The sequence below is a fragment of the Falco rusticolus genome, chromosome 2 (genome assembly GCF_015220075.1).
Source record: "Falco rusticolus isolate bFalRus1 chromosome 2, bFalRus1.pri, whole genome shotgun sequence".
NCBI lineage: Eukaryota > Metazoa > Chordata > Aves > Falconiformes > Falconidae > Falco > Falco rusticolus.
The window spans coordinates 46,680,940-46,825,118 of NC_051188.1; the positions used below are offsets into that span (position 1 = coordinate 46,680,940).

Consider the following 144,179-nt stretch of genomic DNA (forward strand, 5'->3'; position numbering starts at 1 on the left):
TCTTTTTGCAGTCCAGCCTTCAGCACCAGTAGGCTGGAAGGGGTTCAATAATCTTTAATAATCAGGAAATCATTCAGGTTCCTTGATTCTCTCTGAGTGGCATAACAAGGCTTTGTAGCTGGCAGAGATCCAAACTTAATTGGTATAAGATCGGATCACAGACAAGGCTGTGGTCATCCATAGGCATACGTGATGGATAACTACTAGTGCAGCATTTTCAGTCATCAGTCTTTAGAGGAAAAAGACTGTGATAGCTGGGTAAAACATGTCTTGCATCAGCAAGAATGACCACATGGTAAGTATGGAGAGAATGATACAGTCTGTAAGCTGAGAGCTTTTTTCTGATTTCTGATGAACTTTACCTTAGTTTTAAACTCAGTCCAGTACATGAATAACAAAATGACTAAAACTGTAAAGAATACTTTTATTGAGATACTATGCAAAGGGAAAAAACCCCACCACACCCTATTTGTTACAACTAACACATGACAGAGAGAACTTAATGATTAACTTTTACTGTATTTCAGAGATAATATCCAAATATTGTTAGCTTTCTCATTTCTGATTATTTTTACCGGCAGTCCTCATTATTACTTTGATGTGTGTGATCACTTAGACTGAAACACAAAGGGAGTTTTTTTTTCTTTAAAGAGGTTTTTTAACTCCTCCATGTCCATCCATCAAAAATGCCACATGACTGACACATGTTCGGTGGTTGACTTCAAAGACCAAATTAGGCATGCCAAATTCCAGTGCTTTGTCAGTGAGGAGTAACTGCTGAAAGTTATAAGGAACAAGCCCATCATTTAAAATAGATGTATTCCAATACACTATTTTGATTGCTGTCAACAACCAAAATTTACATTAAATTCTGTTTTGGATGCAAAAGAAATGCAAGAATAGATCCTTTGCTGTTTTAAGACAGTCATTCAGCTAATTTTCACTCCTGCCAGGACACAAACACATACATACACTCATTACCTAAATGGTTTTCCTTCAATATATCATAATTTCTACTATTATTCTTTAGTGAATTGACAACCTCTCTTGGGAAATGTTCTAGTATGCTTGTTGAGAACTGGCAAAAGATGAAGATAATTTTCAGTTTATTACTGTCATGAGATGCCACAACTGAGAAAAACACATAGTAGAAAAAGTCAGCTAGAGAAGTTGTTTGTCCAGGTTAGGATCAAAGTTGCTTTTACTCTGCCACTACAAAAGTTTTGGGATATGGAACAGTAAAATCTTACATCAGTGTAAATACATTTTTGGCATTATAGTGCCTTCTAAACCAGGTGTCTATAACTCCTTGATCAAATGTAGCTGTTTTTTTAACTTATATGTACAAGGGACCTGATTCTGCACTACTAATAACAGGACTCCCATTCAAATAAGTGATGTCATCTGTGAAGACTGTATGTGGAGCAGACATGATTTTATAGAAGAAAATGTTTCCAGAGCTGAAAATATACAGTATGCAACAGTTAACCTGATCATTATTTGTGTAGTGGCTTCCATTAGGAACTAAAATACATGACCACATGACACCATGTTGTAACATGAAGACATTTATGATGTCACATGATTGTGAGTGTACTTCCAAATCCCTGTCACTCTGTGATTATATTTTACATGTAAGAACTGGGAACCTTCAGATCATGCTGTTCATCTTAGATCTAGTGTCCAGTTAGAGTAAGGTTTGACATGATAGTTGAACTGATTAAATGATTTGCTGCTAAGAAGGGAAAGCCTGCTTTGTCCTGTCATTCACCATCAGCCATAGGTTCTTCCCTTCTCCTTTTCTTTGGTATTGGGTCTAGTGTTGATGTGGCTGCAGTGTGAGTTGGTTCAGGAGGCTGACTGACAGTGCTTAGCTTTAGGTGAGACCATTTAACATCTCCAGTGTAAACTCATCTTTCTAGAAATACTTTTCTACACTTTGACCACAAAAGGAATCTAGGGTAAGGAGATGACTTGATGAGCTCAGATATTTATGTCTGCATTATATGTCCAAAGTGGAATGATTTGAATTCTGCCCTATTATGACCGATCGGAGAATTATTGCAAAGTATTTTGATTACATACCTATCTCAGCAAATTCCTGCTCTTCTTTACTGTAGTAAGTATGGTTTGAGAAGTCAAAAAGAATACTGATGTTAGGTCCTGGTGAACTGGGAATTGCTAGCATTGCCAACAGGGATGGAGGAGGTTTTGCAAATAATATTTTCTTGCCAATCTTAAACTAAAGTTGTGGTAAGACATTCAAAAGGAGAGGAAAGGTCTACTTGGAGATAGATGTGGTCTGTTAAAGACAAGATTTAAGAGCGAAAAAGAGGAGGGGACCTGAGAATGACATCTGGGATAGTTATGGGAAATGGGAACAGGGAATCTGATCAAGGGGGAGAGAACTAAGAAGGATTAAAGCCCAAGGAAGGACAACATTTCTTAGTGTTCATCATATTCTTGTGCTACTTCTCCTTAAAGAGGAATCAGGTGGAGGAGAATGGAAGAGCAGTGCAGGAACCTGCAATAGGAAATTGTACATTAGGCATCCTGTGACTGAATGGAAAGGAACAGACTTAATGGAAAGATTGTGGTAGCTGGAGAGAGATAACAGAATACAAGAGCGATTTTCAGCCTAATTTCCCAAGGACCATAGATGACCACGCTGTGTGTATCTGTCTTTGCCTTTCTGTGTTGTGGTTTAATCCCGTCCAATAATTAGGTGCCACACAGCTACTCTCTCACTGCCCCCTCACCCAGAGGGATGGGGAAGAGAATCGGAAAGGAATGTAAAACTGCAGGGTTGAGATAACAACAATTTAGAAACTTAAATAAAATAAAAATGGAAGAGCAATAATAATAATAACAGTAGCAGTTATAATGATAAGGGGAAAGGGGAATGAAATCCAAAGGGAAGGGAGGAAAGAAAACAAGTGATGCACAGTACAACTGCTCACCACCCACTGACTGATGCCCAGCCAGTCCCCAAGCAATGACTGGCTGGCCCTGGGCCAACACACACTCCCCCCCAGCCCCCGCCTGGTATTAATCGTAGATGCCCTATGTTTGGGAGGGAGAATATAAGAGATACACACCATGGGGTACTCTGTGTTTTTTTCTGAGGGACCACAGAAACGACATGAGGAGGTGGGATGGAAAACGTACCTCAGTCCTGGAGACACATGAATTACAAGTGAATTACAAGGGAAAACAACCACTAATAAAGTCTTTCAGGAAGGTTGCTGTTCCAGTCTCCGGAGCTCCAGAGGACAATTTTCCAGACAGAGTGACAGGGCTGACTGTACTCTTGATCCTGTGAAAAGGAGTTCTGATCCATTCTGGCAAGACATAAGTGAGCAGAACTACTCCACGCTATGTCCGCTTCACTTGCCACTTGCCGGTGGAGGACAGGGATAACTGGGTTTACTGGACTGTGTGGAACCAATGGCCTGGCACATCAGATCCACAGGAATATAAAGCTCTAGTAGATACTGGTGCACGGTGTACTCTAATGCCATCAAGCTATGAAGAGGCAGAACCAATTAGTAGTTCTGGAGTTATGGGGACTTTCAGCAGCTAACTGCATTGGAGGCTGAAATAAGCTTGACTGGGAATGAATGGCAAAAACATCCCATTGTGACTGGCCCAGAAGCTCCATGTATCCTTGGCATAGATTATTTTAGGAGAGGGTTTTTCCAGAATCCAAAAGGGCATTGGTGGGCTTTCAGTATACCTGCCTTGGAAATTGAGGAAATTAAGCAGCTGTCTACTTTGCCTGGCCTTTGAGAAGATCCCTTTGTGGTGGGGTTACTGAAAGCTGAAGAACAACAGGTTCTGACTGCTACTACCAGGGTGCACCAGGGGCAATACCACACCAACTGAGACTCACCAATTCCCATCCAGAAGCTGATTTGCCAACTAGAGAACCAAGGAGTGATCAGCAGAACCCATTCACCCTTTAATAGCCCCATATGGCCAATGCGAAAGTTTAAAGGAGAATGGAGATTAACAGTGGACTATTGCAGCCTGGATGAAGTCATGCCACTGTTGAGTGCTGCCCTACCAGCCCTGCTAGAACTTCAGTATGAACTGGAATCAACGGCAGCTAAGTGGCATGCAACCATTGACTTGCAATTGCGTTTTTCTTCATCCCTTTGGCTGCAGAGTGCAGGCCACAGTTTGCCTTTACTTGGAGAGGTGTCCAATACACCTGGAATCGACTGCCCCAGGGGTGGAAACACAGCCCTACCATCTGCCGTGGACTGATCCAGGCTGCACTGGAACAGGGTGAAGCTCCAGAACATCTGCAATACATTGTATGGGGCAATACAGCAGAAGAAGTTTTTGAGATAGGTCATAAAATAACCCAAAACCTTCTGAAAGCTGGTTTTGACATAAAACAAAGTAAAGTCAAGGGACCCGCACAGGAGATCCACTTTTGGGAATAAAATGGCAAGATGGATGTTATGAGATCCTAATGGATGTGATCAACAAAGTAACAGCTATGTCTCCACCAACTAATAAGAAAGAAACTCAGGCTTTCTTAGGTGTTGTAGGTTTTTGCAGAATGCACATTCCAAACTAAAGTATGATTGTAAGCCCTCTTTATCACTTGACCTGAAAGAAGGATGACTTTAAATGGGGCCCTGAGCAACGACAAGCCTTTCAGCAAATTAAATGTGAGATAGTTCAAACAGCAGGCCCTTGTAGGGGTCTGCAGATGAGTTAGTTGACTTTGAAGACTTAGTTCTGTACCTTTAAGACAGCCACAAAAATGCCAAGCATGTAAACAGGATGTGAAAACCCATAACTTAAAACTGCAGCATATGGGCACATACAGCAACAGCAAATAGAAAGCAAGAAGAAGACAGAAAGTCTATCAACATCTGACACATGTACTTTCTAAGCTATATAAGCAATATGTAAAAACAATAAAGAACCATTTTGCCTGAACCCAGCCACGCTGATATAGTGTTTTTGAGTCTGTTTCGACTTGCGTCACCACAGGCCCTGGGCCAGTTTGGACACCAGGAGAGACTTGAGGTTGACCCTTGGGCTTTTGGAGTCGGGGATATAAAGGATGTGAGGCCCACTATACTCCAACTGAAAAAGAGATATTGGCAGCTTATGAAAGCCTTTGAGCTGCTTTGGGAGCGATTGGTACTGAAGCACAGCTCCTTCTGGTTGCCCTGGTTGCCAGTGCTGGGCTGGATCTTTAAAGGAAGGGTTTCTTCTACACATCATGCAACTGATGCTACAGAGTAAGTGGATCATGCTGATTAAACAATAGGAAACTCAAATATATATAAAAATAGGTGCTCAAATAGGAAACCCCTATTACCCAGGAATCTTGGGAATTATTATGGACTGGCCAGAAAGTAAAGATTTTGGGATGTCACCAGAGGAAGAGGTGACACGTGCTGAATAAACTCTATTGTATAACGAACTGCCAGAACATGAGAAGCAACATGCCTTGTTTACTGATGGGTCCTCCTGCATTGTAGGAAAGCATTGGAGGTGGAAGGTGGCTGTATGGAGTTCTCCACAAAAAGTTGCAGACACTGCTGAAGGAGAAGGTGAATTGAGTCAGTTTGCAGAGGTGAAAAGCTATCCAGCTGGCTTTAGACATTGCTGAATGGGAAAGGTGGCCCATACTTTACCTCTGTCTCATGGATGGTGGCAAATGCCCTGTGGGAGTTATTATGGCAATTGAAGTAGGGCAGTTGGCAACACAGAGGTAAAACCATCTGGGCTGCTGCATTAGGACAAGATATTGCTGCCTGGGTAAAGAACTTGGTTGTGAAAGTACATCATGTAGATGCTCACGTACCCAAGAGCCAGGTCACTGAAGAACATCTAAACAACCAGCAGGTAGATCAAGCAGCCAAGATGGAAGTGGCTCAGGTAGATTTGGATTGAAAACATAAAGGTGAATTGTTTATATTTGGTGAGCCCATGACAGTTCAGGCTGCCAAGGAAGAGACGTAACATACAGATGGGCCTGAGATCAAGAGGTGGACTTAATCATGTGCTTAAAATGGTGGAAGCAACCACCGGATAGCTGGGCACATATCATGTGCCCCATGCCACAGCCCTATCAAAACACTATCCTAGGCCTTGAAAGACAAGTCTTGTGGTGACATGACACCCCAGAAAGAATGGAATCAGACAATGGGACTCCTTTCTGAAACAATTTCATAGATGCTTGTGCCAAAGAGCATGGCACTGAGTGGATATATCACATTCCCTATCATGCACCAGCCTCTGGGAAAACTGAACGATGTAACAAACTGTTAAAAGACTACACTAAAAACAATGGGTGGTGGCACTTCCAAACACTGGGATACACATCTAGCAAAGGCCACCTGATCAGTTAACACCAGAGGATCTGCCAGCTGAGCTGGCCTTGCCCAGTCAAAGCTTTCACATATTGTAGAAGAGGATAAAGGTTGTGTAACGCACCTTAAAAATGTGCTTGGGAGAACAGTCTGGGTCATTCCTGCTTCAGGCAAAGGCAAACCCATTCATGGAACTGCTTTTGCTCAAGGACCTGGGAACGCTTGGTGGGTAATGCAGGACAGTGGGGAAGCTCAATGTGTGCCTCAAGGGTATTTGATTTTGGGTGAAAACAGCCAGTGAACTCAGTTGTGTGATGTTAATTGTTACATAATATTGCATGTTGCCATGTCTATATGCCTGTTGGTACTAGACATCTTCTCGTGCCCATCTCTACCACTTTGAATTTGAAGATCTGAACTTGACTCCTTTTCAACTGCTACAACAATCAATAATGACTTTAATGAAACCACATCAGTGCAGCCATAATAGAATCAGAACTGGCTTCAAAATGCAACAATCCAACATCTTGTACCATCTTCCCTGCCTAGCAAGACTGTTAAAACAGATGGATCCCAACATCAAGGACTAAATGAACTCAATGGACTTTATAGGAGTGATTCTTAAACTAGGGGAATGATAACTGTGTATTTAAGTTAAAGGACAGGAGAGGTGATTATGTATTGGCAAATGTATCATGATGTAAACGATGTGTAATAAGGGGTGGATATTGTCCTGGTTTTGGCTGAGATAGAGTTAATTTTCTTATTAGTAGCTATTGCAACGCTGTGTTTTGGCCTTAGTGTGAGAATAATATTGATAGCACACTGATGTTTTCAGTTGTTGCTAGTAATATTTGTACTACGTCAAGGACTTTTTAGTTTCTCAGGCCTTGCCAGTGAGAAGGCTGGAGGGGCTCAAGAAATTGGGAGGGGACACAGCCAGGACAGCTGACCCCAGCTAGCCAAAGAGGTATTCCATACCATGGGACACCACACTCGACATATAAACTAGGGGAGGGGGCGTTGGCCAGGGCCTGTCAATTGTTGCTCAGGGACTGGCTGGGCATCAGTCAGTGGGTGGTGAGCAGTTGCAATGTGCATCACTTGTCTTCTTTCCTTCCTTCCCTTTGGGTTTCATTCCTCTTCCCCTTCCTCCTTTTCATTATAACTGCTACTGTTATTATTATTATTGCTCTTTCATTTTTATTTTACTTCAATTACTAAATTGTTATCTCAACCCTCTAGTTTTACATTCCTTTCTGATTCTCTTCCCCATCCCTCTGGGTGAGGGGGGAGTGAGTGAGTGCTTGTGTGGCACTTAATTTCTAGCCAGGGTTAAACCATGACACTGTGCTACCTAACAATTTTTGTGAATTTTAATCAAACTTTAAATTGAAGACTTCTTTTCTGAATACCCATCTCTCAATCTCAGGATTCAAATTCCTAAGAAAACTGTCTCCCTTCACTTTGGTGCTTACACCACTTCTAGTTCTTTGATGTGCACTGTAGGAGGTACTTATGATAGGACACAATCCACTTAAAACAATTAGTTAAAAAGAGGATGAAAATAGAGAGAAGATGAAGAGTAGCTTTAAGGACTGCATATTGGTTAAAAGAAGAAACTAAGAAGGCAGATTTTTCCTTGCTGTTAAAGAGAGAGGAACAAGGGAAAAGCAGGAAAGTGGAAGAAGATTAGGAAGAAAGTGTGACATAACATTGATATTCTCTAAAAGGGTTAGTCTGACCCATGCAGAAGTGACAGACAGTTTTGTGATGTAGAGGTGACCTTTGGCAAACATATGGCAGTCCAAGGTGGATAGAGAAATAAATATGGCCTGCTTTGAAAGATGGTAAATTGCAAGGAGAAAAACCAAAAAATAAAAGGCTCAAATGATAATGTGGTTTTTAGCCACAGCCACTCAGCTGTGCAGGAGCAGGAGCACAGGAGTTTCCCTTACGGAAATAAAAACATTTCTATTGCTTTCTTAAAACAGACTGTAGAATTTAATAGAAAACTACATTCTTCCTACAGCATTTTGCTGGATGTTTCACATGAACTATAAAAAGCTTATTATTTGCTGTTAGTGTTCTTTCTATGTAAGAGTTTCTGTAGAATATATTTAGTCTAATCCTTAATTCCATAGGATTTTTCCATGAAAGATCGCTAAAACATCTTCAGGAAAAAGACACATGCAAACATTTCAAGATTCAAAAAAGCATTTACTGCTCTCCTGCCCTCATCTGGGCTACTCTCTTAGGTCTGTTACATGAAATAATATTTTGTGAGTTGCTTATTTATATTGTTTACTGCATGATCTGTTACCTGTTTTCATGAAACGTAGCCTAGTTGCATGAACTTGCCAAATGCCAGCTGAAACTAAAATATATAGCATTATTTACTCCATTCAGAAATGGATTTAAAATGGAGGAGTCAGGGGCATAATAAAGTATATGACAGAAAGAAATGTATCCTATTTAATGTGGGGATCGACAACAAACTGCTTCTTAGGTATTTTCATCAAAATAACAATTCTTTTTTCTCCTCTCCTCTAAATAGACCTATCTATGACAGTGTCCCTGATACGTAATAAGATGTAAGTGGGGTTTATTCTATTGACTTTTTAAAACAATTCTTAATATTGCTTATAAAATTCTGCCAGAAAGTACTCATTTTAATCATCAGTCAGCATTTTTATTATATTATAATCCTTAATTGATTGACGTTTAATCACAGTCTTTGTATTTTACTATCCCTTGTCTCATAAGAGGCAATTTTCTCTTTACTGTAGTTTAACAGCTGATGAAAAAGATTTAAGGAAACCTATAAACTTAAGATTGGTTAATGGTCCCTTATAAAAGAATATTACACTTCTAGGATCCATTGCACAGATGTGATACTCAATTGTAGAAATGTGCATGGGGTTTATTAAATTACAGCACAAATCTTCAGTCTTCTGAATTATTGTTCATGTTGGTATTGTTAGGCAAATGGGGAGACACATTATTGCTTCCAGTTGTTCGCATTACTGTGGTGTAATACAGTCAGAGACAGCTGGCACATTGCTCTAGGCAAATGCAGAGCTAGAGCAGCTGCAGAGTTCTGGGCCCCAAGTGAAGGTCCAGCACCGCTGAGTCAGTACTGGGTGGCTCATCAAAAGATGTCCAGAAATTAAAAAAAAAATGTTGCTTTTTCTCAGAGCTAGCGTACTGAATATTGTGCAACTAATTAACATGGTCTTTTTCAGTTTTGTATGGAAACCAATGAGCAAGTAAAAGCAATAGCAAAACCATTTGTCCGAGTTGTAGTGCAGAGAGTGAACTGCAGATATTATTTGCTTTACTTATGAAGGCACAGAAGAAGATAAGTTCTCAGCTGTGACATGAAGAGTTAATTTTTCCACACGTTTTGGGTTCTACTGAATGGTGTTTAAAAATTAATACACAAGACCATATTGCGTCTGACCATGTGAGAATGTTGTGTTAAAATCAAAGATTTTATGATTTAGGTCATAGATATTAGATTGTTAGATAACACATCCATTCTTCATGGGTTTAAAGATCACAAGAAATCATTCAAATGAGTAAAGTCATCTACTTTAAATTCTTGCTTGGCCCAGCCTGCTATAATTCATCCAGCATATACAAATTCCAGCCCAGTAACTTGGATTAAACATATCTTCCAGGAAGGCAATGAAGACTTCCATTGTTTCGTAATTTCACAAGTTCCTTAGTAATTTGTTTAAATAGTTACTGTTAAAAATACTAATCTTATTCCACTTTGAATTGCTGTCAACTCCAGCCTTTGTGTCTCGTTGTGGAATGGCAAGAGGTATAGGGAGCTCTGAAAGTTTTGTGCCTTTTCAGGCTAAAAACAGGAGTGCATTTGTCTTCTGAGAGAGTAATCCACAACTTTAACTTTAAAGGTAGCATTCTAGCCCTAATGTGGACAAGGAGAACACTGCCATCAGAGCCATTCAAGGTGCTGGACTAGAGGCAGCACCTTAGAGCCTTCCATTTCCAACCCAGAATTCGTTCCCCAGACCACAAATTAGAGCTGGAAGAGGCCTAAGCTCTTGCTTGCTCTTCCTCAAACAGCATGAGCATGCTTTAATTAATACTCTGATTTTAACCCAGAAGTGTTCTCATAAGACAATTACTGCTAAAGGACCACATAAATTTGCATGTTCTTAATTTTACGTGGTCATTTGGCTATTTTACTATACTCCATAATTTCATCCAGAAACATATGATATTTGATTGCTTTTCTGCCTAACTTGTATTATGTGAGCAAACATCTAGAATGGCATCTTGGAGAAAAAGGAGCTGCGAACAAAATCTTGCCAAATCAGACAAGATGCAGATAACGATGGTGCACTGAAGAAGGGGCAAGGAACAATCAGAATCCTTACGAGAGCTTGGTGTGCCCTTGTTTCCATTTAGGATCCAAATTTAAGTGGGTGGTTGGATCCTCCACCAATTTTTGACAATAAAAGCATATAGCAAACTTAGCAATCCTTCTTTGTCAGCTGCATCTAGCTAAGAGATTGCAACTTTTTCTTTTGATTGATGCTCTTGAAATTATTCTCTGTGCTTTGGATGCTCTGAGAGTCTGTTGTTGCCATCTGGTTTACACTGTGTTACACTTTAAAGCCACGTGAAGACTAAAGTTAGAACAGCTTCAGAGACAAAATATAGCAGCTAGTTTTCTGGATTTTATGTTGGCACCCTCGAGTTTCATGTTCGTCCACTGACCTTTGTAGCTTAACATGCTTGTTAAGAATTGTTACACCCCTAGAACGTGAACTAGCTTAAAAGTTTTTTTCCCCGCGTGTATTATGGTTGCTGTCTCTAGTTGATCTGGTCAGTAGTCGGTGTCCAAGTTGAATTCTTTCTTATTGACAATGGAGGGGCAGTTGGGTGCTTTTTGGGGTCCCTGAGACTCTGAAGCTTCCCCCCCCTTTTTGGCACAAAATAACCCTATACAGTTGTCTCCAAATGACACCTGTTTAATAGCATTCTTTAACAGGGCTGAAGGTATGTTTCCCACAACGATAAAAGGTTGGAAAGGAGTCTCTGCAGGATGCTGCTTGGCTGAGTTCCTGTTGGTATGATTATTTTCATTCTTCTGGGATTTTATTGTATTATTAATGATATATGAGGGATTTTAGAGCCTTAGACAGGCATCTTTTAAATTTTATCTAAATGAATTAATTGTGGCTACCCTTAGAAAAACATGTCAGCTCACTAAAAGCTTGCATGTTGCAAAAGCATTTGCTGATTTTTCTTTCAAATCCTTTCCAGACTTTACATTTTTCCACAATATCCACAAGAATTCCAGAATCATAAGAATAAAAAAAGATAGGCTAGGGTATCCGCAGGGCCTTTTCTTCTCTGTATTTCATGCTGTACAGTTAAGACAGGAATTGTCTCTTTCAATGTTTTTTAGGTCCATAGGTCAGATTATCACCACTTACCCCATTGTCAGTGTAAGCTTTATATACTTGGGTCACGCTCTCAGTGAATAACCATATCCGTTTGCTGCAGAGCAATTGTAAGCAGCTCCAAAACCTTGCTGAAGCAAATCTGCAGATTTCATTCGTGCAAATGTTTACAAATACCCCTTGCCCCTGTGCTCTACTCCCTACCCTACTACAAAACATTCAACTCTCTGTGAACAAAGACAAAGAGCCAGAGCAGTTCAGTTGGTATTTGGCATGCACGCTATTCAGCAGGTGCATGCTAAATTGCATTAGACTTAACACCAGGAATCAGATCACTAATTGGGCACCAACGTGAAGAATTTTTCTCATTTGGGACCCGAATTGCAACACTTATATCCCTTTAGGCAAGACATCAGAACCTTCCTATCCCAAAGCAACAGCGCTACCGCTTGAGCTAAAGGAGAATCTCCATTAGCTAACAGTAGTAGCACTTACTGTATATCCTGTTTCTAGGCTGCAAGCCACAATAGGGGAAAATCATTATAATCCCTTAGTGATTTGTAATCATCGTGATTTTAGGGGTCTGTTTTTTTCTAACTTTTCATTTATTTTTAATTCTGTGTGAGATTGTTTGGATGAAATAAGCAAAGAGTGTGCTGGTTCTCAAAATTCAGACAAAAGAGATCTTTGCTTTTTAGGGAGGTTGGAGAAATTAAGCATGTTCACTATTTTTTGTCTCTCCTAATTTCTTAGCTTCCTCATTCCTGCTGTTTCAAAACTGTGAACTCTTTTCTCACTGTCCCTCTTCTACAAGCCACAAAAGGTTGTGAAAAGAACCTAATGTTACATTTATAAAAACTGAAAAATGACAGATTTTCCCTCATGAATAAGAGTGCCTGGGGGTGCAGTCCTTTTCCAGGCTCGTCCGTGTCTGGTCATAGGCACAGTACCCAGGTCTGAGTAGGAGTATTCAGCTCCTTACGAAATCAAACCACCCAGTTCTCCTCAGTGAGAGACTGCCTGACTTGAAGCACAGACGGCCGAAGGATTAAATCTGTTTTACCTCAGCTGTGAGAAGTAGATAGTGATGGTTATAGACTCCTCCTGTCTGCTAAGAGTTAAGGGTCATAAGCCTCAAATCAGACGTACTTCTCAAATACTTTGTGATCTGTGGATAACGAGAGTACATACATGCATATTATTAAAATCACCCATATTTCTATTAAATCACAGTGTTAGAGACAACATTTCTGTTTTTACATAGGCTGTTGATACTATTATAGTACTCCTATTTTTATTTCTAAAGGCAACTTGTCATGTGGGACTGTTTCTATACCCTTACACCTCTTTCTCTAAAATGGTTTAATTCCTAATAAACTAAATTTTTTTTCCTAGGCTATTTATTTTCTTTCTTTAGATACTTATACAATAGGAATTATATGATACTGTGCTTACATCAGCCAGATGTAAGTCTTCTACACAGTCTTCTACACTTCAGACAGAAGGGTCTTTATTTCATTAAGGAATTGTGCATATTCTTCATTTAAATGCTCCAAGAGGATCCCAAGCATGAACGCATGTGCTCTGTTGAAAGAAGATCATAAAACCCAGCAGGGACAGATAATGTTATGATGATTGATTATTTCCTAATCAATAAAAAATTTTATTCAAAATATATGTTATTTTGTTCTAGTTCTTTCCCTCGCTAGAAATTCTTCTTGCTCTTAAAATACCTTCTAATCTAATTCCATAAGAAGAAATCCTGTCAGTCATTAGTAATAGTTGAAATTACAGAATTATCCTACAAGGAATTACTATATTTCGGTTTCTTTCTTTTTCCAGCTCAAATGAGAGATGGAATTTAAATAATTTCTGAGGAAATCAGACATTCAGAAAAATGTAGTCTGAAATTCTGTGGAAATATTTAATTTGAAAATCAAAATTAGAGAGATCAAAATGAAATGATTTTGCTCTGTTGAAGCAAGTGCGTTAATTAGCTCACTTCCAGGAAAGGTTTTTGTGTGGTGGTGGTGATGGTGGTGGGGTGGTTGAGGGTTTTTTTGTGTCAGTGAACCAGTTCTTTATGACAGAAAACTACTATCAAGGATGATTTTTTTCTTATGGTAGTTCAAACTATATTTCCCAGGATGAATACAGTCCTGAATGCACAGAACCAGAGCACAAATGTCTTTCAAAGGTAAACACATTTTCTCCTACTGAAGCTACTCTCGTGCTGATCCATTTCTATAGTTTCAGAGAACTTCTGTGGGCTTTACTTGCCACTCACTGGCAGCCAAAAATTGACACCTGTTCCAGAAAAGAAAATCAGAAGAGATTCAATTTAAAAAAATGTGTGGGGTAGTATTATTCCCTTCTGGTGACCGCAAAGTCCTTCACAAAAACTTCCCTAGCTCTGAATGCCCAGCGGTTCCTCCCTGCAACACATTCATCATCAAACGCTGTTGCATAAACAGAACATAGAGTCATTCTCCGAATACATCATTTCTCCCACTCATTATTGATGAGTTAAAGGTTATCAATAACTCAAGCAAATACAATAAATCATCTGTCTTTTGTCAGACAATTATATATTCTTTGCATGTCCTGTAGTTACAACTAATTTCTGAGGTTTGCTTGCTGTGATTTTAACTTTTGTTATAACGTTGTTACATACAATAAATTGAAGCAAAAGACTATAAACAACTCAGGTTTACTCTAGTCACATCACTCTTCATAAAAAATAGCTAAGCCCACAATGGCTTCTGTTTTTTTTTTAAAAAAAAATCCAAACTCCCATTTTTGCCAGACTAATAAAGCAGGGTTGCTTAATTCATCATTTAATGTATAGATGCCTATAATGATGCCTATATATAAGCACATCAATGGAAGAAAATATGCACTCCTAAACTGCAGTTCATCTGTGCTGCTGTGCGTGTTTGTATTAGGAGGAAAGGAATCACACGTCAGACCCACCGTGTGCTCCACAGGTTTACCCCAGAGTCCTGGGAGGTCAGGTTTGTGGAAGTGCATGTCTGGTGAGATGAATCCCAGACATGCAGACAGTTCAAGACATAGCTGGAAGGAAAGAGAATCACCCCTTACAACAGACATATGTGTTTCTGTTAATATAACTTTTGCTATATCACATACGTCTAGTAAAATAAAACCTGACACATATTTTGAAGAACTACTCAGTATTTCTTTTCTGTTGCGATTTTTCTGTGATATTAGGTTAAATCAGGGAAGTTGTCTTATTCTTGTTAGCAGAATGATTTCTAGTTATTGTAGGTGTCTTTCTTCTCAGATCTCTCTGTCTTCTTCTTTGGTACTTACTTTGATATCAGAAGATGGTAACAGATCCTCTTTGAAGGACGAAAACCAGAGACACGGCTTTATAGCAGCCTATGTTCATTACAACATGAAAAACATGGGAACATCTAACTTATGCCTTGTCTGCTGCTGATAGCTGTACTCTACTAAAGCCTTTGAGAGACTCCTTAAGTGCAAACATAGAAGTAATCCTACACACAGTGAACCTGTGTGCTGTGCCCTGCACATCTGTCCCAGTGCTTTGCTGGATTGGGGCCACAGCACATACTTTCAGCTGCTGACATGCTGAGTTGAAAACAATAACCACCTTAGACTTTGTGTTCCTATGCCTCTTAACAGAGAAGAAAAGAAGTGTTTAAATCAAGGAGTAGGCACATGCAGTACGGAGACACATGCATTACAAAGGTGGAACTGAGACAGAGTAAAATCCCGCTGTGCTTGTCCTTTTTGTGGTACACGTGGAGAAGCAATGTTAAATCAGAAAACTGAGGAATAATTAATGCTCGTTTGTAGGGGATAACTAAAGCAATATCACTGCAATTTCAAATTGCACAGAAAACCAACTGTGTAGTACAGAGATAAATAAATGCTTTCCTATACTCTTCTCAAAGAATAGAGCAGTTTTGACAACTCATCTTCACTTTCAAATGTCACTAATTATTTAGGAGGAGGAAATGTTTGTTTTTTATTGCCCAAGAAAAGCTTTTTTGCGAGGCTTGTATGCTGGAAGCATTGTAAAATTGTGAATCCCACTTTATAATACATCAAAACATCCCTTCCAAAACTTCACTTCTCATATTTGTGTGAGTGTCTGCATCACGTACATAATAATGGTGTTTTCTGATTTCTCAGAAGAAATTGTACATCGTAATTACTGTCCCCAAAATTATTGTATATGTCTGTTGTGTATGTTTGAACGTTTCCCTTCCATGGCAAAGACAGTTTTGTCTGACAAGTATCTTGTATTTTGTCTCAGTCAAACTCTTTCCTCCCCAAATCAATGGTGAACCATGAAAAATCTTAATATGGAAGTCAGCAGTATTACACAAAAGTCATTGTTTCATAAGAAAAAAGAGAGATTAACTTTAATAATTTAAGACAGTCTCTAAATTAACAAAGAGGAAGTGGACAGTGTAACCATACCACACCTAGATGGATGCCCTTTTCCCTTTAATTTCTTGTCCAGATTCATAGTGGTGTCGCTCAAGTTTCAAAATTCAACATTGCCAGTTGTCATCATTACATACAGCTTCATAAGCCCAGAGCAAGATGTTAAAGCTCTTAGCTGCAGCTTTGAGGATGGGAATTTTCTGAGTGTGTGAGGCCGTTCTTAACTCATTAATTCTGGTTCACCTCTAGCGTGTAACAGAGGTGCAGGGGGATGGGAAGGATAATACCATGACAGGGATCTCAGAATCATCCTGACTTTTCTTTCTTGTTGCCTAATCCGTACCTCTATGAAGGAGCAGCGATATGGGAAATTGTAGTCATACAGTCAACACATTACAGCAGTGCTAAAAATAGAGCTTTTCATTCATTGTGTAAAAACACGTTCTGGTAACTGGCACTTCCTTATTAGTTGAAAAATACATTGATGCTGTAGAGTATAAGGACATGTACAAGTCAAAATTAAGTCTCCTTGGAAATAATACTGTTGTACTGACAAGGATTTGGTATTCCTGATTGATTGACAACATGCTGTGACATCACCTTATAGTTCTTTACCTAAGCTGAGGACAGACTGCCTAGTGCCAGCTTGGAATATTTTGCCAAGAGATCAAGTCATAGAGATACAATTATAACAGCTTAGGAGAAAAACAAGAATTTTGCCTTATTCAAAGACATTATGGGCCAGAAATTTATTCTTGGAGAGGAAGATATGAATGGCTCACATTTTGGTGAGCTAGCCATATCCCCACTTTCTGAAACAACATCTCAATGGTGACTGGCTGTCTGCACCAAGGAGACAAAGTTAGAAAAATAGCAGGCAGGACGGCAGCCTCCCCTGCTAGTCTTCTGCTCTTCAAGGACATGTACTTGGAAATTCTGAGGCAGGGAGCCAGCTTTCCATTTCAGCTTTATGTGCTGCTCACTCAGTGCACACATAGTTTTTAAATGCAGGTCTCCACCTTGTCTGAAGGGCAGTAATTAAGTGGGGCTTTGGTTGCCCCAGGCAGCCAGATAATAGGAACTTTCCTGTCTTGATGAGCAGTCCCAGAGGATCTGTGCTTTTGGTACCTCCTGATGCGACTGCTGCAATGCACTTGATATGGGGCAACCTTGAAAGCTGCTCAGAAACACCACCTTCTGTGGCAGGTTCAGATCTGCTTGCTAGGAGATGCACCACATGCAGGGGATTTCTAGCTCGTTTTGGTCTGGGTTATTCACCTTTGTCCCAGCAGCAGCAACTGGTTAAGGGTGCCCCTAACAATCTTCAGGTCTGGATTTAGAAGTGATAAGAGGAAGAGAAAGCATGTCTCTGTTGAGAGCTGTTTTTTGGCTGTGCAAAGATGCGAGACTTCATCTGTTGCATGAGGATCATTGCTTCACTGGCTCAGCATAGCTCAATAATTTCATCATTAGGAAAATGTATTAACTCCAGCTTTCTAGAAGCAAGATGTTTGACAACTGTACATTTGCAAGGAGCAATTATTTTCTGTATTGATTGTTCTTATTTTTATTTATGTTAAATTGTGTTAATCAACCTGGAGATTAGGAGATTATACTAATTACACAGTGTATACATACATACAAAATAAAGTTTCTAGTGAGAAAACTAACGGACAGCACAGCTTGAAAAGAGCCAGCCAGTTTTGAGGAGGCAGGCTCAGAGAGAGGGTTTGTTGATCGATGAGGCTTAAATTAGTTTAACTTTGCAGTGCATGGAGATCTTGCCTAAATATCTTCAGATAAAAAGAAAAGGTAAAGTATTATATTTTCTTAAAGTAATTATTCCTTGGCATACTTAATTCAGCACCAGTTGTTAAACAGAACTCCATCTACTATCAAGATCTTCACCTTTCTCACACTATTGGTCTGACATAAAAAGTAGGGTAACGAGAGGAGAGAGACCTGTCAATTATATCTTACATCTTATTTGGTTAAAAATCTAGCTCATTTTCTGGCAATAACGATAAAATAGCATCTACCTCTTCTGAAGTTTGCCAGTAATTCCAGAGTTATACATCTGCATAGCTGACATTTAAGTGCTTTCAACAAGGATTGTAGTGAATTTGGAGATGCTACCACAAGACAGTATCAGTCCTGATATTTATTCATTGAAACATTTTGAAAACCTGTTTTACTGAAACCAAACGTTTCACAGAAATTCTCATCCAGTAATTTCAGTGAGGGGGGTTCTCAGCAGCGGTTTGAATTTTGTGTTAAAACAAAAGGGAGAGAAGGAACCTGAATTTTCCAAGGGACAGGCAGAAAAGACTCTGTTCAGTTCATTCCTCAGCTTCATTTAGTTAATCTGGTTTCTTATCTGTGTTTCCCCTCTTTTTCTTTTTCTTTTTTTTTTTAAATAAAAAATGTCCAATTTCTTTCACTTCACAGTTTGAACCCTCAAGATTTATTCACAAAGCACAAGAGATGTTTTCCACATGGAGTTGCTTGAGGGATTATAGGGGGAAAAAATGGTACTTTACTCCAATTAAGCCAAGCAGAGCTGAAGATAAAGGACTTCTGATTATCTGACTTAGTGCCTCATACTTTCAAACAGTCCCTCTCAACAGGCTGCAGAGAGAAAAAGAAACTTTACAAGATATAAATGCAAGATTTTTTCAAATTGAGTGAGTGAGAAAGAGGTCTGAAAGTGTGTAACTCACCTAGGCTTTTACATTATGTAGAAGCTCTTGTGCTTTTTTTTTTTTTTAAAGGGCTCATATGGTAGGCAATACAATTTCAAAACAAAAATTTCAGACTGATTTTTGCATATTTACAATCAAGTTATTTTACCTTTTTCTTTTTTGGATCTCTAATAGATCCAGTGGCTGTAAAAATGAGTGTGTAGAATAATTTTGTAAGGCAATTTTAAAATACCTTAAGTCAATATCTCTACCTGATTATCATAGAATCATAGGATTGTTTAGGTTGGAAAACGCCTGAAGATCATCAGGTCCAACCATTAACCTAGCAGTGCCAAGTCCACCACTAAACCAGGTCCTTAAGCACCACATCTATACATCTTTTAAATACCTCCAAGGATGGGGACTCAACCACTGCCCTGGGCAGCCTGTTCCAATGCTTGACAACACTTTCCCTCTGGGATGAAATTTTTCCAAATATCCAGCATAAACTTCCCCTGGTGCAACTTGAGGCCATTTCCTCTCATCCTATCACTTGTTACTTGGGAGAAGAGACCTTCACCCACCCCACCACAACCTCTCTTTAAGTAGTTGTAGAAAGCAATAAGGTCACCCCTGAGCCTTCTTTTTCCCAGGCTAAACAATGCCAGTTCCCTCAGCTGCTCCTCATAAGACTTGTGCTCCAGACCCTTCACCAGCTTCATTGCCCTTCTCTGGACACGCTCCAGCACCTCAATTTCTTGCAGTGAGGGGCCCAAACCTGCACACAGCATTTGAGGTACAGCCCCCCCAGTGCTGAGTGCAGGGGGACGATCACTTCCCTTATCCTGCTGGCCACACTGTTTCTGATGCAAGCCAGGATGCTGTTGGTCTTCTTGCCCCCTGGACACACTGCTGGCTTATACTGAGTACTTCAATCTGATTTAAGATTTAAAGTAAATCACCTGAATTTTCACCTGTTTTTCTTTCCATGGTTAAATTTAATTAATCTTGTTAGGTTTGTATTTGAGGCTATCTGAAGACTAGAAGTAAATTTTTTGCTATCTTTCAACATGCCATTCTATTATCAGAGTTGCTTAAAGCACAGCATATATGTAATTGCCAATTGTTTTGATGGATATGTTAACTAACATTTAAATTTAAAATGAAGCCATGTGTTTTTTAGTTCTGCAACATGAAAAAATGCAGACAAAACCTCTAAGTCAGGGGTCCTCAAACTTTTTAAACAGGGGGCCGGCACGCGGATGAAGTGGCAGGCAGTCATCTGCGGCTGCTTGGTTTCTCCCCCCATACCCAGGCGGGGGGCTTCTGTAAATACTGAGGGCCGGATTGAGGATCCTGGGGGGCTGTATCTGGCCCGTGGGCCGTAGTTTGAGGACCCCTGCTCTAATTCATTTTCTTCCCACCCTGCCCACCCTTTTTGATAAATAACTGCAAGAAAGCAAGCCATACTATAAACTCTTAGAAACATCTGTTAAATGGCTTGTGTTTGGTTTTTTTTCAGAGGAGACTTTTGTATCCTATGTTTCTAAAGAAAAATTGAGGATCCAGGGCAGCTCAAGAACTGGTAAAATGTCATTCAAATTTCCAGTATAAAACCTGTGAAGCAGCCTCTGTTTGGTTAGTGTCTGTGGTAGCATTGTGTCAGGTCTGCATCTAGTCTGTACAGGTAACAAACAGTAATACTGGTGACCACTGCCTGTGCTACCTGCTAGCCAAGTGGAGAAAAAGCAAAGCAGATGTTCCTCTAAACCTCTTTGATAACTTTCTCCCATTGCTATGAACAGCAGCAGTAAATTACCATTTTTTCCTGCATTTGAAGACATTTCAGTCCCAGGCTTGGTGCTCTGCTGAACTCAGTGCAGGGAAGTTCTCCAGCAGTGCCTGTGCAGGTCTAATTAAAGCCAAGGATGTTACAGAGCAGCACTGGGCTTTGCTGCACCCCTTGCACTGCCTTTCCTCTGTCCCCACGTGCTTGAGGCTCCCTGCCTGCTCTCAGGCAGACCTGAGCAATGCCAATGGCCAGGGCAGAAAGTCTAAGTGCCAATGAAAGTCACACAAGCTTCTGTTTTGGGCTGAAGACGTAATACTTTCTGAAAATGAAAATGCTGAAACTCAAAAGAGGCATCTTTCTAACTCCTTTACTGGATTGAAAAAAAAAAAAAAAGAAAGAAGAAAAATATAGAGGAACGATCCAAACTCCTCTTGCTGTAGATTATCTCTGAAACTGCATTACCATGTTGCATTCTCTTTCCTTTTAGAAGTGTTGTAGGAAAGCATACGTGCTTATCACATCACAGAAGTGGAGTTGCAGAAATCAAATTCAAAGACAAAATGAAGTAGCCATTCCCTGCACTAAGTTTCTCTGACATAAAGATAATCCAATATTTCATTGAAAGGTGATCAAGCAGTGGAAGTTCCCTGTTTCTATAGGAAATAGACTGGGCTATTGAGCAGTCAACTACATTTATTTTAAATAGCACCCTTCATGCAAAACTTCCAAAGATAAATGAAGAAAGTGCTATGAGTGTGTGGTGGGTTTTATGAATCAGTCCTGAAATTTTCTGGGAATACTTGAGAACTGAGAAAGTTAACAGCCTTGTTACCCTGAGATGAGACCTCTTCGTTTAACAGGGTAACATAGCCTGTATGTAACAGATAGCTTGGCAGCTCCCTCACAAAATATCCCTATATTTGAATTATACAAAGTGGAATAAATTGATATCTAGTGACTCTACTACTTAGAGGGCAGTTATGCAAATTTCCTATCAACTTCAGAGGCCCAGGATCAGGTCCATAATGCCTAAAAGGTAGCACGACTCAGCAATGAAAGGCAGTGTTAATTATTTTCCCCTGGGAGGAAAAAACCCCACCCCTAACCTAAGTACTAGAAAATGAAGGGAAAAATAACACAAGGTGTTCAAGCATTAATGCTCCAACTCAAATATATGACATTGCTAAAGCTGCATAAAGCCAACAAGTGACTTTCGTGGCGATGTGACACGGAACCGCCGGAGAAGACAGACCCGTGGCCGGCACGAACAGCAGGTCTGATCATCTGCAACCCGAGAGCACGGCCAGCATCTCCGCTTACAAATAAAACCGTTTTTTTTCTGTGCTGAGCAACCGAGCTGACAGGCCTCAATCAACGTAGAGATTATGCCACCTCCTGGCCGTCACACAGATGACAGCCCCTTGTGTTTGCGGACCGATCCATTCATCACCAGTTTACGCAAAACTTGTTTTGTAGGCACGGGAAGACTTGCCAGGAGTGCTAAGCTCTTTCCTTTTTCCTTTTTATAAATGTCCTTTAGTGACTGCTTCCAGACAACTGCCTTCTATCACTGCTACATAGAGGACAGTACAATGTAAGGCATTTCATTTCTTGGGAGGGACAAAGAAATGGGATACTTCTTTTTTTTTTTGCTTTTTCCAGTTCCACTGCTGTACTGGGGATGCTTACTGAGCTGAACTTTGGCATAGTATCTGTTTCTTATATGCCAGTCTACTAAACTGGAAGAACTGCCTACGGTTCTGCAATATGGCAATCCTGACCTACTAATCCCCGGATAAATATTAAATATAAAATATTCCTCAAACCCCAAGTTGGGTAAATTCCATTTTACCTGCCTAATTTTCCATAGCTATTCTCTAGCTCAACTAGTAAGTGTCATTCAGTAGAAAAAACAAGGAAGAACAGATGCTGTAGTTTTTCTAGAAATAAATGCGCTTTTTTTTTTTTTTTTTTTTTTTTTGCCAAGGCAAATTACTTTAAAAAATCACATCAGTTTGAATTATGTGTCCTGCTAAGTAACTCTGAGACACAGTAGACTGTGGTACAGATTTTGTTCCCAGTTCCCAGAGCAGAAATTCTAAGGCTAAATTATTTGGAAAACTTCCTGGGGACAAACACTCCTTCTTCCTATTTCAGTGTGGTGGATTACGTGGCAGGAGAGATTCTCTATGCATCCTTTTAAACAGAGGCCAGATTGGACCTACAATGCAAGCCCCTGTGGATCTTTCTTTCTCCTGAGTACCTTTTTTTCCATGCTGCCAGGCTCCTCAAATTCTACCTGTTCTTATGCTTATATCAACCAGTCAGTTTAAAAAAAGTTCCTGTCAGTCTTGATCACCTTTTCTGCTATCATTGCTGCTTTTTGAGGTAAGTTAGGACCCCCTAGGGAAACACTGTACCTATGCATGTTACCACTAATTGACTTCCACATCACTTTCTAGAAGTGCTGCCTTCAGCCCTCTACTCTTATGGGTAAGGACTGCGTGAATGGATTGTTATTAACTCCCCTCCTAGCCAATACAGGCAGGAGATCTAAATAAAACTCAAATATTTAAATCCACTTGGGTAATTTGGATTGCATACTCTCAATGTAAGTTCCCAAAACACATCTTTACAATACTTATTTCCCATTTATTTACCATCCTTCTTCTTCGGACCTTAATAATGTAAGACAAACCATTGGTCTGATTTGTACAGTTCTAAAACATAGCCATTGTTTTCAATTATTTTTCATGTTATAGTCTCTGATCATTTATTTTTTATGCTTAGTTATGCTAATTAGGTTAAAAGCCTCAAGTTGTAAGCAGTATTTTTCTTTCACGGTGTTTGAAAGTTATTTTATATAGGCTGTGACAATCCATGTGTTTATAAATTAACAGGATATAATATTCTAAAAGGTCTAGCCAGTGGAGAATAAAACAATAATGGTAGATATTTAAAAAAATCCTATTCAGTGGAAAAAAATACTGTAAGTACAGAAAGGAATTTGCATAACTAGCAATTAATGAATTATTTGAGTAGAATAGCAAACTAAATACAGAAAAGATGTTTAAATAACTCATTTACCACTTTCATTAGACTTTTAAAATTGTTCTTACTAAATCACATAGTCATGAATAACTCCTTCACCCATGGTTCCAGAAAAAAACATCAGTGAAGAAATAGTTGTAGCTCTTATAATTCAGGTGAAATTTGCACACACAAAGATATTTCCTGCTCAGGATAAAATTGAATCTGGTAGAGATTATTTTAAACTTTGAATACTTTGGTAAGAGACGTTTACATATGAATGACTGTAACTCAGTGTTATGCATTTTTTGCATGTCCTTAGCCAGGGTAGAGAGGTTTGCTGAGGTAACTGGACATTGTTGCATAGGTGTATGCAATCAAATTTTTAGAGCTCAGCCTTGCATTAGTACAAAGCCAGGTCACCTGAAGATCTGCCTAGAATTTTCTTGGAAAAAGAGTATCTGCAAGATCATTTAAGATGAAGAATCGTAATGATAGTCAGAACTTCCCAGCAAATACATCTTTGTTATGATTTTGAATACAGAAATCAGGCTTTGCAGACTTGCCCTGGAGTGCTTTGTTTCCACTTACCTGGTATCAAACAAAAGATTGAGAAGACTATAGTTGGCTTAAACCCACCAGTATCATGAATCACAATGTGCCTGTTTTTAAGAACACACAATCAGAATGAAATGCAAAGAATAAACAGATAAAAAAAGGGGGGTAAAGTGTCAGTTCTGCTCAGAAAGTAGAAATTAGATAAGACGTGTTCACTTAACCTCACATTCGTTTGATCTGATATTTTAGTGGCAAAATGACACTCTAAATGCATCTTAATAATAGCAGCATGTCCTGATCTCCCAAAAAGAAGAGAGTGAAATATATTAAGTTATTTTTTTCAAGGATTTAGTTTCTGCTGTCCCCAGATTGCACAGTCTCAGACATTGCATGCCTCTCAGTGTGATGCCAGTGGCTCCAACCTTCACTTCCATTGGTATATCTCTCCTTGTACATGGGGTTGGTTTTTTTCTCTATACATGCTCTGAAATACAAGTGTTTCTAAATGAAAACAAAGAGTTACTGTGCCAAGGGAGTTAGGTGGTGGTGCGTTGTTACTGGAACTGACGGAAAGCTACCCAGTGACATTCGTGAAGCTGGAAGCAGGCCTTCATCAATTTGCCTAAAAAAAAGCTGCAGAATGCCTCTTCAAGCATTGTGCAGGACTTCTCTTAAGGTAAAGGAGAAAAATTTTCAGGAGGGAAAGGAGGAATCAACTCATGACTCTTGGGTCATTGAATATGCCACTGGAGGTAGCATAAGAACTCGGTACTCTAGATTTAGTCAGTCTTGTATTAGTTACAGTTAAAAAAATACACAGTGGAAAACAAATACAAAATCCCCAGCATGACAGGATACTTCATCATTGGGTTTCCATCATAAATGAGCTAACAGGGTGCAATGCTATACAAAGCTAAAGCATGCCTATGTGGATTATCTTTGTTTTATCTCATCTTTTTTTCTTAACCTGAAATAATTTGCTATTTTTTGTCATGTTAAAGAAAAAAATACTCTGTCATGATTTTGAGATTTCCAGGTGATCCATGACATTTGACAGATCACCGTAAGGAAAGGCCAGAAAGCACGCAGGGATTAATGACACTTTTGCCAAGTGATGAATTCTGCAGGCCTGGAAACCTGGCATTTTGCATTCTGTCAAGATCAGAGCCGTTTTTAAGCTGTTTAAGTTGTGATTATTTTCTCACATCTGTTTCCTTGAAAACTAATTGTAGATCTGAAGTTGCCGTTTTTAAATAATTCATAAAAGCATAAATCCAGAGGAAAGTGGCAAAGGTATACAGGAACCCAGTGAAGTACAAAGCAAAGGGTCAAGTCAGCTGTAGTTATCTGAGCACTTCTCCTGCTCCTGAAGTACTTAATTAGGCCTGTCTGACTGTTTGGCCCTGGGTTGATTTTTTCTTTCAAGAAAGCTGTTGACCTGATGGTATATTAAAACACACTCAGCTGTAGCTTCAAAATGGTTACTGAAAACATTTGTAAATGCTGTTGTTTTGGCAATAGGGGGAAAAAAATGTAGACTAGCTAGTGAAACTCATACATTTATAATTTTTTTTCATGTTACTGAATAGCCTTTTAGCTCTACCAATTACACAGATCAGCTAGACAACATAATTTAATGTAGGCAACAAAATGCCCAGAAGATCCTTATCTATGAAAACAAGAGCTTTCTCAAGTTTTGGAGGGTCTCCCAACCAGGCAATTAATTGAACTAATTCAACTAAGCCTTTATAAAGTTTATAGCTTCTGGAATTATTGCTGAGCTTACAGAAGCATTTTAAAGATTACAGCCTCAAAACTTCTGGATCAATTATTTTACAGCAGGAGTAGATCTCTTGTTTTAAAATGCCTCTTTGTGCTGATCTATCATTTTTCCTAATATAGGCTATTTTTGCAGAACTAATTAGTAACTTATGCCCTTGAGAAAATTCTGGCTGTTGGTTTGTCCTCTTCTTAGAAAAAAGAATTTTTATGCTTTTATTCACAGGAAGAAACTCATCTTCTGTGAAGATAAGACCTTAGAAGGAAGAATTAAAAGAGAAAAAAAACCAATCCAGACTCTACAGAGCTGCAGCCACAGCTGTTTTGAGGGGGGAAAGGATTTTATCTTGTGCTTGTTTGCTAGTCCAAGGCCTTCTCCACTAAGAGCTGTTCAAATGAGCATTCCTATGATTATTAACACTGCCCTCCTCTTAATAATTTGGATGTGGCTTCTCCCCCTCAGCATGGTACCTAGCAGGCTCCTGGTTTATATTTTGTTGTTGAAGGGGAAGCTGTCAGGGTTGACATTCTGAAATATCCATCTGGCTCCTTAAATACTATCATGTCTCTTTTGTTTTCCCAAGTCTCCGATGAGAAGATGTTTGTCACTTAATTGCTGCTGAGGATCACAGATGATGGTTTATAGGTTTAGGCAAATTGCAGGCAGCACTTTGTTAACAAACGGTAGAGCACAATGGTACTTCATAATTATCCTATAGAGCTCAATTGGCCCTTAACGGCACCTGCATGTACAGCATCAGGGAGCCTTGTTTCAACACAAAAGCTCCTTCTTGTTAATTAACCTGTGTGCACTTGTTACAAATGAAACCTATTTGTTTCCACTTAATATATTTGCAGCTAGTTTAAATATTCATTTATTATTATGCTTGTTAAGTGAGGAGTGGAGAAGAATAGTTTGGATCACTTTCATTAGTATGCATTGAGCTTAAAAGAGGTAGCAAATAGACCAATATGTCATGTGTGTTCCTTTGTGCTTTCCTTCTTCCTGCTCTGTAGGCCCCCAAATTAGGCTAACAAAGATGTATATCCATTGCTGATTGAAATAATACAAAAGGAATGAGAAGTATAGGAGCCTCTGAGAAAAATCAACAATTTCTCTGAAAGGGGCTTTGTACCAAATGACAAATACAATTCATTCTAGGTGAAAAATGCCTTTTATTGCATATTTAAAATGAGTCTGTACAGACGTACACACACACAGAGATTTTAGTTGTATGTAAAAAGCCGTGAAATTAAACCAAAACCAGTGTATTCAAATGTTATGCCTTTATTGATGCTGTTATAGCACAGATGCTTTAAAAAGCATCTTTAACCAAATCTTTAATCAAATAATTTTTTCTATTTTATCCTTATAGGCAAAGCAACTTTTGCTCTTTCACTGATAGAAATTAGATAGAGACTGATATAAATCATTGTGTGTTTATTACGGACTATAAGCACATATAAAGGGCCATTAAATCAACTACATAAAGAGATTAATAAACACTGATTGCAGTTGCTGTTACCTTGCGGTTTAATAAATAATATTCTAAATGTTTTTATTCCTGATACTGGGAAAACAAAGTCCCTCTCAAATACTGATTTTGATTATTTGTTCCTTTTTGAGTAGCTTTGTGGTTCGAAGTGTTTCTTTCTAACGTGAGTAGTCCCACAGACAGTACAGATTGCAAAGCAGATGTAATTGGGCAGTGAGAAAAAGCTCAAGTTTCCTCCTGCTTTTTGCTTGACTTTTTGAAGTTATTTCTAAAGGATATCACTGTAAGATAATCTTACCCAATATAGCAGAGGTCCTTCTGAAAGGAAGCACAAAGGATGATCGTCATCTCTTGATTAGCTAGTGTGGATCCTGAATAATCCCATTTCCTTCTAAGTGATTTATGCCAGGAGCACGGACAGTAGGACAGAGTCCAGAGAATTTGCTCCTTTGCAGCTCAATATTAGCAGATAAACATATTAAAGCTAGATGGAGGATTGGGGAGCAAAATTTAGGCTGCAGACGAGTTCTTGTAACAGCACACTGAAAACTGTTGAAAATACACTTACGTATTGATGTAAGAAGCATTCCAACAGCTGCTAATCAATTGCTGTGATTCTTCTGTTTTAAAATCAGTCCAATAATGCATTTTAGAATAGGTCAATACTGCCTCCTACATAGAGTAATACATCTAATTTGTTTCAATTTATCATGATCATATATTCTGGCCGTTTTATTTAAAATTTCAACTTGCCAAGGGGAATTAATAACACAGAGTAAATTTTAAGTTACTTGTATGATGCATGCGTAGAAGAGATATAAGTCAATATAACTCAATAATGGAACAATTAGATGGGGAAAGGAAAACTATACAGTTAGGTTGTGTGTATGTGCGTAGTCATTTTGTGTGTGTATGTGTGTGCGTATTTATTTCTTTTAGAAGGGAATTCAGTGTTTATGTGACCTGACAGGTTGAGAATCAAAGTGGTACACATATTCTCTAGTCACAGAGTAAGTGTGATGGTTTTTGTAACAGAGGAAGCTTCAGCATGTCATCCTTGTAAAACACCTTGCTTTTTCTGTAGTGAGACTATCTTTAAGAATCATATGTTACTATTCTCTTCCTTTAATCATAGTTTCATTGTTGAGGCTTCCAATATGTAAGTGTAGAAATGGCCCCTATGATGTCTATGTATCTTCTAGGCTATAGATGGCACTAAGTCAGCAGACACTTTCGGTTATTACTGACTCACAGTGGATTTCAATAGTTATTTAGAAGCGAAAGTGCTTATCAGGTCAATGAACATTCACAGCCCTAATGAACTCTCATTAAAATATCTTTCATCTTCCAGGGCCCCAACTCATTGCAAGTCTCCAGAATGAGTTCTTCAGTTATTTCCAAAGCAGGTGGGATACTGAGCCATTAGTTTTGCTGCTTCCCTGTTTTTGTGATACTCTTAAAAGAGAAAACCCCTCTGTACCCGGCATATATGGCATCTGTTTCCCTCAGGTCCACAACAGAATGTGAGAGAAGCAAAATGGTACAACTTCCAGCAGTCCAGACTATGGCTATCACTATTATAGCGAGATATATTTTAGGCCCTTTTCGTCTCTCCCAAAAGCATCCTGCTAGTGAGGGGATTCACAGCCCTCTTCAGATATACTTGCAAGGTCCCTAGAACTAGACCACTGGGCTGCAGCCCACCTGTGAAGAAGCAGCAAATCCAGCCTTATTTGGCACCTGCAAGGCCCCTTCTTCAAAACAGAACATTATTTATTCATTACAGAGTACACAGCATTCCGAGAAGGGAGATAAAACAGCAAGAAGACCTATTTCTGAATCTTGCTTGTTTCTGTGAGTTTTGTCAACTTTTTTTTCAGAGTGGACACCCCTTTCCTAGCCTGTGAGATACAGGCGGTTCCTGCTTCCCCTACTTTCCCTGCCTCCCTGCAGCACTTTCTTACAATGAAATACTCCCCACACCACCCTTCTTTAGCCAGGGATTTATTTCTCTTCTAAACAATTTAATTTTCTTTTTCTCTGAGGCTTTGGTCAGGGAAAATACACCTGTTAGCCTGACTGGAGAGAATCAGGTGCCTGTCTCACAGTTAATAACTCCCTGCCTTCTTCCCTGTCGCTTGGCATTTCTCTGGAGATAGCTCATCTCTGTCATTGTTTTGTTTCTCGCTTGGTTTTTCCCTAGCAGCCTCTTTGATTTAATTCTCTGTAGTCAGGTTGAATAATATCAAGCTAGAAAATGTAGGTACATACCACATTCAGAGAAAATAATACTGCTATCTCCCTCATTAGCCTCGGAGGAGTTTATGACTCAGAAGATAAAAGAAGTGGGAAGCACTTACAGTAAAGACTGTTCCAGAAGGGGGTTGTAAGGCAGGATTTTTGTTAAGACAGGGACCTACTATATCCCGCATAGCTCACTGGCATGTGTACCACTGATGATGGGGCAGGTGGGTCTTATTTTTCATCTCCCTTTCACTTCACATTCTGCACCCATCCTCAAATGTCCATACCATGTCTACAGCCATGAGTAGTATTTTCCTCACCTTGGCTTCTTGGTTTCACACCTTCAGCATGAAAGCTGTTTCCATCAGGTTACACTGATGTAACCAGTGACAAAACCTGTCTGGGTGTCTATTCTACCACAGCCAACCCCACCATGTCCACAGTCTCATCTATGTGTTTCCTCTGTGCACCAAGGTTCCTTTCACGTTAGGAAAGGTATATACTGCACTGCATCTGTTTTTTAAGCATTTTCCAACCTCTTTCCTGTAAGGGCTGCCTGGCTGATATGGAACAAGGAAGAATCTCATGACAGGTGGTAAAGCTACGGCAGCGTGCATCGAGAGGCTGGAAGAGTGCTACAATGCTGCATACCTTGTTATGTGCCAGCTTTTATATGACATGCACAGCCCCTAGTCTTGTGCTGCAAGTATTCAGGAATCAAGTGTCTACTGTAACAACACACTGCAGCCACTGAGCTGTGCAGTCATGAAGGTTAGAGTTTGCCTTGACAGTGGGAAGTGTGCTCCATCGTCTTGAAGAACTACTTGGCATCACTAACCACTGGGTGGGAAAAGTACCTCTTCTTTTCTTTCTACCTACTCAATGAAGACAAACATGATCATAGGAAGATTTACATCTCTGTCTGCTCCAGATGGACCTCTGAAGAGAGATACTTTCTTCACCATCTTACTCAAATATAGATCTTGCTTCTTAAAATCTGTATATATTGTGTTGGGGCTGCCCATATTAACCCAGTACATACAGGGAAACATGAGTCCTTCCACAACTGAATTCACTGCTGGTGAGCTTTCCCATAGTTTAGGAATAATTTTGGAAATGTAAAATTCAGAAATATAAAAGCTTGAAGTAAAATCCAGAGAGCCATGTTCTGGATTTGAACCCTCCCCGAGTACCTGAACAGCATTAGTTACTCCATTTTGGCAGTGTGATCAGAACAACAGTCACCAGAGCAAATTTATGGGGGGTCACATTGTCCTGGCTGAAATGCATAGGAGAGGAATGTGTTTTATATCCTAGCAGCTCAGGGGTCCTGCCCAGTGAAGAGCTAGCATCAGCCTGAATTCACACGCTGAAATCATCTTTCCAGATTCAGATAATGGCATTATATTCCTTTAAAAAAGCACTTTTTCTTGCAAAATATCTTCACAGTACAGCTTTCCTTTTCAGAATTCCCCTTCCATTGGCAGAGATTCAAACCCACCGTTCCTACCTCTCAAGGGATGCCCTAATCAATGAGCAACCATCTGTTTGGGGTAAGGGGGGAGGGGTTGTTTCCCTTCCCTTACTGGTGTCCTCCCACTACACGGGAAGAAGATGTCACGACTAATTGGGCTCAGTAGTTAAATCACTCACCTGAGAACAGGCAAGATTCTGATTCCTGCTCCTGGTTCAAAGGTTGCTTCTGCAGTAAGTAAAACATGCTTCATATAAATAAGTTTTCACAACTTTGGGTACGTTAATAGCTGTAAGAATGGTGAACTCTGGGTGGGTATCTGCAGATATGTATTAACACAGGTAAGTGTATGTGTGTGTATATATATATGCATGCATATGAAATTAACACCCTAAAATCCTTTTACTGTATTAACAATAGAACCAATAAGCAGTAATCCAATTTTAAAAGTCCTAGTAAAAAACATTTTTTGACCAAAAAAAATCTACTTGTTTTTTAAAGAAATTATGTTTGCACTGGAAAAAAAAATATCAGTCAAACACAGATAATAAAAGTCAGGTTTTGGTTATTAAAAACTGAAATAAGATATTGTTTTTCGATTGAAAGACTAAAATATTTTGCAAAAGTAAATAAAATAGTATTTTGTAGGGGGAAAAGTGTGTATAAGCACAGGCTATATTTTTGTTAGAAAGAGCATTACTTATTCAAGTTAATGTCAGAAAATTAACCATGGTGTATCTTCCAAGAATATGGGAAATGTGACGTGCTAAAAGCTGGGACACATTTTTTTCTGCAAGAGACAACTGCTGAGTTGACGTTCTGCCTGTAAAGTTCCATAGATGAAACACTGGGAGTTGGCCAGCATCAGCTGTAAGCCACAATATGTGACTCACTGTTGTATAATTTGGTGACTTCCTCCCAGGAAAACACTGGAGTTGAAGTCCTTCTTTTTCCAAGAATTAGATGTATTTCAACTAAAGAAAATTATTCTAACTCTCCTAGGTTCTCCTGGTGATCACATACCTCATTTCTATGTATTAACCTACCATAATGGGGTTTTGTTAACCCTTTGGACAGCTGAGCGCCATGGCTTCTTAGGTATCAGCCCTGACCGTCACATGGTTGACTTAGCACCAGTGAGCACTTCACAACCACAGATTCATTTTCCTCAATTTGTTAAGTGGCTAATTATAAAGGTTCACAAAAGAATTGACGCAAGGGAAGGAGACAGCCAGGCTTCTATCAGCAGCCCCATGAGGCCTGTACAAGTGTCCTTTGTAAAACAGAGCACAAATTAAACAATGGCTATAATAAGGTCTGGGGACTGGTGGATAATGAAAGAAAACTTCCTTTGTAGATGCAAAACAGGCACTAAATGGGTTGTTTTTATGTTTGACAACAGGGCCCTTATGTAACTCTTCATGAATTCAGAGTCTGCTGTTAAGGTAATATTCTTGGACTAGACTAGATGGTAACAAGCTAAATAAAATGACTACTATTTATTTTGTGTCTGTGGCTGTGATTTCCAATTTCATTTCCATACTGTAGTATATCAATAAGATTTTTTTTAAAGCAGAGTATAGTGCATGCACTGTTTCCCAAATAAGAAGATATTTAGGAATTTGCTGGTAGATATAACTGCAAAATGAGCAGTGTTTTATTTTAAGAACAAATGCAATTGACGTGTGAACAAATGATTTGTTCTATCTACAGTCGTCAACTCCTTATTATGAATAGCTGAATTTAAACTAAAGAATAAATTTAAGCAGCAGCCTTTTCCTTGCCTGCAAGATTTATATACAGCAAATTGGACTTTATTTTGTCGATTTAAGTATTTAATGAAATTGAATGAAAGTCTTTTTTGTGCGTGTGCCGTTTCTCCCTTTCACCATAATACAGCTACTCTCTATGCATAGTGTTTGCATCATTATGTAAGACATTTGCAAATATGTGTGATGTGTTTGCCTATGGGAAAACCCTCTCTTCTAATGTATTCATGAAAGATGAATTAACAGTGCTTTAGGTATGATAAAGAGATTCATAGTATAGTCTATTATAATGCAGATATTAAAAAGCAAGCTCATCATTTAATAAGAAAAATGTTAATCTTTTACAATCATGGCAATGTGTTTTATTTCTGAGAATGTCTTCCTTCTACCATTGTCGTCTTATTAGTTATAATTTTAATTTATCATTTGCATTAGGCTGATAACTAGATAATAGTCAGGATACCATTGTGCTGACATTGTACAAAGACAGCATCCCTACCAGAAAGATCTTTGTGTCTGTTTTCTTTCTTCTGTGTTTCTTTCTTCCCTTGATCTTCCCCTTTTCTCTGTAGTACAGACCTCAAGCATATCTCCTCCAGGATACTGATATGATACTTTTGCCACAATAAAAAAACCCAAAACACTACACCTCAAAACAACAGCTATGAAAAAATTTTCTGCAAGATGATGCAGTCCCTGATTTTTCTCCAGATGTCTGTATTTCAGGTGACAAAATTGTAGGTGTTCTCTGGCCACCTGGTAAGCTATGCTAGCAACCTGCCTTCAGGAAGCTATGTTGTGCAGTTACAGTCTCAGTTTATGGTTTGCTGGCAGAGATACTGGTTTCTTTGGCTCTGCTTATGTTGTTGTACCAGCTGAGGTCTCAAAGCTGAACTGCAGCCCAAACTACCCAGTTGTCACCCCTGTGTTGATTCCTGTGCTGACCCTAGTCCAGAGAAGACCAACTGCCCTCCCTAGCGGGGAGGCTGAGACGCAAAGTGGCAAATGACTTAGCTTCAAACACAGTCACATAGGCAACCCAGAAGCAATTAACTTGAGCTACTTCACTCTGAAAAGCAGAAAACCAACTTTCGTAGAGTTACGAAACTACAATTCCTGCTGCATTTCACAGACATGCAGTGGGACAGTGGAAAAGGACTATGAAGGATGATTATATTGGGCGAGGACAGACAGAAACCCAAAAGGCTGAATCCTTTGTCTGTTCTCAGACATGTAGGATCCTTGTCTATTTATTGGTGTATCTCACTGTCATCTTCTACCACATCGCTATATCCATTCTCTCTCATGCTAGCACTCCAAATTTATCATTCACTTATTTGTAATTTCTTGTAATCTGCACCAATTTCCTTCACATAATCCCCTGGGTCATGTACAGCAGTCAGTGAGAATATCCTCTGAGAAAGTATCCTGCAGTTAAATACATTTTTCATATTGAAACACAAGGATTTTACAGAAACTGTTGGTAACTATGACATTTTTGTCATGAGTAGATTTGGATTCATAATCTGTAGCTGAGGACATACCTGGATTCAGGACCCTGTACAGCTGTAGCCAAAGCAAAATGTTTAATCCCAGGCTCTTTTAGGCTTCATTTAGGCTTTTGAGACAGTCTGCAGAAGGACCTAAGGTTTCTTGTAGCACACCAGGGCTCTAGCCGGTGGATTATTATGCATCCTGGCCTGGAAGCTGTACTCTCAGGCTTTCTCATTTCACAAATTTCATTAACCTGAAGAATGACTTTTTTTGACCAAGATCCTGAACACCTTTGTGTTTCCTTCCCACGTTCATTTCACTTGCAACTGTTGTTCCAGGAAAGGGAGTGCATTGTGCTTCATAAGCACATTGACCCCAAACACACTTGTTAAAGGAAATACAGAAAGAAATAACATAGGGCTGTTCAATGTATTGCTATCTTCATATTTTCTTATTTAGTACGTGTTCCTCCCTGTCTTATGCTGGTTCCTGTTGCTCAGCTATCTTAGACACATCATTATGTTGTCAATAACAGTTGTGGGTGATAAAGGTAGAAAATCCTTAGAGTTTGCCTTTTGGCTCCTCATCCTATCAGCTTTTCTGATAGTCATGCTCGTCTTTTTTTTTTTTATTTGGTCGGCAGACCTTCCTCAGTTCTCAAAGAAGGATACAGTGTTAAAAATCTGAGCAACCTAATAGGTGGGTCTGACTTTTAAGGACCTAAATCATCTTAACTGCTGCTAAAGTATGTTTGTTTTAAGCAAAGGCCATCTTTCCCTTAGAAGACAAGGTCAACATGATATCCCAGACTGGGTTTAGATAGAGCTAACAAAGTCTTACACCTTTGTTTGTGTATGCTGGGAAGGTTTTTCACCTGATCTTTTACCAAGTCTTGAATAAAGTCCTACACTAATAAGATTTCCAGACTTTGTAAATTAAAGTAGGGATCAATATCTGTTTTACAGAAAAAGGCACTGATCCTCATCTTCCTAATTCTTTGAGATAGATTAGTAATAACTGAAATCTTAAAAGAAATGTATACATGGATATATATAGACGTAGACTGCATGTAAATAATAGGCTATATATTATATGTGTATGTGACCTGACTCATGTGATTAAAATACTTGTCACATAGGAGAGAGAAAATGTTTATCATATAGTGTAATCTATATAATGAAGCCCACACTTACCTTTAAAAAACTCTTTAAATATGATTTGGCATATAAAATTAACTCCTGTGGGGCTGAGAGCTCACTGTACAGAACCACAAGGAGAAGTGCCTGGCATGCCACAGCTATCAGAGAAGGTCATTCACAATTGCATACAGAACGTTGCTATCAGAGTTTCAGGAGTATATGGTATGTGAACTCAGTTTGATACCTGCCTAACCATTTATAAGTGCAGTTACAACATCAACATGCATGATCACTCTAAATGGATGCACAAATCTGACAAATGATTGCACTATCACTTCTGTGCAATTGTCCTGGTCCTCTAATTCATTAGGAATTGGGACCACAAGGTTTTTGTCTGAGTATTCACTGCCCTAAATTACGTGGGTTCATTTGTTTTGTATATACATTCAAAATAAATGAATTTGCATTTTTAAATGGTAAAATATTTACCATCCAAATGAATAAATCTTTCATCAAAAATAAATTCTAAATATTCTCTGGGTAGCGTTTGAAACTATCATTAATGGATTCTGTTTCAGTTTCAACTTTTTGGTTTTTTTTGTGAAGTCTACCCTATCCATTTTAAATTTGAACTAAGCTATTATTAAGGGATTGAAGTTTTCTGGTGAATGAAGCAGCCCAACTGCTTTTCATGACAAAGTTGGTAATTAGAAGGCCAATTTAATGGTGAATCAGGCAGAAATATTCAAACCATGACAAATGACTTTAATAATACAGCTTGCAATGCTTGAACAGAAATAAATTTCACTTCCGAAACTCTCGACTTTTTCTGCCTGCCTGGAAGATAAAACTGTCCAGGAGGTATTTTGTACCCTTTATTCAGTAAAGCTTTTACCAGAACTTAAGCAGGCCAAATAGCTTGCAAATGCAAAAACATCATTCAAGTTCTTATGATTTTTTTCCTGAAGGTAGGCTGTGTTGAGAATTCAGTGTAAGTCAAAGATTTTTTTTTTTTTTTTTTTCATCCTGCTTAACCACTGCAGTAGTGTTTTATTGTTTTATCTCTGACTTGAAGCATTAAAAATAATCTACACTGGCTTCAAAACTGAAAGCTAATTTCACTGTTTGTCATAAGTTTGTTAAGACCACATGCATTCCACAGTTTGAAAAATTTCATTATTCTGTCCATGCTGGGGCTTCGTAATTGGATAGTAAGGATGTTCAAAGACTAATTTAGTGAATTGCACAATATTTTAAATGGAATTATGCAGGTTTATGGGGCCTCAGGGGATTGAGCTAGGAGCCTCTTGAGAAAATCTGTTTATCAGTAAATGATATTAGCAGCTTTCACCTAGCTTTTGTCTTCATTAAATTGCTGCTCTTCCAATTGAGGGTCACATCTGAGGACTGCTTTGATAATTTGTCATTATTGTCTTGTTTATTGGAGCATAAAGTTGATACAGCAAAGGTTGTGCAGTTTATATACAACATGTAAAGTTTTTCCTACCAGCCTTACCAACCCTTTATCATAGCAAAACACATCAGGACACAAGAAATTGTAACTTGTCTGGTATTCTAACACATGGTAAATCAGCACACCCTGTGTGTTAATTTGCTAATATTTTCTAATAGAATGTAACATTTTATATGTCCCATTACATCAGACTGTGTTTTCTTTCCTTCTGTCATTTTCAACTGCTAGTTTGAAATACTTCTTTTTTTAAAATGAAGTAAAATTTTGTTTGCTGTTAGTATGTCCCTTTCCTGAACATACTTTGAATTTACCCTAGTCTAAACATGACCAGAGTTTGCCCCAATTTATTGAAATAATTTTCTATAAAATAGTGCATGTAGCAGACTCTGTGTATGTTTTAAAGCACCAAGGCCACATTTAATAGAATTTCAGTAAAATGATATTTCAATGCTGTATTCATGGGAAGAATAGTTGTAAATATACACAGGCTATATAGTCCAATTGTTTGTTTCCTTTCATGTTATCAGCACCACAGAAAAATTTATTTCTCTAACAGAAACTATAGGTGCGATGCACGAATAGTAGAAAAACTATATAGATTGAGAGACTATTGGTCAATTTTAGACATGCTTTCTTCAGGCCTCCTGTCTGTGAATTATGTACCCTTTCAAACTTTATTTATCTGTAGAGATCATATACTTTTAATAACATCTATGCGTTAGGCTTATTTAAACCACTTGAAAAGGCTTAGCAGTATCGCTGCATTTTTTATGCTTAAATTATCCTGCAGACTAACGTGGAAGTGAAAGAACATTCTTCTTGTTTTACTTTAGACCAGTTTCCCAAGAAAAACTGAAACTTCCAAACTGAAAACTATGCAAGTTTCTATCTAAAGTATTTAAATGTGGGACAATGTCTGGTTGGTTTGTTTGTAAGAACCTGTCTTTAAAAAAATATTCTGAAACAAATATTTAAAAAAAAAAAAAAATAAAAAGAAAGCACATTCTGGACAAACACTAATCCTCAATGTTAGTTTCCTACAACAATGTTATTCAAAACTCGTCTCACAGAAAAGTTTTCTTCCACAGCAAACTGTGCCTTGACGGTGATTTCAATATCACAAAACAGATTTTCCTGTTTTATGAGACTTCATTTTTTAAAGCATGAGACTTCAGCCTCAGTTCTATGTTGATGTGAAGAGGTTTCAGGTGCCAAAAGAAACTCAGGGCAAAACCGAAGTCCCTACTCGTGATCAAAGTAGATCCTTCAGCCTGAAATATTAAGCCAGACTGGTCTGGGGACATATGACAAATCCTCTGAAGTTGCATATATTCGTAGGCAGAGCTTCCCAAACTAACCACTCCAGCCTGTAGGTCACACTGCTATCCTATACAAATGCCTCATTCAGCTTGGCTCACCCTTCCACCCTCCCTTTTCCTTTCCTTTCCCCATGCACTGCTCTCCTTCCCCACAGGATAGCTGTTCTCTTCCTTGACATACTAGCATTTTTTATCCTCATTTACCTTCTCAAATTACCTCAATGCATTTTTCCAAACTTTTGTCATCTTTGCTGTATTGGTTCCCTCTTCCCACCTACTCTAGACATTGCCCAAAAACTCAACGACTTCAACGGAGTCAATGTGCATCTTTTAATAGAGTCACGAAGGTGAAGATTGCAGCTAAAAGCCTTGTGTCTGGAATATATCAGTAGGTAAATACATATTTTCAGTTGTTCCATATGCTCCTCTGCACAATTTTCTGTCTTAAACATTCCCTGATATCGCTCGTTGTTTGATGTTTCTATGTCATGTTCTCATGCTGCTGCAAAATCAGTCTAAGCAACAGTTAAATTCTGTGTTTCAGCTGTAAGGTGTCTTACTTATTTTGAGTGGGAAACCTCTTGTTATTAACATCTCAGGATGTAAATAGCAAGAACATCGTGGATGTGGGTTCCTAAGGATGTAATCTGGTACAGAGTCCATAAAAAAACCCAAAAACTTATGGGAAAACGCAATGGTTCCATTATTCCTCTATTTGGAGCAAGGTAAAACCAGTCCAGGTGGTTCAGAGTCTTGGGTACTTTCAAAGAGAACTGTCTCTCTCCGGTGACTATAAGAGGAACTGCAGTGCATGCATTTCACTAACAGCAGTTGTGAAACATTTACTAAGGGGTCAGCTGGTCCAGATCCTGCCCATTGCTTCTGCAGCTTTTCCTTTCTTCTGAGACCAGGAGAGCTTCCTCTCTATTTTTCTCTCTTGGTGAGGTATAAATTTAGGAAAGGGAACAAACAAAATGGGCCTCTGTGGCCCAGTGACTGTGTATGTGTTATGCATCAAGAATCATGGTATAAAAAGCTGCAGGCATGGCAGTCTGGAGAAACTTAATCTTCTCCCCTCATTTTACTTTGATGTCATTATCACTGGTGACAGATTCATGGTGCCTTACATCTGAGCTCAGACTGACATCCATTTGAAATGTTTCTGAATCTTGCACACTTGGCTAGACGAAGTAACACCTTCTGTAGGAGCTAAGAGCTGGTCAGGAGCTGAAGAGGTCACAGAACCTGTCTGGGGTGAGTGCCTCAACCATCATAGGTTGAAGGTTCCTCCCGTTTGCTCTTAGAAGAAAAAAGCCAGACAGCTATTGTTCCCCTATGGGAAATATGCAATTCAGGGTAAGGAGTAAGAGTGGTTCTAGGTGTGAGTGGTTCTCAATCACTTCTTGGTAGAGGTACGTAACTCCAGGAAAGGAGATGATTTCAAATATTTCTTTCCCTTTTATGCTTCCCCTTGGCTATTTTAGGCATTGAACTCTTCCCCTTTTTTTTCCACCTAATAATTTTCCACCACTTATTCATATGCTGTTGTGAGTCCTAATCTTAGACACTGAGCATTTCCCACTCCATTGTGAAAAAACTTTGGAGCATAACTTGAGTTTAAGTATCGCACAGAGAGCTGGCATATGAAAAGTAAGCATGGCATTACTGAACATCATGACATCGCAATCCTCTTCCAGATCTGGTCCTCACTGAATACATGGCATAGCAGTGACTCCTACAGATTCAGAAATCAAAATTCAAATCCTTGTTACCACAAGGGATATTTGTCATCTATGACCCTTTAAATGACACCTAAGGTATGTCTATATCATGACAAAAATTATCACTGAAGTTACCGTAGAAGGTCCCTGAGCTGGTTCTTGTGCCACGAGTCATGTAGTTATGGCAGAAGGGAGTCCAAATCAGCCTTGGGCAAATTTCTGGCATTTAGGTTGCCCTGAGCTTTGTGGTGCTGCAGTCATCACCGTAATCACACTACCTCAGGTACTGATGCAAGTACAGGCACAAGGCTGGCATGTGAACATTTGATTGCAGTGCCATCATAACAAGGCTAGCTGCCAGGGTCCCATCAGTGTGGCAGTAGCATCAGCAGCTGAGACAGACTTAAAAACTTTACTGATGCTGCAGACTTCTCCCTGGAGCTCAAATGCAATGAGTGTGTGGCTAAGATTATATCTGCATAATGTTTTGTTTCAGTGAAACATGAGGGATTTTGTGGAACCAAAAAGTACAAAGAATTGTATTGGCCTTGTACCATCTTTCTGACACCAACTTCCCTGAAAATGAATCAGTCCGATAGTAGCTGGTAAGTGGGGAATGACAGAAACAGTCCTCAGTGGATAACTCTATCCACAATGAATTTAAAAGCAGACAAAATGTCTAGTTAGACCACATATCTAGTTTTCACATGTCCATAAAAGAGGTAAAAGAAATTTCACTCACTGTCATGTACTGTTTTGAATAAAAAGCTAGATCTCAGACAAACCTGAAATGAAGCCCATCTACTTCGTCTGCAACTTTTATGAGAGGATGCTCACTGAAGTTTGATACTGCATATGCCAGCATGTCCTGCAACAGTCAGTAATACACATCTGGGGCTTTAACACAAATAATTTTGTTGTCTTATTACAACTAAGCTAAACTATACATTATGGAAGTTTTGCATCTGTGAAAACAATTTTGACATGAGGAATAAATACATTTATCAAAAAGGAAAAAAAGATATTAGACTATCCGCAAATACTGCGGATACCTGAATGTGAGGGTACATAGTCATAGATTAGAAAGGAACGTACAGCTCCAGCTATTTGCTTTGAGAGAAAATTAAAATATTAAATAATTAAAATATGAATGTGAGATTATGGAGGCCAATGTAAAAGTATAAACTTATGGCTCCCAGCTGCAGTGGGGGCAACTCAGCCATTGTGAATACAAGGACACACACTCGTTCTCCCTGTTAATCTGCTCTGTGTTTATATATGTATTTTTCAGTTCTCAGGGGACATCAAAATGGTAATGATTTCCTATTTTTGTAAACAAATGGAAATACAGCCTTTCATGACAGCTGTTACTTCAAAAATTATCTGAAATATTTATACAAATTACAGCTTTTAAAATCTTTTCACTGAAGGTGTTTTGCCTTTTTGAGAAAGACTGACAATTAAAAATCAAAACAAAAAAGTATTAGAACAATGCCTGTTATTGTTTAGTCCGTAACAAAGACAGCTGCACATACCCTTATTGTGAGTCTCTTTCATCCAAGCAACCTTGCTTAGTAAAATTGGACAATTTATCACCCCGCTGCCTGCAGCAGTATGCACTACATGCAAGTGATTAGTTTGCAACTTCAGCTACCAGCTTTGATACACCTCTGAGAAACTTGCAGTCTGAATGAAAAGGTCAGTGTGGAGCTTAAACTAACTCTTGTGGACCAGATGGCCCAAGGGACTACTAGTGGGCCATAGTGTCTTCTGCCCATCTCAGCAGTAGCTGAAGGTTGCTCCTCATGACGACCCAGAAGAGGGTTGTGATGCACTCGTAACACAGAAGGTAGGAGATACATGCCTGACATTGTAAGTGAGATGTCCAGATGGCCCGCAGAGAAGGCAACGGAGGTCAACAGAGGCGTTGACTGCCTATGACCTCCTGCAGTAGCCCACCTTCCCCTCCTGTAACTGTGTGAACTAAGCTATGTCTTTAAGTTAGACCCTTAATACTGGAAATAATTAATATGAGTTTGTTGTGATTTCTGCATTTAATTTCATAAAACCGAGGAATCTGCTGGATCTGAATACCACTGTCTCTTTTGAGACCTGCAGCATGCCTCTCCTGAGGCCCACCACTCAGGCTAGCTGGGCAAACTTGCACTTCCAGCACTCTTTTCAAGAATACATAAGCAAAAGATTTCAATCTCCAAGGCTTTCACAACCACCAAATTCAATTACACAATGCAAAACAGTGTATAAATAACAACAGTAATTTTTAGGATGCACTCGGTCTTATTTGAGCTGAATAAATTCTTCACAAGCCATTGTATGTTTAGAAGCACAAGAAAAAGTTCTAAGAAGGCTTTGCTTTGCAGGAATACTGAAAAATAACTGGAATAATAATTCTGGCTGCCTTTGAGGACTAACAGAGGAAAGTCTCCTTGAATCTGAGAGCACCAGTAGTTAGACTGTACACAGATGTAAGGAAAAGAAAGAAAAAAAAGAGTATTTTGATCTCTGCCTTCTAAATAACCAGAAATGAAAAGCAGTACTAGTATAATTTGGCCAGTGAGTCAAAAGTGGGAAAGGGGAACCTTACTTTATCTGAAGCTGCAATAGGCTTAGAGTTAATAATAATTTAATCTAATTTAAAAAAAACCCCAAAACACAACAGTGAAAAAGGAGAGTTTAGGCTGTAAATTGTCATAAATACTTTAGATCTGCCCCAAAGTAGCAATTTCTGAGATTTCTGAAGAGATTTTATGAATATGAAAGCCAGCAGCAGAGCCTGTCAGGAGAAAGTTATTTCAGACTTGTGAATGCACGGGGGATCCAGACAGCATGGAATTGACACCTGATTTCTACCCAAATTTTACATTTAGCAAATCAAAAGTCACTAGAAAAAGTGTTTAAGCCACATTATAATTGGTTGAGAAACCTAGGTACCTAATATTTGTAAATGAAGCAGATGTCTCTTTGAAGGCTGCTCATTAATTTTGCAGAGACTCAGCAATTATGATACATTCTACAGGTAAAGGGACAAAGGAGGTTGCTTTAGAAATCCTGTGGTGAAAGATCCTGAGTGCTTATTCGACATGCTATATCCAAGCCCCTGCTTCACTGACAGCATAGGAAGCTTGGCTTGGACCTTCAGATGGTTCTGTTGGGCTCCTAATGTCCGGGCACTGCTCAGGTGTCTGCTTGGGGTGGCTGCATCCTGTGCCAGCTTCCTGCCTGGTCAGCAGTGGGTGCTTTGGGTTTCACAGCACCTTTCTAACAGATACAGTTTCAGTGAGCGTGTTTCCTAGCTGCTCATAAATACTGCATGAACTACTTAATTTGATTTCTTCTCATAACTACTGTCTGGTAATTTTTGGATAGTCAACTGATACTGTAAGTTTGAACTTAACCAGAACACTATGATACACAGAAAGCTGTGTATCTTTCATGTGTGTGTGCATCTTAAACAATAAACCTTACAAAAAAATTCCTTAGATCCAAAGTTTCTTTGGGAGACATTGTATATAAAATACTTAATTCTGTTGTAGATCTTTAACATTTACACATTTAATTTCATTACAGCAGGAAATTTCTTTTGAATTCTGCTCTTTAGAAAAAGGAAGTTTCAGCCCCTCAAAGACCCAATAAATTACTAAAACAGGGCAATTTATGATCTTCCATGCATCTCTGCAAAGAAAATTCTCCCTGCAGGTAGACTCAGTCTGTCTAAGATTCAAAGATATTAGAGGCAATTTTATGAAAGGGATCATTAATTATAAGACATGAAATTTTAATAAGAGGCTGCTTTTTCCTGATAACTTGCATGAGCCAAGATCAAAGTAACTCCCATATGTTGACCTAGTAAGCATGTTAACAGAGAAGACCAGCTTCTCTGTCCATTCTTTTTAACCTCAGATAAATCACAGGAGTGATGTGTTTTAGGAGAATGTTCATTTCAGTTTTACATATGTAATCATACGAGATGGATAAATGCTGCTTTTTGTTCATGAAAGCAGATAACTGGATTCCACCAGTGATGGTTACACATATTCATCACTGTCAGAACAAAGGTTTCTGATGCTTTATCAGAGATGACCAAGACTTGCACATTGCACGTCTATGCTGCCTGCTGCTTGACAAGATGCCTAGTTGTACCCTCTTATGACAGGGTCATATGAACTGTTTCCCTTCCATATAACATGAGCCACAAACCATGCCTCACCTCAGTCATTAATTAACCCCACTGTGATAATTAAAATTTGGCTGCTTTTTCTGCATACTTGTGCTCAAATACACACCATTTTCTTGCATTAAGGTTGAGACCAGAAAGGATTCATATCACTCTACATCAGTGATCTTTCCTGTTCATTATTGGCTGCTCCCTCCATCTTTATGTCATCTGAAAATTTTATTAGTGATGATTTCATATTTTATTCCAGGTCATTGACAAAAATGTTAAATAGAACTAAACCCACTGGAATGTAGCTAGAAATGTACCAAGTCAACAATGATTAGTCATTTACAATTACATCTGGAGAGCTATCAATTAGCCTGTTTTTAATCTATTTAATTGGTGCTATATAATATATTGTTCTAATTTCATAATCAAAATGTCATGAGTCACCAAGTCAAATGTCTCACAGGAGTTTTAGTGTATTATATTCACACAATTACCTTTAGTAACTAAACTTCTAATCACATTACAGTATCAAGACCAAATTTCCAAGAGCTCATATTGATGTTAATGATATTATTGTGCTTTAATTCTTTGTTAATGAAGTTCCATATAATCTGTTATTTTGCACAAGACAATAAGTCCGTTATTTTTTCAGCTACATACTTCAGGTTTTCCTCTCTGGATTTTAAGCTTCAAAGTAGTTTAAGAGCTGTTGAAAAGATAGCACATATGGCACAGGGAACTCATCTTTTAGAAACCTGGTAAATTTCTTGTATGCAAGGCACCTGTTGATTTATTTTTGATTAATTCTTGTATCTCTGTTTTAACTGAATTGCTTTTGGCTTGAAAGTGTTTCATCATTCTCTAAAGAGGCTATATCATGTGGCTTTTTCTCATCTACAAAAAAACTCACTTATTGAATGTTCCTGCCTTTTCCGTGTTACTACTCACGTTGTATAGTACCATCCAACTAATTCTTTTCAGGATATGTTTTGTTGATTCATTTCAGAAATTCCTTTCTATTATCTTTAATTATACTCATCACAGATTTCCATTGTGCCCTTTTGCTTCCTTTATCAATTTTCTTCAGTTCCTAGATCTTCATATATATTCAGTTCATAGCAACTTCTTTTTACTTGCATTATATTTAAAAAATTTGTACTTTGAATCTCATATATCTCACAAGCACCTAATCCTTTGATACTTGTAAACAAACATAAGATCATGGAGAAACAATAGCTTATCCATATTTAAAATCGCAATTCATTTCCAGTATGCATGTCTGATTTTGATTCTCATGTTCAAATGTAATTTAAATATATATTATATAAAATATATATCTGCTTCATAGTGTCATATGAGGTCTGAATCTGAGGTAGAATTTCCCACCAGATTTGAAGGAAATTAAACAAATGGTTAATAAATTATGAGGTCTTAAGTGTGTATGTCTTCATCAGAATAATAATAAAAAAGGCTGAGATTTGTTTTTGCTGAGCAGAAAAAAAAGGCAAAGAGAGAAAGGCAGCATATTTTGTAAGGTACATATGTACAAGATCAATGCACAGCACTGATGTTCCAATGCACAGCACTGATATTGTTCTACAGAACTTCTGACTTGTCCCACTTTACATTGACTGTTCACCAGGGCACAGAAGTCCTCACTTGGTGAAGGTCTGCATGAGATGAAGGAAACAAAGACCACTAAAGACATCCCTTCAGGGATCTGTTTTGGAATGAACAAAAACCTGGAGTGATAGTCTGGAGATAGAACTGTGCAGGCTGAGATGCAGCTTGGGGAGGGCTAACAGGGGTGAAGGCACTCAGTCCTAGAAAGCGAAGAACATTTTTTTTCTGCATCACAATCCAGCTGTACCCCAGTACTGGTCAAGGCAGCTGCTGTCATTCGTATGATACCATATTCCAGATGGCAACAAGGGGGCAGACAAAAGCAAAGACCCTTAGATCCAATTTATCTACCTCTGAAAGTGATTTATTTCTTCAATTATGATGATTACACACACCCCACCCCTCCCCACCCCCAATATCTAATAATATTGAGGTAAACCCAGAAATCAGCTCATGGACAAGAAGCTACTTATGTCAGAACTACCACAGTTTGCCCAGCCTGATAATTGCCTCTTGCATAGTCTAATTGGGATAAAGGGAGTAAGTATTACATCTTCTGGGAAGCTCATGTTCCAGGAGGATGAAATAGCCCACTGTACTTCCAGGGGTAATAATTAGGCAACAGCATCATGTTCTTACTGTTCCTTTCTTCCTTCTTCCCCTTTATTCCTTTTCTACAAAACACTGAAAACTTTTCTGCAGAGTAGGACATTTTAACAGCATGACTGAAGAAGACCTGTGCTCTCCCTTCCCTGTATGTCCCACGCATACAGGATGTAAGGCTGTGCACTGTAAAGCCAAGCTCAGGTTAAACTAAGATCTTCCAGTTTCTGAAGTAGTACTGTAAGAATTTTTTTATTATATGAAAGGGAGATATGTACATTTTATGATAGAGTGCTTGTGACTGCAGATTTCAGGGTTGCTGCTCTGTACAAGATGTGATCCAGCATCTAACACGTAAAGCCCAGCAAGGGACTTAAGCAGAGGAATCTCAGCTGGTGAAGTCTCAATGGCTTTATGATGCCTGGATGCTCAGCTGTGACCAGGCAACAGACTTGGATCCCCCAAATAAATTTTATGGCACAATAAACATTCTTGTGGTTTGGCCAGATGCTTCTGTGGTTTCTGCAGGCTTATCTCAATCACCATCCACTTTTGGGACAATGCACCCAAGCCTTTTGCTGAATTTGTCTTCTGGTGTCGATAATAGTGTATCCCCAGATTCACTCAGCACTCATGCTGACAGAAAAGCTGCCAGCATTTACTCAGCAGACACTTTTGCTGAGCTTGCTGTAACTGGGTCCCTCCAGAGTATTATACAGCTTTTTCCAAATGTAATAATTAGGTTTCTTTGGACCAGAAGGACAAGCTGATTGCCATTAGCAGTGCCTTTTTCTCCCTGTTACCGCATGTGCACTAGTGTTTGTTTTTCTTATTGTAAAAGTAAAGTATGACTGCATTTTCCTCCCCCTCTTTTGATCCTAATGCTCAGCTTGCCCCTGAACTTTTGACATCCCCCTCCATTTCATAGTGTTTTATCTAGCTATCTAAAATTAGGGAACACATAGGATCACAGAATCCAGAGCTCCATGTTAAAAAATTTATTTGGAGAGCAAAAAATTCAGCAGAAAGACAAGTGAGTTCACAGTGAAGGACGTGGTTCAGTCTACAGCACATCCCAGTTTCCATGACTGCCTATAGTCCCTTTTTGTGAGCTGCACTCTGGTCCAGCCTTCCACTGAATTTCCATCCCTTGGAATTTAAGGTGCAAATAAGGCTGCTGTGGATCCTTCAGCTTTGTTTTGATATACAGCAGTGCTACATGGCCAGCTATACAGCAAGAATTGTTGGGAACCAAGCCCTACAACCCTTACCATAGGTGTAACTCCTGAGCTGTAGACATCCTATACTTCTGTGAGATCTTGAGAATAAAAGATTACTCTGTAACCTTCTCATCTAACTGACAGCGTGGTGTACAATTCATCACCACAGCATCCTCCTCCTGTTGCCCCATTCTGTGTTTGGAAACTGCTTAAAGGACTTTAATTTCTAGATGACTTGATATGATATTGATCTCTGATTTTTCATACATCTCTCTAAACTAATTATTGTTTTCTTTGTCAGTGTTATTAGCCACAACAGGGAATTTATTACCTGCTGGCTACCGTCAGTCATCAGGCAGAGAAAATAAGCTATTCACACTTACTTCTTGTTAAGAATGACAAGCTAACAAATTTGGCAGAAATATTCCATTTTTTTCTAGTTTTGTTTCTGTGCTACAATTAGCAGAGAGCCCCACCCTTCTTGTTACTGCATCTTCTTCAATACACTTTTTTTATAGCAGATGAGCTCTTTATAATCAGAAGAATTTGCATCAAAATAAAAGAGAAACTGCAATGAGCTGCCTATTCCAATGAAACCCTGAAATTAACACTTCACTAAGCAAAAGAAGAAGGGTAAACAGATAATTCTGTCAGCTGGTCAGAAAGATATTTTTAGTAACTACTAGGGAAAGCACAATTAGAGATTTGTCTAGACATCATTGGAGAGAGCTTAATAAAGACATTTTCTTCATATACTGAAAATAAAAAATGGATGGATTTAATAAGATGCTAATAATTACAAGATTAACATTATATAAGCCTTAAATGATGACATAGACAGTTACCTCATTTCCAAAGATATGGTTGTCACTGCATTGATACTTTTCTTGTATGAATGTCTCAAAAAGCAGCAAAATTAACACTGAAGAGTTTTTTGTCTCATGGGCATGGATGTAAGGGTGATTCCTCCAACACAGTGATGAACTAAGCAAAGATTTAAATACAACCTAAGAGTCAGGGCTTTTCTTCTGACTTTGCCTGATGTGTGGGCACTAGGGCAGCCTAAATACATGGTTTACAGGGTGTTCACACAACCTCACATGCTTCAGACATCCACACTGGAGCTTGCTGACTGACCTTCCCTTTCTGTTCCTGCAAAGGAAGAGGTATTTTTAAGGAGAGAATGATTTATGACACCGCAGTGTAGGCCATGAAAACAAGTGAGAGAAATCACATCCCAAACAAGTCTGTTTCTCTCCATCAACTATGAGATCCCACCATGACTAAGGTGGATGCAGATGTCTCTGCGGCAGACATATAGAGTCAGTGGACCTTCATTTCCCTCTCGTTTAGGGAAGGGTGATGATAATTTCTTAAAGAAACTGGGTGTATGCCCATGTGTGTTCCTTTGGCTGTATATCTTTGACTCGCAGGTAATTTCTGAATCCATTGACCATTGTCTATGATTCTGTGTTGTTGTTTTCAATGTAATTTGGCAAAGAATAATGGTCTTAAAGATGTTTGGATTCTCAAGAGGTTGAAAATTGTTTTCATTCTTTATTTTGGGATTATTCGCCCTCCCTCCCCAGCCCCCTAGACTACTGCTATGAAGGTAAAGATTTCCTAACTGAAACTCTTACAAGTTTCCCTGGTAGAAAACCATGCTTACTCACTGTTCTAATCCTCATTTGGAATACTCTGACCTTTCTGAAGATATCCACTCCTCTGCTTTACCTTTAGCTGGCACATAGGCCAGCTTATGCTTCTGCAGTTCCTAGGATAGAATTCATGCCACAAAATTTCAGTGGTGTTTATTTAACCATTTTTTGAAAAAAAATTCTGCCTGTTTTTCCCTTGACTGTTGATATTCTAGGTAGATGAGTAGAAACATTGACTGGAAAAACTGAATTGTGAAGCAGAGAGAAAAATGAGGAGACAAAAAGTAATATTTTTATACTATCTAAAAGATGTTGAAAGGGGTCAGGATTAATGGTTTTAAATTAATGAGAATCCAGTTAGACATCTGGGAAACATTTCTAGCTGTAAAGTGGTAGATTAAGTTGCTTAGGGAGGCCGTAAGAGCTCCATCAATGGAAGTTAAGAACAGGTTGAACAAACCTCTGCCAGGATCGGTGCACTTATAACTGATCCTGCCCTAAGGAGTCTATTAAATGTGTGTGAATTATGGTCCCCACTCACAGAAGTTGTATTAATACCACAAGAGTGTCGTGATGCAAAAGACACACAGCAGAAGGCAATAGAGGCTTATCAGGAGGTGACACTACTGCATTGCTGAAGTTATGCTTTGCTTTCTCCTCCTTGTCTTCTACCTGGCTTCTCTCCTTCCCCAGCAAAACATGGGAGTGCAGTGCAGCCCCTGCGAGTGTGGGAACAGAGAGGAGGGCTTGCCCTGCACAGGGAGGGAAGGGGCTGAGACTTTTGATTTACACCTGTAAGTTACAGATACTCTCCCTTGGTGATGTCTTTCTTCCCCACTAATCGCTCTAGCAATATGTTAATCACGAGGCTTAGGCAACTACTTGTTTCCCAGACCTGGATGCATACCCCAGCCAAATCCTTTATTCACTGCCAGGATGAGAGCCTTTTCTTTCTCTGCCCCAGGGAACCTAAGCCTCAGGTTGACAAGAAAGGCTGAGTCTCCAACAACTTCCTCTCTCTGAACACAAATGGTGCCAGGACCATGGCACCCTTCAGTAGGATTATTTCTTCTTGTTCTCTCCTTCTTCCCATCTGATTTGCATTCTTCAGGTCTTTAACCTGATTCAGTTCTTCTTCCTAACCTTCTTCTTAGTTACCTCTTCATTTGCCAGTTATCCTTTTTCTTGCCCCAGTTTTCCTTTTTTTGACTATCTCCTTATACCCAAAGCTAGTTTGTTTCTTAGTTGTATGTTTCCACTTTCAGAATTAAATCCCCTCATTCCAAATTAGACTAGTTCAGGATAATTGAGTTAAAGTAAGGTCTGTGTAAATATAGAGAACTGTGGAGCTTTACTATTATTTATTACAGTAATTAGAAAAAAACTGTGCCTTTGATTGAATTAAATAAGTTTCATTGCCTGAATCCTTTTCTCTCTGCAGTCCACTATGGTTCACCACACCACCCTGTGAAGAATTATCAGATGTTGTGTTTGTTTTCATCATTTTGAAACAAGTTATGAAGCTGGTCTAGTTTTCCTGGGAAAAGTTTTTCTGTCAGACTCAAGGTAAACAACATATTTAGGCCAGTATTTATGGAATAATTATCTTACAATCAGAACATGCATATCAGCCAGAATCTTAGGTCTGTAAAGATATTTGCTAGAAAATATCCTACTTCATTGTCCCATAAATAATTTCACAAAATATGAAAGTAGTGACACACAGGTATATACATATATACATATGCGTACATTAGTATTACCTTTGTTTAATAAATGTATATGTAACTTGAGGACTCATTAGAAGAAACAGAAGAAAAAATAAAGGTAAACATTAAGAGAAAACACAGCAAGGTGGTCAGCTATCACTGAAAATAAAATTTAGAGAAGGGGTAAATTAAATAGTGTGGAACCTGGGGATACTTATTAAGCCATCAGTGGGGAGCAAGATGATGATGTCACACCTAGCAGAGGGAGGAAGACTCATGTAAGGTTGGATGAGATCCAGTTTGTGCTGTAGATTTATGCAGTTAATTTTGTCCCTTGACTGCATTCAGATGAGCATTTCTCCTCGACATACACCAAGAAAATTGCTGCATTATAGCTGTGTTAATGGTAATCAGCATGCTAATGAGCACCAGAAGGTCGTTACAGAAAAGAGAGGTTCAAAGATGTATAACCTAGAGGAGAAGATGAAGTAAATCTTTAGGGAATGCAAGTGTCTTGTTTGTAGGTCATAGATTATTTGTTTTGGTCATTGTAGAGCACAGGGAGTTTAATTTAAGTACAGAAAAAGATTAAGCTTTTTGAGTTTTACGAGCAGCATAACTTAATTAAATATATGCCTATGAAGTAGACAGCAAACGGTGCTGGATTGTTTTTATTCTATTCTAATGTGTTCCTTTATAGAGATTATACAAGTGTAGTTTGTGTCTTTCATGACACAAATCTAACACTTATTTATGCTTAATATAAAATCAGAATAAAACTACACTAGCTGCATTTTGTATTTTGCAAAGTAAAAGAGGAAAGGTTTTGCAGAAGGAAAACCAGCAAGTGTGTCAAAATATAAAGTTGAACATTAAAAGGGAGTAAAATCAGAGAAGAACAAAAATCTATCAGTGTGTAAAAGATGTCAGTGAGATAAAAGAAACCATGCAAAATAGTAGTTATAAAATTAGTAAAAAGTTGAATATCAGTTACATAAATATCATAAGAAGCATGCAAAATGCTAAATTGGTAAATATCTTCCTATTAAAGTTTCTGTTTCAAAAGGTTAATGTGCTCCCTTGTATTCAGAAAAGAACATGTATATGCATTTGGATGGTTTTCTCAGAGAGAATATGAGACTGAATAAGGACTACGTATGTTTTAGGGGAAGCCCTTGGGGAGGGGCACACCCTACAGAAATAGTGAAAAAATAGGTTTACAGGAGGTGTAACACCTCCTATAATCTAGGCAGACCAGATTTGGATGTAGATCTTCCAAAAAACCCAACACCCCCGTTTTATTAGCAAGTAGCTGAAGTAGATGAAGTTCAAAGAACTGCACTTCCCAGCTCCAGCAGGAAAAAATAGGAACACAGGTTTTAAAAGGACATTAAGGACATTTGCATTTAGGTGCTTGAACAGGGCACATCAAGCTTTTCTGGAACTCCAGAAGCTAGTACATCAGGTACATCAGAGAAGCAAACACCAGCACAAACAAAAGCACAAACAAACCCTCCCACCTCACCTTTATTTTTCTTTTTTCCTTTTTTTATGCCCCACCCCCCCACCCCCCCTTTATTGATGGGTCGTAGAGGGAAAAAATAATTAAAGGCTGAATCACAAAGCAATTCTATCTTGGGCTGTGGGAAAAAAAAATCCACGTGCTTGTCAGAAGTGTCAGTGAGCTGTACTGGACTAGAAACTGACCTAGTCAGAGAGTGCATCTCTTACTCCCAGCGCCTAAAACTCATCTTAGACCTTGCAACAAAAAGGTTTTAATCCCTTCCAAGAGTTGTGTTTTTTAAATGCTCTAAAATAATTCTAATCCTTCTAAAAATTAGGGCTGCCTTTAAGTCTGATGGCTCCCGTGGGGATCAGTTCCACTGGCTGAAAGCACATGCCAGCCTTGCTAGTTTTTATCAATCTGGTGTGATTATTTAAGCCTCCTTACAGTAAATAAAGAGGAATTAGTACTTCCAGGGAGTGGACTCACCATATACAGAGGACACAACAGGGTTACCAACACAGGCAGTCGATGTTTGAAATGCTCTACAACTCCGAGTCACCTGCAGCAGGCTGGTTTAGGCAGGAGCTAGGGGAGACACAGGTCCTTTTGAAATGGCACCTGGAGGCCAGGTGAGCATCCCTGGGCATCCAAGTTACACATGGGCAACTGAACTGAGCTGCAGCTGCTCAAGATGAGCTATTTCTAGAAGCATCTATCTTCATCTTTCAACAGCAGATGATGTTTGGTAATAGCGCTTACCTCTTAGGCTATTTAAGAGGAAAAATACTTTAATTGCACATTGTTATAAAAATTAAATTTTCTTCCCCAGGATTCTCTGGGTTCTGTTCCTTCAAGTACCTTTCAAAGCTGTGAGAAGGTTGAGCTTCCTTCATATTTTCCAAAGATGGTATGCAGTAGTCCCTTTCTGTTCTCTTCCTCTCAGAAGTAACCAGAACAAAAATGGTGCCATGAAAGATTGCTCAAAAAAAAGTGCAGTATTGGCTGGGGCAGTATGTGTAATTTGTGTTCCCAGACAGAAGAAACAGCAATGAAATTAAAAGCAAAATGCGCAGAGAAACAAGTATAATGGCAAAATAATGCAAGAAAAGATGAGAGAAAAAACATAGCACAGAGGTAAGGTATGGGGTGATGGATATGGCATCTGGTATGATCCCAAGACATGACAGTGCTCAGAGCAATGGAAAAACAAAAAAAGGTGAATAAATACGTAGCACGCCAAACAAAGTTGCATAAAGTCAGGATGACTGATTGCAGTAATTGTTGAAGGACAGTCAAATTACCTTGGGGAAAAAATGTTTTAAATGGTTTATTATATGTCAAAAGACAGATACTGGCTCAACATAGAGGTGGATTCAGTTGCATAAACTTGGTCTGCTGCTGTTTTTTAGTTCCCTTAGTGTATTGGTGACACTGCACCTACATAGCTGACAGATAGGGCATGAGAAGTGTGGGAGAGCTAAATATGCCTGAGGTGCAACTGAGGTGGTGATACATGACTGTATTTCAGCTATTGTACCTCATCCTGCAGAATAAAGGCTAAGTCTGAGATAGTGGAAGTCTGTCACAGGGAATGGGTAAGGACTAGGAGGACCTGAGGCCAAACAGTCTTACGAAGCTGAACCACAAATATAAAAAAGTGGATTAGTGAAATGGGTTGCATAGGTTGCATGCATACTGACTATATGGAGCACCCCAAGTATTAGTGCTCCCAACACAGGTGTTTCGGTGAACTGTCTAAATTTTTTTTACTTTTTTTTTTTTAATATTCTGAACATAGCCAAGCCTAACAAAGGAAGCTGAACAAACAGAAGCAAGGCATTTGAAAGTCTCTTCCAGTCACCTGAAAAGCCAAGCAATTGAATTATTTCTTTATTGACTTTCTTAGATAATTTTGCTTTTCTACGCATAACTTGTCCCTGAAAGAAAGAGTGAAGCAGGAATATTTCTGCTTTGTACAGAGGAAATATTGACTGAGTTGTTAAGGTTTACTTTCTTCAGGAAGTTAGGCATGCTGGTAGGATTTGGCAGTTTTCCAAAGACATGGGAAAAACTAAAGCTACCTTTTTACAGCTACCTTTTGGAATATAGGTTAAGCAGCTCCTGAAGTATTTCATCATACACTCAACACCTTATTAAGATGTCTTCCAGGAAGGAAATTATTAAAGGGCATAGTATTTGTGGCAGACCGATAATTGTGAATGCTACCCAATGTAAATAGAGGCCTGAAAGAAAATGCAAGCGTACAACTTTTTTTCACAAGACTCTCTAATCCATTATGGAAAATGAATTAAAAATGTTAATACAAATTTCAAAATTCAGATTCTTTTCCCCACTTGTCCCTGAAGAATAAGATAATAACTTTGAACTAACAACCCAAGTATTGTTATTTAAACTGAAATGATATAGCAAGGAGAAACACTCAATAAAAAAGCCAAAAATTGCCAAATTGAAAATTCAGGGCCAGTCAAAAAAGCTGAAGGATACACTGAGTTTTAAAACATACAGGAATATTGAATCACTGAAAAGTTATACAACTTAATGGATTGTTAAAATATTTCCTAGAAAAAAATATTTTCTTTCATGTTAAGCATATCAAAGCCATAGTTGTTTCAATTGTATACAAGGATGAAAATGAAAAAAAAAACCTCCAAGAACAGGTTGCTGCTGGACATTGCCAAAACTAATGATAGGATGAAATATTGTGTGTAGAAATTATTTGTCAAAATAGTGCATACTGTGCATTATGAGATACTCTTAAATGTAATTATTAAAGCATTTCATGCTTCCCACAAGAACAATGTTACCCATTGTGATCTTCACTATATTTTGATCAATTTCTCATGAAGGTTATGTGGTCATGGTTTCCTTTCTTTATGGTCATAAGAGAAGGAAGCAGAAGATTAAAGTTTCTGATGCATAAAATCAGCAGGATGGTGTGCTAAGGAGAAAAGCATACTGGAAGGAAATTAAATTAAGCCACTCAGAATTTATCTGATTTTAAATTAGAGGTGGGATTCTTGGCTCAATTTAGTTGTCAATACATTGACATCCAATGATGTTTGAGACACCTGAAATTTTCCACTTCACCTCAAGCTGCCACTCCAGAGGAGGAAAAATCTGCAGATTTTATGTCATATCTGCCAGTGCTATGTGTACCTGTGAGATATTTTTATGGCATCTGAAACGTAGCCAGATTCCTATGTGATGGCAACTGAATTGAACCTCTATATTTTGGATTCAGTTGCTTAAACAGGGATATCTAGAGTCATCTGAGATGCCCCAATGTACCCTGTCCAACCTCCAGTTCTTGCATGCACACCCCATGTGTCCTAGGTCAAACCTACCAGCCCAATGTAGTCAGGTTGTTTCTGGTAGCAACAGAAGTGTAGCACCTTAGAAAAGGTTCAGAAAAGGATCTTTGGATGATAAACTCAGAAAAAAAATGTGAAAATATGTTTTTCTTTAGAGACAATGAGACTATGTATTAAAAGTCAATAAAATAAAGAAAGATATAGAGAAAGAATGTGGGCCATATCTATTTGCCCTATTTCATAATGCGAGAGCAAGATCATGGGAAATTAGAGTTAATAGGGTCAGATTTTAGTCTGACAGGTGGAGATGTTTTCAAGCACTGTAAAATTAATTACATGCAGGAACACTGCCCAGAATGTAACACTACTCAGAAGGGGTTGGATATCAAAAATATTTGGGCTTTCTACAGTAAGGACAACCCCCCCCCCCCCCAACTTGATGTGAATTCTGGGGATCCAGGTGTTCTTTGTTTGTCAAATAAGAGTTTGTAGAGTTATTTATTCTTCTGACATATTTTAAATGCTTAATCTCCATTTGACGCATAGCCACTAACTATCACATTTCTTCCTTTATTGGCCATTCTTACAGGCACTACGTACGGGAATAGGTGAACATTTCCCCTCACAGAGTAGAAGTGACTGTAGTGAGCTGTTTCTATCTAGTATAATCTCTAGAAGTAATATGTGTGTACACACATGTATATGTGTGTGTGTATCATTATATACTACTATATATTGCTAAGTGTTATTCTATGTAGTAAAGTAGATATAAATATAACGTATTGCCTAGTAACGACATTATTGTTGGCCAAATATCTAGCTTCAGCAGAAATGTTGGTCTATACTGCAGACTGTGTAGTGAAACACGTGCTTGCCTGTTTTTATGCATGTCAGTTTCCATGCAAGATGGAACAGGTTTTTGTAAATATGAAGTGATGCATATACAGCATTACTATATTCAGTTTCCAAATGAATATGTTCTTTGGTAAGACTTATGTGTAACATGGGAAAAACTGTCATTTCTTCCATAAATGTGACCTTTATTTTTGTGCACTTCTTTTATACGTTGTAGAAGTATGAGCTTATATAAGAAAAGAAAACTATGTGCCCACTTCTGGAATTTTAACCTTCGTTTACTATTTGTTTTCCACCTGTCAATGAAAATAATTCAGTTCATCAGTGAATCCTTCAGAAAAGCACTTACGTATGCATGCAAGTCCTCTCCTTCTTCAGGCAAATACCTAACCTAAGAATTGAGAAGACACTACGAATTATGGCCTAGAATTGGAATATAAGTTTTCTCCATCTAGGAAATGGTGCCAGGTTTTCTCTTTTGTTTGGTTCCAGCCTTTTCTCTGAAAATACAATTTACCCATTTGTTTGATCAAACCTCCCCAAGAATTCCAGCGACATCACAGACTTTATTTCTACATGACTACAAAGAGCATAATGTTCTAGTTTACTGCAAATCCAGGAAAATAAAGTGTAACCAGCAGCACTTTTCTCCTTTCTTATCCTTTCGTTGTGGTGAAACTGAGTGCAATGCCCTTAGGTTTTTTTCACTATATATGTAGATGTGGGAAGAAAATCATCTACTTTCGCACAGGTTCAGAGACTGGTTAAATTAAAATGGTTAAAGATAATTTGTTGAATTTTTTTTTACATAGTATTTATATACTAGAAGCATCACCTCAGATCAGCTATTTTAACATAATGTAATTCTACAAAATATTGGTTTAGACACAAAGAAATTCTATAGAAGGAAGCATATTGGATAAAGTATTGCTCATGGTGTAATTTTAATTCTGAACTATCTTGCTAAGAGGGCTTATTTAATAGGTTCTCTCTGAAATGAATATTAGAAAAATTCCTACAGGATGATTTATAGAAAAATTATATGAACAGAATAAAGGACAGAAGAATTTATTAGAAAAGAGGCTCATTTCACAAAATATAAATTATACCTTTTAGAAAATATATTGAGTTTTATTAATATTCTGCAGACAGCCTGCAGTGTTAATCTCCACCCCTACCTATAAGATTTTCATTATAAGGTACAAGGTGTATTTACCCTTTAACCAAATAATTTTTGAGTCGTTCAATGCAGCCTTGACTGCAGTTTACATATCTTACAAAATATTTTCCTTTCGGAGGCATAGATTATTTTATGGCAATATTCTATATAAAATGCTTGGTGAAATATTTACATGCATATGAACATATATATGCAGTTGCACATATGCATCTATATAAATATATGTTATATACATATCAGTATCCAATTTATACATATTTTATGTTTCTATTACAGGTATAAACTTTAGTGTTTATCCACTGTATATAGGGTATTGATCTTTAGCACTTGTGTATACATTTTCTGACCTCAATTACTTAACCAGCCTTAAACACTGAATTTATTTCACCTATTTGGGAGTTAATATAGAGAGAAACATATTAACAGGTCATTAATTAGAGAGATTTTAATAATCAATAATTTGTTTACAATTATTTCTTCTTACTATTTTTTCTGTAGGACTTCTTCTTCCTTTGAAGATCAAGAAATGAATTACAATTAGTTTTAGGGTGAGTGGGGCTGCTCTCTGCTGGAACTCTGCCTCAGTCATTCCAGAAATAAGAAGATGGGTTGTTTGCAAGAAGAAAAAGGGGTAGGGAGTCTCCAATAACCTGTTCTGGGAGTAAATTTCTTAGAAACAGTTCTATGATCTACACCTATAATCATATGAATTGTAGAAGGCAGAGCCAAATCCACAGCTGGAAGAATTACATTTTTGAATAGGCAATATGTCTTTTTTTCAAAAACTGAATACTTAAAACTCATCTTAATCACAAATCTCTTAATTGTCGTTAATTTTGCAAAACTCCAGAATTCCAAAACTAAAATTTTAAGTGTATGAAAACTTCAAGCAAACCACAAATGTACTAGAAATTATTTTTTTTGTCTAAATAATATATTTGTTTGCGTAATAAAAACTTTCTCTGAAAATTCCAAGATAAATATACTTAGAGAGTTGCTAAATATATCTCCACAATGACATACATAAATTATTTTCCTGCCCTCTTCAAAAGATATATTTTGCTATAATGTACATAATCAACATTATCAACCATTACATCCACAAATTTATGTTGATATTCTGTAGCTAATAACTGGCTTCTAGCTCACCAGAACTGCTTTATCCTATTACGCTGAAGAAATTTATTCAGTTTTGTATGTTGTTAGTCATAACTGTATGACTAACTTAGTATTACTCCTGGAAAGAGAATCCTTGAAATAAAACATGAATCATTTAATAGCACTGTTTATTGTACAGTGGCGATCTGATTCTGGCCTCAGTGCCAAGCTTGAGTAAATCAGATTTACTCAAGGGAGTTCGGCAGAGAACGGAGCGCTACAGAATTGTCCTTTCCTGGACCATGACCTGCCCGGGGGTCTGAATTTGTCCTTATGACAGCAGGAGTTTATGTGGCTGTTGACCTACATGCTCCATATGGTTTGCTTTGAAGATGTTCATCACGTTCCCCTGGAAGTTAGCTCTATACTGCATAAAAGCTGCGATTTCCCTCTTGCCATGTTGTCCCTGTGTTGCAATCCCAAGGCCATTGAGACTGTTCACAGCTAGGGAGGTGGATACAGTGTTTTCCTGCAGTAAAATCAACCAGCTAATATTGTACATGTCTTCTTGTCATCCTTGACATCTCAGTCTAACAGTTCCTCCAACAAATCTAATTGCAGTTGAAGTAAATGGTTGTGGTAGGTCCCTTCCAAGTGAAATATTCTATTCTACGCTAATTGATTCCCTTCCCTTTCTAAACTCATAGACTTAGTTTGTCCAACTTTTAGTCCCTGAGCTAGGGCCTAACAGTGATTGCAGTCAGGGTCTGTTGCCCCTAAACCAGAAAAGTGACTTCACGTTCTCGCAAGGGCTCATTCTTTGTTAGAGCAAAGTTTGCCAGTGTCTAACTGTTCAATCTAAATGTATTTGTAAGCAGTGAACATTTAGGTCAAGGCCAGAGCTTTTTGTCTTTGTTGTTTTTGGGGTTTTTTTGGTGGTTTTTTTTTTTTTTTTTTTTTTTTCCCTCTGGTGAAGGTTTTGAGAGTTTCTAAGAACAAAGCTGGGAAAGACACGTAGTTAGGCAATGTTAATGAGCCTCTGGTTGATTGTGTGATTGTGTGATTGATATGTGATTATCTATTCCCATCTGGTCATTTTATAAATTTTTGGAAAGCTGCAGTAGAAATTCCCAGCTCAGACCTCTTCAGAGTTTGTTTGAGAACCTGCTACCATTGCAGGAAGCTCTACTAATCTACATCAAACAAAGAAAGCAAGAGTTATAAGAAGCTGCTTTACAAAGTGACTCGTTTAAGAGCTGGATGACTGAAGCTAAGACTGTTCAGGCAAGACATCTAGAACGTTTAGAGGGAAACACAATGTTGAATCAAAGGGAGGTGGGTGAACAGGTTGGCCAAGAGCTGGAGGCAGAGGAAAACTGGTAAATCAGGGAGAATGAACACAACTAATGCAGGGGAAGTGCATCTGAGAAGGAGCCAGTGCTCAAATGAAGAGCTAGACCTGACTGGGGAAAGTGACAGGTATTAGAAACTGAGGAAGGGACAAGAGAACCTGACACCAATGTTTGGGTCAAAGTCTGAACCAGGAGAAGTAGAAAGTGCTGGAGTAAGGAAAGGAAGAAAGGAAAGATGCCTGATCTGTATAATAGATGGTTATTCATAGTTACAACCAAATATCACTGTACTTAGAAAATACAGCGTGGTAAAAGGCTAGATGTTTAAAAACAGCAGATCCTAGGCATCTCAGATTAGTGGACACTTTAATCAACTGTCCTTTGGTAAAACTTCCCTCCATTCAGAGAACAATTTACAAATACCAATTAACGCATTTCCAAAGTATGCTACCATGTGTGGATGAGCAATGTAAGAAAGCCCACAAGAAAATTTGGATTTCTGTTTTCTGAGCCATGGATGTGGCCTTAGGAGAAGAAAAAGCACCAGACAGCTCTTTATTAATGGAGCACTGTCACACTGCACGGAATGACGCTGGGCTTCTTGGAAAAGGTAGTAAGTGATCACATCCTTAAGCTCTACTTCTTAAAAAATATGTACAAGAGGATTAAGTGAAATAATGCAGGCCAATAGCTCTCAGGTGTTTGTTAACTCGATCAAGTCTTACTTTGTGATATTCATAGTAACGAGAATTTTTCCACATAATCATAATTTCTTTTTACTTGTGGTAATCTGACAGAACCCTGCTCAAGGCTCTTTAAAACTAGCATATCAGACAAGGTGTCTGTTTTTGAGATTTCACCCAGCTGCCAAACTTCTTTCATGCTTAATACAGAAAACAAATATTCGTATGCAAAGGGAAATCACATAACTCAATAAATTAAATGCATGGATTTGGGTCTGCATTGCATATTAAGATAAGTTTGGACCCGCATGTACCAAGGAGACGTTACAAGCTAAAAAGGAGATGAAGAATGAGGCAAAAAGGAAAACTGAAAAAAACCCCAAACACAAATACAGATTCATGAAAGAAAACAATAGAATTGTTTTGGAAATTCGAATGTTCAAGACAGACGAGCCCTCAGGCAGGGCTGACTTGCATAACCGACCTTTACTGGATTTGGCAGATATAGAGACCAAGTGTGACAGTGCTAGACGTAGGAGTTGTACTAAGCTGAATCATTCTTCAGCAGTCACTCTGGTATACTGAACTAGGCACAGACAAGTGTTCCTCCAGCCTCCAGTGAGCATATTTCTGTTATTAGCCAGCATTTCTGTCTCAGTCATGGAAATGGATGTTATTGATTTTGGCAAGTGAGGATCCTCTGTGTGTTTCTTGCCGGACCCCTCAAAAGTATGTGTTGGCATTATCAGAAGATCAAAGGAAAACAGGGTTTATCTCGTCAGACAGTCATCTAGTGCAATCTAATCTGAAGAATTTCTTTACTATACCTCAGAACTAACTGACAGTTTTTCATCATTGTGAATATTTTTATTAGGTGATTGAAAACATTTGAGTGCAGCTTTTTCATTAATCATGCCCATGTGATCTGAATGATATTTGACCCCCTTCATTCTTTTATTAATGTATTTAGCTACTATTTGCAAGGAAATTTAGGACCTCAGTGATGATTTTATTTTATTCATTTTTTTAAATAAAGTGAGTTATGAGCTTGAAAGTGGACTGTAATTTTAAATTATATGGCTTGTAGCTTGTTAGATTAAACCAACAATAAAGATAGGCCAATTAGATACTTTTTCTTTAGTTAACTAGTCTAAATAGTCTCATGATAATTGCTAAAATTCTTCTTGGAATTACTGTGACACTGCATCTAAGAAAGGAAAAGTTATACCATGCTTTAGTACTTATTATCAAATAAACTTTCTAAATGTTTGCCATCTCCCATACTGATAATAGATTCCTTATGTGGTGTGGTAGAAAAAAACAACAGAGCAGAGGTCAGAGGGCATTTCTAAAGGAACAATCTGCCCTTCTCACTAAATATGTTTTCCCTTCAGCTATGTGATTTTCACATGAATTTGTAATCTAAATCCATTGATTAAGTACTTCAGAAATATCCTTAGTATATCCATATGTTGGTTATCATTATAGCATCATGGGAATCATAACACTGTCAACAACTAACTTGACAAATATCTTGGAAAATTCAGTGTGGCTTCAGTAATATAAGGGCAGTTTAGATGGGAATTTGTTTTGCTATCTAGGTTATGAACATTTCAAGCCTAACTATACTACATAGTTTATTGCTCTTACTGTCCTTTTAACAGCAATGGTGGGTTTTTTTAATTAATATTCTAATGAGTCTTGACATGTTTTCTTTCATTCTTATGCACAAGTTCCAGATAGTCTTATATCTACAACAGATGCAATCAAAACTTCCAATAAGCCTCAACAAAACTTCTGTTTGTATATGTCATTGCAAAATGCCACAATAGAAACAATAAATATCCCAATATAATCAACAGGCCTATCTTTCCTACTTCTCCCAGTTTTTCCCCACATTTAACAAACAATTGGAGCTGTCAAATGCAAATAGCGACATTTTCCTTTTTCCTTTTGGCCCAGTGGAGTTTAAAGCTCAATAGTGATGTTCTGAACTCTGGCCCTAGGGCACCATCCACTACTACGTGCAGAAAGCCCAAAGCATTAAGTTCTGGAAGGGAGTCTTTGTGCTAAGCCATTTATAAGGTGGAATAAAAGCAGTTGAACTGATTTTGTCCCTACTAGGGAGATCTGACCGGTTGCTGTTCTTTTGTACTACATAAGTACATGAATGGCATAATGAAACAACCTTTTGAAAGCAGCAATTTAAAGCAGTTTAGAGAAAATATTTTTTCCACAAAACACAGAGCCTGCAGTGTTCTTTGACACAAATGTGTACCATTTAAGCCATGATCTAGAAAATAAAACATTCAACACTGACATCTCTTGGAAATATGCCATTTTAATGATAATGAAGTAAAGCAAAAATTTAAAAATTGAGAATGTTTGGTATTATTCCAAGTCCTTATTTTCATTGTTTATAGCACCTGACATTCAGGTTATTTTCCCTTCTGAGCTCCCACCACCCCCTGCCCCTTTCCTCTAAAATACACCGAAGAAACACTTAGGACTCAATTATCTAAATTTAGAAATGTATTGCCATTTCACACAACCTAAAGTATCAAACCTTGAGTCACCTGCATGGAGGTTGTAAACCTGATACAGTGTTTATGGGAGATCATGGGACTTGCTGATGGAAGCTGGAGACCAGATAAGGTATCCTGGGGCACCTCCAGTGGAGTCCGCTTGAAACGTCTTTATACAGACACCTATACTGAAGCAGCTGAATTGGGTCTGAGGGGCAAGATTCAGGTCAAAATTAGGACCTCTGCATTTAGAAGTCTGCGTGTGGGTGAATGTATGTGAGCTGAGCATGGAAATCTAGCCTCTGCAGTTGATAAGATCTGGGGAGAGGGTTTGCAGAGCAAATACAGAGTGTTACTTTAGTGGGGGCTGAACAGTTTTGCAGACTCCTCTGACTTACTGGCTTGGCCTCATACAGGCACATGCTGTTAGCTGAAATGCCCCAAGGCATGGCCTTCAGCTGCTGCTCCAGAAAGCTACAAGTCTGCCATAGACCTGCCTCGTAGTTACCTCCTCTGTAAACACCTGTTTTCAGGCAGCTGAACCAAGCTTTGGATGTCCTTTGACTCTGATGGGGGTTAGCCACTTAGCTTGCAGGCAGACGCCTTCACAGACACCTAAACTCAGGTATCTTAAACGGGAGCTGAATCCCAGGCCCTGCAGCAAAAGACTGAATTGCACTGATTGCTGGATGGTACAATTTTTATCATGCAGGGGGCAGGATGCCTAGCTAGTCTGAATAACTGTGTTCCCATAATAGAAGCTAGCACTTAGCACTCACACAGGGGTTGGTAGCTACTATTGCTCCCAGTCTGCAGAAGAAAGAAGAGTAGGTCCTTGCTCTACTTCACACAAAGTACCTATGACAAAGTTTCAGGATTAAACACAATTCTTTCTTCTTTCTCATCCCTATCTTGTGCACAAAAAAAGCAATCTCCTTTCAGTAAAGTTGAATTGAAAATAGATCTAAAGCAAATAACCAAAATTATTTCAAAATACATAAACCATGAGACTCAACTAGCTTTAACCTTCTTCATAGATTCAAACAGCTGAGGAAAAAGGACCTGCTGAAGAAGAGCTTATGTCTGGAGAAGCCTCCCCAAACAAGTTAGTTTAGAGTCTTCAAATAAGGTACATCAAAATCAGTCAACTTTTTTAATGTTTACCCATCAAAGCTATCAGAAATGTAAATTACATTTTAAAAATGCTGGTGGTTTCCTTTAATCCCAGATTCTTACAACAACCATGTCTGCCTCAGTAACACTTATACATATATGCAAGAGTTACATTTAAAACAAATATGGAAGAGATGGGGCTGGATGAGGACTCTTGGATCACTGAGTTCCATTACTAGGTATCCATGACATCAAACAATCATTTTTCCACAACTTCTACCCATTATTCTTTTGCAGCCATTTGCTTATTTCTTCGTGGATGTGTTATTATTTTCTATTGCTATAAAATGTTCTAGGAGTGCAAATTTGGTACAAGCCATTCTTTGTCATAATGGTGATAATGGGACAAATGTGGATGAGTTCTGGCTGGTAACAGAGAGACTTCAGCATAGGAGAGGTTAGGATTCCCTGGCTGGTATGTAATATGGATCTTGAAGCAAGGAATATTGTTGCTTTTAAGATATGGGGCCACTACAATGAGAGCTGGACCTGGGTGAAGGAATTGGCATTACCACCAGTCACCTCTCACCAGGACCTCACTTAAAGGATTGGGGGTAGAAACTTGTCCCCCTCAACCAGGGTTGGCATTCTTAACTCCCTTCTCACCCACTTTTTCTTTGTTGAAATTATGATAATGATACTTTTTTTTGGAAATGTTATACTTTCCTTTAAAAAGTGTTTGTTAACCTCTAATGAAACCCAAAGTTAATACAAAGTACACTCCCCATTCATCTGTGATAGTAACTCTTTGCTATACCTCTTCCTGTCTGAACTTACTCTTTCCAGAAAATAAATAAGCAAAGCAGTCCAGGCTATTGCAGACAAACTTCTACTTGTCTTTTGTAAAAAGGCATTGACACTCTTTTATCTGTATTGAGAAATACAACAACAAACATACCTAAGGATTGTTTGGTGGGTGTTTTTCCATGGCCCCATCACCTTTGTGGCTCATAGTTCCCTCAGATGAAATCAGTCTCACACAGATATATTTAACTAGTCAACCTAGGGTTGTTTTTTATGGTTGATTTAGACGAACAGGCACTAAGGAATCACTAATCTTGCCAAATATCTATTTCAGGATGAAACAGACTATGCCATAAAACTGCTGCCTATTTTTCTCAGTTGACTGCAATGGTATACATCTGTCTTTGGTCAAATGAGTTTCTTTTCTTGCAGTCAGTGAATAGGTCTTTCCCATCTCTTTCATACCTAACCAATAAGCTCTAGGAAAAATTCTTTTTATATATCTTGAGTCTGTGTGATGAATTGGATTTTTTTCTTCAGTTCTCAGTGTGACCTCATTCTCCCTTTATGATATCCCAATTCATCCTCTTTGAATACATCCCAGAAATTTCTGTTAAAAAACCTTGTCCACAGTCTCTTATTTTCAGAGCCATGTCAAAAATGAGGTTGTTAAATCAGATCCTTCTAAACTGACCCTTGAAAACACTGGGAATAACCTGAAAACAAAGGGTTCCATATCTAGACAACTTAATTAAGAAACTGCATGTAAATAATTTCCATGAGATAGTTACCTTTACCTCTGCCAGTTTTCACAACCATTTATGTTCCTTCTCCCGGTCATTTTTACTGCTGCTTCAGTCAGTCATCTTCATTACTTCCTCATATTACATACCCTTGAAGGAGAAACGAAGGATATGCATTTCACAAACCCTCTCTTTGACCTGCTCTTCAAACCCTCTTAATTTCTATGCTCTTGTCACTGAGATTGGATTAATTTGACTCTATGCTTATATAAAAGGTGCAGAAATCTATACCGGAGCTTCTCTGTCAGCTTTTTGCCTGGCCTGTTGAGAGAAATAGGCGTTTCTTAATTTCTCTTTAAAAATTCCTACATTTTTAAGTGTAGGTGGGAGTCATTGCATTGAGTGACTAAACCAAATCTTTTCTGTGTCTGATTGTTTATTTTTAAGTTTCTCAGATAACTGTCCACTAATAGAGGATGGAAGTTGGGATTCTGCATCAAAAATTTAGGCCAAAGCCTCTGTCTCATGTCTGACATAGTCATGGACTGACTTTTGAAAATTAAAAGCTGTAATCAAATCAAGTGCCAAAACAAATTCAGTCATCCTCAGATGAAACTTTTATATCCAGGGAAATATATACCCAGGAAAATTATGCTGACACCCACTGTTTGAAATTTCTCTTTCAAAATGTGTAACTTTTAAACAAAAATAATTTTTTGCAACTTTTTCAGAAAGTTATATTTTGCATTGTTTTTTCCCCACATGTCCCTTGTTGTACCGTCCCTTTTTTTCAAAAAAGAAATTCACTGTGCACCATGATTACATAATCATCCACCACAGCCAAAAAGAAATAAAAAAAGAAGCATGACACACTGAAAGAATAATTGTCATCTTCAAGAGAGTTGTTTTCATCTTGGCAATGATCTCAGCAATAAATGTTGCAGTTTTCAGAAGTGATATTTCAGGGCTCTGGAGGCCAAAAATATTTTAGGAAATTTAAATTTTCATGGAGAAGAAAAATCCACTGAAAAACATCCATATTGGAATGAAAGTAAATTAATCATGTAAACCAACTGGAAATTCCAGTTTTGCCGGATTTCAGTTAGGGGATATGACACAACAATCTTTTTTTGAGTGTAAAAGTATAAATTCTAATATTCGGGGCCTTATATTGAGAAACCTTTGGAAAGTATAGCTGTATACTGTATCCTTGAGCATACCAGTGGTGACAGATTGAGAAAGACTTGTTTAGTCTTGTTGAAGTCATGGCATGTTTAATGAAATGTCCCTTAGTCAGTAAAACACTAAAATTTGTACTTACCTGCCTTTAAGCAAGAGAAAACTTCGTAAGTCTTGGATAACTGTATTAGCTTTTTGCTGTATCAGGAACAACATGCTCAGTATTTTGCAAAACTGAATTCTGAATCAATTATAAAAACTTCCTGTGGCATTTCATTTTTTCTTGGATTTCTTTTACAAAGAAAACCCTGAATCAATATTATTTAGTGTATGTTTGATTAGACAACACCTGAAAATCCTATAAATGAGTTACACAGTTAATGTTTAGCAAACCTTTTCATTATTTAGTAAAAAAAATGTTGATTAAGTCGTGGTACTTATTGTACCTGCATTATATTGTCTGTGTTTCTTATTCTGAAAATTATAAAGGGTAATCATAAACTACAATGTATTTTGAAACAAAAATTAAAAATTTTTCTTGCTTCTCCAGGAGTATATTGCTGTCAGATAAGCTGATGCCGTACTCTTGGATTTGATTTTTTTTCTTTAATGCTGAAAGTACTCTATTGCCAAAATTGGGCAAAGATCTCAAAACCTAGAAGTCTGAATATTGCTGCTATATAAGTCCAAAGGTACAGAACATGAACAGCCATTTCAACTGGTCTGAATCATGTTCATGAGTTTCTCTGATTTATCCTTCCATTGGCCCTTCTAGGAAGTACTTTTTTTTTTCCTTTTGCCCCCTGTCTTCTATATTTCATTTCATGTGTCTATCGAGGCTATGAAAGATAAAGCTATCTGCTTTCTTCTGCAGTAAAGAACTATATGGAATCAGTTCACCTGTCTGTCACTCCTCATTAAATTCTTACCCTCTTCATTCACATTCTGATCTTTGCAAATGAACATTTGCTTAATAAATGTTCCCAAGACTAACAGTGCAGAGTGAAAATCCCACACAGCAGTAAATTATTAACTCAGTCACAGGGGGAGTGCCATATATGACTTTTCAGAATGAGTTATTATGTGGATCATCATGTAATTATGAATTTTTCAAGCCATGATAGAGGAAAATTGAATATTTAATATTTTATGGACATATTCTGCACTGAGGACATCTTTCAAAATTTTATGATAATTTTTGGAGTGAGCAAAGAGCAGAACAAAAGTTACAAAATAATTACAAAGTGGAATATTTAATCACCATGGACATTGTTGGCGATTTCTCAAATTGCATAATATAATCAAGGTCGTGAACTTTTAATCACGATGTATTCAAATGGAAAAAATATGTGCATTAAAATTAATCTACAAGTATGTTTTGATTGTTTAAGAGATGAGAATATGAGTTTTCATACTGTATTGTGTAATAGATAGAATGATGTAAGTATTCATGGCAAGACAAGGGGCTGTCAAATGCTTCTGAATAGTCATGGATTGCCCCTACATGGGGCATTTAGAAATACAGAAACATGAACATAAACTGTGCTGCTTGCTCCAGGAAAGCTTGCTGTGAGCAGGGAACATGAGGGGGAGCAGTGCAGGTGCCTGAGCATAGTCGTTTTGCACATTTTAAACATCCTGGGGTATTCACAGCATCCGTGTGAGACTGGCAGAGATAACACACAGTCTGTGGGAGACCAGAGCCCTTCTGAAGCAGCAGCTGGATGCCAGGCAGGATATCCTAAGGCATCTGAATGGTATTAGACACCTATGTTTAGGCTTTTGAATCACTCTTTGGGAATCAAAGCTGAAACCATGTGTATTTTAAATGCCACTAAAGTCCTGCATGTGGACAACAGACTCGAGCTGTGAACTTTGGAAAGCAAGAATCACTAAGGAAAGGAAAATATTTACTTTTTATTGTGATAAACAAGAATTTGAACAGAAAAAAAGTGTTTCTAAGGCTTTGTTTCCAGGGAGGAAACAAAAATAAATTCATCAAGCACTTGATAATAGGTGAAATGAGATGTTGTTTTTGGCACTTTAATAACCAATCAACTTAGTGCAAATCTACCATAAAAAAACCCAAGTATTGTTTTCCTTAGCAGTCTTTTACACCCTGCCCGAAAACCTGCTGAAAACCAAGGTAAGGAAAGTATGAAAGCTTGAGAAGCCTATAGAGCAAACCAAAATATATATAGTAAGTACATATTAGTCTGGAGCTACTTGTGGGGTCATGCATATTTACAGATTTCTTAATTTTATTTATTATAATTTATTTGTTTAAATAATTTACTCCATGTGCATTACTAAAAGGTGCCTTTATGCCACACATAAAATAATTCACAGTTAAAATATAAATTGTGTCTGCTGTTACAGATTCCAAGACATCAGCCTGACTTCATTTGCCCAGAAGGTTAAATGATGGAAGCTAAAAGGTTTGGACCAGAATGACCTGACATTAGCAGTGTGCTCAAGTCTTAGTTGCAAAGTGCATACTTTAAAAACACAGCAGACAAGGGAACCAGTAGTTTCACCCAGATGCTGACAGGGTCCAAGCCACCCAAATATCGAGAATTCCCACATTGCCTTGATTCATGACTGTCTGATTCCAGACAGAATTGCTCCCTGCTCTTGCAGTGAGTAGATGAAGGCAGGTCCTGCAACACGCTGGGCTGAGAAGAGTTACTCAAAAAATTTAGTGTAATATATCCTTTTATTTTAATAACATTATCTATATATCTTTGGGTTGTGTATGGACATGTATGTACATTTATATACACAGTAATATATAATTTTCAATATGATGTACTACTGAACGTTTACCTGAACACTGCTGTGTTCCTTACTCCAAGGACAGCTCTCAACACCATTCAGAATGAGGCACTTCTAAAATTTCAATCATCTTTTGATTTTGGAAAGAAAGTTAAAAGGTGTCTGGGAGAAAAAGAAAACATTTTTCTTTCAAAGTACAAATAAATCTAGACTTTGTAAAATGCTAGGAGCCAAGTACTGCATGTCAAGTGTGTGATTACAGTATACAATAATAAGAATAATATTTCTTCTCTCTGCAGGAACATCATTGATAAATGACCTGGCTCAAATCCTGTGATGATGTCAATAATGAATAACAATTCCAGTCAAGGTAATTACAGTTTTTCTACCTGTAATTACACTGGCAGTTTCAAATATGGACAATACCTTTTGTTGTTTCCAGTTTTGATTATGTATTTGGATTACTACATGCTATTAAATTAATTGATCTCTCCAAAAATGACTATCAAAGACAAATTAAGTGTACGAAGGTCTTGGGAATGAACAACATGTAGAAATGTTATTTCTATTAACATTTTGAAACAGTACGTTTGCTTAATGTTCAGCAAAGAAACTTCTTCATATCTTTGCTCATGAAACTAAATAACTGGTATTAGGATCAGAAAAGCATGTCATCTATTGGCTAGCTGGTGCAGTGTTCTGGTGACATTGCCTAGGTGTTTTTACCTTCATGTGGATCTCCAAAACAAACATCTTGAAACTCATCTCTGCAATTTCTCTGCAGAAATGAAGTTTCAGGTTTTCTCACTGTTAGTAATCTCTAGCCCTGACAGTTTGTGGTGTGGACATTTCACAGGTCACAGTGACATCCAGCCCCATGCATTAATGTCACAGTGCCACCTCTGCCCCTTCAGTAGCACTCCAGGGATTTTTAAAAGCTAATGAGCGTTTCTAGCTGTAACAGCAGAACAGCAATCACAGACAAACGCCCAGGTGGATTTCCTTGCTTGCCTAGGCATTTTTTTTAATGATTTTATATAGCAACCAACCATGCTGTACTTTTAAGGATGCCTCTAGTGCAGGGGTCCTCAAACTTTTTAAACAGGGGGCTGGCACGTGGATGAAGTGTCAGGCAGTCATCTGTGGCTGCTTGGTTTCCTCCCCAACCCCCGGCGGGGGGGGTGGGGTGGGGTGGGGTGTCTGTAAATACTGGGGGCCAGATTGAGGACCCTGGGGGGCCATATCCGGCCTGCGGGACGTAGTTTGAGGGCCCCTGGTCTAGTGATAAATCTTCTTCAGCCTGTTCAGGAACGTAGATTCCAGGAGCTTACCAAGTATGAATTGTTTCCTATTGAAACCAAAGCCAAAACCTTTACTGGAAATGTAAAGCAGCAGCACTAGGTCCCTGAGCCAGTCTCATATCACCAAAAAAAATGGTCTATACTAAATTAATGACCAGTGTAGAGTACCATAAAGAAATACTATAGAAAACTGATATTTTAAGTGGGGTCTGACTGGGAGTCACTTACTAACAAAGAAAAATGAATGCCCTAATTTTGCAAAGGCACAAACCCCCAAAAGCAGTATTAAAAAACACTGCTCCCAATCACAGTGAACAGAACAAAGTCCTGACTGACAAGGGACATGCACAGCATCCCCCGCTACACTAGTGTTTTCTTTGAATAGTAAACAAAAGCCATATTTAGCACTTCCATAGCACTTTATATGCTCAAAGGACTTCACTAACCATTACTGGCATATCTAGACGCTTCTTATATGCAGATGAATGCAGATATGACAGTAGGCATTAGAAGGCAGGATATTAGAATACATTAGCAAATGGACAATAGAAAACAGCTGGTTTGACTGACTGTGGGGGATCTGAGTCAAGAGTAGCGGTTCTGATTGCCGTCATGGCTTAGAAACTCATCATTTAATTAACAATATAAATATTTTAGAAATTAACATTTTATAAAACCACAATAAGAGGTTCCATTTTGAGAATGGGAAAGGATTAATTCACAGTTGGCTGCACCGATGGCATCCAGCCTTCATTTACTTGCCTTACAACAACACACTCGGCGAGAATTAATACAGCACAATTCACACCCTGTCATGTCTCATTACTTAATTATGAAATGTCTGTAGTACTTTGGACATTACTGCGCCTGTTTGATTGGCTGTGACTGATGTCATACCCACTTTAATACTAGCTGGTACATGCATGGATAGGCCTGTCCTCCTCCTCACCATTTTCCTTCTTTCTATTCATGAATTCTATTTCATAACAGTAATAATATACTCCAGGCGGTGCATTTCCAGGGAATTATTGCATTTCTCAAGTGGGTAAAGTCATTTGGCCTTTCAGCCTTATGCCTTGCAACACCTTCCTAGGCATGTTATAATTGCCCAGAAATACGCTATATCTTGTATATTATAATTCTTACATGCCACTGTTTCTTTTTCACTTGACCAGCCCAAATAGACTCCAATAGCAAAAGAGAAGTTGTCAGGTGCATTTTTTTTCAAATGGGTCTCTCGGATGTATTTGCAAGACGTGGAGTGTCTCATGCACATATAATTTAAATGCATTAATTTACAAATATTAATCATTTAACATCCTGTAGAAAATATAATGGCCACATTCTCATGTCCCTTGGCAATTCCAGAGCACTGTCTCCTGTATCTCTGAGGTGGCAGTAGCACAAGATGACACACTTGATTTAATAAGAATGTAGAGCCACATGCAGTGATATGCTTAGATATTTTTAAGAAGTGAGATCCTACAGTAAATGTTTATGAAAGCTTAAAAGGAATCATTTCTGTAGAGCAATCTTTGAGTCTAATGATTAAAGAAAGTACAAGACATTCTGCTCGGTTTATGGTAAACTACTGAAGTTGAAACTTACTTTAAGTAGGAAGAGAAAATAATTTAGGCATCAAAAATATCCTCAGAATTAAACAGCAAAAATTCTTACAAGATATTTCTAGGCCCTCCAACACAGAAGTCCGACATACACACTTATAGATGAGAAGAGCTGGACTGAGTCTCTTCTGAGTTACTAGGGTTCACTTTTGAAGGTATGATTCAGCCTGCCATGAATATTTTGTACTCCTGTAGTAATTTTCAGTTGAATACCTCTAATAACTCAATGAGCTTTAATGAATCAAGCCTTCTGGCAAAGTCCAGAAGGAAGGTCAATTTAGTAGAAACTAAATTATGGCAGTTTGCTAGGTTAGCGCTTATACCTGTAATTATAAAATGGAAAACCACTCTCCTGCCAGAGTCAAATATTCTTCCAGTAGTTCCATCCTTATTTTACTTTTTGCTTCCTCTGTAGGTGACATCTGCCAATGTCTGAACTAGGGCTGCCCTACACTTAGCCATAATAAATGTAAGATTGAAGGATGACTGCACAGTTAAACACAAACCTGTGCCTCGTGGTGCTTCATGCCCCCATCCTTTCTTCCCATGTCTGTTACAGCCATACCTCAGATGCGAAAAAGTACTGCACAGTGCCTCCTCTGAAACTTAACCAGCTCAGGTGCTGAATTCCCCTCTATTAGAATGAGCTGATAAATAAAATTAATGAATTAGTGCCACAGCCAAAAGTGAACACATTTCGGCAGCTGAGAAGTGCATACATTTGTGCCATCTATGGCAAAGGGCTGTTAAAGCTCTGAAGAGACTGTTCTCAAAATAACTGGGGCAAGAACAAGCTTGAGATTTTAATTTTGCATAATATGTAATGTCAAGTTTATAAATAAATAACAAATTGGAGTTTCCCATAGTTCCCTTCTTCAGTTTTGGTATACCTGCTGTAAACCAACATGGTCCTGGAGAAAACAAAGTGTAAGGCTAACCAAGTTTACGGCCCTGCTTTGTGGAAAATAAAGCAAGGGTAGATGGACTAGAACAGAGAACTGGGATATATTCTATGAGAAAATTTTTCTTCAGAGTCAACATTTAAGACCTATTTAAAATGTCAGTGAATTGAAGGTAGAGATGAAGATGGGTCCAAACCACATTCTCAAATTCAACATATCTCTTAAAAGAGGGAAAATAATAAAAGAAGGTCAGCATTAAATCCAGAACAATTGTGGACTTAGGAAGACTGACATTTCCCATCATCCATGAGCTCTAACCCAGTAGCTTCTTCAACCCCATTTGTCAGAAAACCAGAAAGTCTTAGTCTTTGATGGTGTCTTTTCTCCTCTTGTAGGTATTATCTTTGGCTAAGTTACTTGAATGCCTCAATACCCTTTGGGACCAGCTCCTGAGTGACTCGAGCATTAACGGCACTGCATTAAGTTCCCGCCATCTCTGCCTGAGGGACCATAAACCATGTCTCCCACCTGCATGAAGAATGCTTTCATCAGCTAACAACAGTTATACTGAATCTGGAAGCTCTCAGTCTTCTTGTTAAGCTGTTTCACTTTGTGTAAAACAAACACTCCTTCACACAGAGGGGGAACCAGTACTGCCTTCTACCTGAGTTTCCTAACCACTCGTCTAAACATCCGTCTTCATCTGCTTTCTGACACGACAGCATCCTCTGCAACAGGACAGCCCGCATCCTACTAGACTATCCTAATGGCAAAGCTATGAGGGGAAAAGGTAGAAAAATTTCCTTCTCCTGTATGTGTGTGTGGAGAGGGCAGAGGCTTAGCTGCCTATTCCTGCACTTCATGCAAGCAAGCTCTTGTTTTATGACTCCCAGAAGGACCTAAATAAGAGGCTGAAAGAAGGGGACCAATACAGCATAACGGTGCCAAGACTTAAGCTTACGCATCCAGCTACAGAAATTTCAGATTTCTATGCTTTTAGGAGCAGGTTTGAGTGTCATTGTTGCCACTGTTTTCCCATGTTAGATTTAGACACTTGAAAAGGCATGTGAGTACTTCATTTTCCCTTGAGAATGTGAACCTTAATACACAGCATTTTAGCTGTAAAGCAGCTTGGGAAGTACTGGGGATTGATGTCAGGTAGGTAACAAATACTGGCTCACTGTCTGATGTTGTGTTCATCCCTGAAATCAAACAGTACCCGGCATCAGTCACTGCTGAGTCCCTGACATGCAGGTAACCCCTCATTACAGATGTGCTAGTACTTGGCTCTAGGATCATTTACCGTTTTCCTTAAATTCATGCACTTGACCCAGGCTTTGAACAAGGTAATGATGGCATTGGTTTCAAATAGAGGGGATTTCTAACAATTACTATCAGCTAACCTGGAACCTATCAAATGGCAATAATATATATAAAAAAATCAGATATTAGGTCATAGTGGATTATTTTACCAGTACAGAAGAAGATCTGACAATTGAAGATAACTATTTAAATATCCAAAACATCTGAAAACCTGCCAGCCTTCCTCTATGATACAAATTCTTTCTCTTTAGAAGAATTATACTTTTTTACTCTTTGCTCTTGTTTATTATCAGTGTAATAGTCTTTCACCTGAGAAAACAACAGTGTTATCAGTGCATGATCACATAGCGGTATGGATAAATAAATAATGACAAAATTGTAGATGAATATAGTTTGTGAAATACCGATGAAGTTACAATTGTTTTCAAAACACTTTTAAAGATTCAGTATTAAAGGTACACACTCTGTAAAATTACAAACCGTTTTAAAACCAGCTGTGTAGAAAGGCAATGATCAAACATAATTTATCAAATTGATTTTACTACAAATAATGTATTATTACTTACACAGATCCATAAGAACCTAGAACTCAAGGACTGACTAAGTGCATTGAACTCTTATTGGTAGTACTAAAGGCAAGTGAAAAAGTTAAAACAGACTAATTAATAGAATAAGCCTGCAAAATATGTATTTCATATCATATATATTTCAAAATTAGGGATTATCTCCATACTTAGTTTTTCAGGATGAAACTCATGCATCAGCAAGGAGTTAAAGTTTCAGTCGGGTTGTGAATTTGAAGATATTCTATCTTAATCATGACATCATTTACTAGTTCAGAAAGACTCAAGTGATGTCTAACAATTACATAAATAAAGAATTCTGCCATGTAAGTATTGAAATGTGACAGGTATTTTTGCTTTGCAATGATAATAGGGCCACGAGTGATATGAATTTAAAGGGAATAGAATCTATTCTGTTGAAGACATTTACTTTCATTGTTAGCACATACATTTGCACTAGCAACATAGTTTATGTTTACCAGAAAAGCTGCCATTCAACAGACAGATGGCTCCAGTGGCAGAACGCAAAGCAACTCACACAAATTGTTCAGTGATTTCCCAAACTACTTTAACAATGTATTCCAAATTCCCATCATTTTATGTGTAAGTATAATTTATTCATTGGTGTCACTTATACAGCCCCTATCACTCCAATCTGAGTACTTCCCAGTATTATCAAGCATATATAGAAGATGTATTATTTCTCCTTCTCCTTCTTTCCAATCAGCAAATATTTTAGAAGTATTTTATTTTACCTATATCTTATCTCTGTCTATTTGGCAAGAAAGAATAAATCCCACTTCACTATCACGACTTTTACCATATGCATACACCCATATATAAATAAAAATACAAATATGCTTTTACATATTCATATATCATATGTATACCACATACAAATAAATGGTAAAAGTTGTGATGGAGAAGTGGGATTTGTTCTTTCTTCCCAAATACATAGATTTTATTTTCTGGGGAGACTTAATCTACTTTTTTTAGCTCCAGTACCTTCAATGTTTTCTTCCAGAGAAGCCACTCTTGGAAAGAAACTTCGGGGTGCCTGTCTGTTCTCTGTGGTGCATGGCAGGGTGACTTTAAGAAAGCCATACATTCTCTTCAGTACCGCACTGCATCTCGAGGCAAGGCACATACCAGTATTGCACATTTTATTCCAAAGTGCTGAATATGGCCCAAAATCATCTCTTTGTTCTGGAAGTCTTTGATTCCAAACAACTCCAAGCACCAGGGAAGTAATGCTCAGATTATTCTGAAGTCCAAATTCTCACCTCAGCATGGTGGTATCCTTTTCAATGGTGACATTTACTTGCAATAGTTAAGCCAGATAACTTAGACAGGAATCATTTTGTACTTTCTCGAGCCCAAGCTCAGTCCTCCCAGAAGGGAAGATGAGGTTGAAGTCTGAGATAACTGCAAAATCCTTTGTAGGAAGAGGAATGACTATACAGCAGGCAGGGGGAGTTCTGATCTGGAAGCACCACTCTGCTGGGCACCCCTTGGGGAGCCAGCATCAATGTCCACCCACACACAAAATAGCCACACAGCGCAGCCAGTTAGGTCAGTGTGAGACTAGTGCCAATCCTACATGTACAATTTGTCGCCTTCAACCTGAATTGGCTTGCCTGTTCGCGCCACAGAGAAGAGAGAGGAGAAAGCAAAGAGAAACTCTTTCTCAGAAGGCAGCACTCCACCAAAGAAATATCACTCACAGCCCAGGAGCGGGACCTTCCCAGCTAGCCTGTTGACCTGCAGGAGCTTGAGCCAATTTTCTACCAGAACATGGCAGAAATCAGCAGGTGCCAGGGCTGAGAGATGTTTGTGTTGTGGGACATGGACCCAAGCATGTGCCATGCTCCCTGTTCCCACAGGGCAATCAACAATCCTGTACAGTGGTATCTTTCATGTTCATGGACCAGACTAATCAGGGCATGCTACAAGGATAACTGAGTTACTTACTTGTTGCAGCTCAGAGAGGAGAAGAAAGTGGATGTGGAGCAACGGGTGCGATGGGGGTAGCACCCCATTTGTACCCATTTGTACATGTACTTTCTGTACATGTACCATACATTTGTAATGGTACATACATGTATGTATGTATGTACATACATGTATGCACATACATACAAATGCACCATACATTGTACATGTACTTTCATGTACAAAGTATCTGTACAGTGTTTCTTCATGTTCATGGACCAGACTAATCAGGGTATGCTACAAGGACAACTGTGTTAGTTAATTGTTGCAACTCAGAGAGGAGGAGAAAGTGGATGTGGAGCAATGGGTGCAATGGGGTAGCAAGTTTCTATGGGGAATTCTGCATTCAAATAAAAACTAATCTGTTCAGCCTTTCTTGGCCTATATGGTTCTGCATATGGCTTTTGGTATTGCTAGAGCTTCTTTGAAACCAGTGTAGCAGAGTAGGTCTGCTTTTGCAGCAAGGTGGGAGTTGGGGTACGCTGCTCAGGTGGTTAGCTGTGGCTGTGTGGTGACTGACAAGGGACACAAACGGCATCAGACTATAAATAAATGGGGGCTGGTTGATCAAATCACACCGAGCTTGGTCAGTATGACCACAAGTGTGAGAGCAGTGACTTTCCATTTCTGGACACTGAAATTGGAAAGGACCAGCTGTATCAGCTGAATATTCACAGGTCCATGGGGCCTGATGGGATTCATCCCAAAGTGCTGAAGGAACTAGTGGATATTACGGTAGGACCCTTCTCAATCATCCACCAAAGACCTTCAGAGTCTGGGCAGGTCCCTGCTGACTGGAAGCTAGCCAATGTTATTCCAACCTACACAAAGGGCATGAAGGAAGACCCAGGGAACTACAGACCTACTAGCGTAACTTCAGTTCCTGGAAAAAATTACGGAGATTTTACTGGGTACTACTGAAAAGCATTTAAAGAATAAGGCAATTACCAGGCATAGTCAACACGGGTTCACAAAAGGAAAAGCCTGTTCAACTACTTTGATACCCTTCTATGATAAGGTCACCCACCTAGTGGGTGAAGGGATGGCGGTGGATGTAGTTGTTCTGGATTTTATTAAGGCTTTGATACTGTCCCTCACAGTATTCTTCTGGCCAGGTTGTCAAGCTGTGGGATGAGTGGGTTTATGGTGTGCTGGGTGAAGTACTGGCTGAAGGGCAGAGCTCAAAGGGTTGCAGTGAATGGGGCTACATCTGGCTGGTGACTGGTCACCAGCAGCGTTCCTCAGGGTTCAATTTTAGGGCTGGTCCTGTTTAATATATTTATCAATGATCTGGATGCAGGAGTTGAATGCACCCCTAGTAAACTTGCTGATTATCTCAGACTGGGAGGTGCTGTTGACTCTTTTGAGCAACAGGAGGCCTTGCAGAGGGATCTAGATAGATTGGAACATAGGGTAATGGTTAATGGGATGAAATTCAACAAGTTGACATGCCAAATTCTGCACCTAGGGTGGAGTAACGCTGGGTACAAGTATAAACTGGGGGAGAGGTAGCTGAAGAAAGGGGTCTGGGGGTGCTGGTCGACAGCAGGCTCAGTGTGAGTCAGCAGTGTGCCCTGGCAGCCAAGGGGGCAAACCACATCCTGGGCTGCATCAAACACAGCACAACCAGCCAGTCAGAGGGGTGATTATCCTGCTGTATTCAGTGCTGGTGCAGCCTCACCTGGCGTGCTGTGTGCATTTCTGGACCCCACAATATAAGAAGGATGTGAAAGTCCTTAAAAGCATCCAGAGGAGAGCAACAAAGCTGGTGAAGGGCTGAAAGACATGTCCCATGGCGAGTGGCTAAGGGCTTTGGGCTTGTATAGTTTGGAGAAAAGGAGGCCCAGGGGCGACCTCATTGCTCTCTGCAGCTTCCTGAGGAGGGGGAGTGGGGAGGGAGGTGCTGAGCTCTTCTCCTGGGTATCTAGGATGCATGGGAATGGTTCAAAGCTGCACCAGAGGAGGTTCAGACTGGACATTCGGAAGCATCTCTTTACCAACACGGTGGTCAAACACTGGAACAGGCTTCCTAGAGAGGCAGTCGATGCCACAAGACTGTCACTGTTTAAGAGGTATTTGGGCAATGCTCCTAATAATATGTTTTAATTTTTGGTCAGCCCTGCAATGGTCAGGCAGTTGGACTAGATGCTCACTGTAGGTCCCTTCTGACTGAACACTCTAGTCTAGTCTATTCTACATTTTGTAGAAAGACACCACAAGGGGCCATATGTAGCTTTATTGGCATGGTGATGCCATGTCAATAAAGCAAGAGACCTAGCCAGAAGTGGATTAATCAGAGAAACCCTGAGGGCACTTCCAACTCAACATTGCAATGGGGAATGGCACAGCACAGTGCATGTTGCACATGCCGGACATCCCACACATGGAGAAGGGGTTGTATGGGTTATGTTAAATGTCTAGCAGCAGAACAGCGAAGCATGCTGTGGCAACAAACTCAGGAGTTTTGTCTACCACCAATGTTGCTGTCAGCAATGACTAACAAGTAGGGAAAAGTTTAACAGGGAACATGACATTATAGGTGAAGGAAACAGGGTGAGTGGAAGGATTTCCCGGATCAGAGCCAAAATCTTTGATGGCTTCTGAGGCAAGATTATCCATTTGGAATTGACTGATGTATTTGCATGTGGACAAATAGGAACATTTTACCTATTAAATGCTCTATGTATCAGAGGCTGATCAGGACATTTTTAGAATGAATCTCTTTATCAAATTTTTAGTATCAAATCTTTCAGAAAACAACACTGGTTTTATTAGTACTCAGGTTTTTTAATAAAATAGCTGCTTCTAGTCACAATTACCATGTAAAATATTGAATTTAAGCCTAAAAGCACTGAACTAATGGCTACCTGCTGAAATAGAAGCTCTTGTCAAAGAATGAAAAACAAAGCTCTCCATACACTCACACAAAACTGAGCTAGAAACAACTTCTTTTCCTTCACCATGCAGCATACCATAGTCAGTGTGTCTCCTTCTGAAAAAAAGAGAAAAACCACACGTAATATCCTCACATTAAAATTTGTAATTCAATTAAAGCCCTACAAATTTTAGCTTCTTCCTGTGGCTCCATCAGCTGGAAGACATAAGACAATTCAGCAAGTGCAGACTTCTTACACCAAAGGAATCAATTCCAAAATGAAGTTGTTCAGGAAAATAAAACGTTTTGCATTCATTTTCTCTGATATTACTCCTGTAAGAGCCACCTAGAGCACGTCTAATATTGTTAATAGCAATAAGGGGTGTGAGGCGCAGGGCAGGAGGGTAGGGAAAGCAGTTTGCTGGTACTTCTCTTGTCAGAGAATATTAATCTCTAGTTGTATGCATGAGGTGAGGAAATGATAGTTCTCTGTATGCTACGAATCCAATGACTTGTTTTTAAGCTGTCAAGAAAATCTGGCCAGTAGAGGAACCTACTAAAGTGTTTGCCACTATGCAGCTTGTGGTACTGGTGGTGGCTGCGTACTGGTGTTTAGACAGCTGTCATGTGCAGACAGGATCTCCCTATGAGGGCTTCGAAAGCATGTGCTTCTTTGACCATGCAGGTAACTCAAGCATCTCTTTAAGGATGTCTGCTTCTCTAAATACTTGCTTATAGACTTGGCTTGAACTGTAGACAATATACCTGGCTACATCGCTGACCTCCATGTGATGTAACTCGACATTAAAAGAGGCATTATTTAATGCTTTTTAAAGCACATGATAGACAAGAAGAGTTTTGTTCCTGTCACTCATCAATGTATGACTTTGTGCAAGCCAAGCTTCCTTGGCATCCATATACCCACAGAGGCTATGATTTACAACAGAGGTTATTCTTAGGTCAAAAAACTGTAACGAAAATAAATCACTATGCAGTGCCTATGGGACCAATGAAACAAGGGAGATTATAAATAGAGGATATATTTAAATTTAGAATTATACCCTCTTCTCACACTCACAAAGATGATTTTCATACGAATTCAAGCCTATATAGGCTGAAGTGAGGGATTATTGCTGGACTGCTACCATACTTCAAAGAGGAACTTACTCTTGCTGCACCTTATATGAGAGACACATCTGCTAAACATCTGCAATTCATTTTTCTTTTATTCTCAGATCAACGAAATTTGCAACAAATTTGGTTTCCACTGACACTTTGTTAAAGAGAGATGCTTTTACTGATCTTGCCAACATTAATGTTCATGGCAATGCTTGAATTATTCAGGCCTGCTTTACTTAAAAACAACTTATGAAGCTCCATAAATGTATGGAGCTATTAGGAACATATTGTAATACAGCTTGTCTGACTTGAAGACCTAACCCTATTAAATGAGATCACTAACAACAAATCAGGTATATAAATACAGTCTTAATTTTTGCAGATGTGAAATTATCTTGATGCTTTTCTGCATATGAGTAGTTCCCAAACCAGGATCTCTCTACAGCGGGTAGAGTTGATGGGAAGATTTTTCTCCTCATAAAGTTCTATACCAGGGACAGGATCCTGAACACAAAAATGTATGGATTTTCTGACAGAACATTAACTTGTAAAAATTATCCTCTTGGTTTGGTTTTCCTCAGCAAATTTTGCAGAATTCTTTAAATCCAATCTGCTGTCTGTAAAACCAATTTAAAATCATACGTTATGTGTTTGTATTACAACCACAAACATTTTAAATTACTAAAAAAACAGTTATATAGCAAGAAAGAAATAGACAAATAATTTTTCTCATGGATGTTTAGAAGTGTGCACCAGTTTGTTACTGGATGAGCGAGCATAAGGAAACATCTAAGGGTGAGACCTTACCCTTTGTACAGAAGCTGGTGGAGAATCAAAAAAGATGATATCAGGGAAGAGTTTTCAGGAATCAAGAAAGCTGTACAGAATATAGAGCCATAGCCAGTGAAGATAGGAAAACACTGATTAAAGTTACCATAAAAGCATTCCCTTTTTCAGTTAGTTACAAAAGAAAGGCGAAGCTTTTTGTCTTTTACATTGCATTCTAAATTCTTCAGCTACATTTTCACCACAATTATCTAACTTCATTTTGCATGAGGTTTCCCATTTGGTCTACGTGCAAATCTAAATCTTCATGGCACAGATCTATAGTGCAAATTGGCTTCTGCTCCCTCTGTTTAGCAAGAACTACAGGAACAGGTTTGTAGGATGAAACATCACTGAGACCTTGACATCCATACTGCATGTTTCAAGGGTTATCTCAGACCGCTTTCAAAACTTCAGGTTTGTTTCATCCAAGAAGAACCCAGTTCACGTTCTCTGAGATTTTTTGGCAAAGTGAACCAAAGCATGATACGTGGGAATGACTGGAAAATTTGCTCCATAAACGCACTGGCAATCCAGCCTAAAATAACAATATAGACATGCCTTTAATCTGTCAGAGGATGGGTGATCATTGCCTGCCCTCTATGTTGGCCAGCACTGTTTGTAGAAAGGGGACCTTCACTAATGTGAAAATAAGCCACATGGTTTCTCATTGGATCCCATACATGAAATGAAACCTGAAAATCTGGAAAGGTACTTTTAGGGGAAAAAAATCTAACCAAATATTTGCAAACCTTGTTATTCCATTGTATTTTAAAGATGACTCTAGGAATTTATTGACTACCTTCGATAATTTGTTCATACCAGCCATGACACACACACACACACACATACTCGATCACTATCTGTATTTTAAGCATCTGTACCAAGGAAAGAATTAACCTCACAATTTGGCAGGTAATGATTTGAAAATTATCAATGAACATAGTTTTAATATTTTCCATAAAAATTAGCTCTACATTTTTATGCACTTTTTCTTTCTTCCTCATAGACAATAACAAGCTTCTGCAGGTGATAATTTTTCATTTCTCATGAGCACCTTCTCATTTCTTTGTTGGTTTTTTTTTCATTATTAATTTGAAATATCATAACAAGCCATTCACCAACTTAGACTTCTAAATTAAGACTTGATCTTTGATCTACTGTACTATGTACATCATTAAATGGTTGCATTATGTCCTCATTGGAAATTTTATTCTTTATCCTAAAAAATAAGTTTTCTATCTGTTGTGCAAAGTCTAAATTTAGTTTCTGTGCTTTTCAGGGCATTAAAAAATGAGGAGCAAATTCCATCTTAAGTTCTGTTACAAGTTATATGCAAATTTTCAGTAATATAAAAAAATAATGTAAACAGCTCTGGCACCAAAAGAAAAATCTAATCTTTTTCTCAATTACTTTTCCAGACTTCAAGTGTAGTTTTGTCCCAGTTGCTTACAGGGTTCTTTGGTTTGATGACTTAGCAGCCTACAACTTCTAAAATGGAAGCATTCAGGAGTGAATGTGTGAGTGGCTGAGGGCATGAGGATGTGCATCGCTGGAAGAACACGAACTTGAAGTAATATTTTGAAGCTCTGAACAAAACAGACACAGTGTAAAGGAATACGTATGAAATTTGTATGTGATAAATACAACTACACATAGATGTCACCAAATTAAACTCTGAGAGATCCAAGAGCTACGTTATATATATATTTAGGTGCTCATCACACCCTCAAATAACACTCAGCCCACAGAGCAGTAGTGAAAAGGGAGTTGAACAGTCAGAATGGAGCAGTAGGACTTGAAAACGTTTGTTCCTGCTTTTCTAATGATAGGAGATTCTCACTGATGAGAGCTGAAATAAGAATTGCAGAATCGGTCTTTACCTTAAAATCACCCTCATCAGAAAACTAAACACCCTGTCTTCTCTCTTGTCAGGGAACTTTACTCATAGTCATTGACAGAACTGAAAGCCAGAAGCCTTATTAGACCTAGAGACTGAAAAATTGGCTTATTTTAATTTGTCTTAAAGCCCAGAGCTGTCAGCAAGTACTTCACTGTCTGAAGTGGTAGCCTTAGGACATCTTTTGTCTGGACAGTTAGTAGGATGTGCATGTAACAGGAAGGATGTACGTGTACCTCAGGAATACACAGTACACTCCTTATCTTGGATTATATAAACCTTATTGTTTAAAACAATCTGAGAGCTATATGCAATCTGAATTAACGTGCCTCAGTGAGGTAATTTGTTCCTTACCTAAATTTGCAATTGAAACGTGGGAAGATAATAGAATTGCTAAAGCTTTTCTTGGAGAAAAATAAAATAGAAATATAATTTTAAAATGTTTCTACCAGGCCCTTTAAATGATAGTTAAAAGATTTTTTTGAGTTCCAGATGACATTTAGAGGTTGCACATTCACTAGTGGCTCTAGACCTCTTTAGGTTTTCTCAGGTTACAAAGCAGAGCCATCCCCTGAAGATTCCTTTTTTTTCTATGTGGTTTTCAAGGCATCTGATACAAAATTCTCTACGATTTTTCTGTTCTGAAAGTCTTTGTTTAGAAGAGATAGGAGTGATAGGTTTCTTTCAACTGGATTTTGAAAGATCTGTAATAAGTATGGTCTTCACTATGCTGAAACTGACTAACAGAAACAGCTAACGTAGATCACACACAGCCTGGGAGTGCAGAGCACCTGCGGCTCCATTCCTGCTATGTTGAATAGACTGGGAGAGTTCTGCACTCTGGGTCCAGTTTAGACTATATCCAGACTCCTGTCCCCCTCTGGAAATAGAGTAATTAATTCTGGATCTTTTCTTTGCATAATACTCAGGAAGCTAAACCATACTCATTGTGCTGCCTTTCTTTTGCATGATTGACACATGATGATAGGACTTACTCAGGAAAAGGTTCAAAGCTGCAGACCATGGCTTGGTGGGGCCTCAGTGAGATGAACAGCTTGAGAACAGGGCAGGCCACCTGTGGGATCTGCTGTGAACTCTTCGTGTGGTAGCTGAGGTCCTGTGTAAGTAGGGGTATAGAAGAGACAAACATCTGGAGGGAGCCTGACTCTGTTGTTCACTTTCTTGGATGTATTTGAGGATCATTATACCTTCTCTCAGTGCTGCTTATGCATTTTACCTGCTGAGTGTGCAATGTGAAGAGGAGGATTTAGCCTCTAGCAGCAGAATGCTGTTGCCATAGGGCCACAGGGCCTCGAGATATCCATCTCTAACACAACTATTTCCTATGTTCAGACCCTTCTTCTGGGTCGTTTCATTAATAGTATGCCATATATAGTATAGCCAACTACAAAATCTATGCATTCAATTGTTCCACACATATATTTTTATAACTCACTAATCCATCACAGAAAAAGAGGAATTTGCAAAAATATCTTGTAGTGATGACAAAAAGATTGGACAGACATATGTATAGACAGACACTGGAAGGAGTATCTAGGACTTTATGCAAAAATTCTGATGTCCATCTCAGAAAAATTGTATTCTACTCAAAACTAGTTAAAAAATCTCCACTACATGAGGTGACACATATCATCACCACTCAAATGCAATTCTAGTCCTTGCTTTTAAATGTACACTGGCACCTGCTTCTTAGAAACCCTTTACAAAAAGTTTTGCAGTATTCTGTAAATATTCAAAGGACATAATTTATCCAAGTAGTAGTAGAAGTCTATACAATAGTTCTTTTCTGGTGCATAACATATTTGCATATACTCATTATTCTGAAAGAGCTGATTTATACTTTCAAAATATTTAGCACACTTAACTACATTCAAAGTGATAGTCCCTTGTAAAACTGTGGATCTTTCTTGCAAACAGCATGTCTTAGGCAAAGTATAGTTCTGAAATAATGTTAGCTTACGTTATAACAAGAATCCTATCTGAGACTGCCAACATGTAAAAGCTAATAGTTATGGAGTTGAAACACAGTAGAGTGTCTTCCTTAGTGTCTAATATGACCTTGTAATCCTTGACTTTGGAAGCACAGATTTCAAAACAGATAGCCATCCTTCAGCAGCATTAACTGGAAGGAAATATTCCCCAGGCAACAACTGAAATCCTGTACCCTTTACATCCCAGTCACACTTCTTTCTTCTCAATTAGTATCTAAATTTCAACACAATATAACAAAACCAGCAACCTTGGGTTTTTTTTTTTTTTGTGTGTGTATGTGTGTGCATATACATCAATATGTATGATAGGAAAAATATTATTGTAAGATTAACTTTTGCTAGCAATTGTGATGTGTCACACTTGTGTATTGCTTTCAACAATGCAAAATTTCCTAATAACTCCACCTCCAGAGAAAAAGATTATCTCACTTCTAAAAACATTGAGACCACTGGGCTTTATGCAACACACCTCAACAACCAGCAGACCTGGCCCTTCTTGCAACTAATCATTTATAGCATATCAGCAAGCCTAAAGAGCACTCTTGATGCCATCATTTTTCATCCTTGGCTTTACATTCATTTTGCTATAGAGGAAAAGCTCAGTCTCTTACTTGTGCTCCGCTATACTACTGAGAAGAAGCTGGTACGTGATGGGTATCCAGGATACAAAGACATTGTAGACAAAAATCACAGGTTATTTTAGTTCTGTTGACCTGTATATTTCTTGAGGCATCTTCCCCTTTTTAAGGATTTCCTTGGATTTTGTCATCCACCCCTTAGGGGTTTTTTCCAGTCAAAAGATAAATAGCATAGTACAGCAGGGTTCTCCTATCACAGAGTTGCATTTCTGTCAAGACTTAAGTATTTGTCTCATCAATACAGCATACAGGGAACACGGAGAAAAGTTAATCTGAGTAGAGGGCTTTGAAACTGAGATTTTTCTTGGAGTGAAATTCAGATAAAAGACACATTTAACCACCTAGTAGTAGCTGCTTCAGGAAAGAAAAATTTCTGACAGGGCAGGAGTAGAAAGACAGACTACTCCTATCAGTCTATTCTTATTTGGGAGTACCCAAATGAATGCCTGTGAGAAACCCAAGTATGCCTCATGTCTTGGACAAAAGTCCATATAATCTGTTTAGATATGGAGAAATTACTTCGCTCATTTAGTGGTTTCTCTGGTGTTTCTTTTAATCCATATTCCATGGCACCCTGAAAATATCCTATGAAATAAAAATGGTTTAGAAAGCAGAGACCATAATCAGGTTTTGTTCACATAGCTTCTATAACATATAAATTACTGTAATGCATGAAAAATATACTCTGAAAATGGAAAGATTAAGGAGAGAAGACTTCTCTTTCTAAACCGGGCCCATGCAAATGGGGTTTTCCTTTTCTTTCTAACTACTTTATATCTAGACTTTGGATGCTGAGGCTGAAGCCTGCAACAAACTTAAAACATTACAAAGTGAAATAAATGGGTCTCTTCCAAATGAATCCCAGATGATGCCAAGTGAAGGAAGATTTATGTATATGTTGTATAAATATTTAATGATATGGCCAAAAACCTACTGCCACTTAGCAAAAAGACATTTATCATTCCTCTGAAATATGACTTTTTAGCCAATAAGACTAAAGTATGTTAATGACCTCGAGTGAATTGTGTTGCTACTCATTAAACATTTTTTGACTTCTGATTGGCTGAGTCATCTCTGAGCTCATAGTCCCATCATCAGCCAGAAGTTATTCCTACAGAATAGTTGAGAGAAAGGTCTGAAGCATTTTTTTAAAATATCCATAAAATGTACTGTAGATGTGAAACAGAACAAAGATATATATTGTGTGTGAATATCAGAAAAGCTGTTCTATGAAATTTTGACAAAAGTAGAAAATGTTTCATATAGCTACGGGGGACCTTACAGAGAACACTCCAAGACTAAAGTTTTAAGAAAATTTCCACATCTGTTTAAAAAGTCTGGTTTTTACTGACCTGGCTGTAGTCCTTATAACATGTTGAACTGTTGATAAATGTTCTTTCCGTTAAGTGTTTTATTTCAATGTCTTTTCAGGTCCACTGAAATCTGTAAATAATGGATAAGCCTCCAAATGGAAAAAAAATATGTGTCTATTCAGTTAAATCCATGCTGTTGGAGTGGTCCATACAGTGGACTTTGAACTGCTACTTAGAGCTGAAGTTATTTCTAGTAATTCAGCTGGTTCCTCAAAAGCTAAATCATGCCAAAGTCCCATACCTTTACTGACTTTGTTTTATTGGGGTACATATTCAAAACACCTGGCGAAGCAGAGAGAAGAAGTCTCACATTTCCTATCCTCTGAAATATCAGTGCAAATACATCAGCCCCAGCACAGCAAATCACCACTGGAGATAGATGGGTGACTATGCATTATTTATGTGCTTGGTGGGATTGAGTCCACCAGGTCCACTGACACAGCTTGCTGTACACAGTGTCTTGTTCAGGATGCTGCATTCTCCTCCTTGACCATTTTCACATCCTACATGACAGACAGCATCAGAAAATTTGGTCCAGGGAAACCCAAGTAATTAATAGAGCGCTACTGGAATTTCACAGACTTGGATCTTCTCAGTCCTGAGCAGCAGGTTTTGTTAATTTATTTCTACAACACAGACGTTTGTCAAAAGAAGTATTAACCACAGGTGACATCTTAATATGCCATATGATTCCATGGTCTGTCCTTCATAAAGGTCTACTTTCTTCTGTTAACTTTCCAGCTCACTGCCATTCAGACAATAGATTGGCTGGTAAGTTGTCGCAAACACTCGGGACATTAACAAATTCTAATTGGCTATGTAATAGGAGCAGACAGCATGTACAATGTTAAACCACTTCTGAACCACCTATTTTCTGTATGCAAATCAGACAGAAACAAATGTTTGGCCCCAGCTGGGTGAAATGTCCCATTTAGAATTCTTTTCCTCTTCTTTGTTCTTTGATGTTCTGCAAATGAGCTTTAGAACTCCGCTCTTCACACAATTCAATTTTACAGGCCCATTATCTGAGATATAATGTGGAGGTTAAATATATCAGGGCAGCCATTATGTGAAAATAATTAACAGTAATGAATAATGCACTAATTCTACTGATGAGAGATGGTTATATGTGTAATGAAGTGTTGGGGCAGCCCTGACAAATGAAATTAAAATATTTAAACACTGTTTTATGATATTACTTTGCTCATATAATTTCCTTTACCTACAATGAGCCACTTCGATTATCGTCATTATCTTGACAGCTCTGAAGGATGAAATAGTGCAGGTTAATGTGACAGCGATTAGTCAGAGAGAAAATCCATCACATAAAGCAGAACAGAGTGAGGGAGAAAGGTCTCTGTACTTTCCCGTTTCAAACATGAGAAGAATGATACTATCAACATCACTTCAATATTAAATGGATAGAATTATCTTGTCATTCATTTACAGCCTCTGAATAACTACCTATTTGTACCTGCAAAGGAAAGGTCAGCCTTTCTTAATCATCCATAAAAATATGTTGATGGATTCCTTATATCAATAATGATGGCAGAAACAGAGACAAGAAACAAGCTAGGAAATTTAAAAGGAAAGCACTCTAGGTTTTGTATTCAAACATTTTCATGGGTTTGTATTTTTAAGTTTTGCTTCACATGCTGGTGTAATCTTCAAAAAATACACAGTATGAAATAAAGTGAGACCACTGGCATATATTTTGTGGAAGTTACTTCAAATGCTGTTTAAATAACAAAAGAGACTGCCTATTGCACAGCTATTCCTCATACGGTTGTGGGGTTTTTGGTATGACTTGCCTACGAATACCCACAAAACCTAAAACCATTCAGATCTAGGTGCCAAAAGTTATACTAAAGTCAGACTTAACATTTTAGTCACTTTATTTTCAAAAGTACTGAGCGCATGTTGCTTCTAGATAGACCAATAGACCAGCAGACCAGGCTGTTGGAAATAAGTTGAGCTTTATGGGTCAGGCAGCCAGGTAGGAGGCACACGGGCAGTTAGGTACTCACACCAAGGATCCTCTGAAGACACGTAAGTAGAAAGATGTCCAATCTATCTTGGGGAGAAGTGCAAAGGAGCACATGGAGATCAGTCACTTAAACTGAGGCATGCATGCCCAGAGCACCAAGACATCCAAAAAAACCAGCTGGTTTTCCTTTCCTAGATTAGGAACACTTTTGTCACTCCAATGATTAACACATTCAGTTGGGATGCTGTTTCACAGTCCTTGCTCAGATAGAGAACAGCAGAGACCTGAATCCCTTATTCTCAATTGAAACCCAAGATTTAATTTTTCATGCACTCCTTTGTAGAAGCACAGAGAAACACCAGCTCTCACTAGCACAGCATTTCCCTCAGTTGCAACCCATTTGATTTGATTTCTTTCTGTAAAATGATTGGCCATCGGTTTCTCATTTGAGGGGAATTACACTGGCTTCAGAGACAGGTGAACAAAGAAGGTGTAGTATGGTACATAGAGGAATCCCGCTTCTGAAGTGCCACATAAGGGTCTCAGAGGCACCTGCCTAAAGAGCCATTTAAACTGTTAATGGCATCTTTGGCCATTGCAGAAAAATTAGTGGTTAGGGCACTCAGGACCCTGACTAAGTGGCATCTGAACAGTGGGTTCTCTTAACATGAATGGTGACTTTGACAGTCATAACATTTTATTTAGGTGTCTAAATACAGCTTTTACAACTCTAACTTTTGCCATCTGCCCTGAAAAAATGTGAACTTACAAACAAACAAAACCGTGTAAATTTAGCAAAGGGATGCCTTTCCTGTTCATGCAAGCCATTATAATTGCAGTTTTTCTTACTGTATTATTATTGTTATTAATGTTATTCCTGTTGTTGATCATGTATTATGGTAGGGTGCGCACAAAAAAAGTGAGAGGTGTTCCTTCACTTTCTAAGTGTGTCCAGTGTTTTAAGCATTCACAGATAGAAAATAGCAGATAATCCATGTGCTGAAGATCTTGCAATTTAAGTAGAAAGAGCAGATAAAAACTGTGTGTACACCAATTTTACTCAAGTGGCATGAACACCACGGTGGCAGAAAATGTTATATGTTAGCTCCACAATGCAATGATGATAGTGGGAGGAAGGTGTTATGCAGGAGTGCAGGATATGCCAGTATTGCTCATCATCCTGCAAGGCTGCAATCATGCCTTGAAGGCAGAGCCCTTATTGAGACAGCACAGAGATCCAGTGCCTCAGAGGAAGCTTCTGAAAATGAACTTTACTTGGTATAGAATAGTGTGGCAACACTTTGTGTGCACAAAAAGGCTTGAAAGATTAAGTACACACAACATAACAAATCCTGTTGTTTTAATCTGAATGCAGTGGAAACTTATGTCTCTGTCATACTCAGGTAAGAACCTGACCTAAAGCTATGCTGAGACGTAGAAGTGGTCATTCACAACTTACTGTTGTCCAGGACAGTTTGCAGTGTCTCTATGCAGAGCAATTGAACCACTACAGAAAACAGATCTGAAAGGTGAGCAAGTCACAGATCCTACTCCCAACTGCAGCTGGTTAAAACAGAGCAAGCAAGAGGTTTTAAAACTGAGGAATACAGACAATAAAAAGAGTAATACGTCAACAAATTAAAAGGGTCATTTTCAACATGTTTCCTCTTACAGAGTATCAGCCCCATTGAATTGAATGAGAGTGCACACAGCACAAGTCAGGATGAGCAGGGAGGGCACAGTCCCTCACCGTGGATGGCCAGTGACCCTACAGTACTGCTTCTCACAGAAACCAGGTCTGTTTCTGTGCAGTTCAGGATTGTGTGTTAGGGAAACTAGCATACGCAAGCCCAGAATAAAATCTCTTGTCTGCAAACTGAGGTCCATACAAGAGATGCATAAGGGACCTTTTGAGCTAATAAGCTTGTAAAAAACTCATTCAAATTTCAGCAGTTCTTTCATTTTGCTACTTTTAAAATACAATTTACTTCATTTGTCGGACAATGAAGTGCTCTGTAATAAATCTAACATTAAAAAATCATTTCCAGCAAATTACTCCAATAAAATCAATGAAGGTCAGGCTAAACTGTAGAAACAAATAAATTACCTGCTATTGATAGGGTAGGCAGACTTAATTGTCATTTAGAAAGGCTAAAAGGGATAAAGAAATCTAATAGAAGGGACACATTTATACAGCAAAAAATGAGAAAACAGCAAAGTTTTACCCTGACAGCTCCCATCCATAGGATTGACTTGGTCCCTGAGCAGCACAGGCAGTTGTTTTTACTCTCAGTAGGACACTGCTATGTGCTTTGGATCTGTCAATATTTACCTGCTTCTGTGTTGCCTTCTGATCTTTTTACCTTTCATATATTGAAACCCCCAAACAGGATTTCTGGTAATAGGAAATGAAGAATTGATAGAATTGAACAATCCCATCCTTAGATTTTTTCAGCCAGGTTAAAAGCAGTTTGACCCAGTTCAGGCTTTGCAGTACTTCTAACTATTAAAGAAATATAAAGCTGGGCATTTGCTAGTGGGATTTGCCATTCTCTGATAACAAAGTGATGATTTTATACTTAAAATTCTCTTTTTAGGACAACTTTCTATTTATTTATTTTAAAGGCTGTCCAGCTGTTGCTGTGAGGAATCTAAAAATGGCCTTAACCTGATGTATTTCCACTGCGGCAGTGAACCCTCTCAGTTTTCAACATTTTTATTTGAAAATAACTTTAGGGGGTTTTATGCCTGTGTTTACACCTCGTAATGGGGGAAAACAAAAGAAGACCAAAATGTTGGAATGTCCATATGTTCAATGTTCAATGGTCCCTGAACTCTTGTGGGAGGAAATTTAATCTCCTTGAAGATGGGAATCCTGGCCTGGACTGCAGATCAGTGCTATATCCAGTGACACAACTGGATATAAGGGCTTATTCATCAGGGAAGGCTTTAAACATTCCTGTGATGAATATAAAATTATCTGGGAGTGAGCCATTTCCCACATTTTGCAGAACTGAACCCCTGCTTTCTTGGTTTGGAGGCTCCGATGACCTCAAAAGAGCAGACGACCTTATAGTCATCAGTTTTGCATATCAACACATCTAACAGGAAAGGAATTTCTACTGTGGTTATTCTAAAAATAAAACAACCAACCAACCGCAAAGTTAATTTAAATTTGAGTAATACTTAGCTACAATGGGGAAAGCAAAAACCAGCAAATGTCAGACATGACCAAATACAATGAAAAGTAAAGGCTTTATGGCTGCAGCTATTTGGTCCAGACATGAGTGCGATAACACTAACATGTGACTGCTGCAATGTTTGCAGTGACTAATAGAATTAAACCTTCATCTATTGGCAGATTACCGGAGTATCAAAGTGGGCTGGACACATCTTTGGTACAAATTACTCCTGGAAACACCATAAATTGTGGCCACATGAAGAACAGGAAATCTAGAAACCGTGGCAGAGGATGCTCAGGACCCAGTGAACACAGAAAAATCCTTAGGAAGGAGGCACACCTGGTTCTTTGCACTATTGAAGCAACCTGTTACAGTCACATGTTAATGTGACATATGGCCAGCCTCTGAATAGACATCTAAAGACTTGGAAATATCATTTTTTTTTTCTTTTTTGGAGTCACAGAACCGTTTCCCTCACCCTTAGCTGTTTGCGCATCTGTTTTTCTGCAACAACGCATGGATTCAATGACAATGTAAGTTTCCTTGTCTCAGGGAATTCTATTAATGTCATCTCTTCAGCAGCAAATTCTGAACCATTGAACCAATAATAAACAGATGTCTGCTGCTTGTTTGTATTTCCCCTAGAAAAAAAATAATTTTCTCAGATTACAATTTCTTTGTTTTCTTTCTTTTCTTCAAATTAATTAACATTTAGGATGTACTAACATAGTACACATTAACATAGAGTGTTATAACTGTTATGAACTATGCTGCATGCTGCAGCAGAGAACAAGGACATTTAGAGTACCTATTTCTCCCTGACCATTGTGACCACATCAGTTCTCCTGTAAGACTAATCAGAGATAACTGAACAGTGCTAAAATCTTCTATGAGGTCTGCTAGCCCAGAGTCTTCAGATCAAATGCTGTAGTTGTCATCCTTCCTTTACTGAGCGTTTTTCTTTCTCTTGCTTTTAAAGAAGTATTGCAAGACAGAAACTTCAGCTCAGTACTGTCACAAATGGTCAGGCAAGGGTTTTGTCCAGCATTAGTCTGGGCAGTCCACTCACCTGTGTGGACTCCAGCCTTCATCTTTAGTTGGGTACAGATATATAGTTAAATATATATACATACACATTTATTTCTGTATTCTCCACTGCTTTCTATAGTCTTTCTTGGGTGGTTGGAGATTTCTTATAGCAAAGTTATTTAGGACTAGCTGATAAAATTCACAGCTCAATTTGTTGCCATAAACCATTGTGCTTGCAAAGGGCCAAGGGGTTGCCAGGGTACCACTATCAACAGTATCTGCATAGGCTTAATCTGGAAGCCAGCAGTAACATAAGCTACTGACCTATTTGTTGGGGTTCCTATGACCCTGTTAGAGGGCAAAAGTTCTGCTACACCTGGCCATACCTCTCAGCCAGGACCATTCCTGTTGCATGAAGCCCTTTACCTGCGCACTTGCACTGGAAACAGCTGCCTTTGTACTGGAAGGGAATCAAGAGAATTTGAAGCAGGTGAAAACAAGGGAGGATGGGGATGTATTTTGTCCCTAATTCCTTCCTTCCCCTGTATAAGTTCACAGAATAATTTATATTTACAGTACCACTACAAGTTATCTGGCCCAGCCCCTCTCTCAGAGCACTGCCAGCTTTAAAGTTACAGCAGGTTACTCATGGCTCTTTTCCAGGCAAGTTTTGAGTATCTCCAAGGATGCAGATTACACAAGCTCATAGTGAAGAATATCTTCCTTATAAGTAACTGGAATTTCCTTTGATGTGCCTTTTCCTTGACTCTGCCAAGCAATACCTTTACTCCAAACATAGACTCACAAGCCCCAAATAAAGGGATCAAAAAAGGATCGGGATCAAAATGGGAGACATAATATGGTTACATATGTGGAACTATGTGACAGTCAGTGCTGAGTAGTTCATTACAGTACATTGATACAAGACAATTTGCATAGATTCAAAACAGAGCTGCTAATGATCTTCATTTGCAATATTATATGTATTTTGGACAGTGTCAGCTCAGTTATCAAATACTCATTCTCTGTGGTACCTTAGATCCTAAATACTTAGTCATTTTGGATACAGTTTATCAACAGGAAATATTTTACATGCATTTTAATCACTTTCAGAGAAATACAGGAAGGTCTGGGTTTCACTTAAGCTAAGCTAAGCTAAGTATTGGTCTTTGAGATTTAAAGTAGGATGAAGTTTTCTAAGATAATATATGTAAACCATGACACCTAAAGAGGTAGATTGTATATGTATGTTTATTCATATACATTTCAGATATATTTAAATGTATATATTTCTATATATGTATATCAATTACCATTATTATAGTTCTGAATTAACTCACAAAGCCTTTAAAGCCTATGAAGTAGAACTGTTTTTCTTAGTTTCATTTGACAGACAGAATTGTGAGACAGATATGTGAGAATGCAAGAAAGCACTTCTTTACTGTAAGGATGGTCGAACACTGGCACAGGTTCCCCAGGGATGTTGTGAAGTATCCATCTGTAAAGACACTCACAACCTGACTGGACACAGTCTTGAGCGACCTGGTCTAAGTGACCCTGTTTGAGCAGGGGGTTTGGACTAGATGTTCTTGTGAGCTCCCTTCCAACCTAAATGATTGTGCAATTCTGTGATTCTGCTTCTCACTAGTGTTTTCAAGGTCAGAGATGGTACCTCACCAATACTAGTCAGAAAAATTGGCTGGGGTTTCTTCCTAAGAGTTCCCCAGTGTCACCTGCTACAAAGACAAATGAAATTCATGTGGCTCAGGCTCAGTTTAGGCTGCCTATCCAAGAACTGGAGGCATTCGGGTTTGAAGTCATGCCATCTTAATTTATAAGTGACTTATAGAGGTGCTTCAGAGTCAGTAGTATATAAAAGGTACTTTCAGGCCTTCATACATGTCCTGGTTTCGGCTGGGATGGAGTTAATTTTCTTAGCAGCTAGTGCAGTGCTGTGTTTTGGCTTTCCAATTCTCCTCCCCATCCCTGTGGGTGAGGGGGGAATGAGCAAGCGGCTGCATGGTACTTAGTTACCAGCTGGGGTTAAACCATGGCATACATCAATAAGTTTCATTGCTGGCATTAGAATAAAATTAATTACGCTGATTTATTTCCACATATGGGAAGCCTACAGTGACGATCTCATATGCATGTATCTCTGTGGTAGATACCTATCTCTGATCAGACAAATCCCATCAACGAACGTGCTTGACTTCATGGAGATTCCATGATGCTACAGCCTAAATAAAGACAAGTATAGCCCTAGTGACTAGTTCTTGAAATTGTTGTACTCAATGTCTTAAGAGCAAACCGTCATATGGTCTGTTAGCCCATGGAAAGCTGTTCCTCTTGAGTCAGCAGCGGGGAAGATATAGGTGCTGAAGAAGTTCTACAGAAAAGAATGGTAAGAAAAGATGAAAAGGTGGTAACCAGACAAATGTCCCAGTGCTCTGTCCCATTGCCCTGTCTGTTTTCCCAGGAAGACTCTGCTATATATTCATCTAAAATTTGCCCTTCAGTTGGCCTCTGACATTTGAATCTAAGTCCAAATATGTAAAAAACATGCAAAGAATATGTTTTTCACACAGTGGGAAAGAAGAGGTAGATGTAATGGAGGAATCCTCCAACAAAGGAACAGGCAAAGCCTCACATACTTTACTTTTTGGTCAGTGAACAAGCATGAATGTACGCTTCAGACAAACAGCTCAGGGATGCTATCTTCTGCTCTGCAGCAGGGGTTGTGAGATAATTCACAGAGTACTTTGGTGAGTGGGCTGGGCAAGGTGAGCACCTGAGAGTATTCTAGAGCTGTCATGGTATGAGGGACAGATAAGGTGTTACGGTGAAAGTGTCACCTGGACAGAAGATTATTGTAGTAGAAAGGTATGGGGTACACAGGAGACAATCCAATGGAAAATAAACTCATTAGTTCCATTATTGACGGAACAATATGTTTTCTTTTATGTGTGTATGTTTGGAGTGGAGACTCTTTGATTTTACTAAAAGTATGTTCTACTAGAGCAGAAAGTTGTTCCCACAGTGAATTAGTGAAGCACTTTACAAATACGCTTGCCCCATGGGCCCACCAAAAGCATTGAGTTCACTCCAAGAGGTCAAAAATACCAGCAGTGCAATAAAATTTGCTGTACAAGGAGGAATAGTGTGTGTATTGATTTGTGCACTACGTGCCAATACCATTGTGATCAGTAAAAACAGCAGACACCTCTTTAGCAACAGGCAAATGCCTTCCATTTGCTAAACGTGAATAACCAATACCACTTTACCCCTGTGACCTGTGGTATAATCCCTCTGGCCAGCCAACCTAGTGGTGAGGTCGGTCCTCTAAACAGTGCACTGCTTAAAGAGAAATGAGCTGCAGGGACTATTGCAGCAAAAACAAACCACGGGAATCATCTGCTCCTCCTTCATAAGACAGACTTTTCTCAGTCCCGGCAAAGACTTTCTCTGCAGCCGCTCTTTCTTACTTTTCCAGAGGTGAATGACTGTGGTGAGAGAAACTGACTGATTTTCCCTTTTTCAGGGTGAAAGAGGATATATCTAAAAACATTTAATGAAATAAAGACATTTTTACCATCCTGATGAACAGAAGGGAGGATATTGTTTCCATCTGGCTCTACGTGTCAACTATGTAGGTGTTTACAAAGAAGTGTCTGAATTATTCTAGGGTATTTCTCATCTGACCTAAGCTAGATATCTACTTTAGGATGAAATGAATCTCACGCTGGAAGTGTCTTTTTTCTTTCTTTCCATTGGCTTTAGGAAGAACTTTTCAGGTGCAGGTATCTGTGGTTGGTTAGATGAATCCTGTCCAAGTTCCTTTGCCAAACTGAACTTGCTGTCTGTCTGTCCGACTGTCGCTCACCTTCTATATCAGCTATTAACAGATATTAAAAAATAAATAACATTTGGGGAAGTACTCATCATTATTCACATACATCAGTGCCATTTTAGTATTTTCAGTTATTCTTTGCTGTGGTAGCTCCTAATAACATTTTCCCATGTAGTTAGGTTAAATACTGTAGAAACAGAAATTAAACTTCAAACATGAGTTTTCTTTACAGTAGCATTGGAGTATTATTAAGGGGGAAAACAGCAAGTATTAAACAGATTTGCTGATCTGACAGTCATGTTAAAGGTGAAATATATTGTGCACATACCTTTAATCAGAAAACTAAACATTTTAAGAGTTCATTTGTTCTAAGGTTCCAGATAACAGAATGACTAATTACACAGATAAGTAGGATCTGTTCTTTCACATATCATACTTGCACCAGAAAACAGGACCATAGCAATAAGATCTGTTGTAAAATAGCCGTGCTGAGACGAAAGAATTTCCAAAATCTGGAACAAAATCAATAGGCGAAATCAATGCATTATGTTATAAACAGTAATTTGACTTCATAATTGTTCCTTACTCATATTCAGTAGAATAGCATTGTATTTTCAGTTCTACTGCTAGGGAAAAATCTTGATATAAGAGATAAATTCTTATGTATATTTGGCAATGGAAAATGTGGACTGCAGGGACAACTGAAATACCTCTTCTAAACCAGTGCAAGAAATCAATAGAAAAGAAAATCATTGTCTGATAGGTGTGACTGCAATGGCATAAATTATTTTAATGTCATGGATATCTCTCTTACTCCTTTGCATTTTCAAGGCTGCATTGGATAAAAATAACATTTTTACTGCTTTGCACCAAAGGTCTGAAGTTCCTACACTAATTCAAACAATGACAAATCAGGTACAAAGTAGGCTTAGATGAATAATTCATTACAAAACAATGTATATAATGAATTTAACTTTTTTATTTGTTTGTTTAACCAAGGTTCTCAAACATATCACAAGTATTTGTCAGTTGATCCAATTTTGAATTTATTTACTACTACTAAAACAGCAATGCAGGTTTTCAGGGGTGATTGGTGAATGAGGAATATGTCATTTCTGTACTCTAAGCAAATAACTCCATTTTAAAGACTAGTTTTTACAATAAGAAGTGAAAACGGAACAGGAGTTTTCTTTGCAAAACTGTATGAGAACAAATTTCTGAAATGAATGTTTATGAAAGATTTATTTTAAAATTTCCTAAAAGGTGTTAGGCATGTGAGTTTAACTTTCACCGTCCTCTAGCATTCATGAGAGATCAACTTAATCATTCAAACAAACCAGAAAAGACAAATATGACAATCTAAATGTCTTCTGAATTTAGAGTATGTATTTCAGAATATTATTTATGAAATTTATGTAGTGGGTATGGTATTTATGCAGTATATGATGCAAAAGTAACAGATTATCTGTATATTATTATAAACAATTCAGTTGAGAGAACATGTCAGTATTATTATTTTACAAAATATGTCAAATGTGTTTTGGTAATGTTAAGATAACAGTGTACACAGCTATACAGTTATATAGCAGATATGTATCATTATAATACCACTTCTGATTATGATGAATTTGCATCACAGTTTTAAATTTCCAAGACTGTGTCTTGCTTTTTTACTGTGTTGCTCCCCAGAGGAAAGAACAATTTGCCAATAACAAATCAAATTGGTACTCCTGAATACATTTTGTCTTTGTGGTACCTGTAATTTTATAATATTTCATCTATATAGAGTGCATACTCTCTTTTCCTTTATGGAAATAAGTGTTCAACCAGAGATCTGGCAGCCAGGACAGCATTGCTGTTCTTAAAATGTTATTGTCATTCTCATGACAGTTTTTCTTAAAGCCCCAGTTTCAGAAGTCATTAGATGGAAATCTTGATTTTCCTTTTCTAAAAATAAATATTCTCCCAATTATACATTTGTATAGAAAACTTTGAGACTCTTGAAGGTTCAAAAACCAAGTAGGCAAAGAAAAAGAAAATACATGTGTCATTTTGTTCTGATTTTACTAAGTGGATATTTTAGCAAACTGTGCTTTTAGTAAAAGTCATTAGTCAAGATTTTTAAAATTATTTTTATTTCTTATACTAATATATGTTATTTTTATTTGGCATATCCCATGTTGTCAAATGACCTTTAAATGGTCATAGTAAAGACAGTAATTATGAAAATCAGCAACACATTAATATATGAAAAGTATAAGGTGTACTTTCTATATGCAGATATCTGTGTGACAAAGGCATACTTCAGAATACAAAGGATTTTCCTGTACTTGACTTCTAAAGATTGGTTGTATTTTTGCCACAAACGTTTACTTTTGTTTTCCCAATAGTATTAACATTTGGTGCTAAATTGAGATGAAATGGGAATCTTCTCTCTCGTAGTTTTCATGAGTTCTCTGGAGGTTGGTCTCATGACAGAGCTGTAGTTTCCTCTCTGGAGACCTCTCACAGATTTCCCTGTGTTTTTTCTCAGCTGTCAAAGTGTTATGTACACCTGTAATGTCAAGGAAACTTACTGATGTGTATTAATTTGAGCAATACGCAGTGAAATAATAAACCATGGCTTCCAACAGACTTGTGCAGAGGGATACGGTGATCTTTCACAGGACAAAAAAAAGAGTTAATTGAATATAAAATATATAAATTCTTCCCCTTATTCACTTAATCACTGCTTTTGATTGACAAATACACTTAAGACTTTCATATCTGATTTCTTTATCGCAATTGAGTGATTTGTTTAAATTACATTTTACAGCCTTCTCAGGGAAGATATCCTCTCAAATTCCCACTGTTCACACTTCCATTAGGTTTATGATATAACTCAAAGGTTAAAATTAAAAATGAAAATATTTCTTAACAGTAATTAATAAGCATGTTGCAACCAAAAGCTTCATTAGACAAAGCCAGACGTATGCGGAATTAAATGGTAAGCAAGATAAGATGAATCAGAGTATTATTGATCCCTTACCAAGAGGTATGTGTAAATGAGTTACACCGCAGCTATCACTATTGCTATGTACAATACACTACAGGAAAGCCAGGGAAATTTTCCATGAAATGTTAGAACAGTTAGGTGCACAGGGTAGCTGTGATATCTAAAGGCTTCACAGTGGTTGGAATAAAGCAATAACCTGACTCATATTTAGTGAAAATTAATTTAATAATAGACTTCAATCTGTGCACCAAGCACAGTTTTCTAAATAGGTATGTTTTATTGCATTTTGCTGTTACTTAGGGTTCCCTATACAGCAGAGATTTGGAGCTAATTTCATAAGTAAATGTGACTTTGTCTTGGAAGACTCTTAAATCTGTTTTCAGTAACTTAAACATCATGAAGTCACAAGCACTACAAACCTTATCCTAGGATTACCTTGATTAAGGCACAAAACATTAAAAGCAAATTACTATGAAAGTATGAAACAATTTGCCCTTAATGTTTCAGTCATATTCAGTAAAAAATATGACTTAAATCTAGTTTTATTAATAATACATATTTTAATTAAACGGCTAGAGGTGCATCTAGCAGGAAAAATTGAATCTTCACTGGATTTCACATACTTGTATGATTCATGGGCAGTAAATATGCAAAGCTTTATGCCCATAAGGCAATCAAACTGCAAAGCTGATAGGCATGTTTTTATCTGAAAGAATGTGAAGTCTCGCAAGGCTTAGAAATAAAAATAATAACAATAATAATAATAACAATAAATGCTCCAAAAATTAATCTATTTGTGTAGACCTAATGCATTTCTGGATACAATCCTCATTTTTTGCTAGCTGCATGATGTTGAAAACATATTTATTGTTGTTTCCATTAATCTCTTTACACAAGGTTTGCCTGTATGAGTACATATATACACACATAATATCACAGCTTCAGCTATAAAACCATAGGATAAAAATTATCATGCTACAGTAGCATAGCATGAAATGCTTTCCTTGCAAACTGTTTGGGGATTGAACAGTTCTGCAATCTGCTGATCTGCTAACAAAGCCTCTCCTCATTTACATCAAGACTGTTTTTAAAGGTCTGCCTCCACATACTTAGTCTGCTTTAGCTTTTCTTCAGCTACCACCCCACACTTCATCAAGCATTCAGCCTGGTTATATTTAATGACAGCTATGCTGCGCCCACCACCAACACCTCTCACCTGATGGTATCGAAACACAAAGGCAAACATGAAGCAATTACAATCTATCACTCTTCTCTGACGTAACTGTATGATGCCAAATTGCCACCTCTTCTTGAGTGGAGCACAGCAACTGCTCGTAACACCCTTCAATAACACATTTCAGCAAATGGATGCATGTTAAGGATATCGAACTTTCCTGAATGTAGTAATGGGCTAAAAATGAGTTTAAAAAATTGCTTTTCATGTTTCAAACACTTTTTTAAGGGTAGAGCTATCATTGTCATCATGTTTTCCATCACTGTGGTCATCAAATGTTAATGAATGCCACCTCACAATGCCCTTACAAGAAGACCCCAGTCACGCTCCCGTTTCAGAGACAGAAAAGGAATGAAACAAAAAAATCTTAGGTTCAAATTTCTCCTGATTTGAATGGGCCGGTCAGAGATGCACAATTATTTGATTTATTTTTTTTCCTGAGGGCTTGGCATTTTGGTGTTGGACAGGCCCAAAGTACAGCTCCAGTTGTCATAGAAGTGACTGGGAGTTTCCAGCCTTACTGCAATCTGTTGCATAACGGCTCAGATAGGACATCAGGGAGGGGCGGTGGGGGTGGGGAAGTTATAACTCCATTTGAAATCTCTTGTTTAGTGAACCACTTATGAAAAGTTTGATCATCACAGTAATGGGTAAGATTTTGTCTTCTGAACCGCGATTCCTCCTAGAGTTCCTGTAATTTGCCTTGACAGCGTTTTGGTTGCTAAAAGTTTTGTTGAATCCCGCTCTCCATCTGAAAAATAATAATAATGTAGGAGCTAAGTCTGACATCTAGGCACCTGTCAGCATTTGCACCTGTTGATATTTGCACCACTGATTTTGACTGCTCTGCTCCAAATACAAAGAGTTTAAGGGGAAATTTGAGGAAGACTGTTGCATGAAAAAGGGGGAGAACTAAAACAGTTAAGAGGAAATACTGAAGGATGCATCAGTCATGAAAAATTCATGCTTAATTCTAAGGTGAAGAGAGAGATCTATTTCTATTCCTTATTTATAATCCTGAGCTCTCAATTTGGCTGAAGCAACAAATTGGTCATTTTGAAAGAAAACCAAGCTTAAATGATACTAACCTATTCTGTAGTTCAGGGATGGTCAAATTCATATTCTTCCTCTGACCAGAAGCAGTAATTTTAATCCAAACTCCCCCTCCTTTCTAAGGGAGCACTGTATGCACTGGTATGGCATATTTTCAGATATTTTCTTTCAGTTTGACCTCTTCAGATTGTCCTACCTCATATTTTATATATATGTATAAAGTCACTGGACTAGGGAGTAGATAACAGATCCTGTAGTTGGGCATTTGAACCAGCAATTAAATTTATAGAAATAAAAAGGTGAACCTCCTGCACAAAAGCTGCATTTAAAAGCAGCATCTGGAAAATAATGGGTGAATTGGACAATGGATCTGTTCTGACAGATACATAGACAACTGGACTATAAACAGATCTTCAGCCACCACGCTTGGCACCTCAGGCCTATTCATCTTCCTCTTACATTCACATGTGTATCTCAGATTTTGGTCTTGGGACATAGTGAAGCCCTAGAGCTCACGAATCCTCTCAGATAGGTTCATCTCCATTTCAAGGAGGGGGAATGTTGCCTAATTCTGTTTAAGAGAAACTCTGCCATAACCTATACCATTTCTTTCTTAGCCTGGACCAGTCCAAAAGCCTCAGTGATTTCATCCATTAGATCTGAGTCTGTGTTCCCACCTGGGGCAAGGTAAAGCTGCCTCTCTGCTCAGGCTGAACCCTTCTATCTGGCATGGTGACTTTGAATTGAATAAAAGGGAAGTTCGACTTTGGGTCTTTCAGCTCGTCTCTTCCAATTCAGTGAAAAATTTGTGTCCTGTGTCACTAAGGTGCCAGATGCCAGACGTCAGCATAGTGCAGGAGGTTGAGTCCTGTGGGCACATTGAGCCTGAAGCGAGCACACAGCCCCGCAGTCTGTCAAACAACTTTGGTCCTTCCCTGGCCTTGGTTTTGCCACCCAGACTTCAGACAGGTTCAGCTGTGGTGAGCTACTCAAACATGTTAAGTAATTTGTTAAGTTTCAAATATATTAGGTAATTAATCCAATTACTTTTCAGTTAAATAGTAACAGCTGTAACCTCCACATCAAAAACATTATCTGAAATTTAACAGCTTAATCATGGGGCAAGAGCTGCCAGGGGGTTGAGGAGGAGAGAAGCTTGTGTAGTCACCACAAGCATGAACTCTGCTGTTTCAGTCTCATTCCACCATTTGAGCAGCAGACAGCAGCACAGAGCACTTACCTGCAGGATTTCCCAGGCACTTTGGCTCAGGCAGTGTTCAGGCTCTTCCTACTGTGTCTCAGGAGACCAATAAAACAAACTTAAAGGCTATGACATAACATTTTCTTTGGGGTGGAAGGAATGTGAATGTACCTGAACTATGTTTAGCTATTTATTAGTTAACGCAAAAAGTAACACTACTTCCAGCCAGTATTAATTTAATCACTAATGCCACTGAAGTACCATTATTGTGCTTTTAGTTCTATCAGAAGAAAATGAATGTTGCATGTCTTCTTGCTTTTAGTCTGATGTTAGAAACCATGTAGATGAATCTTGCACTGGTATTTTCATGTATCAAGGATTTTTCTTAAATACCTGATTCATTAAGATTGTGTATTGGTTTGATTTCCAAATAGCTCAGTAGTCAGCACTCCAAAGTATGAATTTCATTATATTAATATATATTGTTATACACTCAGGGAAGTAATGAAATAAACCAATGGCAAGACATTATGAGACAGTACAGACTTCAAGAGATAGCAGAAATCATTTATAAACTGAAGTGGTTATAAAAGGACACAGGCATCATTATTTTTTAAATTGTTTTGTTATAATGTTTCGTGGAGATAGTAGATAGTGTCTTCCCAGAGGAAGAAGGAAAACTGTTTTAAAAATTAAGTTCATGAAGAAAGAGTAGGGGAACTGAAACATGTACGGTACAGTTTTCAACAGCACTGAGCTTTGGCTTGAGCTCTCTTTCAAGTGAAGTCAACTGTGAAACTGTTATTGACTTCCAAGTCATCCCCCCACTACATGCTTTCAGCAAATCCAGCTGTGAAATCTGAAATACATTTAAGTCTCAATGAGCCACATCCAGAAGATCTGACATGAGTGGAGGGTAATGAGAGAAACTGTGATTCTTGCAGACAAGGACCAGAGGGAAACACAGAACTAGCACCTGTGATTAAGTGATTCACAATACATAGCATCCCAAAATCTATCAATCCACGACTGAAATGCTGACTGGGGACACAATGAACACAATCAATCCTCTCCAATGTCTGTCAGGGATAACCAGAACTTTTCCAGTCATGCACTGTGGAGGGGAGAAGATGAAGGAGGGACACAGGGATATCCGAGTTCCTTGTCTGTATTGCCTTCAAAGAGATCTGTTGCTCTGCATGGATTGCAAAATGGAGGAAAGGAGTGGAGGAGTAGCCATAGGCTACTGTTAGCCTTCAAAAATAATCTTAGGTTTTCCTTCCAGAATTTCAGGTTTGAGATGTTCAGAGGGCCAGAGCACCTCTCCCATAAAGATAGGCTGAGAGAGTTGGGGTTGTTCAGCCTGGAGAAGAGAAGGCTCCGGGGAGACCTTATAGCAGCCTGCCAGCACCTAAAGGGGCCCTACGGGAAAGGTGGAGAGGGACCTTTTACAAGGACATGTGCTGATAGGATAAGGGGGAATGGCTTTAAGCTGAAAGAGGGTAGATTTAGATTAGATATAGGGAAGAAATTATTTACTGTGAGGGTAGTGAGACACTGGAACAGGTTGCCCAGAGAAGTTGAGGATGTCCCTTTCCTGAAAGTGTTCAAAACCAGGTTGGATGGGGCTTTGAGCAACATGATCTAGTGAAATCTGTCCTTGCCCATGGCAGGGGGGTTGGAACTAGGTGATCTTTAAAGTCCCTTCCAACTCAAACACTTCTGTGATTCTAAGATCAGTAAGAATGGCAATGCAAGTAAATAATAGTTTGAAAAAAACAGAGCATAAGGCTTTTATCTTAAAAAATACCACAACACATACGAATTCAGTGTGTTTCTGAAATGTCATGTGTCTCAAATGTGTCATGTCCTATTATATCCATTCACAGTAACCTAAGGTGACCAACAGACTCCAAACAGCAGAGAAAACCCCTGATCTTGAGCCAGAGCAACATGATGCAGCAGAAACAGCCGATGCATGAAGGAGGCTGTGTGCCACACTGTTAACAGGTGAAGTTCTAGACTAAGAAATTATTTTCAGTCACAGAAATAAGATACATACTGAGTAAATATAAGGATTCTGAGTAAAAATAAGGATTTTCCCTAGTACACGTGTAAAACAATATATTGAAGCACCCTGGAATTGCACAAATTTTATTTATATAATAAAGCTACATATTAAAAAAATCAGTATTCTCCAAAATAAATTCCATTTTCAAATAGTATGAGTAACGAAGAACATGTATTTGAACGGATGAACCCAAAAAGCTCTGAGGCAACACACTATAGGTAAGAATAACCATGCCTGTTGTGAAGGTTATCCCACTTCCCTGTAGTATAGGATTCATCTCATTATTTAAAATCTATTTATTGACATCTAAGCCAATCATATAGGATCGTGTTACAGTCCATTAAGGGAAATGAGCACCTCTGGGGTTCAGCTCATGCTACCCATCTTAGAAACCTAAAGTTAGCTGATGTTAATTTCATTTTACAGATTAGTCCTCTGCCATTACAACTAAAATATATATTTTTACTAAATGGTTTGGAAGTGGATTCAGATCTATCTGAGTTGACAGTAAAACTCAAAACTGGCATGTATGTCCACCATTGCTCCTTATCACACTTTTCTCCTTGCAATTTCTGGCAGAAATAGGCAAGTACACAATCAGTTGTCAAGCACTGGAACAGGCTGCCCAGGGGAGTGGTGGAGTCACCGTCCTTGGAGGAATTTAAGAGACATGTAGATGTGGCACTTAGGGACATGGTTTAGTTGTGGACTTGAGGGTGCCACGTTAACAGTTGGAGTTGATGATCTTAAAGGTCTTTTCCAGCCTAAATGATTCTATGATTTTGTGTGAATATGGAGAACTGTTACCCTTGTTCTACGAACCTGGTCTTCAATCTGATAATAAATACATAGATAAAATACCACTTTTAAAACATTCTTCAGATGTTGGGTTTCCTGTGAAAACATCAGGAAGATTGCAAAAAACCGTCTTTGTTCTTTAGAAAGTTTACATGGTACATGGTTTACATTTTCATTCAAAGTGGGTTTGAGGGATTTCATGGTAATATTTAGCAAAACTCATCTCTTACGAGGTTTCATTGGCTGTGATACTCTCTTAGGTCAGATCAGGAATGTGTTGTTGAAGTGAACTCCCTGGTCATCCTCACTTGTCTTGGTTCATACTGTGGTGTGGCCTCAGGGAACCACATATTTTTCAGATGGAGCTGAACCCCAAGCTGTTCTTCAGGAACCACCCTTTGACAGCTGAGGCGGGCAACTCTCAGGATGAGAACAGAGCTAGTCCAAAGTCACCTTCTACCCCAAAATGTGTGGATGTTGCTGCAGGTAGTCACTTGCAACATTTTTCCCTGTGTGTCTGCCTCTATTGTTCCACACTTCTAATGCCAGCATAGCCCCAGTGAACCTAAAAAGACAAAGTGCTGGTCAAAGTACTTATCAAAGTAAATAAAGTTGACTGATGTTAAGAGGAATGCAGAAGTTTGAAAGTTTTCAGGACAACCAGCATTTCTTTACTCAGAAATTAGAATACCACATTGTCTCTTTCCACCATTTTAACTGTGTATTAGGGCAAATTTTAGCTGTTTTCTTCTGTTTGATGTGGGGGTTCAGTTGAAACCCCCAAAAGAAAGGAGATTCAATGCCCATAACAGCAGAATTGTGTATGCTTGCTACTGGTGAACAGAATTGCTGAGCTGCTGATAGCTCTAAGTGAATGGCATCATTTAAAAGATCACATACACTCTGTGCATTTCTGCTCTTTATTGTTCTTATCTCACCATGAGCAGAGATAGTTACACAGATTCATGGTTGGTGGCACCATGCCACAAACTCACAACTCACATAAGTAAAACCAAATCAATAACCTTTCTGTAGGAACTAGAAGAGCACTGCCCACAATCAAATTTACTCCAAGTTTACAGATAGCTTATTAACTACCCAAATCAAGTGCATATTTTAAATAATGCATAGCAATGTGATCAAGATGAGAAGGTTGGTGAAATGATGCCATTTGTTTGCTTCATACAAAAATTGGGTTCCATCAACTTAATGCCTTTTTTCCTCCATCTAAATTTAATATGTTTAATTTCAGAGTGAGTTTTGATCAATGTGTCCAAATGACTTTTAAATGCTTAGATAAGATTTTATCAGTCTTCATTTTTCTCATTGGAGCCTGGGTAATATTTTCAGTGATATATAAAAGCTGTAGCTCATTCCTGGTTTTAAAAGAAAAAGAAAAGAAAAAAAAGAAAGAAAGAATGAATGAAAGAAAAAGAAAGGTTTTATTTAAATGATCTGATTTTTTGAGATTTAAAAAGTGCCCTAAATGTAATAAAGCATAAATACTACTTTTTCTTATTTTGCTTATGACTAGTTACTAGATTAATCCTCTTACCCATCAATGCAGTGTTTTCCACTTCATTATGCATTTTTTTAATTGATAGTCCTTTGTTTCTCAACAGATTGTTTAGATTTTTAATATTGTTAGTGTTGAGAGATAAACGTTTGGTACATATTGGAGAGTAATAAATTGTGTTGAACATTGATAAACTAACACAATTACTAGCAAGGTCACAGACTCAGCTAATTTAGAAATATCAGTACTCGGATTTTGAGTTGTCCCCTGGAGAACTGCAGGCCACTTATTAAAGCAGGAGGGTGAGGAGAAAATGGTACATTAGGATTGATCTTTTGATCTAATTGTGGACCTCTGCCATTCCTTGTTTGACCAAAAGTTGCTTAGCAAGCAAGAGGAAACACAGTTTCAACTAATTGAGGAACATCCCTTAAACGCCAACAGGATTGTGGGAAAAGGAAACAAATTGCAATTTATACAGTTTTATGGTGTTAGTTATCAATGAAAAGGTGTAAATACTGTGCAATTAATCTTTGCTTTTCATGTGGGAATTTTTGAGGCTTGCAGACACACTACAATCATACTTCCAATATGTTCAAACTAAATTTCTTACACTGCAGAAGCCCCAATTAAGCAATATTAAAAATGAGTAATATTTTCTACATTGTGACTTATTTTTAAAGAATTAACGTAAGACCCCTGCAATAGCATTCAGTCACAAGACAAAAACCTATACTGTTGGACATAATATAAGAATATTGTGGTATGTTCCCATTGTACAAGGAAAAGCAAAAATGTCCATCTGCTTGAAAGAGCTAAAATGAGGCCCATATTCAAACTTACATGCATTTTCTTCAATGAAAGATGCTTTCATTTACCTTTTTTGACCTCTCTGCTTGATGTGTATCTATTTATTATACCATGCTGGAATCACTAGGATAATACAACTTTAAAGCTATGTATTAATTAGCAGACTGACATACCAGAACTAAAGGTAACAATAATGGGAGATGTACCACTATATCTATAGAACTGTTTTGTTTCTAGCCAGTAACAACTGGGAATCATTACCTGAATCTGAAAGGCAGCTGCTGACTAACTCAAATGAACAGGGAAAAGTATTTATTAAATGACACATGGCAACCCAACCAGAACAGTATTATCATCATAGATAGTGCATATCATCATACTAGTTGAAAAAAATTTGTTGGCATTCTCTCTCCCCGCCTCTTCCTTCTTCCCTCTCTTTTTCCCTTTCCCCCTCTTTTTTCCTAAATTGTTCAATCATAACATCTGCAGGAACGAAGCACTCATACTGATGCTAAACCCATAGGAGGAAAATTTTTCATATGTATTTCAGTTTGGAGATTTAGGGCTTTGTATCTTTCTCATGTTGGCATTATTTCATGGACAGTCAGAGATACTGGGATGTGGCTGCAGATCCTGACATCTACATTTAGACACATTTAGGTATCTATAAGGCATGTTTTCAATGAGAGTTGGGTATTTAAGCTCTTATTGAGGTCAGCTGGGACCAAGTCACAGTCAGAGGAGTCTGAAAAGCTGTTCAGCTGACTGTATGTAGGAGATGAACATTGACTGTACTGACCAGTCCATTGCTTCTATGCTGGCCATGGCAGCATGGAGCTACACATAATTCACCCTGCTTCTCAGCCATGTAGCGTATACCTTGGCAGTCTGCAGATTCAATTGTCCTGTCTGTGTTGGAATGAAACAGGGTAACCACTGACTCACTGTATCTGAAATGTGACTGGAAGATTTAAATAGAATTCAATAGAAAAAGAAATATAAATATATATTAAACTCCAAGTAGAATTTCAGGGTTCTGGTACGTACTAACTTCCAAAATCACTTTGGGTTTGTTAGGTCTTATTCTGTCTGTGATCCTGATGTGTAATGAAATCCGATTTCAAAAGTTTAATTTCCTGAGGATGTTTGGTTTTTTAAAACTTCTATAATCGATCACTGGATTCAGTAGAAAGGTGATGGCCAGTCATCTGTTCTGATCAGAGTTCAACTCAGTATTACTTCAGGATGTTGTACCTTTATCAGGGAACTCAGTTTTAGGTCTGTCAGTTTTTCAGCTTTGAAAAACATAACCCTTAGTTTAAAACATTCCTATTTAAAAAGTAAAATTTTGTATTACAGGTCTTCAGAAAATCCCTATGACTCTGGTGTTAATACGACCCCCTCACAGACAGCCCCTCTTACTGCCACAGGCTTGTGCAGAGGTGTGAGCCACCAGGGTTTAATATGCATTCACATGGAAACGTCTCCTTTCAGCTCCCAGGAGAAATACTTTTGTCCTTATGAAATCTACAGAAAATTCCCAATTTACATTTGTTAATTAGAAAGCTTTATTCTAAATAGACTAATTAATTACAGCCAGATTTACATTTTAAATTTAAGTGATTATTTTAGAAGATTTTGTAGACTTCTAATTACAAGTGTTGTTATTCTCATTAGGATTTCAAGTGCTGTCCCAAATGAAAATGGCAATTGATCTACTAAACCCCAGAGTCATCCAGTTTAACTAGTTCTGTGTACTGCCTAATGCACACCAGCAGTCACTGCTGTGTGACCCAGTGCATGCCAGTGCCAAGTAACAGTGGAAGAATACCTCTTCCTGACAAAATAAAAAAAAAAATCACCCAAGTTCCTGCAAAAGTGGAATACAGGTCACCCAGGAGGAAAAAGGAGAACTTCCTTATCTCACTCACTGCTCAGCTTGATCAGGAGTAAAGAGATCACAATAAAAAAAAAGGATTTTGGTTGAAGATCAAGCATATGAAAACTGTATCCGGCTACTTAGGAGCTTCTATAGAAGTTAGGACTTATATAAGCAAGCTGCCAACAGGAGCACAGCAGGCACTGGTAGTTCTTACATAAAGAATTGGAACAAGATGGCCACAAAATAGGGAAAAATTATACAGCATCATTAAAGTTCATTGGAAAGCTTTGGGCCTTAGTCTTCTCATGCTTATTCCTGAGATGAAATTAACTTGGTGCAAATATAAACAATAGTAAAAATGGTGTCAATAATAGTAATAGTAATAATAATGCACTGATGAGTGCAATGAAAGTTAAAGTCACTTATTTTTGTAATCTAAGGAATCTGTTACCTATGTACTGGTTGATGAATGTAAAAATATAATTTGTATCCTTTTAAAAGGGAGAAAGGATGAGTAAAAACCCAGAAAGAAAATTTTTGCAGAGAAAGGATCCTATTTACCAACAGTTTGACTGGGGGATCCAAAAGAATAAGAATGAACCTACCAGCCTAATTCTTGGGATGCTTGCGCAGAAGGCTGGGTGCCTCAGCTCCCTCCTGGTGAATGACTAATTAGCCATCAGAACAGAACTGTCTCTGCAGGAGAGACTCTGATCCCCCCATCACAGTATTTTATGACTTGGTTAATGAGGGCAGGTCACCAGGAACCCATTGGGAATCTCATCTCCTGCTGGCAGTGCTGTTCCTGTCCAAGAAGCATCTGAGAGTGAAGATCTTCCTTAAAATTATCTAATCCCTTTATTTATAGATGTATGTACTACTTCAGTTTGAGAAAAAGTACTGCAGCAAAGAGGTTCCTCTGGCCAGGAAAAATGGAGTATATATAAATGTGATACAATACAGACCGAAAATAACATTTTAGATTCCTCATTTTTTCTGTCAAACCCAAAAAGCAAAGTTTTGTACAGCTTTAACAGCACTGCAGCTGCTTCAGGTATTGTGCTTTCCTGCAGCCTTTTGCCTGCTGCTGTGCCTTTGAACACTTTGGTTTGTAGCAAGGAAGAGACAATCATAAAATACAGCTGAAAATGCTGAAAAGTCTTACTACCCTTGGGGCAGAGGGAAGAGACATAAGAACAGAAGAAGAGGTTTGACACCGGAGTCAAGGACATGGGAATGAATAGTCTGCTCTTTCCCAAACCTTCAGTGTAGGTCTGCTTGAAAAGGAAGCAGCACCGGCCAGTCGTGAATGTATCTTCATGGCAGAATTAACTCCAGTACTATCTTTCTCTTGGTTTCACAATTTTACAATTAATCTGTGCAGTTTGGCTGTCAGCTAATATTGCAGCTGATCTCCCATGATTCTGGCCAACTCAGGTGGCCTTCGCAATGCAGCTATTAATAGCCAGGGGATCTCCTCTTTGAGTTCAGACTTGTGAGGCAGCTGATCTCGCTGTCCAGCACAGCTCCTTTTGTTCCAAGTGGGTCAGAGCTTTGTATATAACATTGCATTAAGGAAGAAGCTTTACTTTCCTCATTTTAAGAATGAGGAGGTATACTCATGAGGAGTGATTAGGAACCAAAAAACAGCAGTCTGCTATTTCAAGTGGTCAAGATAGGCACCTAAGCTATCAAACATGACATAGGACCTATAAGACTAGTGTGTGGAGGTCAAGAAAGACACCTTGTGCACATAGTATGCTATTGAACACCTATATTTAGGCAACTAATCCATTCAAGAGTCATAAATCCCTGTCACGATCAGGACTTAATCTGTACTGTACATAAACACATTCTCTGAATGCGTTGCCACGAAAGGTGCTAAGCACTGCAGCAAAGAATAAAACAGAATATTATTTGCAATGCTGTCCAAAGATGCAGAATGGAAGTTCTTATAACCTCAAACCCCATCAGTATTCACATAGAGAAAAATATTAGAGAGAAAGTGGAAAAAAAACCCCAAAACCCCAACCCAAACCCTAATCATTAAGCCATTCTTTCAAAACATGCATTTGTAACAAGAAACTAATTACCAGCCATCATGCTAGATGTTTTGTCTTCATCCTGAGTTTTATTTACTGTTTAATGAAGTTGTTTTCCTGTTTTCTTTCATCAGGCAATGATGAGGTACAGCAAATGACACCAGAAAATTACAAAATAATCCCTGCAAGTTATACAAGGAGGCAGAGATCCATCTGCGTGATCAGAAACTACAAAGTGATAATAATAGCAGGTTGATGGAGGTTATGTCTCACAGCTCTTTAGGTCAGATAATAATGTGCTATGTCATTAAGCTGCAGTATCACTTTCCTGACTATTGTAATTGATGGTCCATGATATGGATATACTATAAAGCAAGTAGTATGTTTTGAAATCCCCATCTATAAAATTGAGATGTGTTTTCTGTAAGCTCTGAATTTCTCTTTGCTCTTCCTTAGGCTATTTCTTTGCCTTTCTGAGTCATGAATAATAAACACAAGCACCTTTATTTGACAGTTCAAAGTAATCTAGCAAATTACACACATATGCATGCATATACATCAACACATACATATGTAATTGTATGCACATATATGGTATTACTTATATATAGTATTAAACATATATGTATGTACACACAATCATATACATATATTCAAAGAGAGCAAGAAAAGGAAAGAAAGTGAGAAGGATTGTTTAAGGATTTTTGGAAATCTTGACTACTGGGCTGGTAAGCTTTGCCAGTACAGCTGAACAAAAAAGGGCCCAGAACAGAGGGACAGGGGCACTCAGCCCTAGCTGCCCATGCTGTCACATGCCTTCCAGATGTGTTTTCAACTACTCAGAGTAATTGTCTTCTAACCACAATTTGGGGAATAGTTACTCTAGAAATAACTCAAAGGGCAACTTGGACAAGGCTGGATCTGTTTAATTCCCTTTATCTTCCTACCACAATATTTTAGCAGGCTTTGCACTTTCTGACACCCCGGTGTGTCCCACTTACCCTCAGTTTCATGCTCCTCACTTTCATTTGTCTGTGGCTGCAGCACAGCCTTCGCAGTAACTCTGGTGCCCTGTACTGAAAATAAATCAATATGTAAACAATATTCTGGTTTATGGCCCAAGGGGCATCATGAGGAGCCAAGAGCTGTATAATGTGGACATGGTCAGTCTGTTCTGAAGGGTGCTAGCTCTGAGCACTGTGAGTGACATCCAGCTCTGATATCTCTTGCAGCAGCTGATGTAATGTCCAGGTGATGCCACTTGGCTCTAGGGCCAGGGAGAGGTCCTATTTTTTTTATAGCAGCTCAGATGAAGCACAGAAAGACGTATAGAGTGCTTTCTGTTGAATTTGTCTTGAAAGGGCCCAGTTCACATCACTACACAAGCAGTACACTCCGTGAAAATGTAATAGATATGACACATTCAGATCTGGCTTTCTGTACATGTCTTGTATATGGATAAGAAGCATTTTTGCAACCTTCAACCTCCTTGAGTTAACAGGCATCCCAAGAGTATGTCTACCATTAATATGGGGAGAGGTGTGTGCCATACATTTTCACACAAGGCCACAGGACTTTACTCTAAATGGACCATCCATCTTTAGCAGTAGCTACAAGCTTTGGATTTTTTTGGGTGTTGCCTCTAGATACATCTTTTGTGATGATCCCATCTATGACTCACAAAATGAAGATGCTGCTTGACCTTAGAGATTCAGACTAAGGCACTCCACAGAGTTGCTACTGTGGATTTCAGTAACAGATGACTTAATGATGTATTGCTAGTTTGGTACCTTAGGCCAAATCTGCAGTATGAGCACTTTGGAATTGTACAATACCAGGATCCCTACCTGTGAACAGTTGGCTTGTGAATGTTATTTATACCAATGAAACCAGCTTAACAGCACTTTACAGTCTCTCAATAAGAAAGTGAACTATATTAAACCAGAAGAAGTGTAATTGTGCTGCTACCACTACCCTAGAGGTTTTTTTGCCAGCAGAGGTGTGCCTGTCTCAGAGTACGATATCTCAAGGCTGCATCATTCATCTGTTCTGGAAAGATATTCCCCCACCTGTCCAAGAGAAATTAATTTCCCATTTCTCAGTCATTTCTTGGCTTCCCAGCTAAAGACTACTGTGAGCATATTAGAATAGGAAAGTTAAAATGAAAACCACTCCTTTTTTCCTGATAAAGTTGTAACCTCAGCATAAAAACTATCTTGATCAACATAAATGAATTCTTGTTTCAGGTATTTTAAAGGTACTTCTCAACTCACAAGATCTTGAGCTAGGATTCTTACCTGGCTTGAGAAGCTGGGGCTTCATTATAAATCATGAGAAAAAATACCAATGACAACACCTTATCTGTATATTTATGGAAAACTTCAGGAAAAAACCTAACTTTTTAAGAATGACTGATGTAGATAAATGTTAGAGACCATCATATATTTGCATGTATATGTGTGTTTATGTATATGTTATGTATGATTTATCCTATTAAATGTTTCAGGTTGTATTTATAAGCCAATTATTAGATATTAAAAAGTAAAAATCCAACTTTTAAAACTATTCTCTTTAATAATTAGTGTGAACATAGGATGCTACAGCAATTGCACAGAACTGGTGGATTTCAAAAAGGAGAAATTGTAAGTGACAGTAACCCTTTATCAATTCATTCCAAGTCAGTTAATTAAACCTGGAATTATTTAAATAAGGTGACAGTCAAAGGAAAAGGTCAATGTTCCCAATGTTTCAATAGGTCTTCCTCATCTCTGGAGTTTAATTAACTCATTTTGAACAGAATGGTCAAAAGTATGCTAAAACTCATAATTCCTTCCCTGTTTTTTAAATGCAAAACGCCTATTCTCCTTAGGCCTGCACAGTGGCTTTTCAAGCCACCAGCAAGTGAAGGAAATTCTCTCTGCCCTCACTAAGCCCACAGACCGCTCAGCAGTCCATGGCTAACACATACTGCTGCTGCAGCGTCCCCGCGGCAGTGGATATGCCTGTCTCTGCGTCAGGGAAACATCTGCACAGCATTTTAGTCAAGCCATGGGGCTAAACGAGCTGGTAGCCTCTCCACTGACCTGCTCTCTCTCTGACATTTTGGGGTCATGAAGACTCATCTTCATCGAAAAGAGCTGCTAGAGACAGATTCATGTCACTGATTGCTTCCCCCTCTCGTATCTGCCCACAGTCCATGTCACCAGGCCTGCTGGGATTCACATGTTGAAGCAGACACAAAGGGATTGATTCAGAGGCTGAAAGAAGCATGCTGAAATGGATCATGGGTCCAGAGAGTGTGGGAAAACCCTAGGAGAAAAAGCCTACAGAGAAATCTTTTTGGAGGTTGTTAGCCAAAATAAATTTAAAGTTATGAGCTGCAGTTTGCTGTTTCTTTCCATGTAGGAAATCAAATGAATAGAATTGCGATAAGGAAAAATATGGCTCTAAGATTAATCACCTCAACAAGAACAACCTGAAAGAACCTGAAAGATCCTGAATCTTTGAATGGTTAGTCAGTTTGAAATGAGCAGTGGCAGAAATCTCTCTAGTGTGTGTGCACACACGTAATGAACCAATGAGAAATACTAGGATGCAAACGTTTGTCGATGCACCAGCTACCTCATGGTAACTTCATGTGTTTGTAACTTTACTCAACAGTAAGCACAGCTCACCAAGCTAAAGGTGTAGCACCTCACTGCTTATTTATACGAGTCAAAGAATGTATGTAAGCCATGCATCATGGAAAAGTGGATGTGTTATAATCACACTTACTAACACTGTGATAATTTGCTTTTGTACTCATAGTCTCAAAATTGTAGCAAGTGTGAGGTAAGAACATTAAATAATAATAATTAAAAATATATATATAAAAAAGCACCCAAATCCTTCTGTCTACTTCTGCTTTCTCTGAGGAAGATCTATCGGTCTAGAGAAACAGGAATCGGAGAGCTCATGTGAGACACCAAGGTTTTGCAGTAGGATATGATGAGAGATCAGTATTCAAGGCACCATATGTTAGTTATTGTTCTGATTTTCAGAGGATAAGGAATTTTATGCTGATAAAATATTCTTCCTAATTTTCAGACCATGGATAATTAATAGCAACAGAACATAAGCATTTAATATAAACTTGTGATTGAACCCCAGCCAGCAACTAGGACAAAAGCTGAAAGGAGTTGCAAAATATTTTGGCAAAAAACTATCAGACATCTCATACTACTAGATCTTTTATTTATTCTTATGTGAAATGCAATGCAAAATTGTTCAGTCATGTTGTATGACAGAACGTTTCTGTGATTTTCCTAACTGAAAAACAAATTTACATCTGGGGTTTTACTTCATGATATGTGTTCAGCTTTCCATAAGATCCTTGTTTCTGTTGCACCCTACAGTCCAACAGTATCGTGAAATGTAAATATCACATGGAGAACTCTATCTTTTGGTTAAGGGAGAAATATCTTCTGCCTTCAGAAAATTTTTGTGCAATGAAAGCTGATTCGGCTCTATAAAGAGTTTACCTGGTTAAAAAAGTGTCCTGAGCCCTTTCATCTCTTACTGCTGATAATATGTCTTTTTTTTCCTTTGAACTTTTATGGTTTTCCTTTGCTTCCTGTTTAAAACATGTTTCTCATGCTTTATTACTCTCTTAATTAACTCAGGAAGAGAGACTTTGTGTCCAGAAAACTTCACATTTACCTGTGCTTCTTGCCTCTTTACACCTTAGCAAATTGTGTGCAGTTTCATTAGTAACCCAATACTTGCGCTTCACTGCAGTTTACAATAAAAATTGCAGCTGCAGTTTCCTTGAGCATCTCAGAAAAATGCAGCACTATGAAGCTATGAAGCACTGTCTGTCAGAGACACATTCAAGTGAACAGATGGACAGTAAAAATTAGGCTGGTGAAAAGAAACCATTTTTAATTTCTGGAAGCACAGAAGAAATTACTCCGTTGCTTATTCACTGCTATATTTAATTTTGTGAGCCTTACAACACTTTACCATGACCTTATGGCAAACAAAACAAGTTGACTGATTCTTTCCCACAGAGTCTGAACAACAAAAATCATTTATGATTTCTAGCAACAGTGTTAAACCGCATCAGTCTCTTTATGCTTTCAATGTTACCAGAAACATAATTTGAAAAATCAAATTGCCTTCAGAGGATATGTGAAGACTGTTGTCTTTTCAGTTTATTATCTCTTACCATGTCTTATCTGGAACCCTTCAAAAACCTTGGTAACTACTAAATATCTGATCTAGAATTATCAGCACAGTGGTCTTCTGGACACACTCTGTGCCAACATGGTGATAAACCCAATGTAAACAATTATATGGAAACCATGCATGATTGTAAGATTTAAGAGCACCTTTCAACTTACATGGGAATCAAGCAGAGCACTATTTGAGCTTCCTACACCACACAGGATTAGCAGGTGGAAATGAAACATTAGAAGCACAGTTCTACAAACTGTATTCCCTATAGAAATCCTAATCACCATAAATTTCTATACAGACAATATAAGCTCATGCTTTAATGTCTCACACTTACTTATAGGACTGTTATAACATCAGGGCCTCTTCAGCCAAATCTAAAGTACAGATACCAAAACATCAAAGGGGATGAGGTGCATCGATGTCCTTTACACACTGATCGTATGTGCCCACAGAAAAGGCACAGCTCAGTGAAGAGCTCTGATAAAGCAAACAATCTCAGCTGATAACTATACCTCAGCTGTTGAATGCTAATTCATCTGTCCCCAACAACTCAAAAGCTGTCCCAGAGGAGAACTGAAAACTTTATTCTTTGTTCCATTTCTTAAAAGAACAGAGCCCATGACTTCACGTTGCTATGAATGTATGCTGCAGAAAGAATAAAGTTAACAACTGTAGCTTTACTCTAGCTTTTCTCAGCTCCTAAGGGTGCTGAGAGCCCAGACATGCATTACACAACCTTGGTTAAGACATTTAATAATGTGGATATGAGGTGAACTAGGGAACACATCTAAGTTCAGATCCAAGCTCAAAACAGAAATTCTTGGCCTCATTGCCTGCTTCCGCCAAAACAACTTTCTGCTGTATTTTCTAGTAAATGAAGATTGCACTGTGAAAACACAGATAGGAGAAGAGACAGTATGGGAGAAATATCACATTTACTGGATACCAGCTAACTTCATTCAAATCCGAAAGCACCACAAAACAAAACAAGAGCTCCTCCTGCTAGCTTTTATATGAGCTGGCATGTGCCTACCTTACTGTGTATTTTATCTTATAGGAGACAAATGTTTAGAGCTGAGCTGAAACAAGAAAGCTAGATAGAGATGAGCTCTAGGGCCCTTTGATGTGCATTATTCTAGTTTAACACACTTATATTTGCAAGTCACAGAAAAACTAGTTGCACAATAATCTTTGTGCAATCATTCGATCATTTTCCTTCATGTTACTCCTCTTTCCATCATTTGTTTGAGAGAGATTCAAAATTACTAAAGTAGAATCAATTGTTAGAAGCAAAAACCCCTTAGATTTACATTAGGGAAGAATTCCTGCAAATCATTTATTACCCTGAAAATGCAAGGTCTACAATTTCATAAAGGTTAAAAGGTAAACAGATTAAATGCTCAAATTTTATTACATTTGTTGTATTTTTTCATTTGTACAAAATTAATGCTAAACTAGATCCTCTCGAGACTCACGCAAGAGTTGTCTCTGAGTACTTCTGCTGAAATCAATCTAAAAATATTTATCATTGTGTAAACTCTATAATAGGAGTATGCATCTTTGTTAGATCTTGCCAATATGAAAGAGATTTACAAAAATCCAGTGTGTTTGGTACAGCACTTTCCTACCACATATGATGATACTTATTAAATTATTTGCAGACCAGAAAATTAATCTTTCCAGTAAATAAAATGAGATAGTTTAAAATAAAGTTCAGTGATTGTAGCTGGATTTCTATGGATACATTAAAAAGTATCACTGTTTAGAAGGAGCTGCACATGTTTGTGTGTGTATTTATATTTATATGTATATAAATATATTTCAAAACTAAAAATGAAGTGCTTCATTCCCCTCAAAAAAAAAAAAAAAAAGCTCTCTTTTCAGATATTTCAGAAATGGTTGCTTTAACACATTTTCAACACATTTTCATTAATATTTTATTCCACCATCTTATGAACCCACTTCAAGTCACAAACAATAACAAGCACAGTTAGACTGCCTACAAATGTAGCCTCTTTTCAGTGACTTCCAGATACATGGGGATTTAGTTCAATAAGGCAGTGCACCTGAATGACAAAAGAGCTCAAGTGAACCAAACTGAAAAGCACAACAGCTGGAGGCTTCTGAGCAGACAAAGTGCCTGTGTATTCTGGCACTGGGCTGTACTCAAACGAGACCAAAAGCAACACTTTGCATTCAACTTTTCTTTCACAAAAGTAGGACGCTGAACTTTTCTTGATTGCATATTTTATTTGAGATTTATGAAGGGTTAGTTCTAACTGTCCTGACCGTCTCTCTGACTCATTTTTACTCCTTACTATTTTATGGTGCATACATCTTTTCAACTCTTGCATCTTTTTCTTTTACCACTGCTACTCCCTAGCTAATTTGAGCTCCACGTATAAGGCTAGTGTTGCAATTCTTACTCAGGAATGTCTAGTATCTTTGGCTTCCAACCAAATATCCTATCATTTTTCAAAAAGATAATGTATACTACTACATACTACATACTCGATTTCGGCCCGTGACTTATAATTTGTAAAAAGGGCATCAGATATCCTGATTTGCAGTGAAGCAGTTTTGCAAAGAAGCAGTCTTTTCATTTCAGTCTATAGTTTTAGACAAAGTTGTGGGTACTTATCAGATCTAACAGTCACAAAAAAGAAACATGATAACATGACAAAAGCATATCCGATGACTTTCTTTGTAATTCTTGCTATTTGTTGTGTTATTTAATGTCACAGTAATTAAAAAAATAATACAGAAAGTGACAGTGAGAAAAGTGAAATCCCAGAGGATGAGTCAGTTCAGAGTAGAGCTATAGACCACTCCCCACTGATGTCTTTATTCCCTTTGCAAACAGAGCTATTACTTAGACTGTTAAGTCCTTACATCACTATTGATACATTCCACTTACATGCTTAGAGCGCTCAATGCTTTCTAGCCAAAGCAGATAAAGGACTAAACTGACAGGGCAACCAATGTTGCAGTATTAAAGGTTTAGTGTTAAGAGTAATTCTAGTTACATATAGGTCATTGTGTGGACTTTTTGAACACTTCCACTGACATTTTGCTTTTATGTGTGAAAATACATAATTTATTTGCCACATATATTTTGCCCAAGCATTTAGAAAACGATCCCTTCTCAAAGATTTCTCAATGCATCTCTACCTAAATTACAATTTTCAATTGAAATATGGCTCTTTCCAGCTATATGTGTTAATGAAACCATAACCAGGTTAAGCAGACTCAAATCAATTGCCCATTTTTTAATCTGTAAATCAGTTTGCATTAGAAACCTAACTGTAGCAATAACAATGCATGTCTGCACCTTGTGGTGTATAAGAAAGGTATTTGCATTGCTTTACTCCATCATGGTTGTCTTGGTTCCTGCTTAAAACTGCATGGTAACGGGAATGTCATAGATAGGTGTTGTTGCTGCATGCTAGAAGCTAGAAGCACTTTTCCAAGAAGTCTGGAGTTCTTGGGTTCTGCAACCATTGTGCCTGCAGTGGCACAGAGACATGAGGAAAGGAAAGGCTTGTAGGAAGGAAATAACTGCAGCCTGTGGAAAGCCCAAGCTGGAGCAGAGGAAAAGTGTTGGAGGGAAGGACTGGCAGACACAAGCTGCTACATACTGACCGCAATCTCCCTGTACTCCCCAGCCCCCTGTGCTGCACAGGGAGGTGGGTAGAGGAGTCAGGAGTGAAGGAGTGAAGTTGAACATGGGAAAGGGGGAAGGAAGGGTTTTACTTTAATGTTTGTCTCGTTTCCCACTACTCAAACACTGTATTTTACAGTAACTTAAATATCCCCAAGTTGAGTCCGTTTTGCCCACAACAGTAACTGGGAAGCAATGTCTCATTTTTCAACTCAACCCACAAGGTTTCTCATCCTGTGTTCTCCCCTGTCCTACAGAGGAGGCAGAGTGAGTGAGCAGCTGGGTGGGAGTTTGGCTGTTATCCAGGATTAACCCACCACAAACATGAAAGAAAAAGCAGGTGGTTTCTGTAGAGAAGTGAGGATGCTAATAAGGAACCAAAATAGCCATCTCCTTTGTTCCCAGGTGGTATTTAGCACTGGCATCTATTTCAGACCTGACAGAGAGCTTCAGTGTTGAACAGCTTGTAATTTTTTTTCCTGCTCTTGCTGATAAAACGGTAGTATCTGAGTTATTTTGACAATATCTCAGTTTTCCCTTTTCCAATCTGCCACAGTGTAAACAAACTCAAAGGCAAAGTATATTTCAAAGTGTATGTATATAAATATGTATCTGTATATCAAGGAGTATTCACAAGTATATGTATGCGCATATATAGATTTGTGCCAAGAGGTTTTTTTTTTTTCTTCAGTGTTAAAACTTAAGTTTATGCAGATAGCCATGAATTCTTGTGCATCAGTGTGTGTCTGGACATGCTGCTTAGAATGGGGTTCAGAGCAGCAGGACTCATGCCTCAAGGCAGGCCAAGGGCAGCCAATTGTAAACACTCAACAAAAATAATATGTTTCAAAATCTGAATATGTGATACCTATGTCGTGGATTAAGCTATTCTTTTTGATTGTGAAACTGAGCTCCAAACCCTGAAATGACCTCCTTCATTTTGACCACCAGATGGTCCTTTCTTGTAGCAGCCCAATGTTTAAGCAGTTACCCAAAATGGGATGACCACAGTCCTTCTTCTGAGGTCTTTTGTCCCATAAATAACCTCTACTTCCAGAAATTTGCCATGGTCACAAGCCTAGAGGGGAGGAGGAGAGAGGGGTAAAGTGGAGTTGCTGTTCAGATATATAATAATCATAGACCCAGAATGAGAAAGATCAAGAAGTCCTAATGAAATATTTTTTGATTAAGGTGTCACTTGTTTGAGAGTCTGTATAGGTGGGTGAACCTAAAAGAGAATGAACACATTTCTTTGGAAAGAAATAGGGGAAACACCAATACTTTTTTCTGTAATATTCCATAACAACTTGAAACGTGGCTGTCAATAAAATTAAAAGACCATCAAAGCACTGACAATTATTTTCTTTCTGGTTTAGGCCAGTTCCAAGGTGCTCTACATGAGTCTCTTCAGCTTTAAAGATATTATTTTCCTAATACTGGAGACCCAGAATGGTCATTCTCCTTCTTATCTAGAAATAAAACTTGCATTACTGAAGTAGAAGATGGTCAGGCAGAGTGGTACTGAGCAGCTCTAGACTCATCCCCAGACTGAGGATATTCATTAAACAGGGTATCTGCTAACTTCCCCAAGTGTCACCTACTTCTCTCTAATCAAAGATTTAGTGAATGTGGTCCAGTGTTAAGAAATAAAGATGGGAAAGTTAGAGACAAGGTACACTGCATTATGGCCAAGGTAATTAACTTTTGCTTTCCACATCCTAGCAGATGCAGTCCGGAAGAGTCCGGCGATCTAACCTAAGGTCGGCAGTTTTCAATATGTGTAGAAGCTGCACTCAACCTGTAGCTGAGAATAAGGAAAAAGGAAACTCCGTCAGTGTATTTCTGTATTTGGAAGTTAGGAGACATTTATTTCTTGATTTATGTAAGATGAGGAAAGATAGTGTGAGAGACTTTGGGAGGAGAGCTAATCAGAAATACTTTTGGAGACTGTAGGACTCAATAAAAAATAGCAACATTATGAATTGAAAATATTTTTGAAGGTAGGAGGGTTTTGCATTCGTGCTGACAGCTTCTGTATCAAGTTTAGCCCAGTGGGAATTGAAACCGCTGAGATATTAAACCTTGAAAAGAGGGATTTATAATAGAAAGGCTGACAGAACTTTAATTATAGCCAGTAGCACTTTAAGCATACTTAAATGTACTATGTTTTTATAAGGACATTAAAAAACCCAAAGTGATAGAGGTCACAGATTAGATTGTGCTGGAGTAACCACTGGAACATCTAAGCCTTTAGGCCACTTTTTGGCTCATGTTGGCTGACTGAGAGATAAAATCAAGTACCTGAGAATCTAGGTAATATTAGAAAACAAGATCTCATGTTTTTTAAATTATTTCACTAACAATATTCACGTTATTTTTTTCCTTGGGAATATATAATTGATAGTCTTTTGCCTTATATAAATACATGAAAAAATCAAGAAGATAAACAATCTTTTCCTTACTTAGACAGTTTTATGCTCAACCCACCTAGTACATTATAATACTAGCAGGAATATAAAATGCTACTAAAAATCTGCTATATGGTACTGCAAAGGAATGAAGCTGGGTTAATTATCATTGATAATATACAGCTGTGGGTTGGCTTCAGGGGCAGTGGGTTGGCCGATGTAGATAAGGTGCAGCTGTGGCTGGTTCTGTTAAGTGGTTGAGAGCCAATGGAGAGAGAGCAGCCGAGGAAGAGAGAGGAGGGAGAAGCAAGAGAAGAGAGAGTGAGAGAGAGTGAGAGAGAGTGAGAGAGAGTGAGAGAGAGTGAGAGAGAGTGAGAGAGAGTGAGAGAGAGTGAGAGAGAGTGAGAGAGAGTGAGAGAGAGTGAGAGAGAGTGAGAGAGAGTGAGTGTGCCCGCCTGTCTGTCCGTCCGTCTGTCTGTCTTGGGTGAGGAGGGACAAGGAGAAAGCAGCGGAGGGACTGGCATGAAGAGTATGTTGGTATGAGATGGTAAAAAGACCTTGTTGCAGCTAGCTAGTTTGGAGAGTGCTGTTACATGGTACCTTTGTGATTTGTTCATTTTCATAGCTCACATACTTTGAGGCTCTCAGTGTATAATATTATTAAATACTATATTAAGAAATAACCTGCATATGAACCCCTGATTTTTAAAGCAAAAGTTTAGCACTAGAGAAAGGAGTGAGATTGACATCCCTGGTGAATCTGTGTACAGAGCAGCATTGTGGCAAACATCTCAATCATGGCAGTGACTTTAGGACACAAAACCTATGCCAGCAAATTTGTGTCCTGAAGAGTGACCAAGTGATATCTCTTTAAAAAAGATTAATTTCAAATCTCAAATGGACTGAGTCACCTTCTGGTCACAAAGGTACTGAGGGACTACAAAAATCAGTTTGGATGAATCACTATTTGTCAACGAATACAAGTTGCCCAAGTAAGCACCAACAAAGTGTCTTATAAATAAGCATTTATATTATGTATTATATTACAAAGGTTGAAATAATGTAATACAAGTGATGACTTGTTGATAGGTTCAGCTTTTCCACTTCAGCAAAGAATACCAGAGGACAGCTGTCCTTTTTGCTTATGTAGCCTTTAAGTGATTGATTTATGGGAAGCTACTGCAAGATAGAAAAATATGTTCAGGCTTCACTTTGGACTCTCTGAAATCTAATGGTTAAAAAAGAAAAAGTTATCAATAGTACCAAGATTTAGCATGCCCGACTGAAGGCAACGTGACTCCCCATGACACGCAGGTCAGCTGTTTCACAGGCTTGGCTTCTGTTCCCAGCCAGAAACGAGCCAAGAGTGAATGGGTTCTGGGCTACCTCATCTGCAAGAGAAAGGGGACACTACTGACTGGTTCAGGGAGAAGCTGTGCAGCTTAGTTATAAAACTGGTGTGGTTAACAAAGTGGTGTAGTTAAACACATCTTGTGAAAAAGAAGGTATTCGAGCTGTTTGATGCTCTAATCTCCAGTTATAAATATCTTCAGTAATCAAAAGGCTTATTAGAAAGAAGGAAAATATTTTTCATTTTTCATTACTATCTATTATGCCTCTTTTTTTTGGCGCACTTTACAGATAAAGTTTACAGGAAAACACAGGCTGCATTTTGTCAGGTATTTCTAGGATTATTTGATTAAAAATTGTATACAGAATGAAAACTAGATCTATTCACAAATGTCTGTGAAAAGCACATGAGACAAAGTTCTCTGTAATCCAAAAACCTTAAGCTAAGACATGCAAAATCACCATGTATGTCTGTGTTTTGACAAATGCAGAATAAGGATCTCCTTTGATCTAGATAAACAATTTACCACTATTATGGATAGTGACTGATAGCTAATAGTGAACTATAGCTAATATCACTAATATTAGCTAACCTGCAAGTACTTAGCTATCTTATAGTCTCAAGCTCTACCTTGGTACCTTTCCAACCAAAGTTATGCCAGAAACACTTCCCAAGAAGAGTTTTGATTTCAGCAGAAATGTATTTTCACATAAAAACCAGTACATATAAAAAATATTCTGTGCTAAGCAGTTTTAATGCCTCAGCTTCAAAAGATAGGAATGTTAATTGAAAACACCAAGGTGCTCGCCGTTCCAGTTTGTACTTAGGTTGTGTCTACTACTGTTTCCAACTGTTTAGAGACAGATACTGAATAGATAACATAAAAAGCATAGAAACAGAGTCAGAAGACAAGGGATCTAATCAACAATGCATCAAGGACCAATTTTTATTTGTTTATCCATTACTATTACCTTGGGATGGTTAAAAGACACTCAGCACTCATTTATCAACTCTCCTTATCGCCAGTCAAATTTGAGGTCTTTGCAGTTTTTTCACTGTTAGAAGCACAGGGAATAGAAAGCAGATTTTCTTTGCTTTTGAATGCAATAACACTACTTCCAGTACCACTTAAGCTCTCTGAATGTTGTGAGTCAGTCTGACTCACACTCCTGCTTTCTCTAGACCATACCATGAAAATGCATGCTCAGACTTACTGCGTTTTGGCAAAAGGTGTGAACTGGAACATGTGGGAATTTGTGCAAGACTATGTTGCAAGGCTGGGGGAAATGCAAGTGTGCTGCTCATTGGTGAAAGACTGCTGAATGGAAGAGAGGGAGTACAGTCATGGACCAGCTCCACTAGCGAGAGATAGGAACATACCACATATACAAAACTTCAAAAGAAAATGTAGATCTGTCATTTCAGGTGTACCTAAAGGAATCACACAATTTAACATTCACATTTCAAAACAGGATAGCAGCCAGTCACTGACCATGTCTGTAGGAGCACAATGCTGCAGAAGTTTACCACATGCTCCTGCTTCACTGCTACAGCCAGTTTGTATTCTCCAACCAGATATCCTCTGGAAACAGTACTGCATTTAATTAAAGAGGAATTCTCTCTCTTTTTTTTTTTTTTTTTCTTTTTACAATATCCATTGACTCGCTTTGCATATATCAAATAACATTTTATGGCACACTGTAGTGCTGATGTAGATACAGGAAAAGCAGTAAGCATAATGTATAGGCCATGCAGAGTGATTTATTGAACTGGTGGTTTGGTGAAAAACTAAGCAAAGGGCTAATCTGATTTATGGTTCTAATTTTGTTTGGTCACAGTATTACTTGCCTTTTTTGTAGTATGAAAAGATTACTATGAACAATAAACTTCAACGAATCATTACCTCTGGCATTTGTAAGTGTGCTCAAATTGAGTACTTAATTACAAAATCTCAAATGCATGTTTTCTACAACTTTTACCTTATTAGGGAAGAGCTGTTTGAATATCTGCCTCACAGAAATGAGCACAATATTCTAAGGCAGCAAGCAAAAACGCAAAATCAACTTGTCCTTTAAAAAACTAATTTAAATTTTATGCATTTTTCAACCTTATAAAATGTGGTGATTCTAGAATACAAACAAATGTGTATTCTGCACACAACAGATAAAACTCACCAAAAGCTCACTTAAATCAGGTAAAAATTAATTTCTTTTTCTGCAAAATTCAATGGCATCTATTAAGATCTTCTGGTTAAAAACCATTTATAATACCAATACACTGAGGGAGGGACTGAGATAAAAGCCACAGTACTATTAAAAACACAGATCTTGGAATTTGATTATGTGAGTGACTGAAACTGCAAGGAAGAAGCAATGGATTTCATATTTTAATCAGTATTCACTTTGTATTTAAAATATTCTGGATATATCTATGGTTGTGTGTGTAATTCACATCAAGCAAAATTAGAGCTGCTATACTAAGCTTCTTGTAGGAAATAGCTCCTAAGAATACTTCTCTCTCTAAGCAATTCATTATTGCAGAATAAACAGCAACTTCACTTTTTAATTTCTTTTAACTTTTCATAATTGTGTATCGCAATAAACAAGATGACCTGCTACAGGATTAATATCTTTCAGCCACACATTTAAAATACCTGTGTTTGCAGTGAGTGATCAAACACTGCAGGACTACCCCACTGCATCTGTAATTGTATTTATGAACAGAGCAGATGGACCAAGAGAAACAAAGGTTTGTCCTCAGCCACAACTGATCGTAGACCTATGGAAAGAGTCCAGCTGCCTCCAGTGGACGGGGAGCCAAGCTCAAATTGCCTTGGGAAACACTTTGTGTTCCTGCCTACAGACCTTTGAGGAGCTCTGACTTCCTTAAACCAATGGGATATTTCACTGATTTGCATCCTTATGAACTGCTCTACATATAACAATAAATGCCACTATAAAAAGTGTGCCATATGCAAGATATGAGGAGTGCTTCCAGCTGTCAAGGACCAATCTCCAGGTGGCAGAAGAAGTTTCATTTGCCTTTGTGAGTTCAGCCTTGCCTACAGGAAAACAATTTGCCTCCTTTTTCCCTAGTGCCAGCCTTGCACGTATGGCCGAAGAGAAGATCAGGGCACAAAAAGTTCCTAGTTTCCCCAAGAAAGTGGAGGACCTGAGATTCAAGGAGAGGCTGTATGTGGGTTAAAATCAGATGAAAGGATAACAGGGAGAAAGGGCAAATAAATGGGATGGGGGAGGCTGAAGGAATAAGCAGGAATGGGGCAGAAAAAATAAGTATCTGTGAGAGCCTGGAACGAGCAGGCACCTGGCAAGATCTGTTGGTACATTAGGCATAGAATACTGTATCAAATAATATCGAATGCATGTGCTCATCACCATTGCTGAGAAATTGTCTCTGGAATCTTCCCCCTTGTTTTTGGGAGGTGTGTAAAACATGGGATTACTACAGTGACTAGTTTTAGGTCATGACTGCACAAGCAGTTGAACAAGTGCTGCTGCATATGCAATAACTTGTGGCAAGTGGGGGAGAAGAGCAAATAGACTGGCCCTGAAACCTCCCCTGCCACTGGAGGAATCATGACACAGAATTGCACCTTCAGTGACTTGACCTCCTGATAAGACAGCTGTGATTTCAGGAAACTTATTGACTCTCAGGCAAGACTGAGAAGCGAAATTATCAGTCTTATTTGTAAGTCATCACACTGATTACACTGGAAATGAGGCAGAAAACCTAGTGCTATAGGGTCTAGAGAGAAAAAGAGGTGAAGTTGTCTTCTAGAAATTCCATTTCTAGTTCCCCAGGTTGGTGCATTTCAACTTTTGGTTAGGCACAAGTGAACTACAAGGATGACAGCTTGCCTTCAAATATAGTCTACGTTACCTTGTTGTATGCCAGCCTGCAGAGGGCTAGTGTGGGAGGCTCACAGGACCACCTCCTGCTTCTGGAAAGGAATTGGATCTTGCAGGCATCATCAAGTCTCCTTCCAGCAGAAAGCAAGTTTCAGTGAGTCATCCCGTGGCTCAGGAATCACACAGGGAGCTCTTCATTCACAATGTTAATAGGAAGCAAGTCAGTTTAATACATTGCAGGTGTGCCCCACAGCGTTCATGTCCTGGTTCAGATGTGCCGCAGCAAAGTGAGAAACCAACTTCTGCAGCCTCACAAAGTTGCAATTTTAAAGGCTTGCAGTAAACAATAGCTGAGACTCCTGGTTTCAGCTGGGATAGAGTCAGTTTTCTTCCTAGCAGCTGGTGCAGGGCTGTGTTTTGAATTTAGTACAAGAATAATGTTGATAACACACTGATGTTTTAGTTGTTGATAAGTAGTGCTTGCTCTCAGTCAAGGACTTTCCCATGCTTTGCCAGTGAGGAGGTGCACAAGAAGCTGGGAGGGAGAAGAACAAAAACAGATGACTTGAACTAGCCAGAGGGATATTCCATACCATAGAATGTCATGCTCAGTATATGAACTGAGGGGAGTTGGCTGGACGGCACAGATCACTGCTTGGGGAACGGCTGGGCACCGGTCAGCAGGTGGTGAGCGGTTGTGGTGTGTGTCACTTGTTTTTTTTCTCTTAGGTTTTATTCCCCTTTCTCCCTCTCCTCTTCATTCTTACTATTGCTGCTGTTGTTGTTGTTGTTATCATCATCATCATTTTTACTTCATTTCAATTATTAAACTGTTTTTACCTCAACCTGTCGGTTTTACCTGTTTTTTTCCAGTTCTCTGTGTTGTACTTAGTTGTTGGCTGGGGTTAAACCATGACAGTGAGTTATAGGTTTTCATGATCATCCAGAAGATAGAATCAAACATGGCTTTTCATATGCTCTTGGTCATCCTTTCTCAGTATTTTGAAGAAGATGAAAATATTCTATATAGTTGATCAAAACAGTCAGGCTGGCCTTTTGTTTTGTTTTAGGTTTTTTCAACAAGAACCTAGAAAAGATGGTCACAGACCCCACTGTTTTAAAATTTATGGTGTCTTGACTGTCCTTTGAGAAGATGTCTCCCCATTATAGCAGGCAGGAGAGGAAGCAATGAGTGGAAAGAGAAACAGTGAAAAGACGAAGGTGGAAGGGAATCAAAAAGTCGAAGTAAGAGAGTGATATAAGGGATCAACAGAGGCAAAGTAGATAGAGGATATCAAGAAATGTGTAGGGACCCTTTCTGACAAGAGGGTGCACAGGGACTGAAAAGGAATCTGGAAGATACAGCAAATTCTGTTGATAAAAAGAAAACTCATTATACTTCTTGCTCATGTCATCAGCAATTCTCTCCCTGATGCTGTGTGAACTTACATCCTCCTTTACAATTGCTCATTAAAATAGAAACCACCTTCTCACTCTTCAAGGCAGGGCACCACGATAAATGGTAACTATCTCAATTGATATCTTACTCATGTGCTATAAGTTACCCGAGTAAAAAAAAAAAACAAAACGCAACTAACAAATGGTGCTTTTTTCCCCTGAAGAGCAGCATATTGTTTGACTTAGAGGATTGCTCTCTGGAAACTTGTGAGCAAGTAGGCTATATTCAGAGCTAGTGTCCTTCCCCTTTATAGTTCTCTGTGGAGCTCAAATGCTAAAGGCTTCGTTAACATATTGTACATTTTCTCATTTTTTAAAATTTAAATATGCAATTTACAATTCTGTTTTTATGTTCCAATATATATCATAAAATTAATTATTCCTCAATCCTTTTTGAATTCTTCTAGTTTGCATATCAAGTGTTTCTTTTATTGAAAAAAAAAATCCTTGAATTTTTGTTCCAATAAAAACAAAGGAATCCTTAATATTGACTGCTCATACCTTTGCACATTTCAAAGTACCACCTTCCTTTGCAGTGTCTGAACAGTCTTCCTTTAGGATTTTGCTTTTTAAAATGTTAATGACTTCCTTCTCCTAGGAGATGACTGTTTCTGGGCAAGTTTGTCAATCAGCATTATATTTGTATAGATACAGTATTAAACATTATACATTTACATGGCAAATACAAACCATATCAATCAGTCAGTCTAGAGAGTTCTCAGTAATCTGTGCCTGTACTTTTCATGGCCCGAGGGAATAATATGAAAGAGATCTGCGAATATTCATTCAAATGCAAATCTGAATTTTACATCACCCTTACTCGTGACCCATTTGTTTTTGCTTTCCTTGAACGTTAAAGCACTCAAGCAAATGCATGAGAAATTGTATCCACCACAAACTAGAGGCACATCTGACCTAACGCAGCATTGACCATAGTCCTGCTTCAAGCAGGAGGTTGGCTGAGATGATCTTCCAACCAACATTTTTATGATTTCACGATTCTGTGATTCGAAAGCTTATTTCCACGCACGGACGCACACATTTCCACATCCTCAAAACTGAACACTAATCTCTATGTTACATCCTAGCCAATGTTCAAAAACAACAGCAAATGAATTTGTGTAACTGAATTATAGTTTCTCAGAACTGCACGTTTAGTCTGACCACTAGCAAGTCACGCTGAGCTGACAAGATACCTAAACAAGCTATGCCATCAAAACAATATTTTTCATCAATCTGTCAAAGTGAAAGAGTTACCGTGCTTGAGAGAAGAGCAAAATAAATTCCTGCTTCTTAAGAGGGGGAAATTTTGTTGAGTACCTACTGATTTTTGTATATGTCCATTACTAGGGGAAAATGTGATGGAAGAGTAAGTTTTCACAGAGACAAAAAAAAAATTATATATTTGATAAAATACAGCCAGCTCAAGGGATTGTGTTACAAAGAGTTTTATAGGACTGGAAGGAAGCTCTTAGTGGGCTTTCCTAAAAATCTGAGATCAAACTTATTTAACATTTTAATGTCTGAGTTAGGCAAGCAATATAGCTGTGCTGAAATGACATTTGCTGGTGACATGAAGTTGCATTACACATCAGTAAAAAGGAATGTTGCGATATTTTATATAAACAAGTAAACAACTCTGGAGATTGCAGTAAAGAAAATGGTTTAAAAATTAATTGCACAAAGTGCAAAGTGATGCACTATGGGATGAATACCAAGAACATTTTTAACACCAGTAAGTTTACTAGCTAGAAACGGCAGAAAAGAGAGATCTGTATGTAGCAATAGCACACTTTATGACTGTGTCCCTCTGCTACCTGAAGTATTTCTGATTTCTCTCAATTTATTTTTTTTTATGTAGTTTTAGAGTTTCAGTTCACTTGACAAAGAAATTACTGTATGAGTTTAGCTAAGTAACCAAAAGTGCAATTTAAAACCTGCGGATATTAATAATAAAAGTTTCTTGTGACAAACAATGTATTTACCAAAACCTGAAATCTGCCCACTTAAAAACTAATAAAATAAAATCTGAAATGAAGTAAATAGGTGAATATACATGGTATTGGAAAAGTTCTAAGGTAGATCTCTAGTTGTAATTTCTCTCAAGAAAGTGAACTCATCTCCCTGAAGAACACTGTAACTGATCTGCAGACAAAATACAACCTGGAGATGATATGCATATTCCAGACTAGGAAATATGAGATGTGCCTAGATTTCCCTTGCACAGCAAAGTTCCAGTGTCACACAATACTGAGCAACATACTTTTTCTTACCATACTTTTCAGTCTTGCTGTGAACTTATCTGTTGGAAAAGGCACAGGAAGAGAAAGACCTGAAGGCAGAAATCTGATATTTTCTTGTAAATTTTTTTTGCAAAATAGTTAACTTTCACACTATTTCTACCTGGCAATGCATATTCATTACTTTTCCCAAAGATAAAAAAAATATTGGATGATATGGAGGAGGGAAGTGACAGAGCAAATGACAAAATGCATTATCCTCATTTCCACAGTGTGCTGCTCTGTCTGAGGCCATTGCTAAACACAGGCATCTCGCCTCATCTCAGCCACTTTAGGGTCTCTCACCTTGGTGCACTGCTGCAGAAGGCTGCGAGTCTTCCATAAGTCCTGTGTCAGAGCTACCATCCCTGTGCAGATGTTTTTATACCTTAAGGTATCTTATACAGCAACTGCCTATGTCTGGGCAACTGAACTGTGTTCTACATCTACTTTCAGGGGAACTAGGTGGCCCTCTAGGCTCCATTGACTGCGTTGTATCAAGGTGAGATTCAGCATCTTAAGTTATTCTATGGTATGTGTGATACCTACACTGTAGTAGCTGGTGGGACAGGTGACCTGGAGGCCAGGTAAGGGCACAGGACATCTAAAAATGGCACTATGTTTAGGTCATCTATTTCCATTGACTTTAATGGAATAAAACCAACAAGCTTATGTACACACGCCTATGTTTATATACTGAAGGCTGAGTGTGTACAACCTGGAGATGAATTCCCAGCTGGTGAGCAGGATTGCATTGCCTAAACACAGGCATCTACTATCTGTGCAGGTGCTGTGGTGTATCTCACTTGGCCTTCACCGTGCCACACAGAGTAAACCCTCTATAAGGCCTGGGTCCAACGTGTGAGGTCAGTGCAGGTGTGTCTTCAGTGCCACAGGGCAAGTCATGGTGCACTACTGGCTGCATGGTTATGAAACACATCAGGAGCGACAATGCTGTGCGGAAAGACACGTATACTATATCTACATTAGCAAGCAGTGCAGCCCAAAAAGATGAGAGAGCTAGAGCGGAACAGTTGATGTTGAGATCCCAACATTATTATTACAGCTTTTTATTTTGGATTACTTCTAGACTGGTCCAGGGCCTGGATGCTCACTAGCAACTGGAGCAGACTAGCTGCATGCCTGGAATACATCTTTCAGACATGTTTCAATCTGAAATCTGATTCATGCACACTCCATTCTGTGATCACGTTTCCATTTCTGTGATGGAAACAAAAGTATGGGAAGTGTGGTACTGCAGGACGGTTTATTTCAGAAGGATGACTCTGCTCCCAAGTGCTATTGTAGACACTCCCACGATCTATCTCAAGCATCAAAAAAGATGTAGTTGCAACACCCAAGGCTTTCCGTCTGCTAATTTGTCCCTTCTCTCCAAAGGAAAGAAGAGTGAAAAGGAAGAGTTTGCCCTTACTGTGTTGAATTAACAAAAATAAGGTTTTTCATGAAAAGAATGCATTGCCAGTGCAACCTTATTTTTCTAGGGGGGAAAACGTATCTTCAACCAGCTTTAGCTATTTGCTATATTGCCCTTCTCCGCAGCACTGGAATTGAATTGTTCCTGGTGGCACAGCACAGAACTTCCATAGGGCAGTAGTCTAATCCTCTCTGATAAATGCTGTTCTCCACTGTGGTAGATAGCTAAATTCTCCCTGCTCTTAATTAGCTGCACATATCTCATTAACAAGCTTTAAATCAAAGCCAGTCAGAAAGTGGCTACTTTCTCCACTTGCAGGAGGGAATATTTCCTCCCTGTTACCCTTAGAGAATCACTAAACAATCAGCAAAGGAGATTTCAGAATAATGTGTCTCCTTGTCCCCTAAAGCTATGCAAATGATCTTTTTTATAACACTTTTCAATCTAATTGACACTTGTAATAAAATTCTGCCTGTACTGATCAATCTTACCTTAGAGTCATCCCACACCATCCCTTTAAGTAGTGCCCTTCAATTAAAACTTCCACAAGGCTGTGAAGACTGTAATAATCCACTTGTAGGGAGTGGGAGTTACTTGTTGCTCTGAGGATTTCGTTAAAGATATTTAAGACTACATATTTTAGGGCAATGGCTTTGTGAGGGGAGCTTTGTGAGCTTATGAATTCCACATGCTGTTTAGTTATGGCCAAGAGTCCATTGCATGAACTCAGTGAAAACCATCCTGTGGTTTCAAACAGAATACGGGTCTTTTCCCTGTTTTCTGTAAGAGGCAGCTCCAGCTATCTTTATTTCAAGCATTCTTTCACTACATATCAAAATAATAACAGAAACCACACATGCCACTAATAAGTGAAATAATGTTTTAAGCAAATAATCCCAATCACGTGACTTTAGATTGATCATCATTTGAAAATGTCGGTTAATTATTCCGTGCAAGATGAATCACCACCAGCCACATCCATTTTCTAGAAAATTGGTGAAGGACTTGATGGATCAGTAGAAAGCTCTTCAGATAGCCAAAATAAGCTTTAAAAGAGAAATAAATAATTCATTTTTATGCATGAACAAGATACCTACAAAAAGATATAGCGGTTCTCCAGAATGGAGGCATAGCTGTCTATATCATAAAACATTTCACATACCAAATGAACAGTCCTGCGCACCGCCAGCCTTGATCTATGTGATCTTTTCCTACAGGGAAAATAGGGGGGGTTATGACTAATGGCAGAACTGAATGAAAATGAACACTGTTTTTCACCTTATATTTAAGATAGTTTTAAGACTTTTTACATATCGTTGAAAAAATTGCAAAATGTTATTAAAGAAACAAGGAAATAAAAGCTTAGTGTCTCAATTCTTGTAAGAAACAGAAAAAACCGCACATGATTTTCTATAATAAATCCTATATATCAAAGGATTGTTATATTTTATTGACAATAAAAAGCACATTTTGGGATTGTATCTATAAAATTATTGTTACCTGTGTCAGAACTTCAAGAGCTTAATTTTTGGGGTTTTAACCCTATGCAGATACATTTCTGTTAACACTGCAATATTATAATTTCCTCTTTCAACTTCAAACTGCTAATAAAATATGTTAGAGATAACCTCTGTAACTTATATTACAAGCATATATCATAAATAAAAGCCCCTTTTGTGCAATTAAGCTTAAATGCTTAATTTACAATATGTATTCATTTGTTCACTGAGTAACTACATACCTGCAAAACAAACTGGTAATACATTCCTGTCAAGGTTTAGCAGGATTTGTGCTGCTAAAGCATTGCAGAATGAAAGAAAACGTATTGCCTTATCATCATACATTATTCATATGCACGTAGTTCTTTAACCAACCACAAATGTAGTGATTGGAAGGTGTATCAGAAAAGTTTGCTAATTTGTCAGACAAATCCAAACAATAAATGGCAAGAGGAGATTATGAACTAATTAGCATTATTTTTTTTCTCAATATCACTTTTTTGCTGAAGTGGCAGCATTGTTCAGCATATGGAGTTGATTTGATCAAAACCACACATCTCCAAAATTCTATCAGTTTGTAGATTGGAGTAAATGCTGTAATTCATACAATGCCTGGTTTTGTATGAATTTACAGGAATCATCAAGGGTGTTTTAACCAAAGGTTTCTGTTTCCCATGAGAAAATAAAGGTGTTAGTTTATTAGAAATGTTAGAAAGAGTCAGAGAGGAAGCTCCAGTGCAAACTGCTGTGAGACAGACCTTTGGGACTGGGACAGCCGATGTAATTTGTGATTGACCATAACCATCAATTGAATTCAATATGAAAACCCTCTTTCAGCTTTGACAGATTTCAAATTTGGGATCTATTCCCTTTTTTCCTTATGCTAAGATCCAATGAGCTTATTTGAAAAAAATCGAAATTTTGGAAAGAAAGTTAAAAATTTCCTACCCCCAAACTCCATTTTCTCTCCCTTGCATTATTTTTCCCCTGTAAGCATTGGGATAGGTGTATAGGCCATACCACAAAGGAAGAGTTTTGTCTTCCCAGAGAGCTTATGGGAAGTGATGACCTTCAAGTGAAGGTGTTTCGCATCCAGTTCAGAAATTCCATTGCATTTCTGAGGCGCAGGGATTGCATCTGTAAGTCAATATACAACTGATCCAAAGGCATAAGCTTGATTCACAGTTAAGGCTGAAAGCCACACCTAACTAATCCATAGATGGACACCTGTTTCAGGTGGCTTCCAGCTGGCTCGGTATGATTTTAGTCACTGAATGTTTTTCAGTTACAGAAAGTGAGATGATTTAACTTTGTTAGTCACCTAAGCTCAGTAAGATATTAAAGCCACGTTGTTTCTAAACTCAAATGTCTTTTATTTAACCAAACTTTTTCCCTAAAAGACACAGAAATTTTAATGCATATTTTGCATAACTGTTCAATATAACCAAAAGAAGAGAGAGCTGTGTGTTTTGGCATCTGAACAAGTCAGAAATAAACAGATAGCAGTGGATGGCATTTGGGAAAACTCGCTAAAATATGGTCATCTATGGGAGATAAGAACATGGTGCTGTCCTGCTAATGGCTCCCTAAAAAGCAAGGCCAGCTGCAGTCTTGGCTTATTCCCTACCTTGAGTTGCCTTGGCTGCTAAACTTTAAAATGCATACAAACTTGAGGACAGTGAGAAGCATAAGCAAATCTAAACACAGCCTAAACTTTTTCTCAATTGTGTTGGTTACATGGCATGGCAGAAAATTTAAAGTGCCTTCAGCTGCTCAGTGCAGATGCCTGCATCAGGTCAGTCTCCCCAGTGCAGAGCAGCAGCCTGAGTGACTGTGTGAGTCAGCTTATCACAGAGTGGATATCTAAACTACGCCGGAATTACTGAACTCTACAGGTGCCTATTTCTTTTTCGATTATCTATAAAGGGAGCCTACAGTGTCTGGCTTAGATGTTATCATTTACATTTTAGGTATCTAAAATTAAGTTAGATGAATCATGTCCTATGAGTCTCAGAAAAGAGTTGACTGGCTTGTCCCATACACATCCAGCCCTCTGAGTACCTCTGAAAATGAGTCAGAGCTCACGCCACAGGCCATGATATTTCCTAGGCACTGGATCAAAGTTTATTATGCCTGCTCAGTAATGTCTGCACCTGGGGACAGGTGAACTTCACCTTACAGGGTTTGATTTATTCAGTCTAATCAGATTCTGTCTAAATTACTGAAATAGCACTGTGTTGATCTCAAAGAGCATAATCAAGGGCAGTGTCCACTTTTTATTCTTATACCGGGGATTTTCTCAGACTGACTGATTTTTAAGCCTTGTTTCTGCATACCAGGAATATACCTCACTCATCAGGTTACATACAACTGCAGGACAAGAAGGATGTCAGCCTACATGAATGCACCTTTACTGTTTCCCCTGATTCTTGTGCAGAAAGACATATAGGATTTACAAAGGTACATGAGGAGACCAAACCCAGAGAGACTATAGGCTTGATAAGCAAGTGACCTCTACAAGAAGTACTGAGCTGGTCACTTCTATAATCAACAACCAAAGCAGGACACGCAAGGCTATTTTCTGTGAAGCCTCACTAACTACTAAATTTTGTGTGAAGGAAGGAACCTCCTATCTCCACACTGACAGGCATCTACCCACAGCTTTCTGCACCCCAGAAAGTGAAGGTGCCTCTGCGAGATTTGTTCAGAACATCCTTCAATTTGCCCATACCTGAAAATTACCTCTAGGCTGTTCCAGACGTTGTCATGATTCACTAATTTCATCCACAGAGATGCTTTAGGTCCCTCTGTGGTTGACGCAGAGGAATCATCTCCTAATTTGTGGTACTTTAATTGGTTTTCAGAAACATTAGTCCCCCTTTTAACCATGTAAGCTACCTAGGCTTTCAATTCTGGAGATCTTCATCACTCTACAGAGACCAGAAATCCACTCTTAATGTTTGTAACATGGTGGATAAAGTCCCAACATAGGCCACTGAAAATGTCCCCCTACCTCCAACCCAAGGAGGTGTTCAACTTCTTTCATACTCAAACTTTCGCACTAATTAGGTATAACTGGCCCAATTGACATGATTAGTCAACAGATTAGAATGGTTGTAGCTTGTTACTGTTTTACAGATATGAGAAGGCAGTAGAGAACACAGTTCCAAATCTACATTTCTATAGACATTAGCTTTGGTAAGCCTATGTATTTCAAACCAAAAGTTGCATATGGGAGAAACTGCCCCCCTGGAAGTTCCTTTTCTGTGATTCCTAATGAGAAGAAGGCACAGTTAGGAAATTTCAGAGACCTTCAGTGGCTGAATATCCCAGAGAAGACACTGAATGTTGCACTAATTTATTTCAGCCCTAAGTTCAGCTCAGAGATAGCTGAGCTGTTGCAGTTATCAACAGTTTCTTGCCATTTTCACCACCTATGTTAGTGACATTTCCTAAAAGCATCTCCTTGCTATCTAACACCAGTTCAATTCCCCTGGGGCTAGCAATAATTTAAAATATATTTATCCACTTAGGAAGAGACAGATCAAAGAGCAGCTGGGTTAGAAGGCGGAAAAAGCAGCAGACAAGATATGAGGGGATTCTTAGGTTTCAAAATCAAACAGGTTGCTTTTACACTTTTTTAGTTGTTTTTACATTGTACATTTTTCTAGCATCTCCACAAATACGCTGATAGAACAAATGAATGTATTCTGTATGAAAAAAATCAGTGACAGTTCGAAGGGCACAGGATTCTTCTGTTTCAAGATCTCTCTGTGGACACTGCCCAGAAGTGATGGGAATTCCTAGACTCCAAGTGCATACCACTTACATTAATTATTGAAGTAAACTTCATATCAGGTTCAGCATTTTAAAATATATTTATTTGCATAGAAGAAGAAAGAAGTAGGATGCCTCCGATGCTTCTGCCATCTGCTCCTTTGAAAAGAAGACTTGTCTCCTTGCCTCTTGGCATAGATAATTTCTTATTTACAGAGCTGAAAAAGCAGCTCCAAAAGCCTGTGTTAAGCTGAGGACTTTAGTATCATACAACAATGTCTCTCAGTTTTATACTCCATTTTACTGTTCAGAAGTCCTCATCATGTATGTTCATTCTTGAAGATCAGGGTCCCAAATAGCTTAAGGTGAAGCTGTTATTAGAAACATGGTTTCCCTTCTCTGCTCACATAACATCCTAAGACAGCTGACATCTCAAAGTGATTGCTTGTGCTATATTTAAAGCATAATAATTGAATTAAAACCAAGCTAAGAGTTAAAGCCCACTCATTCTGGTGTTCTATCTCCTCCCCACCCACCACACAAAGCTTTCAAATTCCTTATTTTTTGCACACTACACTTCAGTATGTAGTTGTTATACTCATTCACCTCTAAGGGTACTTGTTATGTCTCTGGGATTCTGGTGGCATTCCCACAATTAGGAAATTGATTAATTCTCTGTCTATAGATTTTTCTACCATGTTTAAATCACTGGCTGACATCTTAAAAAACAAAAGGAATAAAGGTCCAAAAATACAGTACTGGTAAGAAATCTACAATCAGGTTATCACCATGTAACTTAATAGTTGCTTCCCACATGCTTGTGCTCAAAACCAATTTGAAAGAAAGTACTGGGAGTTTCATTCAGTGTTCAGCAGGAAATAATTTTCAGTAAGTTAACAATGCCCACTCATGCAGCCCTCAAAACCAGAACACAATAGCACCTGGCCTTTCTCTTAGCAGCTGATTGACTTTCCTTTAAAAACTGAGACAGGAGAGATATCCCATCACTGAGAGTCTTTTCACAGTAGAGAACCTAGCACCTTCCCACAACCAAGAAGAAAGAATGGACTTTGCAAGCTGGGTGTTTGGAGAAGGTGCCAGGAAATCTGTCCATGAGGACTCCTGCCTCTAATGTAAGTGTCTACAAGCTAGTCACTTTATGTGCTCCTTATATACCTACCAAGTTTTTTTACTTGTCCTTTGATTGCTAAGGTTCAGTCTTTCCAGGGCCTTCCACAATACTGCCTGTCCTTTCAAAGCTGGTTCAAGACTTATGTACTGAAGACTACTATTGTGTTTGTCTTTGATCTCAAAATCCCTTTTGATTCCCTTTCTTCTCATAGACCACTTAAACTCATTTTCTTGCCCCCTGCTACAAAGTTTACATGGTATCAGAGAGGGATCAATGCAGCAGGATGTTCCCCTCCCCCCCCCCCACCCCCCGCCCCCCCCCCCCGCCCTGCAAACAGAGCAGTGTCGTTTGCTCCACTTGTTCTTGCTCTCTTTGGTCATTATGTGATTAGTATTTTGCTTCAACATTTACAGTATCCTGGCAATAACTTGAGTCAGTTTAAAATACTGTAGTTTCTTTGTTGCATACTTGTCAAATAAAAACATGAATTGACTGTAAATCAGCTTGGGAGTAACTGTGAACTAATTAGCACTGGGTATTTTAACATAAATTGGATGGATGAAAAAACCTATTCAATTAAACACCTGTTTGTTGAATGAAGTTTGTCCTATTTGATTAATGAGCCTGTGAAGTTAAACAAACACTCAGGTAAATACTCTTTTATCAATTGAACTCTATTGTTGTCTATTGAGACTCTAACCAGATGTAGAAATTCAGACTTTTTAAGAACAGTTGCCTTGTGATTTTTTTGCATTAAATAGAGGAAATATAGCCATATGTTAAATGTTTGACTACCTTTTGTGGCCACTTTAATTTGTGATTGAGTGATGGGCAGACAGCTAAGGAGGAAAAGATAGAGTCTCAATTTAAAATGTTTAGTTTAGTAGCAAACTCGACCCACCTGCTGATGCAGAGTGCATGGATGGAGTTCTTTTGGTGAGACTGGGGCAAAACCAGCTTGAAAGTGAAGACTGAAAGATATTTCTTTGTCACAGAAAATAAAACTGAAAGAGACTATTATCCAGATCACATTACATGATTTTAATAATAGGCTTAAGTGCTTCACTCACTAACTCTATGTGCAGTCCATGACTTCTGTGAGAGATAGCACATTCCTTATGAAGACGTCCAGTTCTGACTTGTAAAGAAGAGATAAAGATCTTAGAAGAAAATTAAAAGCTCTGTTTTGCTGCTGACCTCTGCTTGGAAAGTGATCATTTAAAATCTAAATGTAGCATTACAGTAATCGGGAGAAGACAGATAAACAAAGGACCTGGGGAGTTACTTGTGACAGGTATTCATGAAAGAACGAGGGAAAACACAGCTGAAATCAAATACCTATTGTCACTGCAAAAGCAATACTGACAAAAGCAAACAAAACATTTAGTTTCAAATCAATTCTGCTGAGCCAGAACTAAAAACAGCTGCAATGTTAAGATTCCCTAGAAGAATAAGGTTTAAGACTTGCGTATATTTTATTTGTTGATTTGATTTCTGACCCGGAACATTAAATTCTGGGAGGACTTTCCAAAGATTATCTTCTAAAGCCACCTGGTCATTGGCGGTGTTTTATTTCCAAAAATAGCCTAAGGTGTTGTGATTATCTCCCCCTGCAAAACAGTATTCTGAAAGATGCTTGGTCATCAAAATATTTCTAG

General features: G+C 38.3%; 1 long non-coding RNA gene across 2 annotated transcripts; it reads left to right on the forward strand.

The window, feature by feature from the left end:
- Positions 1 to 64,751: 64,751 nt before the first annotated feature.
- LOC119143827 lies at positions 64,752 to 94,511 on the forward strand. Of its 2 annotated transcripts, XR_005102839.1 has the most exons (5): positions 64,752 to 64,852; positions 69,942 to 70,000; positions 70,637 to 70,707; positions 74,561 to 74,955; positions 94,134 to 94,511. It is a non-coding gene; the product is annotated as an uncharacterized LOC119143827 (long non-coding RNA). The 2 variants fall into 2 exon arrangements; XR_005102838.1 differs by lacking the exon at positions 94,134 to 94,511 and having other exon boundaries at positions 74,561 to 78,127.
- The last annotated feature ends 49,668 nt before the right edge of the window (positions 94,512 to 144,179 follow it).